Source organism: Schistocerca gregaria, chromosome 2, assembly GCF_023897955.1.
Source record: "Schistocerca gregaria isolate iqSchGreg1 chromosome 2, iqSchGreg1.2, whole genome shotgun sequence".
Lineage (NCBI taxonomy): Eukaryota > Metazoa > Arthropoda > Insecta > Orthoptera > Acrididae > Schistocerca > Schistocerca gregaria.
The window spans coordinates 902,712,301-902,856,479 of NC_064921.1; positions in this window are offsets into that span (position 1 = coordinate 902,712,301).

A 144,179-nucleotide genomic window follows, 5' to 3' on the forward strand; every position below is an offset into this window, starting at 1 on the left:
AATTTCCAGGCTGCAGTGATAAATATCTTGATATATCGTACGGACTACATCCTTTCGCTAGTAAATTCTACCTCACGGAAGTTCCTTTATTTTAGTATGTTGGGAATTGTATGACTGGCCGACGTCTATTGGGACAGTTAATCAATTTCTCTACGATTCCCTCACCTTTGGATGTATTTGTTAAACAATCGTGTGCCGCACCGGGACTCAAAAGCCACAGATGTCCTCTGCATACGAAGCGGCAGCAGCGTTGTTTGAAGAATAGATTTCGGGGATGTATTGCTTTGTCGTAATCTAGAGTCTTTTGCAGATGGAATATAGCAGAGGAGTGTTCGCTATTTTATAACTTACTGTGCTGGAAGTGACTGAAAACTGGATCCCGCCTTTCGTGGTTTGTGCTGTTACGGACTAAGCTATACAGGCACGACTTACACCTCTGGCCATGAGCTTTTATTATGCGCAGTATGTATCGAATCTGAATTTCACAATTGGCGGCCTCCCCTTGTTAAACAACCTGTCATCATAGCTTGAATTTTAAAGTATCGTACTACACACCGATAACGTTTCTAAAATTCATTCCATGAACAACCGGCAAAACTTATTAAGTCATATCTCTGCGATATACATTCTTTCAGGACTGCCAGTAAAAAGGCAAAAATAAAGTCCCTGGCGCAAACTTGTGACTTGGCTACTGGCCCGCCTGTAGGTGAAGACGGCCTCTTTCACCACGACATTGGGAAGGAGAAGGTTGTGGCTCCATCGCTCTGGTTCGTTTTAGCCCCGAGAAAGATACCAGTTGCTCATTTGCTAGCAGTATGAATGGAGTTGGGATCTTCCTGGAGGGACTGAAATGAGAAAAACTTCCGCACTTATCCGGGACTGAACCTGCGACCTCCAAAGACGGAGTTTACGGTTCTATCCAATAGACGACTACAGTTACCACGACTTCATTACTAGAATTAACATATTAATTGAAAAGTTGAAAGGGGGAGAGGGATAAAATTGTAGTAACAGTCGTGTAGCTCCTAAAGTGCCCGCACCCTCAGGTAAACGTAGGGAAGTCTTTACACTATCACAAAAACGCACGGGGAGCGCTTTTGGATGGAAACGCAACTGTAAGAGGCCTGAGTGTCAAAGCAAAAACGTTGCAAGGAAATACACTCCTGGTAATGGAAAAAAAGAACACATTGACACCGGTGTGTCAGACCCACCGTACTTGCTCCGGACACTGCGAGAGGGCTGTACAAGCAATGATCACACGCACGGCACAGCGGACACACCAGGAACCGCGGTGTTGGCCGTCGAATGGCGCTAGCTGCGCACCATTTGTGCACCGCCGCCGTCAGTGTCAGCCAGTTTGCCGTGGCATACGGAGCTCCATCGCAGTCTTTAACACTGGTAGCATGCCGCGACAGCGTGGACGTGAACCGTATGTGCAGTTGACGGACTTTGAGCGAGGGCGTATAGTGGGCATGCGGGAGGACGGGTGGACGTACCGCCGAATTGCTCAACACGTGGGGCGTGAGGTCTCCACAGTACATCGATGTTGTCGCCAGTGGTCGGCGGAAGGTGCACGTGTCCGTCGACCTGGGACCGGACCGCAGCGACGCACGGATGCACGCCAAGACCGTAGGATCCTACGCTGTGCCGTAGGGGACCGCACCGCCACTTCCCAGCAAATTAGGGACACTGTTGCTCCTGGGGTATCGGCGAGGACCATTCGCAACCGTCTCCATGAAGCTGGGCTACGGTCCCGCACACCGTTAGGCCGTCTTCCGCTCACGCCCCAACATCGTGCAGCCCGCCTCCAGTGGTGTCGCGACAGGCGTGAATGGAGGGACCCAACCCCCGGCCAACACCCGGCATCATGGTGTGGGGAGCGATCTCCTACACTGGCCGTACACCTCTGGTGATCGTCGAGGGGACACTGAATAGTGCACGGTACATCCAAACCGTCATCGAACCCATCGTTCTGCCATTCCTAGACCGGCAAGGGAACTTGCTGTTCCAACAGGACAATGCACGTCCGCATGTATCCCGTGCCACCCAACGTGCTCTAGAAGGTGTAAGTCAACTACCCTGGCCAGCAAGATCTCCGGATCTGTCCCCCATTGAGCATGTTTGGGACTGGATGAAGCGTCGTCTGACGCGGTCTGCACGTCCAGCACGAACGCTGGTCCAACTGAGGCGCCAGGTGGAAATGGCATGGCAAGCCTTTCCACAGGACTACATCCAGCATCTCTACGATCGTCTCCATGGGAGAATAGCAGCCTGCATTGCTGCGAAAGGTGGATATACACTGTACTAGTGCCGACATTGTGCATGCTCTGTTGCCTGTGTCTATGTGCCTGTGGTTCTGTCAGTGTGATCATGTGATGTATCTGACCCCAGGAATGTGTCAATAAGGTTTCCCCTTCCTGGGACAATAAATTCACGGTGTTCTTATTTCAATTTCCAGGAGTGTATTATCAGTGTATAAGAGGCCCTATACATGATGTCTTAAGTTGACCTCTGACATGTAGGAATAGCATAAAGGAACACCTTGGTACGGGGAAACTGGAAATAGTAAAAGCCAAATGTAAACTGGGGAAAGTGATGGGGGGGGGGGGGAGGAGGGGTAGATTTCAATTTTTCAAGTGTCATGCTAAAGGAAGTGGTTGTACTACCAAAGAAATCTGTATGAACAAATATACTAGAAAGGGAGGGGCTGTTATGAAATAGTAAATTAATGAGTAACCGAAGGCACACGAAACTGTGTACATATGCCTAGAATTCACGGAGTTATACGCGGAATAAAACACACTAAAATAAAAAGTGGGGAACGGTCTAAGGTGGCTCATTATTAAAATTTTAAACAGACATTTAACTACGGATGACGAAGTGTACCTGGTACAATAAAAAAATATAAGGTGTATCTTAATGAGCACAGAATTTTGAGGAAAACGAACACCGTGCGGAGGGCATCACTGAGCGGTAGACTTGACTACTGGGCCAGAAACAGCAGCTTCAAGCCCTCAAGGAAATGTCTACCTGCAAGTTGAACCTGATCATTTAAAATGTAGCTATCGGTTTTCGTTAAGTTTCAAACTTTCGAGCTCTTCTCATTAATATAATCTACGCCCTTTTGCTTCTTTGTGTACGGTTATGGTATCCTCTAAATACATCTGAGTATCACCAGCAATAAATAAACATTCTTTAAAAGTGGAATTGTGTACATGTCTACGTTCTTTCCCAGTAGATGTTCTTTTAACTCACCATGATTGCTGTATGAGGTTTTTCAGTATGGTAACTAGGACCGTTGCTGCCGACCATTTTGTAAACGCCTGATTTCGAGAACGGATCCTCACCATTGTTGATAATATGCACAAGATGTTTCTTTAGGTGTTATTAGTAGAAAAAATTACCTTACATTTATACTTACTCTCTAAGAGGCGTTTAATCCTATAGTACACATTGCCTGTAAACGATATGAAAATGAATTTATTATTACACAGTTTTGATGCTGCTGAGCAACAGTCTTGGAATAATTTTTGAATGAACACACAGCCATTTGACTGTTTTATTGTTCATTTATTTAAAACTAGGTATCGGCCTTATACCCCGTTTTCAAGTGATTGCTTTACGCATTAACAAATTTCGGGCTCTGCAAATCAGTAAAAAGGTTCTGATGTTGCTGATTATCAGTCATACAGTAATTTTTGAATGGACATACCGCCTTTTGAGGTGACAATACAGTCAAATGGAGATGTGTTTATTCAAAAATTATTGTACGACCGTTTCTCAGCAACATCGAAAAGTGTTTACTCACATATCTTTCCGAGAGCAAATAAGCAAGCAGGATTGATATTTCTGCGGATAATCTCGGTACGACTTTCACTGCTAGTTATCAAAATCGATACAAACTCGTTCCCATTATTCATAGTCCCTCAGGTTAAAAACATATAATTTAATGATTACCTTAAGAGGGTAATCGATGACAATGCTTGGATAAACGATGTCCTCTCCTACATTTCATATTCTTCCATTTAGTTTCTAAATTGAGTGTCTACCTGATTACTCATAGGCGTGGAGGTGCCAGCTTAAGGACTGGCGCACTCGATCCAGAGAGTCAATTTTGGACCGCCACTGACCCCAGACCCGTATCTGACTGCTCACTAAAATGTTCAGTTTTTTCAGTCATTAAGTACTTTCAAAAGTACAAAAACTTCCCAGACTTCTCCGACTGTGTGGTACAGAAGTAGCTACTGGTTATTCTGCTTTTCATACACACCAGTAAATGTGTACGCGAGGAAGTGACTTTGACCGTGTGGCACAAAGTTTCATTAAACTGTGACAGACTTTAGTACAACGACAGACCCGCATACTGCAATCAAGTTGCTGTCTGATCGTCGTGGGTAAGTGAATTCATGCATGGCTCGGCGCTGGTGTGTATTTACAATATGCCTTCAAAACGTAAAGCACGTACGATGGTCTAGTGCGTATGACGGACTCCCTATTTATTGTTTCATATTCAAATGTGTAGGCGAGCGAGTGCAGTTGTAGGTTCATTGTCGAAAGACCCGCGTGGCAGTGCAAAATTAACTATTTACAGTTAGTCTGAGTGAAGCCGGTATCCAAATTCTATCTTCTTCCAGCATAGATGTCTTGTTCTAGATGTGGTTAACGTATATAAAATTTATCTAAGTAGTAGGGACTGATTGTTAGTGAAGAATAATATGAGCATGAATGAATGATGCGTCACCATATGGCGCAGAAGGGGAGATATAGCCTGATACTCTGTCATTCGTGTGCCCTCAGATTCAACAACAGGTGCCAAGTACTACTACGAGGGTCACTCCAAAATAAATGTACACTATTTTTGTAAAAATACAGTTATCATTCTGCATGTGTGAAAGTTTTACAGTGTGTATCTGCATCCTTCCCTCTTGTTTTCAAACTTAGTTAAGCCTGTTACCGTGAGTGGCGCCGTCACAGCATGTCTTCAAGATGGCAGCTACCCTTGACGTTCGTCAAATGCAACGTGCTGTCATAGGATTCCTGTGCTGCAAAAACGAGGTAGTGGGGAATATCCATAAGAGGTTGAAAAAGGTGTGTGGAGATGCTGCTGTCGACCGCAGTACAGTCAGTCGGTGTGCAAGCAGGTTATGTGATGAAAGCGGGCACGGCAATATTGAGGATTGTCCTCGCAGCGGCAGGCCTCGTACTGCACGCACTTCAGACAGTGTGCAGATAGTTAACGAATTGGTGACTGCTGAATGACGCATCACAGTGAACGAATTGTCACGATACGTTGGGATAGTGGAAGGAAGTGTTTGCAGAATACTGAATGTGTTGGCGTTACAAAAGGTTTGTGACGGGTAGGTTCCCAGGATGTTGACAGTGGCTCATAAAGAAACAAGAAAAACGGTATGCAGCGAACTTTTGGAACAGTACGAGAATGGTGAAGATGAAATTCTTGAAAGATTTTTAACAGATGATGAATCATGGCTCCATCATTTTTCACCAGAGACGAAGAGGCAATCAATGGAGTGGCATCAGGCAAATTCACCAAAGAAAAAAAATAAAATTGAAAACCACACTTTCAGCTGGAAAAGTTATGGCTAAGGTGTTTTTAGATTCCGAAGGACTCTTGTTTGTGGACATCATGCCAAGTGGAATCGCCATAAAATCTGACGCATATGTGACGACACTGAAGAAACTTCAAGCTCGACTGAGTCGTGTTCGACCACACTGACAAAAGCACTATGTTTTGCTGTTGCACGACAATGCAAAGTCACATGTCAGTCAAAAAACCATGGAAGCGATCACAAAACTCGGATGGACAACACTGAAACACCAGCCTTACGGTCCTGACCAGGCTCCATGTGACTATCATCTCTTTGGGAAACCGAAAGACTCTCTTCCTGGAACAAGATTTGAAGATGATGACTCCCTTGTGCACGCAGCCAAACACATTGTAAGACTTTCAAACATGTAGAATAAAAGACAGATTTTTTTAAGAAAATAGTGTGAATTTCTTTTGGAGTGACCCTCGTATAATAGCAATCCCTTGCAGATATAAAATGTACTTTCTTAAAGTACAATGCTCATATCAATTAGATTTCAGTTAACTTGGTAGATCCGTCTTGTTTTTTACACCGAAGCTTTTCATTTCCAAATATACTTTGTTTATACGTTCCTTCCCACAAGAGATTACAGTGAATATGTCGAGAGAGGAAGAGCAGGACTATGTTTGAGAGCAACATATCTTCGTGAAGTATAAAAGTCTAGTTCTGCGGTGACTGCGACACTTAAAAAACGTTAGGTAGCTGTTAGTCTGCTGCACGCCTTAATGAATGTAGTTTGTCTGACAGCTCTGCTCTCAAGTGACTACGCACTGGCGCCGATACATAGCAATAACAATCAAAATTATTTTCAATCATATTCCACAGTATTTGGTTCCGTCACGTGGAATGAATTTCAGCGTAACTAACATCTCCCCGAGCGTGGTAACTTCCACAAAATATAAATTTAAATGGCTTCAAGGTCGGACAGGCTGATGAGCACCGCGACGGGAGCTGCGCAAAGGGACCGTGATCGGTCGACTTGACACGAAGCGACTCTCGATTTGCATCTGCTGTATATCGGCCGAGCCGAGACCTACATACATAGACCGGTCGCGGAAGGATCCACTGACCCGCGACCTACACAGACCGGTCGCGGAAGGGTCCTCTGACCCGTTCTCGGAGCTCATGACTCGTAACAGGAAGTAGTGCCAGCGCTGGCAGCGAACCCTGCGGCGAGTCTCGCACAACCAGCTCGCGTGACGACCTCGGGATTCACGGGATACCGGAATTAAATCAATCTCTCCCCCCCCCATTAATGTGTACATTGGATTGATTCTTACTATCGTCCGGGTCCAGGTAGAAACCAACACTGATATTCAGACCACTCGCGATACACGGCTGTCTGAAGAATAGTAGGATTGTTCTGCAAGGTTCGCAGGAGAGCTTCTGTAAAGTTTGGAAGGTAGGAGACGAGGTACTGGCAAAAGTAAAGCTGTGAGGACGGGGCGTGAGTCGTGCTTGGGTAGCTCAGATGGTAGAGCACTTGTCCGAGAAAGGCAAAGGTCCCGAGATCGAGTCTCTGTCCGGCACACAGTTTTAATCAGCCACGAAGTTTCGTATTAGCGCACAGTCCGCTGCAGAGTGAAAATCTCATTCTGGATTGGATTGTAGGCGGAAGTCGTATGATACTGTACTTTTCTTCGACCAGATTGGTTACACGTCACGACGAGACAAATAGTGCCGTCCGATTATCATCTATCTGCATCACTGGGACACACTCTCGCTGAATAACGTTTCAGTTAGTACGAAAATGCACTAAAATGGCTCCCTGACTAGAGAAGTGGGAGAAATATATAAATTGCGTTGGAGATTACTTTGAATAAGAAACAGTTATGAGTCGAAGGCGGTGTAAAGAGCGCGCAGACAACCGTAGGCCGAGTGGAACTGTTTCATAATAAACGCCGCGCGGGGTAGCCGTGCGGTCTATGGCGCCTTGCCGCGGTTCGCGCGGCTCCTCCCTTCGGAGGTTCGAGTCCTCTCTCTGACAAGAGCGTGTGTGTGGTCCTTAGCGTAAGTAAGTTTAAGTTAGATTAAGCAATATTTAAGCCGATGACCTCAGCAGTTCGGTCCCATAAGAACTTACCACAAATTTCCCATTTCCATAAAAAAGAGGGGTCCAGTTGATTAATTGCTGTAGACCGTTTGTACGATGACCTACAAGTAACCAGAGGAGTTCCGTTATAGATATAAGAACACTTTATCAACACGTTGTGTAGACATAGCACGTGTTATGTTTCACTGTTCATTCTCAGTAAATGCTCCCACCTTCTTTCAAATATAAAATGTGATCAATCGCTCACATCTTCTTGCTCCTGCGCGCCGGATGGGGATGAAAGACGATGAAGACAGTACAACACCCAGCCCCTGAGCAGAGAAAATTCCCGACAAAGCCGGGAATCGACCCCGGGCCAGTAGGATGGCTATCCGTCACGCTGACGACTCAGCTATGGGGGCGGACCAAGCTGGTGGTTATACACAGCGGTATCGGCTGCGTTTACATTGAAAGGACTGGGTCCTACGGTCCAATTGAACCAATCATTGACTGGAAATTGTTATGTTCGGCTACCAGAAGAACATCTTCGGTCATTCATGAACTTGACATTGCCAAACATCGAAGGAATTTTAATAGATGACAATGCGCTTTGTCACAGGGCCACAACTGGTCACGACTGCATTGAGGAACGGTCTGGCTACTTCGTGTGAATTACTTAGCCACCCAGATCACCCGACATCAATCCCATCGGACATTCATGAACATAATCTACAGGTCAGTTCGTACACAAAATCGTGCATCGACAACACATTCGCAATTATTTCCTGCTATCGAGGCAGCAAAGCTCAAGCTACTTGTTGAGTCGAGGGCACGCCTAGTTGCTGCACTACGCCGGGAAAATGAGGCTCGACTCGATATTAAGAGGTATCCCATGACTTTTGTCACCCCAGTGCATATTAGACTGACAAATGTAGATTTAAATAATACGGAAAAGGAAGTTGGTTCAAAATGGTTCAAATGGGTCTGAGCACTATGGGACTTAAAATCTGAGGTCATCAGTCGCCTACAACTTAGAACTCCTTAAACCTAACTAACCTAAGGACATCACTCACATTCATGACCGAGGCAGGATTCGAACCTGCGAACGTAGCGGTCGTGCGGTTCCAGACTGAAGCGCCTGGAACAGCTAAACCACTCCGGCCGGCAGGAAGTTGGTAACTGAGTTCGAATATAATATTGTCATAATAATTGTGTGAAGCTGCTGGCTGCACAGTAATTTAAATTGTTTTGTGCCCAAAATCCTTTCAAATTTGGAGGCTCCTCTTCTTCTGACGTTGCACGATATCCGTTTGCGAGTAGCAGCTGACATCTTGACATCGTTAGCAAGTTCCTTCTATATTTCGAAAAGCGAACGACAGACCTTTAGAATGGGGGATGAGTTGCTGTTAATTCGATAACAGAGAGTAGAGATTGCGTGCGCGCTAGCAGTGCGCTGTGTTCTGGAGAAAGACAGCAAATGACGAGGAGGGTAGGCTCATCCGGGCACCGCCTGTGGCCTGAAAGACCACAATGGCGGACCCCAGCGGACTGCGAGTAATTGGAACAGAAGTTACAAAGCAGACGGGAGCCGTCAAAGAGGCCGCCGCCTCAGCGCCGTGTGCTGCTCCAGTCGAGCCAGGGGACTCGGGGACTGTGTGTAATTTGTAGGACCACGCGCCGACCCAGAGATGCGGCTGCCACTCTGGGTACGATCCGGTCATCTGGCCGACGCTGTCGTTACCGAACTCTTTTGGGAGGTATATAACGCAGGCGTTCGCGGCTCCCATTTGCACTGCCGATACAAAACTCACGACACGAGAACAATATATACACTGACATGTGGAATAATCGGGTCTACTGCCGGATGTTTGTGTCGCTCTGGCACAATATTTCGGCCACGTAACTCGTTGCCTTTTTCAGGTGCTACCTGAGACTGCTGTGTCGGAGGATACAGGATACAGGATATATATATACTACTGGCCATTAAAATTGTTACAATAAGAAGAAATGCAGATGATAAACGTGTATTCATTGGACAAATTTTAATAGAACTGTCATGTGATTATATTTTCACGCAATTTGGGTGCATAGATCCTGAGAAATCAGTACCCAGAAAAACCACCTCTGGCCGTAATAACGGCCTTGATAAGCCTGGGCATTGAGTCAAACAGAGGTAGGATGGCGTGTACAGATACAGCTTCCCATGCAGCTTCAACACGATACCACAGTTCATCACGAGTAGTGACTGGCGTATTGTGATGAGACATTTGCTCTGCCACCATTGACCAGACGTTTTCAATTGGTGAGAGATCTGGGAAATGTCCTGTCCAGGGCAGCAGTGGAACATTTTCTGTATCCAGAAAGGCACGTACAGGACCTGAAACATGCGGTCGTTTATTATCCTGCTTAAATGTAGGGTTTCGTAGGGATCGAATGTAGGGTAGAGGAACGGGTCGTAGCATATCTGAACCAATGCGAACAAGAGATGACCGGGACGTGTAACAGGTGGCACCCCATACCATCACGCCGGTTGATACGCCAGTATGGCGAGGACGACTACACGCCTCCAATCTGCGTTCAGTGCGAAGTCGCCATACACGGATTCGACCATCATGATGCCGTAGACAGAACCTGGATTCATCGGAAAAAATGACGTTTTACCATTCGTGCACCCAGATTCGTTATTGAGTACACCATCGCAGGCACTCTTGTCTGTGATGCACCGTCAAGGGTAACCGCAGCCATGGTCTCCGAGCTGGTAGTCCATGCTGCTGCAAACGTCATCGAACTGTTCGTGCAGATGGTTGTAGTTTTTCAAACGTCCCCATCTGTTGACTCAGGGATCGAGACGTGGCTGCACGATCCTTTACAGCCATGCGGATAAGATGCCTGTCATCTCGGCTGCTAGTGATATGAGGCAGTTGGGATGCAGCACGGCGTTCCGTAGTACCCTCCTGAAGCCACCGATCCCATATTCTGCTAACAGTCACTGGATCTCGACCAACGCGAGCAGCAATGTCGCGATACGATAAACCGCAATCGCGATAGGCTACAATCCGACCTTCATCAAAGTCGGAAACGTAATGGTACGCATTTCTCCTTCTTATAAGAGGCATCACAACAACGTTTCACCAGGCAACGCCGGTCAACTGCTGTTTGTGTATGAGAAATCGGTTGGAAACTTTCCTCATGTCAGCACGTTGTAGGTGTCGCTATCGGCGCCAACCTTGTGTGAATGCTGTGGAAAGCTAATCATTTGCATATCACACCATAGTCTTCCTGTTGGTTAAATTTCGCGTATGTACCACGTCGTCTTCGTGGTGTAGCAATTTGAATGGCCAGTAGTGTAGGTAACATATTTAGTGATTAAAATTTCAACATCAAATATTAATGTAAGAACGAGATTAGGCACTGCGAATGTGAAATGCTGGTATATTAATAACCGGTGTATCGACCAAAATGTTGAATGCAAGTATGCAAATGTGCACGCATCGTGCTGTGCAGGTGCCGGATGTAAGTTTGAGGGATGGAGTTCGATGTCTGTTGCACTTAGCCGGTCTGTATAGGGACGATTAATGTTGGTTTTTTATGACGCTGGAGTTGTCGTCCGATGAAGTAGAATATGTGCTCGATTGGAGACAGATTTGGTGATCGAATAGGCCAAGGCATTATGTCGACAATGTAGGGCATGTTGGATTACAACAGCGGTATGTGGGCGGGTGTTATCCTGTAGGAAACATCCCCTGGCAGCACAAAAAGTCGAATCAACAGACTAACGTGAAAATTGGCAGTTAGGTTTTCTGTGTCAGCCACAAGATTACTCCTGCTGTCATACGAATTCGCACTCCGGACCTTAGCTCCAGGTATAGATCTAGTGCCTCTGACATGCAGACAGGTTGGCTGCAAGCCCTCAAGTGGCCTACGTCCATTAAAGGCACCACGATGGAACTAACTTCCATCCCTCCAAACAGCTCGAGCTTGACGCCACTGAATTCACAAACGGCCATGATTTTCAGGTCGGTGGAATGCACGGTGGAATGCAGGGTGTCTGGCTCTGAGCTGTCCTTTTTCGTTGTTGCCACTGCGTTGCCAACTGCGTTCATGTTGCCATGCATATTGCAGATGCAGTTACGATGCGGCAGAGCCATTCGTCGAACACGATGGCTTCCCTCTCATGCCTTGTGACCCTCCAGCGCCATGTCGTCTTGAGAACGTACATTCTCGTGACAATCAACACTCTTGTATAGTGGCAACATTCCTGCTAAGTTATCATGCAAAATCGCAGAAGGAACATCCAGCTTATCACAGCCCTATTACACGACTTGGTTCAAGCTCAATGAAGCGTTAATAATGGCACCTTTGTCGCCTTAAACTCGTTCTTAATTAACATCAACCCATCACGTCCAATATTCAAGGTAACTAACGCTCACGACCCTTAGAACGTGTACTTAAGGTAAACCTGATTTTTCTTATCGTAGTGGCTCTACTAACACCACCCTTAAGTTACTGGCACGAAATCTGAACAGACATCATGATTGACATCTAGAAACACGTCTACCAACTTTCGTTTACGTCAGACAACTCCTTCTTCGTGTAGCGATTTTTTCCAACAGTATATTATATCCATGGCCAGCCGGGGTGGCCGACCGGTTCTAGGCGCTACACTCTGGAACCGGGCGACCACTACAGTCGCAGGTTCGAATCCTGCCTCGGGCATGGATGTGTGTGATGTCCACAGGTTAGTTAGGTTTAAGTAGTTCTAAATTCTAGGGGACTGATGACCTCAGAAGTTAAGTCCCATAGTGCTAAGAGCCATTTAAACCATATTATATCCTTGGTGATTTTTGCTATATGCCCTTGTAAATAAAACTATCAAGGATTTTTTGGGAATGTTTCTTACTGTTTGTGCCCAGTCAAGGAGCACATTGAACTTGTTTGTACTTTTTTATCTTATTTTCTCACAGTATCTCTTTATTGGTTCGCTGCGGTTCTTAATACGTTCCTCTGTCCATTCTGAACTTAGACAGACGTACGTATTTCTCATAAAATTTGTATTTGTAAATTAGGGATAAACGCTAAATTTTTCCCTCCATGATAATTTCCCTTAAGTCTTCACTAATTTGTGTCACTACTTGTGGCTTTTCAACGATAATTCTAAGTCTGGAACATTCCTCGTGATCTTGTTGTTATCCATTTGATAGAGGTGAATTTAAAGCTGCATGAGGAATTTGGCAGAGTCCTGAAAGACCTATATCGAAAAATGTCCTGTGGAGTAGACAACGTTCCATCACAGTTGCTGTGATCTCGTGAGATTCACTATTGATAAAGCTCTTGTCCCCTGTCTGCCAGATGTATCCGACAGGCCAAGTGCCCTGAGACTTGAAGATAAATGTAATAATTCCTACTACAAAGAAGCCCAGTGCTGACATGAGTGAATTTTTGAGAACCACAAGCCACGATAGCAAAATAGTGGCATGAATTATACACAAAAAAGCTGGTAGAAGCAAACGTCATAAAGATGAGTTTAGTTTCCAGAAGTATGAAGGATGATGTGAGATCATACTGTCACTACGGTTTATCTAAGAAGATGCGATAAAGAAAGGCAATAACACGTTTACTGCATTTGAAAAATTGCTGAAAGCCTTAGACGTCATTGAATCGATTATACTCCTACAAATTGGGAACGTTACAAGGATAAAATACAGGGATGGAAACGTTGTCTACAACTTGTACAGAAACCTGATTGTGGCTGTAAGCAAACCTGCATGGAGGGGAAGCAGCAGTTGAGAAGGGGGGCTTGCTAGAGCAGTTCAATCGAACGGGCATTGTTTCGAATGAGTTTCGAAAGTGAACATTAGCAAAGTTAAAACAAATCAGTAGAACGTAATCGGATTGAATCAGGCAATGTTGGCGGAATTAAGAAATGAGACATTAGAAGTAGCTCTTGAGTTAAGCAGGGAGGACATACGCTGAAATGACAAAAGTAATGCTATACCTCCTAATACTTTGTCGGTCCTCGTTTTGGCCGTCGTAACACATACTTCAATGTGGCATGGACTCACCAAGTCGCTTGAACCCCCCCCCCCCCCCCCTTTCCACCGCCGCAGAAATACTGACAGATGCTGCCTCTACTGCCACCCATAACTGATATCTAGGTTATGTCTCATAAATATTCGATGGCCTTCATTTCGGGCGATATGGGTGTCCAAATCATTCCCTCGGATTGTCCGAAATGTTCTTCAAACCAATCACGAGCTGCTGAGGCCAAGGTACGTGGCCCATTGTACCCGTAAAACTTCCATTGCTGTCTGGTAACATGAAGTCCATGAATGGTGCTAATGGTCTCCTGATAGCCGAAAACAACCATTGACAGTAATGATTGGTTCAAATAGACCAGAGGACCTAGTACATTCCTTGTACACACAGACCACACCGTCATGGAGCCAACACTAGTTTGCACAGTGCCTTGTTGACAACCAAGGTCCATGGCATCGTGGGGTCTGCGCCACGCTCGAATCCTACCATCAGTTCTTACCAACAGGAATCGGGATTCATCTGACCAGTGTACGGTTTTCCAGTTGTTTAGAGTGCAGCCTACGTAATCACGTCCCTAGGAGAGGCGCTGCAGGCGATGTCATGCTGTTAGCAAAGGCACTCTTGTCGGTCGTCTGCTGCCATAGCCCATTAACGCCACATTTCGCAACACTGTTCTAGCGGATACGTTCTTCGTACGTCCCACATCGATTTCTGCGGTTATTTCTAGTAATGTTGGTTGTCTGTTATCACTGACAAATCTACGGAAAACGCTGCTACTCTCGATCGTTAAGGGAAGGCCATCGGCCACAGCGTTTTCCGTGGTGAGAGGTGATGTACGAAATTTAGAATTCTGGGCACACTCTTGACACAGTGATTCTCGGAATATAGCATTCCTTAACTATTTCTGGAATAGAATGTGCCATGCGTCTAGCGCCTACTACCATTCCAAATTAAAAATCTGCTAATTCTCGTCATGTCACCATAATCACGTCGGAAACCTTTTCACATGAATCATGTGAGCACAAATGACAGATCCGGCAATGCACTGTCCTTTTATACATCGTGTACGCGATACTACCGCATTCGCATATGTGCAAATCGCTATCGCATGGCTTCGATAACCTCGAAGACCACCAGCAACAAGAAAAGCGTTTCTAAAATAGAGAAGTTTGTTAACATCGAATACAGTTCTGTTAGCAAGTCGTTTCTGAAGCAGGTTCAGACATATGTAGCTTTCAGTATTTACGCATTTGAAAAGGCTTGCACGGAACAGACAAATGTGGAGAACTGAACAAATCTAGGCTTATAAATAAGGACCAGGGTTACCAGAAGTTATCCGTATCATCGTATGTAACTTCGTAGTTCTTTTATGATATCTATGTCACTCTAATTTAGGTCAAAGAACTCTTCTGAGTAATTTTCTTTCCTGTTTCTTAATGATTTTTACGTGGGGCCCGCAACCATCTTTATAGTATGAAATGCACTTCTGTACTAACGATTGTTTTCGCTTTTGTGATACCTATTCTAGCTGTTTATGTCCCATGTGATTGAGAATGTTGTTTTTATTTCTTTACTGTCTTCCCGATTTGGCACCCCGAATGCAGTAATTTCACGTACATACTTGCTTTTATCTACGTGGGGACCTAGCCGAATTTCGTGGTTCAAGGAGGATTGTTGACTCGTGATTCGATTCCTTCCATATCGTGCTTCTTCAGGTAAGAAATGATTCGAATTTTTGGATCAATTTTCCGGAGCTTCCATACATAGTCGATTCCTTCTGTAATGTCATTATCCAATGATCGACAACGAAAGCAATTTTATTTGGAAATCTTCGGACAAAGACTAAATCTTAAGATTCAGTTTGCCATTTCCTGCTATTTCTTCCAAAAAAAAAATTATTTGCAATAATCTATACCCTGTTCTTATCTGTAATGGTTCAGGAAGCTCTCCCAAAAAAATTATCGTCTAAACATTTTGATGGGCTGATTTTATTTCAAATATTTTACATTTTTTGTCAACATCCGAATCGTTGATTAGGCTAAACAGTGGCTGTCTATTTTAGAAAACAGCAGATATGATTGGTGTTTGTTTAGATTTGCGAGTGTATAGCTAGGTTTCGGATTTTCTGCACGTCACTGGCACCGTAGCGTAATATTTTCAAGCCTTATGGTCTCTATTTCAGCTTGACTTCAGCAAGATGATCATGAATCCTTACATTTTTTTAACGCTAAAGCCATTTCGTATTATTCTACAACTTCAAATTTACAGAAACAGTGTTTCTTCATTCATCACCAACTTGAAGACTATCAACTGATTACGGGGCTTTTCGCTTATCAAACACTCCCTAGCTAACAGTAAGGAATACCGTTTGTATAATAGTAAAGAAAAGTAGCACAATTTACGTAAAAGTGTGCAGTCAAACATTGAAAAAAATATTTCGGCGGAAAGAGATTCAAATGATTTGTGACTTGATTTGTCTAAAAGCAGAAAATTCACCTTCCCGATATTTGAAGAATTCTCTAAAAAATATTTGATATTTAAAAACATTTGGAAGTTTTTTACGCCTTGGGAATAGATGACAGAAAAATGGCAAGGACACGCAACAGCAGACTGCATGGTCTACACAATCAACCAGACAAACATTTTCTAATACTATTACCGTTAAATATTGCACTCCAAATTCTCAATTGACAACTCTTTTGCTGTGCGTGACTTCCAGCATCATTCCAAGGCACGTGAAATATTTCTGTACTCTATTTTATTTCTTAGTTTAAGACAAATCGTTTCATGAAACAACTGACCATTAATTTTTCGATTTTTTTTTACTTTCAAGTTTTGTGCAGAAAGCATGATCTTTTTGAAGTCCCATTTGTTTCCTAGCGCGTTCTCGTCTGGTAGTGCAATAAGTTTAGTAACTGTTTAGAAGAGGACAATTTTCACAGTTAAATATCTCGGTAACGCAACTTTCAGGCGTGAAATATGCCGTCAATTTTGGAGTTTTTGAAACGTTGACATCCAACATGTCCATTTTCCACTCTGAGGTTTTTAAAGGACATCATATTCGCCGTTGACTGTAGAAATTATTTAATTCACACTTGCAATTTCGTCCTTTGGTTCCTTTACAAGAGGTACTGAAAAATATTTTGATTCAGTGCACATCAGACTTTAAAATCCTGCGACATGTAGACATGTCGTCGTGAAAAATAAACCTTCCCATTACAGAAATATCGTAACAACAGGCGAACCCTAAGTTCTGCTGGAGGACTTCAAAGTCTGACTTGTACTGAAACAAAATCTTTTGCTGTACTGCTAGAAAATGGATCAAAGGCGTAATCTGCAACTGTGAAATGACTATTTTCTACAGTCAACGGCGTAAATCACGTCCTCTAAAAAATTCTGTGAACATCGACCATCAGAAGTCACTTTCTGTTGGCCTTTGGGACAAACCCCGTTGAGTAACTCATACGAAACTTGTTTTGCTCCGCTCTAAAATTTGAAAATTTGGTATGATCTCTTACGAAAATCAGCTCAAACCGAATCCAAAATCACAGGTTACTGCAGTAGCAATGAGGAGGAGACAGAGACCTGACTTCCGTAATTATACGGAAAAGAGGAAAATCGAAGCGTTTGATGTGAAATAATGACATGGCTGAGTGATTGGCACAGAAGAGAAAGCCCTGGCTAGTCGACCAAACCAGTCAAAATACTAATTACATGCAAAAACCTTTACATTCGAAGAAATTTTTTAAAAATTGTTTAAAGCCACCTTATATTCCCACATTTTCAAAACTCATCTCTTAGTTATATGTGGGAGACAATACGCTGAAAATGAATTACCAATAAGATGGAAAAGTCACTGAAAAATATACCGAAGTATGATTTGTTGATACATGAAATCATGTTTCCACCAAAGCCGTGACAGGATGGATATCATTCCCAACACAGAAGACAACTATGCCCCTTACTTTAAGCATACTACAGTACATGCGATTATTACCGTATAGGCACCATGTCTTACGTGTTAGTATCATTGCATTATTATAACGTGCCACACGGAAGTGGAAACTGTCAGAATCATGAAACTTCCTGGCAGATAAAAACTGTGTGCCCGACCGAGACTCGAACTCGGGACCTTTCGCAGGCAAGTGCTCTACCATCTGAGCTGCCGAAGCACGACTCACTCCCGGTAATCACAGCTTTACTTCTGCCAGTACCTCGTCTCCTACCTTTCAAACTTTACAAAAGCTATCCTGCGAAACTTGTAGAACTAGCACTCCTGAAAGAAAGGATAATGCGGAGACATGGCTTAGCCACAGCCTGGGGGATGTTTCCAGAATGAGATATTCACTCTGCAGCGGAGTGTGCGCTGATATGAAACTTCCTGGCAGATTAAAAGTGTGCCCGACCGAGACTCCAACTCGGGATTTTTGCCTTTCGCGGGCAAGTGCTCTACCATCTGAGCTACCGAAGCACGACTAACGCCCGGTACTAACAGCTTTACTTCTACTAGTACCTCGTCTCCTACCTTCCAAACTTTACAGGCAGAGACCCCGCGGAGTGGACACGTGGTGTAGGGTGCCATGTCACGGACTATGTGGCCACTCCCGCCGGAGATTCCCGTCCTCCCTCTGGTATGGGTGTGTGTGTCGTTCTTCACATAAGTTAGGTTAAGTTAGATTAAGGAGAGCGTAAGTCGAGGGACCGATGGCCTCAGCAGTTTGGTCCCTTAAGAACTCACACGCATTTGAACATAAACAGGCAGAATACGGCGCTGCGGTCGGAAACGCCCACATGAGAAAACAAGTTGGGCTGGGTTGTTTGGGGAAGGAGAAGGAGACCAGACAGTGTGGTCATCGGTCTCATCGGATTAGGGAAGGACAGGAAAGGTGGTCGGCTGTGCCCTTTCAAAGGAACCATTCCGGCATTTGACTGGAGTGATTTAGGGAAATCACGGAAAACCTAAATCAGGATTGACGGACGCGGGTTTGAACCGTCGTCCTCCCGAATTCGAGCCAGTGTGCTAGCCACTGTGCCACCTTGCTCGGTAAGAAACCAAGTGTCTGGCGCAGTTGTTAGATCGGAAACTGCTGCTACAGTGGCAGGTTATCAAGATTTAAGTGATATTTGACATGGTGTCATAGTCGGTGCAAGAAAGATGGGACACAGCATCTCCGAGGTAGCGATGAATCGGGATTTTTCCGTACGACCATTTCACGAGTGTATGGTGAATATCGGGAATCCGGTAAAACATCAAATCTCCGATATCGGTGTGGCTGCATAACGATCCTGCAAGAATGGGACTAACGACAACAGAAGAGAATCTTTCAACGTGACAGTAGTGCAACACTCCCGCAAATTGCTGTAGATTTCACTGCTGGGCCTTCAACAAGTGTCAGTGTGTGAACCATTCAACGAAACATCATCGATATGGGATTTCGGAGCTGGAGGCCCACTCGTGTACCCTTGATGAATGCACGAACAAAGCTTTACGCCAGACCTGGGTCCATCAACAGCGACATTTGACTGTTGAAATACGTTGCCTGGTCAGACGACTCTCTTTTCAAATCGTATCGAGTGGATGCACAGGTATGGATATGGAGAAAACTTCATGAATCCATGACGCAGCATGTCATTCTCAATGGAGAGTAGTCTTCCAAAGTAAGAGTGATATCAGGTGAGCCGCTGGGGAGTGTCATAGGACCGTTGCTATTCAAAATATACATAAATGATCTTGTGGATAACATCGGAAGTTCACTAAGGCTTTTTTCAGATGATGTTGTGCTGTATCGAGAGGTTGTAACAATGGAAAATTGTACTGAAATGCAGGAGGATCTGCAGCGAATTGACGCATGGTGCAGGGAATGGCAATTGAGTCTCAATGTAGACAAGTGTAATGTGCTGCGAATAAATAGGGAGATAGATCCCTTCTCATTTAGCTACAAAATAGCAGGTCAGCAACTGGAAGCAGTTAATTCCATAATTTATCTGGGAGTACACATTAGGAGTGACTTAACATGGAATGATCATATAAAGTTGATCGACGGTAAAGCAGATGCCAGACTGAGATTCATTGCAAGAATCCTAAGGAAATCCAATCCGAAAACAAAGGAAGTAGGTTACAGTACACTTGTACGCCCAGTGCTCGAATACTGCTCAGTAGTGTGGGATTCGTACCAGATGGGGTTGATAGAAGAGATAAAGAAGATCCAACGGAGAGTAGCGCGCTTCGTTACAGGATCATTTAGTAATCGCGAAAGAGTTACGGAGTTGATTGATAAACTCCAGTGGAAGACTCTCCAGGATAGACGCTCAGTAGCTCGGTACGGGCTTTTGTTAAAGTTTCGAGAACATACCTACAACGAAGAGTCAAGCAGTATATTGCTCCCTTTTACGTGTATCTCGCGAAGAGACCATGAGGATAAAATCAGAGAGATTAGAGTCCACACAGAAGCATAACGACAATCCTTCTTTCCACGAACAATAGGAGGATTGGAATAGAAGGGAGAACCGATAGAGGTACTCAGGGTACCCTCCGCCACAAACCGTCAGGTGGCTTGCGGACTATGGATGTAGATGTAGATGTAGACCCTCCATGTCAGCAGGAGAGTGTTAAAGCTGGTGGTTGCCCTGTAATAGTGTGGGGCTTGTGCAGTTTCGGAGATATGGGATTCCTGATACGTCTAAACACGACTCTGACAGGTGACATGTACGAAGCATCCTGCCAGATCCCCTGCATTCCGACGGACTATGTCACTTCTAGCAGAACAATGCGTCATCCCACACGTCCAGAATTGGTACAGAGTGGCTCCAACAACTCTCTTGTGCGTTTAAACACTGGCCACCATACTCCCCAGACATGAACATTACTGAACATATCTTGGATCCTTGCAACGCCCTGTTCAGAAGAGCTCTCAACCCCTCGTACTCTTACGGATATATGGACAACCCTGCAGGAATCGGCATTTCCCTCCAGAACTACTTCACACATTAGTCGAGTCCATGCAACGTTGCGTTGCATCACTTCTGCGTGGTCGTGGGGGCTCTACACGATATTAGGGTGGTGTACCAGTTTCTTAGGCACTTTACTGTATATTTCCCTTTTATTCCTGTAGACTCACACTGTCTGAAACTAAGGAAGACTCTCGGAACTTGACTACTAGTGATAGTTTAGTTAAGACAACTCTTAATAACTTAAATATGGTTTCAGTAGATTGTGTTTACTCATATCTGAAGATGAGCAAGAATGGCTCGAGACGTTCGAAAATAAATTACTGTATTGAAGTAAAAAGATCCGAACCTTTCTGATTACGACAATAAATACATATAACTTTCAATATAACATAGTCAGAAATAATTAAGCGTTCCATTATGTTAAATGAATACCCATCAGGGAAGTGTGAAAAAATTGAGCATACCTCATATAAGCACACCACATTGGAAGAGCTCAAATTCCTGTCACCATGCAGCCACGATGTTTCGAGATCATACACACAACGTACCTGAAAAGGTAAAAAAAAAAAACATGTATTAAGAAACTGCTTCTGAAAAACTAGCAATCTAATAAAAAATCTCTTCAGAAATCTCATGAGTTATAGCTCTATTGTGAAACCTAAACAAATAAACAGTGTAATGAAATTCTGATGAGGTTCCCACCGGCTCCATTTTCACAGGAGCTTACCAGACCAGTTTGAAAGCTATAAAATCTTATTAGGAAGAGAGTGTTGAAAAAGATATGAGAGAATCAGGTTACGCAGTCCACCGATGAGAAGACAGAGTAGACAAGCATCCGAAACCCACGTTCTCTGAATAGTCGCGGACGTCCAATCATTTAGCGGCTAGTAGTAGTATCACTGCCTTTCTACCTCTTTCCGTAGATGATCACGACAGTAGTACTTGAAAATTCGACCAGATTCACTGTTGTCGAGATACTCATTCACAGGCTCTTCGTAATAAGAATCTGCGCTTCCTGAAAGTCGCTTATGTCGCCATCTGGAGCCCGTATCTTTGCTTGGGTGATCCCCTGACTGTATCTGCTCCGCTGACATCGTCATCCTCAGGAGATTTAGGTAGACCGTTAGGTGCCTTGTTTAGTTGGCCAAGATGGAGACGTCACTAAATGATAGCACTTCCAAATTCTGCCAGAGATTATATCGTGTCTACGACTGAAGAATATTGTTAGTGATGCTTATTTCATAGATGGTGGATGACTCAACAGATTTCTATGTTGTCTTTCTGTATTATTCGTCTATTTCTGTGCACTGCTGAAGGTATAGCCATTGTCCTGGTTAAAAATTTTGTTAAACATTCTGATTTCAACGGGTTCTCTGCTGAAAAATCTCTCAGTAGGGTGACACACAGGATAATATTTCCGTTTCATCGAACACCACCTAATAAACTAATATACGTTATGAACAAGCACACCACAATAGCGAAGGAGCCCAAGCAGGTAATACAGCAGAAATTCCATGCATCTCTCATCTCATGCGGTCCTATTATTATATTAACAAGGCCTTCGTTCAGCTCAGTGTATAGAAGCCATATGATTTACATAGACTGCAACATCACAGCAGGTTACGTATGGTACGGATATTTTTCAACTCTACTGAGGCTTTGTTTGCAGCGAAACTGGTTCTCGTGTTACAATGAAAAAAATGGATGCAGATAAGTATATTCAGTGCATCGAAGTTCAACTTCCTGTAAAAAAGTTGTCATTCAGTAGACAGGGCCTACTACAGGGCCTAAAGGCGGAAGAATCAGCAATGATCAACGACAATGGAAACCACTGCATTAAAGACACGTAACGTATATCCACAGGACATGTGGCCTGTAGTTGAAGAAGTGTCCTGATGATCTCTCCATTGGTAAAAGATTCCGGAATAGTCCCCCATTCGGATCTCCGGAAGGGGACTGCCAAGGGGGAGGTTACCATGAGAAAAAGATTGAATAATCAACGAAAGGATAATGTTCTACAAGTCGGGGCGTGGAATGTCAGAAGCTTAAACGTGGTAGCAAAACTAGAAAATCTGAAAAGGGAAATGCAAAGGCTCAATCTAGATATAGTAGGAGTCAGTGAAGTGAAGTGGAAGGAAGACAAGGATTTCTGGTGAGATGAGTATCGGGTAATATCAACAGCAGCAGAAAATGGTATAACAGGTGTAGGATTCGTTATGAATAGGAAAGTAGGGCAGAGGGTCTGTTACTGTGTACAGTTCAGTGACCAAGTTGTTCTAATCAGAATCAACAGCAGACCAACACCGACAACGATAGTTCAGGTATACATTCCGACGTCGCAAGCTGAAGATGAACAGGTAGAGAACGTGTATGAGGATATTGAAAGGGTAATGCAGTATGTAAAGGGGGACGAAAATCTAATAGTCATGGGCGACTGGAATGCAGTTGTAGGGGAAGGAGTAGAAGAAAACGTTACAGGAGAATATGGGCTTGGGACAAGGAATGAAAGACTAATTGAGTTCTGTAACAAGTTTCACCTAGTTATAGCGAATACGCTGTTCAAGAACCACAAGAGGAGTAGGTATACCTGGAAAAGGCCGGGAGATACGGGAAGATTTCAATTAGATTACATCATGGTCAGACAGAGGTTCCGAAATCAGATACTGGATTGTAAGGCGTACACAGGACCAGATATAGACTTAGATCACAATATAGTAGTGATGAAGAGTAGGCTTAAGTTTAAGACATTAGTCAGGAAGAATCAATACGCTAAGACGTGGGATACGGAAGTTCTAAGGAATGACGAGATACGTTTGAATTTCTCTAACGCTATAGATACAGCAATAAGGAATAGCGCAGTAGGCAACACAGTTGAAGAGGAATGGACGTCTCTAAAAAGGGCCATCACAGAAGTTGGGAAGGAAAACATAGGTACAAAGAAGGTAGCTGCGAAGAAATCATGGGTAACAGAAGAAATACTTCAGTTGATTGATGAAAGGAGGAAGTACAAACATGTTCCGGGAAAATCAGGAATACAGAAATACAAGTCGCTGAGGAATGAAATAAATAGGAAGTGCAGGGAAGCTAAGACGAAATGGCTGCAGGAAAAATGTGAAGACAGCGAAAAACATATGATTGTCGGAAGGACAGACTCAGCATACAGGAAAGTCAAAACAACCTTTGGTGACATTAAAAGCAACGGTGGTAACATTAAGAGTGCAACGGGAATTCCACTGTTAAATGCAGAGGAGAGAGCAGATAGGTGGAAAGAATACATTGAAAGCCTCTATGAGGGTGAAGATTTGTCTGATGTGATAGAAGAAGGAACAGGAGTCGATTTAGAAGAGATAGGGGATCCAGTATTCGAATCGGAATTTAAAAGAGCTTTAGAGGACTTACGGTCAAATAAGGCAGAAGGCATAGATAACATTCCATCAGAATTTCTAAAATCATTAGGGGAAGTGGCAACAAAACGACTATTCACGTTGGTGTGTAGAATATATGAGTCTGGTGACATACCATCGGACTTTCGGAAAAGCATCATCTACACAATTGCGACGACGGCAAGATCTGACAAGTGCCAGAATTATCGCACAATCAGCTTAACAGCTCATGCATCGAAGCTGCTTACAAGAATAATATACAGAAGAATGGAAAAGAAAATTGAGAATGCGCTAGGTGACGATCAGTTTGGCTTTAGGAAAAGTAAAGGCACGAGAGAGGCAATTCTGACGTTACGGATAATAATGGAAGCAAGGCTGAAGAAAAATCAAGACACGTTCATAGGATTTGTCGACCTGAAAAAAGCGTTCGACAATATAAAATGGTGCAAGCTGTTCAAGATTCTGAAAAAAGTAGGGGTAAGCTATAGGGAGAGACGGGTCATATACAATATGTACAACAACCAAGAGGGAATAATAAGAGTGGACGATCAAGAACGAAGTGCTCGTATTAAGAAGGGACTAAGACAAGGCTGTAGCCTTTCACCCCTACTCTTCAATCTGTACATCGAGGAAGCAATGATGGAAATAAAAGAAAGGTTCAGGAGTGGAATTAAAATACATGGTGAAAGGATATCAATGATACGATTCGCTGATGACATTGCTATCCTGACTGAAAGTGAAGAAGAATTAAATGATCTGCTGAACGGAATGAACAGTCTAATTAGTACACAGTCTGGTTTGAGAGTAAATCGGAGAAATACGAAGGTAATGAGAAGTAGTAGAAATGAGAACAGCGAGAAACTTAACATCAGGATTGATGGTCAAGAAGTCAATGAAGTTAAGGGATTCTGCTACCTAGGCAGTAAAATAACCAATGACGGACGGAGCAAGGACATCAAAAGCAGACTCGCTATGGCAAAAAAGGCATTTCTGGCCAATAGAAGTCTACTAATATCAAATACAGTCCTTAATTTGAGGAAGAAATTTCAGTGAAATGGTAGTGAAACATGGACTGTGGGAAAACCGGAACAGAAGAGAATCGAAGCATTTGAGATGTGGTGCTATAGACGAATGTTGAAAATTAGGTGGACTGATAAGGTAAGGAATGAGGAGGTTCTACGCAGAATCGGAGAGGAAAGGAATATGTGGAAAACACTGATAAGGAGAAGGGACAGGATGATAGGACATCTGCTAAGACATGAGGGAATGACTTCCATTTTACTAGAGGGTGCTGTAGAGGGCAAAAACTGTAGAGGAAGACAGAGATTGGTATACGTCAAGCAAATAATTGAGGACGTAGGTTGCAAATGCAACTCTGAGATGAAGAGGTTAGCACAGGAATGGAATTCGTGGCGGGCCGCATCAAACCAGTCAGTAGACTGATAGACTGATGACAAAAAAAAAAGACAGGTTCATGATAAAATAACAAGGTAGAATTTATTTAACTTAATGCCTCTATTGTTTCCAAAACGATGCATCTTTGAAAGGTGTTCAATTTACAGATCGCCTGCACCCTATCTGATTTAGCAGATCTCTTAATGATACAGACATTGTGACGGTTTTGCCAGTCGATACATTCAGTCCCGGAATTACGGTGTCGCAATTAATGTTTCAATATCATGGATATGCCACACATAAAGCAGGCGGCTGGGACGCCATCTGCTTTCTGTGTAAAAAGAAAGATTACACACCGGGTTTCTCATTAAGAAATCAGATTTTAATTTCAGATGTTTTCGGAAACGTTGTGCTTTGCTTCGTTCAAGAAAGACCACTACCTACTTGTACGTGTTCGAATTCGGCACTGGGAGGATCCTGATCTACAGAGACTGCAGCTTATCATTTCACGATAACGGTGATTGCTTTGACCGAGATACCACGACCGTAATGCGAATACGGAATAGATTATTTCAGTGGAGACATACCGAACGGAATACAGGAACTTAATGACTCCACACGACTAGCACCCAACAACACAGGCGCATCGTTTCATCGGCCTTGCAGTATAGTACAAACATCTTACATTCCGTGAGTGAGGACTGGGATTGCAGGGGAGCCGACGGCGTCTGGAACACTGTCAGTTGTCAGCGTGGCGACCATGTTTACGGCTACCAAAAAGGGCGCATTAAAGTGAGGCATGCTGACAGTAGTGAGAAAAACACAAGAGTGGCCCAACATAATTTAATCAAAGAAAGCCCAGTTCTGTGTATAGAACCTTGATTCATGTGCAGAGCGTTACATTACAATTAGTACGGTATAGGAAAACCGCTGGCAGTCACATCGGCTTTCAGTCCTCACAATGGATAAATACAGATCTTATACAGATTTCAACGCAATCTTACACTATTCTTCCTGCAAAATAGTGGCAAGGCGAGATAACGATGATTGACGGTGGATAGCGGCCAGACGCATTTCTCTCCAAAGTAGACCACAAAGGCCCAGTAAGACTGAGATATGACTGTGATGAAGAGGGGTGGGATTCAAAAGTTCGTCCAGATGTAGTGGATGGTGCAAGTTGTGCGAACGTGGGCCTTGTCGTCTTGGAGCAGGGCTTCACAACTGCGGAAAAAATGGTTACATAGTCCTTGGCTGTAATGCGACGTTACAGAGTAACCATGGGTCCCCATATCACTAGATGACTGCTGAACTCATCACCAAACCCTCTGCCATGTTACACTCTTCGCACGTAAACTTGGCTAGACATCAGTGTGAAACAAGACTCGCCCGAGAAAGATGACTTTCTGTCATTGCTCGATAGTCCAGGTTTTATGGTTTCAGCACTGCATTTTTCTGTAACAGAATTTGCATCAATGGTGAATGGTTTGGATTTTCAGCTCGCCCTTCAACTCCCTGCTTGTGGACCTGCCAGTTCTGTAGTGACTTTTTCAGCTGTCTCCCTCTTTCTTTTGATCACAATCCCCTTCAATGACCGCCTGTCACGATCACTCTTCACACACTTACGTCCGCGTTCTGACTTAGTCGATTATGTTCACCCGTTTTCCCTGTATGAAGTACAATCCTTCGAAACAGTGCCTCTAGAAACACCAAACAGTTCGCCTATCTTTTACGGAAGCACCTAGCAAATGAGCACCAATAGTTTGCCCACGCACTAATTGAGTCAGCTCTGACACAATGCACTCACAACAACACAGAGAACACACTCAAACACTTGCAATGTACTGAGCACATTGCACAGGTTCTATTGGCACAACAGCGCCACGTACAGATTTGGCTTGCATCTCCATTGTTCAAGTATACATTTCTCGCAATGTTCCCATATTTTTGTCTATCTCCTGTCTATGTGGGCGGAGGTATCGTGGAGAACTAACGTTGAAAAATTTCATTCATCATTGTCACGCAGGGCCAGCACCTGCGTTCACGTATAGGGTACAATTGGATGAGGAACACGACAGGTGCATTTAATTGATTTCCACGACGTTATCTTTCAACAATACAATGCCAGGCCACGTGATGCCCCTTGTGTATTAGTTCGGGTGGAGAGTTTTGGAATATTGCCCTGGCCAAAATATTCTTAAGATCTGTCACTCATAGACAACATGTCGTCATAGGTTTCTGCTGAGAGACTTGTCCGCTATCACCAGCCAGCCACTACGTCTGACGACTTGGCAGAGATTCGGAACAGCATTGAATGACGGGCCCGTGTCTGACATTCAAGGTCACTTGGAGTTGATGTTCATCCTTTTTAGGGCAGCTGTTGATGTCAGAGGTGGCCGTTCTGTGCACTGAATCTCGCATCCACTGTACAGCGATATTGCACTTATTTAGTTATATTCTTCCTACTACTTCTACTACTACTATAAGTAAAAGTTAATTATTTGTTGTCCTTCCTGGGACTACAATTTTAATGGCCAGGAATGTACTTCAAAGCTGCCATTTATTAATACAAATCTGAAGGGCTTTATTACGCACTCGATCATATCCAAAAAACGAATTTCTATTTTTAGTCCATTCACTGTAGCTTTCGGTGGAACGACTGGTCGAATTGAACCTAAAAAGATTTGTAGACAAAATCTTTTAACAGTACAGATCGTAGTTGTATAACACTCAATGGTTACTAGTTTCCGTTGAATATTCAGCTATCTTCAGATAAATTATCAATTCGAAGGGATTGTCCGATTGTAAGTTTAGATAACGATACATTGTCATCAACATAGAACCAGATCATTTATAGTAATGACATGTACCATTACGATGAAACATTACACTACCACAATTTTTTTTGCAGAAACACATTAGTAAATACTAAAGTCTGCTAACTGTTCTTAATTGGCCATGTAGTACATGTTGGTGACAGTTTACTAGTGTGATGAGATTGTATACAGAACACTGTGTCTAGTGTGTAGTTATAAGAAAGTTTGTGCTTACATTATGTTTCGTCGTAATAGTACATTGTACTATTACTCTGTGGTACATTTCATATATGAGCTGCTGCTATGTTGATGACAGTGTGTCCGACTAATCTTAAGATCAGACACTGCACTGGGATTGATAATTTACTTGCATTTTCTTGCAGATTGCAGCTGACCTCAAGATGTCTCAATATTCAGCCGAAACTAGTAATCACTGAATGTTTTGCAGTTGCGATAGAAATTAATAAAAGATTTTGTTTATAATTTTTTTTAGCTTCAGTTAACCTTTTAGATCGCTGTCTCCTCCCTGACTTTGTCAGGAACTAACACAAACTGATGAATGTCTGTTTCTGATATAAAAGCAGTAGCTACGAGTAAGAATATAGGTTGTAAAGTTTTCTTATGAATGAGAAGTATTTCTCATTAAACAATTAAATGGTTTATGATTGCAATCAGTTAAACAAGTATGATTGTTTAGCATCTAAACATTACGTACTGAATCAGCCTCGGGAAGCTATTAATATATAGCATTACTGAATCAGCAAATATCAGTGTCTCGAAGTACGTCTACTTGATTGTATGCAGTGTCAAAGTAATATCGACATGTAAAGTAACTGTGTTTCACTTAATCTAATACTCTCTTTGATTTAGTAATGAATTAACAGTTACACAGTTTATTTCAGAACGATTCATCGGATTTCACAAGAAAGAAAATAAAGTAAATTTAACCTAACGCATACGCATACATTAAATCTCTGTGATGTTCATAACATACAGCGTATTTACTCGTGGTTGCCTAATTTTGTTCCGGCAATGAAATTATCACGCTTACAAATGATTAATACGATCCTACCACTGGCAAACTACACCTAGGGATTTCAATGAAACGAAGTATCGTGTTATGATTTTACTCCGCTTCAGTTTAGCAACTCAGACCAATCTATACGCAGGTTAAAATTGACCCCAGGCAGGTGGATATCGCTATGATAGTACTTTGGCTGCATGAGGAGTGCGTGGATTTATCTCCTCATTAATGAGCTGTGTCCATGTGTAAGGGACATAGGCTTAACGAAATAAGAAACCCAAGATTAGGATTCTATAGATCCCTCTTCAAATTAGTGGTTAAATAATTAGGTCTTTTCGACGATAATAAACTTATGTGATCCTGTAACATTAATAATGTAATTAAAAAATGTGGAGGCGCCATGAAGTCCTGCGCACGGTGACAGGCATTTGGTGGGGGGAAGATCCGGCAATCTGCGTTGACATATATCGCACTACAATAGGACCTGACATGGATTAAGAATGAATCAGTTAGGGTCCAGCGGTAGAAAATAGACTAGAGAAACTAATAAGTGCCAGTATAAAGCTATAGGAGTCTGTATCGCAGCATTGAAACAGACACCAACAAACGATTTGCTAGTGGAAGCAAATAAATGCCATTAGAGCTATGCATGAAATACATCACCGTCAAAGTCTTCTTAAGACATTTTCACTTCTTGAGTGACAGATTAGAGCTTTCATTACAAAGTGAAATTAAGGCAGGTATTGGATTAAGAAGACACTACCACCATTAGCAGAATTTTACTTTGGTGTTTTGTCTTTCTGTGAATACGTCGAAACTTGCCCAAACTTAAGCTGTCCTACACTAACAGCTTAGTAAAACTGAATATCAAATCGCACCTTCCTTTCCTCCAAGGTATACAGAATGAGAAAATTTTGGCTGACAATCTAGCATACATCTACACAGATGGGCCCAAACAAAAAGACGGGCAACTTAGTTCATTCGTACATGGCCAGACTAACCGAGGATGCAAAGACATGCCCCCAGAAGTTGCTTCCATACTCACTGAAAATAAGTGCAAAATGAAGTAATCACAATTTAATAGACACGATCAGTACTGAAGCTCTTGAAGTCCTACGAAGTCAACAGTGCCAAAATTTATCTAGTACAAGGAAGCAGTGCAGTAGCAGTCCAGGATCTTTCCCGCGCAAACGTGACGATCATCATGGTATGACTGAAAGCAGCGAAATAATACGAAACGAAAGCGAAGATGCTGGGGCGCATGAGGCTATTAAGCCTGGTCCAGTGAAATATGATGAAGTGCTATCCGACGATCTCCGCCGTAACATAAGTACTATAATCAGGGTACGAGGGAATGATAACCTCCAATAGTTAAAGGGAGACGCTATGCCGCAATGGTATCTTATCTCCCATCAAGTCCTTAGTAACCAAAGTGCAGATTCAGCAGAAATGGTATAGCGACAAGCCTAGACTTCGCCTCAATCACGGGAGATTCCGTCAACAGTTCTGCCGTCGCAACCTGATAATATCTTTACGCGAATGGAGCAGTGAGAAACATATTAATCACATTTTCATAGACTTCCATAGAAAGTGTCTGTTCACTACGAAACTAATGCGCTTTGGAAATGCATTACCAAATATCAGTAAAATCCTTCGCACTAAGGTGGGATACGTCCTACTATCGTATCGGATCTCCTTCTGTCCGGTATAGTGCAGCAGTTCGACGAGGCATAGACTTAAGAAGCCGTTGGAAGACAGTTGAAAAAATATACAACCTAGCTGTCTCTATAGCACCAATAATTTCGAAATTGTTCCCGGTGCAGAATTTTGTGCATGAACTGACCTCTCGATTTCGTCCCATAAATACCTGTTGGGTTTCATGTCGGGCGACCTGGGTGGCCAAATCTTTCACTCGAATTGTCCAGAACTGTCTTCGAACCAGACGTGAACAACAGTTCAAATGGCTCTGAGCACTATGGGACTTAACATCTGAGGTCGTAAGTCCCCTAGAACTTAGAACTACTTAAACCTAACTAACCTAAGGACATCACACACACCCATGCCCGAGGCAGGAATCGAACCAGCGACCCTAGCGGTCGCGCGGTTCCTGACTGTAGCGCGTAGAACCGCTCGGCCACGGCGGCCGGCCTGTGAACAACAGTGACCTGATGGCACGCAGCATTGTCATCCATATAAATTCGATGGTTCTTTGAAACATGGAGCCTACCAATGGCTGAAAATGGTCTCCAAGTACGCGGAGATGATCAGGAACCAGTCCATTGCGTGCAAATATAGTCCGCACCGTTATGGAGCCGCGAGGTTTAGCCGCGTGGTCTAGGGCGTCTTGCCAAGGTTCTCGCAGCTCACCCCGTCGGAGGTTCGAGTCCTCCCTCGAGCTTGGGTTTGTGTGTGTTGTCCTTAGTGTAAGCTAGTTTAACTTAGATTAAGTAGTGTGTAAGCCTAGGGACGTTGACTAACGTTCTGTTTAAATGGATGCGTGAGAGGACTATGATTTTTATGGTCTGAGGTTGGATGAATGAATGAATGATGTTGAAAAGCCATCAATAAATTTAAAGAAGAGTTTGTGTCTTTATTCAGGTGGAAGGTAGTGTCTTGCGATATCGGACGAATCTTTTTGAAGCACTTTGAAATTCAGTTCAGCAGGTCACAAAACACAACGTATTACATTACCTCTAAACAAGCATGTACAATGCGAGAGATTTCTAAGATCCTTCAGTAGCAGCTTTTCAAAGAGTGATTCCCGCCACTTTCTTGATTCGAGAAAACAGGCTGGGAAGGTAAGTGCAGGTAAATTTCGAAATGGTTGTTTGGCTGTAGTGACCAAAATGCTACTGTAAAAAACTTGGCTTCCGCCGGCGCCGTGGTGCGGCCTGAGGCTTTTTGCAGGCCATGTAACGGCCGGCCAGCCGCGCCAGTGCGATAAATATCTGGCGGAAGTGCGATAGCGCGCGACACTCGCGCCCGGAAGTGGGAAGCGATGCGCCGCGTATATTTCAACGCTCGCCGCGCCGCAGCAGGAAACATAACAGTGTCGTAAAAATATCTCAGAGTGCGTGTTAGCTACTAGTGCGCTACGATAGGTGCATTCGTAGGGATAAATAGGTGTGAAATATTGCCCTGTTCTCCCGTCAGCCTGTCGACTTGGGCAAAAAACCGTATCTACTACCGTTCCAGTGTCACATTCGTAGCGATGGTAGTGTTTTTCCAAAAGACACCTTCAAGGCAAAACGATAGTCACGAAAGTTGCAGAAATTCTATTGCGAACACTTTGCATGAGATTAGCAGCAGAATGAGATGAAACATTTATTCTCGTGTCACAACAGGCTGTCTTTAAAACTGTACCATTTGTAGTTGATTATTAGTTCTACGGAGCTTTAGTAAACAAAACTGTAACACAAAACTTTATTTTCCCTATCTGCGGCGTTAGATCAAATTTCGTATTGTTCTTATTAGATATAGAAGCTAACAACCTCAAAATTACCAGTCTTCGTTGATCCATTATGGATCGTGGGACGACGGCTGGCATGAACTTCTTGATGCAATATTTTACCAACAGCCGTATGTATTGTAGAAATTTATTTTATTGTATGAACTTCAATGTGCTACCAGTTTCGGCATTACATTGATGCCATCTTCAGGCCCCACTCGTCATAGCCGTAAAATCGCTATACACGGAAGGAGCCATATTACTGGATCCGCGAATCAATCGTTCTGCAACAGCTCTTGGTGGCCAGGCGACACAGTCTGCTGAGAGCTGTTGCTCTGACGATTGATTCACGGATCCAGTTATATGGCTCCCTCCGTGCATAGCGATTTTACGACTACGACGAGTGGGGCCTAAAGATGGTATCAATGTAATGCCGAAACTGGTAGCACATAGAAGTTCATAAAATAAAGTAAATTTCTACAATACATACGGCTGTTGGTAAATTATTGCATCAAGAAGTCAAATTAGCAGTTCTTTATTTCTATGGCTAACAAATTCCTTTACATTTTATTCTTCCTTTTTTTCTGTCTTCAGATTAGTTCTATTCTATCCTCCACATCTCAAACTCGCTTCACTTTTCCATCTCTGCATGCTAGATTTTCACAGATGGAAGAAATGAGGTAATGGGTACGGAGGGGCAGAACAACACTAATCGAACGACGAAGGGTAGAAACAGAATTAAATCTAAGGCAACTACGCCACACACTAGTTTCTGAAAGAGATTGCCTTTGTTCGGGATTCCAATACAGCATATTACTCTCCACTCGTGGTGCTAGAAAAACCTATTTTTCAACATAATCTTGGTTCTATTCGGGATTCCAATACAGCATATTATTCCCTACTTTTCGGGCTACAATGCCCTATTTTTCAACATAATTTTCGTTCGATGCGACAGCCTTCCGGCACGTTATTGGAACGGTGATGGTTCAAATGGCTCTGAGCACTATGGGACTTAACTTCTGAGATCATCAGTCCCCTAGAACTTAGAACTACTTAAACCTAACTAGCCTAAGAACATCACACACATCCATGCCCGAGGCAGGATTTGACCCGAGGCAGAATTCGAACCTGCGAGCGCTGCTGTCGCGCGGTTCCAGACTGTAGCGCCTAGAACCGCTCGGCCACTCCAGCCGGCTTGGAACGGTGAATATGCGCAAATGGTACCACTCTACTTGTCGACATCGGCGCTAACGACTTGCCATATCGATAACCTCGACATTCATCTTTACTGCTTCCCAAGGAGTGCATTCGTGATTGGTACAAACAGATCGAAACTGGAAGGCGTCAGATCCGAGCTGTAGGGTTGATGAGGAAGAACTGTTCAATGAAATTTCGTGGGCTCCTATCGGATGAGCAGAATTATGTGAGGCCTTACGTTGTCACGGAGAAGTTCGTTTGCATTTTTGCGGCGACTATCATGCTAAAGTCGTTTCTTCGATTTCCTGAGGGTAGCACAATACACTTCAGAGTTTATCATTGCGCTTCACAGTCCCAAAGAGCGCCACAATGGCTTTCAGGGCTGAGGGTGAAGTTTTGAACTTTTTCTTGGGAGGAAAGGTGGTGTGGCTCCACTCCATGGAGTTCCGGTTAGTTTCCGTTAAAAGTGATGAACTCATGTTTCATGCCTGTGACGAAGTTCAACAAAAGGTTGTCACGCCATGGGTTGTAACAGGCAAGCAAATCCGCACAGACGGTCCCTCGTTGCTCTTTATGGTCTTATTTTAGGCGGCCAGGTACTCACAGGGAAATCAACTTTGAGCAGCCCAACTGGTGGAGTAGTGTGTCAGACATTGTGTCCGAGACGTCCACCTGAGCAGCGACGTGTTTGATCGTGATCCATCGATAATCTGGAATGAGATTATCCACACGTTCCAACTCTGCAGGAGTCATAACTGTGTGCAACGCGGGAGATCGGACAGGTTTGCACGACATCAGTTACGATTACGCCAGACGGCTCGCCCAACGACTGTGCTTTTGTTCACTGCCAGGTCGCCGTAGACATTCCACAAGTGCCTATGAATATCTGCGATGCTCCGATTATCCATCAAAAGAATCTCAGTAACGGATCTCTGCTTGGAAAACACCTCCGTTACAGACGCCATTTTGAAGGCCATGCATAGCGCCGTCACCTATCGGCAGTTCATGAAACTGTGGCGGCCGAAGCGGGAATATTCCACGATGTCCCACAGCAAATTCCGCATTTTTAAATAGAAACTGCCAGCGAAAATGTGTTTCATTAGACCCTCGCATATAGGGTGAACCAGAACTCTATAATTAACTTTCGGAGTTTGTTCAGCGATAGCTTCTGAGTGTTTCGCTATAAGAGCTCTGTGGTCTTTCTCGGCTCGTTGGATAGTAATATCGTAATTATGACTTATTCGATTTGTAAGTTAAGAGTAATTTCCCTCTTCATCTCCCGCCCCATGTGTCTCCTGCCTCTTCTTGTGGGTACTGATGCCCCTCCTCTCTTCAACCCGCTGCTTCCCCTGCTGACACTTGCTTTCCCCTCCTTTTCCATCCTCTCAGGCCTTTCCCTCCTGGCAGTTTTATTCTTCAGCGTGTGTGCTCCAAGTGGGTTGAAAGTGTACTGTTCTGGAGTGTTTTTAATACTGTGGCGAACTTTTAACCTGTGCGTGTGACTTCAGTATCTTTTTGTGTTCTACTAATAGTCAACTGTGTTTCTTAGCTTTATGTCGACTCTTTTAATTGTCCCCCCCATGAACGTCTCCATGTCAGTGTATTTATCCATTATCTCCCCTTCTCTGTTTTACGTCCTCCTTTTTTATCGCCTTATATGCAGAAATTTATTCTTGTATTAGTTGTCATGTCACTCGGCTGAAGAGCGGCGGATTGTACCGCTGAAATCTCAATAAAGAATAAAAATCCAAGAGTAATAATCTGATTATGATTTATTTAGATTATTAGACAATTTACTATTGTTTCTGTGAAAGTATCTAAACAATAGTGAAAAATCTGTAAAATTTAATCACCAAAAAATACGACCAGCAACACAGAATTACACACCACTGAGACAGGAAACAAACCTGAAAGAAGACCAAGCAGTTATGATTGTAAATTCGTAATCGAAGACCAAAGTTGAGATCGCTTTTGTCAACAGCAATTAACGTGAGGGAAGGGAATACGTTTTCAAGCAAGACATACAGCAAATACCATTGACATTTACCTCTGTTGTGCATTATTTTCTTAGCAATACAGATATAAAGCTAATTACTTCAAGGAACCAAATGAAAGCAATAGTACTGTGACGGGCAGATGGAAACCACGGGTCCTGTAACGTTACGCTAATGTAGGCGATGTAATCGACTGCTCAGTACTGCTATGAGGTAAGATGAATTTGTTGCATGGCTTAAGGCTAGTAGCCCACCATAAAGGCCGTGTCATTGCACGCTCAGCTAGTTGACCGTCTCTGGTAATCGAAATGCAGAGACGAGCCACGTCACTAGGAATTGGGAAAATTCCGGTATGGGGAATTTGGACGATGGTTTCATCACTTACGAGGGCCACCTGTGCTCGCAGCAATGGCTTGCTTTGAGCCAAACGGAAAGCTGGTGTCTTACAGTTCTTTGAGAGTCCCTAATAACCCACAGTCAAATATTAATGCAAATTTGAATAGATCTGCTATCTTTGAAAAATAAGGCACATCGAATGGCACATAAATACACTCCTGGAAATTGAAATAAGAACACCGTGAATTCATTGTCCCAGGAAGGGGAAACTTTATTGACACATTCCTGGGGTCAGATACATCACATGATCACACTGACGGAACCACAGGCACATAGACACAGGCAACAGAGCATGCACAATGTCGGCACTAGAACAGTGTATATCCACCTTTCGCAGCAATGCAGGCTGCTATTCTCCCATGGAGACGATCGTAGAGATGCTGGATGTAGTCCTGTGGAACGGCTTGCCATGCCATTTCCACCGGCGCCTCAGTTGGACCAGCGTTCGTGCTGGACGTGCAGACCGCGTGAGACGACGCTTCATCCAGTCCCAAACATGCTCAGTGGGGGACAGATCCGGAGATCTTGCTGACCAGGGTAGTTGACTTACACCTTGTAGAGCACGTTGGGTGGCACGGGATACATGCGGACGTGCATTGTCCTGTTGGAACAAGTTCCCTTGCCGGTCTAGGAATGGTAGAACGAATGGTTCGATGACGGTTTGGATGTACCGTGCACTATTCAGTGTCCCCTCGACGACCACCAGAGGTGTACGGCCAGTGTAGGAGATCGCTCCCCACACCATGACGCCGGGTGTTGGCCCTGTGTGCCTCGGTCGTATGCAGTCCTGATTGTGGCGCTCACCTGCACGGCGCCAAACACGCATACGACCATCATTGGCACCAAGGCAGAAGCGACTCTCATCGCTGAAGACGACACGTCTCCATTCGTCCCTCCATTCACGCCTGTCGCGACACCACTGGAGGCGGGCTGCACGATGTTGGGGCGTGAGCGGAAGACGGCCTAACGGTGTGCGGGACAGTAGCCCAGCTTCATGGAGACGGTTGCGAATGGTCCTCGCCGATACCCCAGGAGCAACAGTGTCCCTAATTTGCTGGGAAGTGGCGGTGCGGTCCCCTACGGCACTGCGTAGGATCCTACGGTCTTGGCGTGCATCCATGCGTCGCTGCGGTCCGGTCCCAGGTCGACGGGCACGTGCACCTTCCGCCGACCACTGGCGACAACATCGATGTACTGTGGAGACCTCACGCCCACGTGTTGAGCAATTCGACGGTACGTCCACCCGGCCTCCCGCATGCCCACTATACGCCCTCGCTCAAAGTCCGTCAACTGCACATACGGTTCACGTCCACGCTGTCGCGGCATGCTACCAGTGTTAAAGACTGCGATGGAGCTCCGTATGCCACGGCAAACTGGCTGACACTGACGGCGGCGGTGCACAAATGGTGCGCAGCTAGCGCCATTCGACGGCCAACACGGCGGTTCCTGGTGTGTCCGCTGTGCCGTGCGTGTGATCATTGCTTGTACAGCCCTCTCGCAGTGTCCGGAGCAAGTATGGTGGGTCTGACACACCGGTGTCAATGTTTTCTTTTTTCCATTTCCAGGAGTGTATTTCAAAATCTTTAAAAACTACATAAGTTAATATTTCACAGTGAACCAGCACTTACACAAGGGACCTCTGAAACGACAACTTTCAATCACTTCATGCGATTTCCACAAACAGTATCTCAGGTGATGGCATTGTACTGTAACTATCATCTCCGAAACCTACTTAGCTGTATCTATTTTATTTCTTGATTTATTAAATCTTTTATGTCTTCACTGTTATGCATATTTTTGTCAGAAGACTGTATTCTCGACGTTTACACAGCAAGTGAACACAGTGTGAATATCTCATATTTTGTCATACGTGTGTTTCTATTTAAAGAACAGTTAGCTATTTTGCCAGTAATTTTATTTAAATGTTGATTGTAAGAGTTATTAAAAAGCTATACTAATTTAAACTAATTTAAAAATGGACACCACAGTTGAAAAGAGAACCAAAAGACAGTTATGTCCAGAAGGAATAGTGAGTACACTTGCGCAAGAATGCAGAGCTATTTATTTATGAACCAACTAGCGTAAACGAAGGCTTATAATACTTATTTAATTTAAATATTGTTGTACCGTATTATTTTTGTGCGTTAAACCTGAGACAAATGATGTCTGTAACACCCAAGGAGAATTTATATTTGGTGGGGACGGCCTTCAGCCAGTGGAAAGTAGACAGTAGCAGAACACTAAGGGAGTCAACGGGAGACTGACTTTTTGAGCGAAGAGCTCAAGGGAGCGATTCTGGGTACACTACGTCCTGTAGGCACACAAATTGCGGAATTGTGCGTCTTTCGATTGTGTAGCTGTTTGGTTCTGGTCAGTGAAGAGACATTTTCAGGCTTCTGAAGGAACCTACGAGAGGTCTGGATGTGCTCCAGAATGGGACTCCTTCCGCTTGTATCGTGGAATTGAGGATAATCAGCATATCAGTTAATATTGTTTGTACATCATGTGTTAATTTTTGAATCATCATGCTGAGCTCTGAATTGTTTTGAGCTGGTGAATACTTTGTGTGTAGTGATCACGAAATAGTTTTCACATATCTGTGATTATTTAGTTTGGGAGTTACATCACAATTCTCGTAAGACTTTCAAAGTAACTTTACTGCATTTTATAAGGGTATTTTCTGTCTGTACTTTAATTGAATATTCCATTCATTTGAAATTTTACTTCATGATTAAACAATATCCAACGTAATTTTCTGTTGTCTACAATAATTACAGGCGAGAGAATAAAACCCTGTTTGTTAAATTACCCAATTCTCTATTATTTTCTATATCTTTGTATTTTATTAATCGCAATTATAGCCAATGCATAGATGACCTGACTCCAGGGTCACAGCAACGGATCATTATTTACAGCGAATCAGCTATGAGGCATGAAAGCCAACAGTCACGGACTGACCCTATGACTACATCGAGCTGTTCTTTTTAAACACAGCCATGTTTAGCCCCAGGACCTAATGTATGAGGAACCGCAGGTAAAGACACAACTGTTATCACGGGATGTTGTTTAGGAAAAGCAACCTCTCAGTAGTAACCGTTATGTGCCCTCGCAGTCCCTTTCGGCAAAATACTCAGAAAGTGTCCCTGAACCTAGTCTGAATGTTTTGAGTTCTGATTCATGCCTAGGTTTTCAGAGAGGCAAGATTTACGTGCTGTTGTCCTGAGAATTTATGGAGAGTTGTTTGAAAGATGATAAAATCACGAGCAGACAACATCGTGTTGGACGTACACACTAACTACTGCAGTCGGCACGCGATGATTGATGTTATGTCGGGTGTCGGTTGCGCTGTTTTGCTTACCCCTAAAAGTCCGATGTCTGGTGGCCTACAGGGAAGGGACACCCCTCCCCCCCGCCCCTGAAACGGTGGCCCAATTAAATATGACAATATGGGTAACGTGCCATGCACATAGACTTATTAATGAAAATAGCCTAGCTTAGTCAAAAGTCTAGCTTGAAGGGTCCTCTTTGTGAGCACTCTGTAACACTGCTGCCTCTCGCCAGAGCAGAACCTCGCCAGCCAATAGCATCGACGATTGCTAGTTCAATACAGTCAACTTCAAGTTAGAAAAGTAATGAGGCAGATTTTTTTTATCTATCATGGTTTTTAATTTTTTCGAGCAATTATATTGTCCCCTTCGAAGTGGTTCCTCTTGGCAGCTACACACCGACCGAGTCGTCGTTCTCATTCTTGATAACAGCGCTGAGAGGCATTAATAAAATGTCGATCAATTTCTTTTGAATGTCCTCCACAATCCGAAAACGACGTCCTTTTAAGACATTTTCCAATTTCGGAAAAACAAAATATGTCACATTTACCCGGATCAGGTGAATAGGGGGTCTGTGGAACAACAGGTCATCCATTTGAGGTCAAGAATTGTGTGGTGGAAATGGTTGTGTGACATGGGGCCTTGTCATGATGCAGAATCTTCAGGCAAAATTTGACCTACGATGAAAGTGTTTAACTTTAAGTGGTAATCCGTCATCCTTACTGTTAAAAGTCGGTCCGACCTCATAAGAGCAAGCACCCGTTCAACGTTTTCCTCGGTTTCGGTTTCTGATGTTTATGGTCTCACTGAGCGAGGATCACCAACAATATGTTCTCGGCCTTTCACAAATTATTTGTACCAAACTTCTCCTCTTGATAAGGCATATTCCTCATAGTGTTGTTTCCATATTTCAAAGTCACACTCAAGGAGTCTCGAAGTTTAACAAAACACCAGACTGCATAACGTTGCTCTACATTCGGCTGTTCCATTTTCGTAACACACAACAAAAACACAACTTCACTGATGCCGCTCCCAAAAATAACGTGATGGCCGTAGGGAGATGAAACTCGGACAGGGAATCTGGATGGAATGAGCACACCAGCCTACACAAGCGCAACAAGACAGCGTAGCCACATCGCTCACAGTGTTGCATTTTCATTACATTTCAGACAACTCGTATTTTCTACAAATAGTTATCTGAGCTGAGGAGAAAGGCAGATAATCTCTCCCACTACACGGCACAATTTTGAAGAAAAGTAATGAGAAGCCTGACACGTAGTTGCAGCTTAGAAACTGCGTTCCCTTCAAAAAACAACAGTAAGAACAAAGTACAACTCTGGATTTGAAAGTTTGAACCAAATTTATTTCGAAGCAATTTAACGAAAATTTACTTAGACCTTCCGGAAGCATCGTTATACTACAGATGTTTTATCTTGCTATAAGGCTTCCGCGAAGAATACTATGATTTTTCGACAGAAAGCCGCCATCTCAAATCCTGCCTGGAGACGTTGGGATGAGAGTAAACGGAATGCTTGTCCCCTAACCGCAACTAAGATTTCGTCTCGAATTTTGAACACTTTTTTTTTGTCTCGCTAGCCAGTCATTAGGTTTGTAACTGAGCATCCCTTCACGGTACGAGAAAAGAGAAGTGAACAGAAAGCAACACTAGGAACACTCACTGGAGGTACTTGAACCTTGGTTGCAGTTATTGTAAGCACTGTCAGTAATAAAGTGAAATAAGCATAAAATATTTTAAGACATTTTAGGAGACAGTTTCGGTCTGGGCATCTGTCGCTTGATTGGATGAACCATGTCTCCTGTTACACCACATTAAGTCCGGATAGTGCGAAATCCAGGCGAACGACTGCTCAAAACACGCACTACACCAAGCGTGCAAGACAGGTGGGCCAGTTATAAGCAATGGGTACCGTTCACCAGGCTACCAAGCGACATGTTGTAGCACTCGAAGGCACTACGGCAGCTAACGACTCTGTGAATATTACAGCGGACATTCAGTATCACCTCATGTTTGATGGGTTTTCCGACGGCGGTAACATCTTCCAGCAAGAAACTAGTCCGTGTCACAAGACCAGAATCTTGGTACAGTGGTTTGACGGACTTGGTAGTGAACTCATATTGACGCCTTGGGCACCAAAGCAGCACGATCTGAATACTATGGAACATACCTGGGACGCTCTTGGACGCCAGCTCCATGCTCACAATTCAACAACTCATGATGTACGGGGACTGCCTACAAACCGCTGGTACACTAAACGGTACCATACCATGCAGATGTCACATAACAGCGTCGTGTATAAAATTCAACCACGGACACTTCGCACATCTATATTGAAATCGGAGGAAGCACTCGCCTTGTTATGAGTATGACGAACAAGAGAATATTAGCCACATTGTGGTCTCCTTTCAAAGACGGAAAAACGCGGCAAATGTCTTACTTCGTCAGTGTGTGAACTTGGGATCCAGGGATCATCACAATATCACAACGCTTTTGTCTATCGCCAACGTCAAGGTCGTCAAATTAATATGGAATCTTCTTGCGGCAGAGCCTGTGGAGGTATGATAGTAAGGGGCTCACAAAGGTATTGTAGAAAAGCCTCTGCGATTATTTATTCCCTAGAAAGCGCAATATTAAGAAATTTGATGTGATAGTGTATGTGGGGGAGGGGAGGGAGGGAGTAGTGAGCCCGCGGAGCCAATAAATCACCGACGTTTGACTAAAAAAAGCGGTAATTGTGTCACATCTGAATGTCTACATCTACATCTACATTCATACTCCGAAAGCCACCTGACGGTGAGTGGCAGATGGTACCTTGAGTACCTCTATCGGTTCTCCCTTCTGTTCCAGTCTCGTATTGTTCGTGGATAGAATGATTGCCGGTATGCTTCTGTGTGGGCTCTTCGCGAGATATACGTAGGAGGGAGCAATATACTGCCTTGACTCTTCCGTGAAGGTATGTTCTCGAAACTTTAACAAAAGCCGTACCAAGCTACTGAGCGTCTCTCCTGCAGAGTCTTCCACTGGAGTTTATCAATCATCTCCGTAACGCTTCCGCGATTACTAAATGATCCTGAAACGAAGCGCGCTGCTCTCCGTTGGATCTTATCTCTTCTATCAACCCTATCTGGTACGGATCCCACACCGCTGAGCAATATTCAAGCAGTGACTAACAAGGGTACTGTAACCTACTTCCTTTGTTTTCGGATTGCATTTCCTTAGGATTCTTCCAATGAATCTCAGTCTGGCATCTGTTTTTACCGACGATCAACTTTATATGATCATTCCATTTTAAATCACTCCTAATGACTACTCCCAGATAATTTATGGAATTAACTGCTTCCAGTTGCTGACCTGCTATTTTGTAGCTAAATGATAAGGGACCTATCTTTCTATGTATTCGCAGCTCATTACACTTAACTACATTGTGATTCAATTACCATTTAGTGCACCATCCGTCAATTCGCAGCAGATCCTCCTGCATTTCAGTACAATTTTCCATTGTTACAACCTCTAGATACACCACAGCATAATCCGCAAAAAGCCTCAGTGAACTTCCGATGTCTTCCACAAGGTTATTTATGTATATTGTGAATAGCAACGATACTATGACACTCCCCTGCGGCACACCTGAAATCACTCTTACTTCGGAACACTTCTCTCCATTGAAAATGACATGCTGCGTTCTGTTATCTAGGAACTCTTCAATCCAATCACACAATTGGTCTGATAGTCCATATGCTCTTACTTTGTTCATTAAACGATTGTGGGGAACTGTACCGAACGCCTTGCGGAAGTCAAGAAACACGGCATCTACCTGTGAAACCGTGTCTATGGCCCTCTGAGTCTCGCGAGCTGTGTTTCACACGATCGCCTTTTTCGAAATCCATGCTGATTCCTACAGAGTAGATTTCTAGTCTCCAAAAAAGTCATTATACTCGAACATAATACGTGTTCCAAAATTCTACAACTGATCGACGTTATAGATATAGGTCTATAGTTCTGCACATCTGTTCGACGTCCCTTCTTGAAAACGGGGATGATCTGTGCCCTGTTCCAATCCTTTGGAACGCTATGCTCTTCTAGAGACCTACGGTACACCGCTGCAAGAAGGGGGCAAGTTCCTTCTCGTACGTTGTGTAAAATGGAACTGGTATCCCATCAGGTCGAGCGGCTTTTCCTCTTTTGAGCGATTTCAATTGTTTCTCTATCCCTCTGTCGTCTATTTCGATATCTACCATTTTGTCATCTGTGCGACAATCTAGAGAAGGAATTACAGTGCAGTCTTCCTCTGTGAAACAGCTTTGCAAAAAGACATTTAGTATTTCGGGCTTTAGTCTGTCATCCTCTGTTTCAGTACCATTTTGCTCACAGAATGTCTGGATATTTTGTTTTGATCCACCTACCGCTTTGACATAAGACCAAAATTTCTTAGGATTTTCTGCCAAGTCAGTACAGAGAACTTTACTTTCGTATTTATTGAACATCTGTCGCATAGCCCTCCTCTCACTACATTTCGCTTCGCGTAATTTTTGTTTGTCTGCAAGGCTTTGGCTATGTTTATGTTTGCTGTGATGTTCCCTTTGCTCCCGCAGCAGTTTTCTAACTCGGTTGTAGCACCACGGTGGCTCTTTTCCATCTGTTGGTTACATATATGGCTGCTAAACCATTCCGAATTGAGAAGAAAAGAGATTTCTCCTTATTTTGGATGTTGTATTGTTATTTCCGTTACAGTATCACATTTCTAGCCACAGACGTAGTATCTGGGCTGACCGATCGCCGTATGACCTGTCAGTCAATGGCAACATGAGGATGCCGTAATGGAGGGTTGGGTGTCATCGCACCGAATTCCTAGTCATCGTAGCGTTAGCAGACCTGATCCCTCCTCCATTCAGTCAGGTACCTCCTCAAACGGCTCTCAATGCTGAGAGCACATCGCTGTAATACTCGTTGGTTCGAAAATGTTTCAAACGGCCCTGAGCACTATGGGACTTAACGTCTAAGGTCATCAACCCCTAGAACTTAGAACTACTTAAACCTAACTAAGGACATCATACACAGCCATGCCCGAGTCAGGATTCGAACCTGCGGCCGTAGCGGTCGCGATATTACAGACTGAAGCCCATATGACCGCTCGGCCACAGCGGCCGGCTACTCGTTGGTATCTATTAATGTAACCAGTCTGACAAACGCGTGTCTTACACAGTGAACGATTATTTGAAGGCTGATTTCTTAGCTTATTCTTAATAGAATTCTTCACTTCGCTCCTGCCTGTGGACCGCGTCCTTCCCCACCTCCTAGCTTACAGTGTTTCGGTTTCTTCTTATATGAAGAAGTAAAACTGAAATAAGTGAATAGAATTTCGTTAGAGCTATTATATTTTCATCCTCCAAGACCGCAGGTTTAGTCCTTCTTTTTCCACATGCGCAACAATGGCACTTAAAACAGTTCATACGACTATCGTTCACAGATTACGTAAAGTAATTTGGTTTTGTATGTCCATCCTTATGGCAGGAGCTCTGCGGACTACGGCCGTTCACTACTGTAAGAAAATTACATACCTACAGCCGTCCTTATGCTGTCATTTATTGTGTAGGTACCGCTTCGGCGCTTCAGTGCAGCCAGTGCGACATCTTCAGACGTTAGTTGATGACGATCCATATATGAAGGGCTTGTTTCAATAGTGGTACAGGTCCGATACCTCCACTTTTCTGTCTATAATGCTTCTGAAGTTAATGATACAAACAAACAGAAAGAAAGATTCATCTCTAGCAAGAAGCCATGTGCTTGAATATTTCTGGTATTTCAACTGCAGATTTTTCAGCTCTCATTTAACTTTAGGACTCTGTATCTAACAATGAACAAAAATGGACTTGCACCACTATTGAAATAAGCCCTTCATATACGATGCACACAGTGGCCAACAACTGGCTTACGGAAACTGTGTTGCCACCTTCCCAACCTTCAACTGGTTGGAGAGACGACATCTCAGGTCTCAGCGTTGCAAAATACCAAAACACCTCCTCCTCCCTCCATCCCCCCCGCCCCCTCGCCACAGGGCGTAAGCACACCCCCGAGTGGGGAGGGGGGGGGGGGGGCGGCGGCTTGAGAACGTTGAAAAATATCCGCTTACGCGTCCGAACACGTATTACCGGACAACTTGCTTTTAATGTTCAAAAATGTAAATTGTGCACTTCACAAAACTAAAAAAAGTACAATCCTATGACTATAAAATCAGTGAGTCACTGTTGGATTCGGTCAACTCATACACATATCTGGGTGTAACACGTGGCAGGGATATAAAAAGGAATGACCACATGAGTTCATCAGTAGTTAAAGGAGACTGCAGACTTCGGTTTATTGGTAGGATACTGTTGGCTGTGCAAGCAGTCTACAAAGGAGACTCCCGAGACTGGTTCAAGAATGTTGCTAAAGTGTTTGAGGCTAGTATCAAATCGAACTGACAGGGTATATTGAACGACAACCTGAATGGACACGGTTTTTTTCATTTGTGGGAGAGTGTCACAGAGATACTGAAGGAACTGAAGAGGAAGACTCTTAAAAATGGATGTACACTGCCCTGATGAAGGCTATTAACAAAGTTTCAAGAACCGGGTGTTTAAGAGATGAATCTAGGAATATACTGCAACCTAAGTATTGCTCGCATAGAGGTCGTGGCGATAAGATTAGGGTAATCGCTGGACGCACAGAGGCGTCCAGTCAATCATTCTTCCCGCGCTCCATACGTGAACAACTGATACAGTGGGATGTTCCCAATGCCATGCACTACACGTTGATTTGCAGAGTATACATGTAGATGTGCATGCAGTTATCTTTATCCACTCCTTAAGCAATAGTGTTTTCAATAAGGCCTGGAAACAGAAATTAGTTAAACCACAAAAAAGGAAGTTGCCACAGCTCCTTTCTGATTGCCGATCTATTTGCATCCTCCTTTTACTGCCAAGGCCTTAGAATGTGTAGTCGACGACCAGCTAAGAAACTACTTAGCCACAACCAACCCACTAGACGAACATCAGGAAGTAAACGTCACTCTACAACTTCTTCCTTAATGAAGGTAACAGATGGATGCACAAGAGGCGTCATTAATGTGCTTCATAAATTTCAGCAAAGCCTTTGACACTCTAGGCTTAGACATTCTATTTGACAAGCTTAGCAGCCTACATTTCTTGTCAAATCCCATGCAATGGTTTATGCCTCGCCAACAGTGTATCGTGTCTGGCACCGTATACCCACAATGGAGACAGGTAGTACCAGGGTTCCGCCAGGGTTCACTATACTGTTTTCTTTCTCTACAGGGTGGACCACTGATCGTGACAGGGCCAAATATCTGACGAAATAAGCGTCAAACGAAAAAACTACAAAGAGCGAAACTTGTCTAGCTTGAAGGGGGAAAACAGATAGCGCTATGGTTGGCCCGCTAGATGGTGCTGCCCGAGGTCAAACGGATATGAACTGCGTTTTTTTTAAAAAAAAATAGGAACCCCCATTTTTTATTACATATTCTTGTAGTACGCAAAGAAATATGAATGTTTTAGTTGGACCAATTTTTTGTTTTGTGATAGATGGCACTGTAATAGTCACAAACATATGGCTCAAAGCTGGTAACCGGTAGGTTTTTTAAATTAAAATACCGAACGTAGCAACATTTTATTTCGGTTGTTCTAATGTGATACATGTACCTTTGTGAACTTATCATTTCTGAGAATGCATGCTGTTACAGCGTGATCACCTGTAAATACCACATGAATGGAATAAATGCTCAAAATGATGTCCGTCAACCTCAGTGCATTTGGCAATACGTGTAACGACATTCCTCACAACAGCAAGTAGTTCTCCTTCCGTGATGTTCGCACATGCATTCACAATGCACTGACGCATGTTGTCATGCGTTGTCGGTGGATCACGATGGCAAATATCCTTCAACTTCACCCACAGAAAAAAAAAATGCTATTCAATACAACTTCAACCGCACGCGAGCTATGTGCCGGACATCCATCATGCAGAGAAACATCTTGTAGTAACATCGGTAGAACATTAAGTAGGAAATCAGCATACATTGCACCATTTAGACTACCATCGATAAAGTGAGGGTTAGTTATCCTTCCTCCTATAATGCCGCACCATACATTAACCCGCCAAGGTCAGTGATGTTCCACTTGTCGCACCCACCATGGATTTTCCGTTGCCAAATAGTGCAAATTATGCTGGTTTAGGTTACCACTGTTGGTGAATGACGCTTCGTCGCTAAACAGAATCGGTACAAAAATCTGCCATGGTCCCGTAATTTATCTGGTGCACAGAAATATGGTACGGGTGCAATCGATGTTGATGTAGCATCATCAACACTGACGTTTTTGAGATTCCCGATTGTGGCGCAACTTGTCTGCTACTGAAGTGTGGATTAGCCGAGACAGCAGCTAAAACACCTACTTGTGCATCATCATTTCTTGCAGGTCGTGGTTGACGTTTCACATGTGGCTGAATACTTCATGTTACCTAAAATAATGTAACTAACAGGCAAACGGTCCGGGCACTTGGATGATGTCGTCCAGGGTACCGAGCAGCATACATAGCACACGCCCGTTGGGAATGTCGATCTCCCAATAGCCATACATCAACACGATATCGACCTTTTCCGCAAATGGTAAACAGTCCATTTTAACACGGGTAATGTATGACGAAGCAAATAACGTCCGCACTGGCAAAATGTTACGTGATACCACGTACTTATACGTTTGTGACTATTACAGCGCCATCTATCACAAAGCGAAAAAAGTGGTCCAACTAAAACATTCACATTTCTTTACGTACTAAGCGAATATGTAATTAAAAATGGGGGTTCCTATTTTTTAAAACAATGCAGTTGTTAACCGTTTGACCTATGGCAGTGCCATCTAGCGGGCCAACCATGGCGCCATATGGTTTCCCCGCTCAAACTAGACGAGTTCCGTTGTTTTCAGATTTTCGTTTGATGCTTATTTCGTGAGATATTCAGCCCAGTCATTGTCAATGGACCACCCTGTGTACCCAGGGTCCTATAATCTTTGCACTTTACGCAAATGATGATTCATCACATTTTCCCTACTGAAAACCTGACGACAGCTATCGAGAATCTCAATACCGATCTGTGTGCACTATCTGGGCGCAGGATGTGTGGTTGAAGCTCAACCCATCCAAGACCCAAGGCAGAGTGGTTGGTAATTTTAGGCTCATTAGCCCGAAACATCGTGAGTCCCTAACACCTTTAATCCTAAATAGAACAAATATCAACTTCTCTCCCTCAACAATGTCCGCAGCTCGTTGTCTAGTGGCTAGCGTTACTGCCTCTGGATCTCGGGGTCCCGGGTTCGATTCCCGAATGGGTTGGGGATTTTCTCCGCCAGGGGACAGGGTGTTGTTGTGTTGTCCCCAGTCTTTCATCATCATCGCCATTCGTGGACGTAGCTAAAATTGGACTGTGTAAAAATTGGGATACTGTACGGGCGCTGATGACCGCGCAGTTGAGCGCCCACAAACATCATCAGCTCTTTGAACAAGGAATCTTGGGGTAGTAATACACGAAATGTAAACTGGGATGAACACATAACAACAGTGTACCAGATGGAATCAGCGCCGGCCGGAGTGGCCGAGCGGTTCTAGGCGCTACCGCTACGGTCGCAGGTTCGAATCCTGCCTCGGACATGGATGTGTGTGATGTCCTTAGATTAGTTAGGTTTCAGTAGTTCTAAGTTCTAGGGGACTGATGATCTCAGAAGTTATGACCGATAGTGCTCAGAGCCATTTGATCCACTTTTGGAATCAGCACCTCTCCATGCCCTACAGAAACATAAATAAACAAAACAGAAACTTGTACAGTCACTGATACATACAGTTATTGATTACAGCGGTGCCTTCAAGGACTTTTTCAGGAAATCTCACGGTATCTGGAACTGGATATGATAGCCTTTGTTCATTATACTGTGATGTTAGACTCTTTGATGATATTTCACCATCATATGGACAGCTGTCCGGGATGCATGCAGAAAAGTGCAGAGATTTCCATACCCTCCACCTCCCGCAATTCTTATAAACGATCACTGTCCCCCATCTCTCTCAGCCACCTTAATGCTCTTACCCGAACAACGTGGCAGAAACATCCATTCCTTTAAGAACGAAGTCATTTCTGTCGTCCCGATTGCTCAGTCGTTTTCTCAAAGTCTTTCTCAGTAGCAGCACCTCGACTCTATAATAACCATACGTCTTATATTAGAGAACCAAATAACATCTCTACCTTCAGAAGACACTTAATGACACAGCTACTAAAGCAATAATAATGATTAATATTTTCTCCGTACGCACTCATTACCCTTGTACATCCTTCTCGCCGATCGGATGTTCCTCGTTTCGACGCAATCTTAGCTGGTACAGTCTCTTTAAATTTCCTTTCCCCAGCGTTCCATAAACGAGAAAACATTTATTCTGAATACCTAAAAATTCTTTTTCATATCCGCCCATAACATTATTGTTATTATCGTCATTGTTATTATTATCGTCATTGTTATTATTATTGTTATTATTATTATTATTATTATTATTATTATTATCACTGTTAGTGGCAGCATCAGCAATAGTACAAGTTTTGCCAGTATGATTTAGTAGTTGATAACCAGTATTATTTACTCATATTGACACTACAGACACTCAAACCATTTTAATACGTATATGAATGCGTGGCGGCTGTTCTTTCGGACAAGTGGGAGATAACAGACCCCATGTGGAATCTAAAGCTGTGATACATAAAAGTTGAGGGTGGAGGGAGAAAGGACAGGGAAGGTACGACTGATGTCAGCTGCATCACAACGTCATACGAATCAGCGACGATGAGTGAAAATGTATACCGGACCGGGATTCGATTCCTTTACTGAGGCTTTTTTTTTATATAACAGAGGCACACCAGCCCGCTAACCGAAGACGCTGAGCTACCGTCCCGGCATTCACTGAGCCATCCAGACACACTGTTTACGCAGACTATCTCGGTGTGCCTCCTGGGCGATCTATATTCCCACCTAGCTTCACCTATTCGCAGTCCCCGTCTACGCCCTGTCTGCTCGCTACTTTGAGAGATTTCCGCAGCATGACAAAAGCAATTGTGCATCGGCACTGAGGTGGCGGTTTCATTGCCAATCGAAGCGAATGAATTATAGGAATAAATGGTGTCCGTTCCTTCGCATATGTTCAACAGAAACATGGAGGACATGAATGGAGACTGTGGATAGTCGGGGCCAGGTGTGAATGTGAGTCAGTCGGGTGGCGTGCCGATACCGTCCTCGTAGCTGCGATAAATACTGTGTCCGGATGGCACAGTGAATAAGGAAACTTTCTAGTAAGTAGGAGATCCTGATTTCGAGTCCCAGTCCGGCACACATTTTCACTCGTCACCACCGATTACGAATAAAGTCCCGATGTAGCAGACATCAATAGCTCCTTCCGTTTCTCCTTCCCCCCCCCCCTCCCTCCCCCCATGAAACTTCAATATACATACCATTGTAATACTATTTGCCATATTAATATGGTTATTTATGAGTAATTAGTGTAGAAAAGGTACCTTATACGTGAAGCCCCAGTCCGATGCAGGAGAGTCATGTTGTTGTTGTAGTTGTGGTCTTCAGTCCTGCGGCTGATTTGATGAAGCTCTCCATGCTACTCTATCCTGTGCAAGGTTCTTCTTCTCCCAGTACCTACTGCAAACCTACATCCTTCTGAACGTGTTTAGAGTATTCATCTCTTGGTCTCCCTCTGCGATTTTTACCCTCCACGCTGCCCTCCAATACTAAATTGGTGATCCCTTGATGCCTCAGAATATGCCCTACCAACCGATTCCTTCTTCTAGTCAACTTGTGCCACAAATTTCTCTTCTCTCCAATTCTATTCAATACCTCCTCATTACTTACGTGATCTGCCCATCTAATCTTCACAATTCTTCCGTAGCACCACATTTCGAAAGCCTCTACTCTCTTCTTGTCCAAACTAGTTATCGTCCATGTTTCACTTCCATACATGGCTACACTCCAAACAAATATTTTCAGAAATGACTTCCTGACACTTAAATCTATATTCGATGTTAACAAATTGCTCTTCTTCAGAAATGTTTCCTTGCCACTGCCAGTCTACATTTTATATCCTCTCCACCTCGCCCATCATCAGTTATTTTGCTACCCAAATAGCAACACTAATTTAGTACTTTAGGTGTGTCATTTCCTAATCTAATTCCCGCAGCATCACCCGATTTAATTCGACTACATTCCATTATTATCGTTTTGCTTTTGTTGATGTTCATGTTTTATCTTCCTTTCAAGACCATGTCCATTCCGTTTAGCTGCTCTTCCAGGTCATTTGCTGTCTCTGACAGAATTACAATGTCAGGAGAGGTCATAATGGCCGTAACAGATCGGTTTGAATAAATACATGTAAAAATATATATTTTTTGAGATGTTACTTGTAACTTTATGGGCACCAGCATTATGTTCCATTCCCTCAGCGCTATGTTTAACCTCGGTAACCGAGGTACCTGAACTGAGGCGGACGGCTGTCTGTTGCTCCGTTAAGTACGCCACCTACTACCTACCACTGTGCTGAAACGTTTCCATCCTCCTGGGCGCATGTTGGCCCGGGGCAGAGCGGAGGGTCTCTGTGTTGACGCAGGCGGCGGGCACGTGGCCCAAGATAAGGCCGAGAACGGCCGCGAACGCCGCGACCTCGGTTGCCCTGCCGGCTGTGTTTGCAGTTGCGCCGGAGCTGGGGTGGAAACGGGACTGGGGTGAGGCGTCTCCCAGCCTCCCCATTTGCCTAATAGCTGTGTACTCTACGTGTGGCGCGCCGGCCGCCGCTATTGATTCTATCTCCGCCGCAGATGGACTGAAGGGTGGGACAGCAAACAGAGGCCGGCGAGGTCCAGGAGGCGCAGAGCGCCTTCCGGCGCGGCCCTCTGAGGACCGCTGCGTCGCCTCTGCAAACCGCCCGCCACAGTGCGCCGGTTGCACTCTGGGGTCAGCCGGTGCTTTGCGCTAAAAGGCCACCGACCGCTCTTCTCCGGATAAGAAGCTTTTAAGTCAGGCTAACCTCTCTCAGGACACTAGAAAGATAACAGAGCAGCAAAGTGTACTATATTCCTGGACATTATAACTGTAAAAACCATGAAGGCGGCAAGAAACAAAAAGTCAAACTCATAACACAATACAGGCGCTCGCGGTCATAATTGCGTCCTTCGTAAATTTTTATTGTATTTCTATGCCTAACGTTTCGTCTGATAATGCTATGGGCATCATCAGAATACCCTTAAGTTTCCTTTAATTTTCGTCTATGGTCACAATCCTTTGTGTTTAACAGATTACCGGTTTCGGCCTTTAATGACCATCATCAGATCTGTCTTATAAAACCAAAGTCCTAATGCACTACAGCCACAGTGGCATAGTCAACCGTTAAATGCGGAATCAGCACCAGCATCGTCTGGTGCTGATTCCGCGTTTAAAGGTTGACTATGCCACTACGGCTGCAGTGCATTAGGACTTTGTTTTTATGAGACAGATCTGATGATGGTCATTAAAGACCGAAACCGGTAATCTATTACACAGCGAACGCCCACCGAGCGAGAACTACTGTGCATTTACTCACCTCCTCCATAGCCCCTTGTCCTAACCAGATGACCACTATCGATATATGCGGTGAAGACGACATTCGCACTAAGTTAAACTGAAATGCTACGTCAAGACTCAGCTATCAGTGAAGATTGCAGGAAACGGAACTCTAAGGCTGACATAAAAGTAATCGCAGCCACTTACGATGCCACTTACAGCTACATGTTCTGCCTTAGGTTGTATTCTTGTGTGAGAGTTAAAACTTGCTCCCTGTGTGTGCGTAAATGGATTAGCGAAAAATTTTACATTTGAATCGGTTCTCTTGTAAAAGCGTGACTGATTGATTGTTCTATGGTAGTCGCACAGGTGGGAGACCAAATATTGAAACCGATATTTTGGCTGGGAGAAGAGCGGGAGTTTCTCTCTTAGCACACGGGCTCCGACTGGTGCACATCGAACGAGTTTTCTAAAATTTAACACTTGGACGAACACTTCATTTCTTAACATGACAGTTTCTCCGGTGGGTCACCGACTCATCACGTTTAGTCCTAGTTGGCCATTTTCGCTGAGCGTAAACGCCAGTTTCATCCGACTGCTTGTAGAGGTGGACTTCCACATGTTGTAGCTGCCCGGCCACGGGCGCCGATCGCAACTGCAGTGCAACGTCTGTTGCTGTAACCGCAGCCGTTGTAAGGATACATTCCTTTGCGTAGGCTAGAGTTTAGGTTCGGGAGAGGCAGTTTTATTTCAGTACAGTCAATGGTGACTTCTGTAAGCAGTAATACGCCTGTAATGTGAAACAGGACTCCAGCTTTCACGAAGTACGGACCAAGACAAAGTCATTTTCAAGCATGTAAGCCGCTTGTTGTGACCCGAATTTCATTTTTACTCTCAATCAATAAAAACTTTTGCTCGATCACATCTTCCGTTTAACAGTTAATTAAGTCGTTAGTAACTCCAGATCTTCTGTTTGAGGCAAGAAAATACGTACGGTTGCATTTATTAAAAATCTAGAAAATATTCCCTTTTTAGGGCTCCAATAAAATAAAGGCAAGTTCACAAACTAGGAAGTGTCCGTCCCCAGATAGCCGAGTGGTACGCGAGACAGAATGTCAATCCTAAGGGCCCGGGTTCGATTCCCGGCAGGGTCGGAGATTTTCTCCGCCCAGGGACTGGGTGTGGTGTTGTGTGGTCCTAACCATCATCATTTCATCGCCATCGACGCGCAAGTCGCCGAAGTGGCGTCAAATCGAAGGACTTGCGTTCGACGGACGGTCTACCCGACGTGTGGCCCTAGTCACACGACATTTATTTTGACACAGGAAGTCGGTCGTCGATGTAATTAATAGTAAATAAATACAAATATACTACATTTGATAAAAAAATCTTAGATTTGGTAGGTTAATTTTTGTGTTGTTGGCGAAATCATTAGGAACTTGTCTCCCTGTGTTCAACCGGTAACCTCTGTCTTCCGCATTATGTTCTTCAGTGTTGCTCGTGCTACCCTTGGAGGTTGAGGTTAAAGTTGTGTTGTTTATTTCAGACAGTGGTGTGTCTTCTGCGTCAAATTAAACCAGGTTTCCAATGAAAAATCGCGAAAAGACAGTCATATATTCCTGTAATACTTAAAAGATTTTTTGACGATGAAATATTTGAAGTTGACTGTGGTTGTTCACTCACTGATGTCTGTTTTCAATAATAATGTACTGAACTTGGAGAAAGACTCAAATTATTCAACTGAATCTATTTCTGTTTACAGTCCACTTTAGAAGATGTCAAGGGATGGTACAAACGTAATTATATGTCCATAAATATAAAGGTAACACTTATAAAAGCGAAGGTGATGACTCCAAGAGTGTGACAGCTTTGGCAAAGAGATGACAGTTGTATATAGTTCTCCTACTGAATATCTAATGAAGTGTTTGTCTCGAAATCAATAACTCGGACCATTCAAATGAGTGGAACTACCGGGTTATGTGGTCGATCGGTTTATAGGTGCTTAAGTCCGGAACCGCGCTGCTGCTGCGGTAGCAGGTTTGAATCCTGCCTCGGGCATGGATATGTGTGATGTCCTTAGGTTAGTTAGGTTCAAGTAGTTCTACGCCTAGGGGACTGATGACCTCAGATGTTAAGTCCCATAGTGCTTAGAGCCATTTGAACAATTTTTTTGAGTGCAACCCTCGAGACCTCCTGTTAGAGAGGATGCTGAAATCTGTATCACATACCTCAACGAACAAAAAGGAAATGTAACGTGTATGATAGATTGTTCTTTGATTAGTGTTCTTTGATTACTTTTGTAATTTAATGAAGTTCGTGAGACGGCATCAAAGGAACGGTGCGCATATTTCAATCACTCACCTTGTGCTGTTTCAAGCTCTGAACTGCTGAAAATTGTAGAACTATTTTTTTCTATAAATACTGGTAAATGTAACACGAAACGAGTCTTTTCTCTTGTAAATGCACAGATGTCCAAGGACAGGAATAGGTTTTAAATATAAAACATGAAAGGTTCTGTGTGTGTCCAGTACAATTTCAAGCACTTGAAGCGACTGAGCTTTTATGAACACTTGTTGGGAAACAAAAACCTGTTAAGAGAGATTTCTTCGTCCTCTAAATGTTCGTGGCATAGAAGTGAAATAGACAACAATGACATAATTCAGTGCAGTGATGACGAACAAACTGTCAATGTACAATATATTTAATCTTAAAAGAACCACGAAATATCACTGTTTTAGCTTAGAATAGTTTTAAATGGCTATGATGTTAGTTGCAAAATTTTATCGCTAAAATATATCCTCATTTTTTATGTGCACCGTCCTCTTTCTTGTGATGACCGTATGGCAACCTTTTGTTGGTAATGTCGTGCAACCACACCTTAGCGTTGTGGTGACTATTAATAGTAGATTAAACTGCCCGCAACCTCTTTACAGCATTCCCCCAACGCACACAGATTTAGTGAGCCCTTAAGTCCGTTGAAGCCCTTGTAAAACCGAGATCCAGCGTATGAAGATTAAGTTATGTACAGCTCGAACGGGCATACTTACAAGTATCCTGATAATTTAATGTCTGCTGCACAAGGTATAACAGTAATGAATAATTATCCTAGCTCATCTTCAATCAGTTTAGAAATTAGTTATTTTCGAAGGAATGTCGATCTCCTCTCTCCTCCTGTGTGTTCACCCACTTCTTGCTCATAATTGACGTTTTCTTAGAATGGACGTTTCCTTATTTTAGTGTTGTTACTTCCACGAAGTATAAATGCAGCAACCACAGAGAAAACATGAACTGCTAATTTCCTTTTAGCACTCGACACCAAAGCATGAACTGCTGATTTCCTTTGAGCACTCGACGCCATGACGGCTTGCTCTCTGTGCAATCAGGACTGTCTATTGCTGTGCACGTCGTCGCGCATCTAAACACACACGACTTTTCCTCTCGCTTTAGCGCTCGCTTTAAGCAACGTGTTAATGTTTTCTTAAGACAGCGCGGGCGCGCCGACGTGTGTTCTGACTCTTACAGTGTTGAAGAGTTGCTGCTGTTTGCTTTTTTTTGCTTTTTTAGCGCTGAGGCTCACAGTTATTACAATTTAAATCCTTCTTCTTTTCTATTAAATTTGCTTTTTTATTTTTCATACTCATGAAAATCTTGTTTTTTGCTTGATAGTTGATAAAGTATAGATCCAATTTTCAAAATAAAACACATTTCTGCGGTAAATGAGGACATCCAGTTGAGAAATATCTAATTTAAAAAAATGTAAGAAATTAACTTACTTATTCATTATCTTCTTCACGTAATGGACACCATAACTGACTCTACGTACCAGAGCAAGTAAAATATCGAATGGCCGCTACACTACGACAAAAACTAAATGTTTTGTTTATATGGGTTACTATTTTAAATACAAAACTAGTTTTTCATTAAAAAAACATATGACAGCGGCTCCTGACAATGCGGTTACCCAGTTCTCGCGATCGGAAGACATCACGATAGCCAGCACTGCAAAAATTCATCTCAAGTGGAAAACACTATTTCGAGTTGTCACTATTCCCCGTTAAAGCCATATCAAACAGCGAAAGAAATACTTTAATGTGAATACATTGGAACATAAATGCAGTATATAGTGGAAATATTAGAATACCAGCGGAAAAATGTTCCTATTGGAGCAAAAAAAAGGGCAACTATGCTCCAATTTTTAAAGGCTCCTGCGAAAAGTCGATTACCGGCTGCCTAATTCTACCTTCTTCAGCACCTTTAAAAATGTTCCCAAATAATCTGATATTATCCATTATAAATGGTTTAGAAAGCCTGAGACTGTGAAAACAATAGGTTTGTTTGTAAATAAATCTTCTGCTACCAGTCACGATTTTCTTTATTGACTTTTCGCACGATGCGTTCCCGAATACTATTCCCATTTTCAAGTGCGTTTTTCGTGTGTATTGGGCCATTTCTGTTGATGTTGTCAATGTGTGAGAGTCCGCTTCATTTTGTTAACTTTCAAGTTTTCTAATGGTCCATTTGTGCAGAGTCTCACACACACTAAGCATCACACACAAATTGTTGTACACATTAAACATCGAAAAATCTTACAGAAACAAATCAATTATAAAGATGTTTTTACATAAACAAAACAAATACAAAGACGTTCTTACAAAACATCTTTGTAACTATTTTGTTTATGTAAGATTTTTCGATATTTTAAGTGTACAAGTTGTGTGTGATGTTTAGTGTGTGTGTGACTGCACAGATGGACCATTAGAAAACTGAAAAGCCAACGAAATGAAGCAGACTCTCACACATTGACAACATCAACAGAAATGGCATAATACACACAAAAACGCACTAGAATATGGGAATCGTTTCCCGAAACACGTCGTGCGAAAAGTAAATAAAGAAAGTCGTGACTGGCAGCAGAAGTTTTATTTATAAACAAAAGTATTGTTTCGAAATACCTTGGCCTGTGAACCTATCCTTTTAAGATACAACTCACCTCTAACTCCCACAAGCTTCCCGAATTGTAAATCGCTCACACCTACAAAACCATCTCTGTACATCGCTCATACCCTTCTCCGCCCACCTGACCATTCCCATTCACTCATTCAACTCATCTTATCTGTGTCTCTCTAACTGTCGCTGGTTCTTGCCTCACAAACACAGTCTCCTTCGTTCTGTCCTGCAATTACTGTCTCCTCTCATAGAACACACTCGCTCTTTTTTAACACACAATTACCTCAAATTCTCAAAATACCTCCTATCTGTAACTCACTCACAACCTGCTCGGCCATGGCTGTAAGTCACTCGTACCCATGAAGTCCCTGTTCCCTTTTCTCACTCACTCATTCAGCTCAACTCATTGTCATTATCTTTTTGTGTGTCTGTGTCAGTTTCTCCCGTGGCACAGCCACAATCTCTTTCGTCTGTCCTGCTACTACAGTCTCTCTCTCTTTCACTGTTTCCCTCTTGCTCTCTCTTACTGCTACTGTAATATTGCTTTCCATTGCTGCTGTGTCTTCTCACTCTCACTATCTCCCTCTTTGTCACTTTTATAAACCAAATCTCTCATTATCACTAGCTACCTTCTACTTCCATTTTCTTCTTATCTTCATTCTTCTCCCACTGCCACTGTATCCTTCACTCTTTCCCTGACAGTGGTCTCTCACTGTCTATTATGATCCATTACCCCTGTGTCTTTCTTTCTCTCACACTGCTCTTACTCCTTCGCTATTTCCATGTCACAACCACTGTCTACTATCACTCAATATTTCGGTCTCTTTCACATGGTCACCATTTCCTTCTCCCTCAGCGGAAAAAAGTGCGAATCCTTTCAAATGTCAAAATTCTTTGAGTATTTTTAAAGATGCTGAGAAAGGTAGAATGAGGTAGCTGGTACCTCACTTTTCCGTCAGAATTTTTTGAATAGGAGCGTATTCGTATTTTAGTGATCCTAAAGGAACAATTTTTCGCCTCCTTCCCTTTTCTCGCTGCCACGGCAGAGTATATCATTCAGTGAAACTTAAGGGTCAAAATTTGGTAGTTTACTTATACGAAATCGAAATAACACAAAACTAGTTATACACTTCAGAACGGATTTTACCTGCACAGAAGTATTTAATGTGCTTCAGTACAGCAACTTGAGGTTCACGGAACCCTTCTGATGATAATGGAGGTACATTACATTTATTTGTGGCTTTATAAACTACGTTTTCCTCTCACACCGAATTTTAACTGTGTACTTTACGTGCACAAGTACGATAAATTTGAAGCTCTGTATCCCAGAAACGGATAAAGCTAGCAAGACAATTTTCCAGGTTTTGTGAGATCGCGATCTTAGGCCTATATCATAAAAATTTCAGCTAATTACTGTGAGTAGCCGTCTAGCCGCGGCTCGGTTCTGGTACGAAAAAGCGGCAATGAGAACCCTTTTTCTAGGTTTCCTTAGGAACCGCCCACGAACTAATGGTGCCCTACCATTTGCCGCCCTTGCCTAAACTGGAGGAAGTATGTAATATTCGTACTTCGGCCGAGCACTGTAGGATAGTGACTCTAAGACGATCCGTCTGTTGGGTAGAAAAAATGGTCCTTAGCCCACAGGCTACCCAAAACATTTGGTCCTATCTTTCTTTGACCAACAGAAACCGAGGTATGAACTCCGGTAGAATACCCTTTTTATGTGCGGCGTTTTGGAGCATTTTAGGTAGCGAATGACGTCGCAAGCGTAAGGATAAATATTAACGTATCGACGTTTTGGCGGAAAAGACAGCAGTGTTAACGCATGTATCTGCAAACAGTACCAATTGTGCATTATTTCTGTTGCCTTCTCGACAAATGATCTGAGGTTTTTCTTAGGTAATTCCTGAATTAGACAGAGCAAAATGTTATACGTAATTTTTGAGAACAACTCTCGCGAACAAACAGAAATCTGTTTACAGTGAAGTCTTCACACCAGACATGACGAATGTTTTAGAGATTTCAATTAAACTGAACTGAAAAATTCAAGTCTTAGTAGCGACGTGACTTTGATAATGAATGTCACACTCATACGTTCGTGTTCAGGATCCAACTTATTCACCAGTCCCTCTTTGGAAAGTCAATGCATCAACAACTATTAACGAATACTTTTGAACTTTTTTTGTGTGTGAATAAAGTACCTCCCCCCCCCCCCTCCGGTAACGTCAGTTACTGAAAATGCTTTGGTATCGCTAGTGTTGAAATAAACTTCCTATCTTTGGAGATGGGTTTTGACGTCCGTAGAAGCTGAGTATTTACGAAACTTACAACTACGACCAAAAAGAAATTAAATTTTGATATCAAAAATTTATTGCACGTAAGAAATACTCACTTACTTTAATTAAGCAACTTGATAGATCTCATGCGAGAACTGTGGCATCATTTGCAATATTCGGCAGTGCTCGTATTTCTAGCGATAAACACATAAGCTTATCACGTTCCGAGCGGGCGTTTTTGTAGTGAAGTAAAGCTCATGCCTGAATGCATGGCGTGGCAGGCTCGTCACTTTATAAGCGAGGGCCGTGTGCGCAGGTCGGTCGCTCGCATTGCACGTGCATGTACCCAGCTGCACGTGACCGGCATGTGCGCTGGGGGTGCATCGCGGGTTGGCCTACCCGGACAGCAACGCGGGGCAATCTCGCTAAGTGTGGTGGCAGACCAGCAACGCTGCTGGCTTTTTCGCAATAACTGCATCGTGGGCGTGAGGGGAGGCCAAGAGGGGTACTCAGTTATAACAGTTACGAGGTGCGTGCCGGCGTTACGCTGCCAAAGAACGTCTGAGGGTACTCCTTTCTCATTTTATTTTCTGCGTGAGTAATCTAAATACCAGTTACACACACAATTCCACAGCATTCGATGTAAAAGAAGCGTCCGAAAATGTAGAGTAGTGCAAGATAATAAAAATGCTCAGAAAAAGTAAAATAACTTGAGGTAGAAAGGCGGGTGATACACATGGCTTACACAACGGGCAGAGCTGTGTACCGCCGGAAATGCATATCCTCCTATTTCCATCTATTGTGTTATAATTTTTTTCCTTGTTTTGTTACCTGAAGATAAGACGTCTCTGTGTCTTTATATATTGTAATTGTTTTACTATTTATGCATTTATGTCGATGTATAATTGGTTTGTTTTCTAAATATTATTTGTATTTTTACGCTGGGTCTTGCCAAGGGAAAACTGTGCTATCGAACGATTACATCCATAGGTCGTGTGAAGAACCAAAGCGTGTAGGATCTTTGGTAGTGTTAACTCTGTCGCATGGAGTCTGGCAGGAGTAGGGCGGTGGAGCAGGTGTGTAGAGTGACACTCCCGCGAGTTGCCGCGCTTTTGGAGTTTGGTAGCATGTAATTGCGCTCGACTTGCTATGATAGTTTCTGACACGGACGGGAAGCATTAGCTAGCTCACATCAAGTGCCCGTTTCGCAATGAGTGACTGTCGCCACCTCCCTGATCGACGACTTCATACCTTCAATCAACCAACAAGGAAGTCTGAAAGTTTTAGAACTGTATGGCAGACCTTAGCTTTTTAAATTGTTAAATCTTTCTCTCTAAATTACAGCAACATAGCATGAAACGTTGTTGCTCATTGTCCCAATTACATTACCAAGCAGGCTCCCTTCCTTTTCCAGAATGAACCCGAGTGTCGTTGAATTTCAAACGCCAGCATTAAAGTAATATCATTGGATTTCACTGCTTTAATTTCAAAGTTCAGTTAAGGCATTCATAGCTGGCTACAATATTTAGATTACACAAGCACCATATTTTAGCTTACCTGTGCCTGCATCTCAGCTTGCTACGTACTAAAATTTACTATTGTTAATTGTTCAGAATCATTTAATTCAAGTTCAAAGTTAAATCTCTTATTTCTAAATTGCGTAGATTCAAGTAGCTTTCGAAATGATTGTTGAGGTAGCCCAAGACTAACCTTATTTTGTTGAATTTAGTAGTGCTTCAGAAACAAAGTTCACTATTAATTTCAGTCACTAAATTAACTTTCAATTTTCTGGTTTTATTAATTCTTTTGCTAAATTAAGTCAGACTGTAGTGAAATTTATTACTTCTGACAGACATTCAGATTTCACACAACACGTGGGCAACCTTCAGTTGCCACGCGTTTAGTGCGAATTGTATGTGCATTAATCTTTCATTTTCAGATATTATAGTAGTTGTCCATAGGACTGTCGACCGTAATTTTCCCCAAATCTCAAATATCTAATTAACTCCAATTAATTGTTAACGTAACGACCGCACATTTACTTTCTTTATTAACTTTACCCATTTTCAAAATTAATTTCCACCAATTTCATTTGCATTTTTGCTTTCATTTAGATGTAACCCAGTCTTCCCTCTTTACCGACAAATTAACTTCGATGACGATTGATTTTCCCAAATTTCCATTAGGTGCACGCTGTTTAATTTTTCACTGTCATTAAGGTCGGTAAGTGAGGGGGAGGTTACAATTGGTGCATCGGTTTTGAACGGGTGGGGGAGGGGGATGGATAGGAAGGAGCGGGGAGGGTCAAGACAGGGGAAGAGAGAGAGAGAGAGAGAGAGAGAGAGAGAGAGACAGAGAGAGAGGAGCGGTCTTGGAAATCACTTTACATTGACATTGACGAGTCACTAACAGCTGTTCACAGATTTATTCAGAATCTCAAATTGAGAAACTTTAACATGTAATGGTTGTGTATCTACTGATTAGTTCTGACTCTTTGCTCGATGGTAAGTACTACGACGTTTAGTGGTGCAGAACCGGATCACCATGTTTTTATTTTTTTCTGGTGAAGCATGACGCCATTTCTTGGGGAATTCCCTGACCAGTCGACGATTGAGTTCTGGAAATCCTCTTTAGTTACACAAGAGAACCACCATGATGGGCAGTTATTACAATACAAAATAATGGACCATCCTTTTCCATCACATTCTTTCGTAAACATGCAAGAAATAAACTGCACTGCTTCTTCTGAGAACTGACATCTAATGAAAATACGGGGTGTTCAAAAAGTCTCTCCGCAGTGCCATATGATTGTTAGCCTCGCGTGTCGTATGATTATTCGCCTGCCTGCGTTACTTCCCTTCAAGTGGACTCTCCCAACATTGCACTGTTTCGTTTATCTTGGCCAGCCCTCAGTAGTACCGTTGGTGTATGTCGTTACGTGCCGCGAACGTTTAAGTTTATTTCCTTTGTTCGCTTGTTTCGTTTTTGTCAGTGTTAAAATGCTAACCATTGAAGAACGTGTGTTTTTAGTCTACCAAGTGTTCAGAGCTGGAGGTAAATACACAGTTTCTGTTCGTCAAACATTTAATTCGGTTTTCCCGGAGACAACACTCCCACATCGCGATACTGTGCGTGATTTGATTAACAAATTTTGAAGTACGGGTTAAGTGACAGATGCACCGAGAACTGGTCGTCCTAGCGCTTTTGCCTGAGGGTAACCTACTCGATATATCCGATAAAGTGTCCACGAGTCCTAACAAGTCAGTAAGAAAACTCGCCCAGGAAATCGATGTTAGTGTCGGAACAGCTCACACAGCTGTAAGGAAAAAATTAGAACTTTCCCCATACAAAGCGACAGTCTTGCAAGAATCGAAAAATACTGATCATGGCAGGAGACAGCATTATTGTCAATGTTTCCAAAACTTCCTTCAACAAAATGGAAGGGATATTCTTAATGAAACGTTTTTCACTGATAAGGCGTGGTTTCATTTATTCGGGTACGTGAACTCGCAAAATTCTCGTATGTGGAGTAGTGCAAATCCATTGTGTATTCATGAGTAACCACTTCATTCTGTGAAAATAGGAGTTTGGATTTCAGTTTGTAGACGTCGAATTGAGGGTCCCATATTTTTCAGCGAAACAATAAACGCACAACGGTACTGCAGTGACTGTACCCATTCATAGGAGACCTTGTGTAAAGTGAAATACTGAACGGTTGTTTTCAATAAGTTGGTGAAACCGCCCACACAGCACACGTTTCAATGTCACTGCTAGCTGATGTTTTTGGTGATCGCATAATTTCAGAGGGACTTTGGCCTCCACGATCGCCTGACCTAACACCACCAGACTTCTTCTTCTGGGATGCAGCGAAAGCAACTGTCTATAATAACCTTCCACGGCCCATCTATGAATTGAAGACTGCAGTATCGACTTTCACTGCTTCTGTTACAGAAGAAATGTTACAGCTTGTGTTTCGAAACATAATTAGACGAATTGAACTATGTTTTCAGCAACTGGGCGGGCACTTTCAACATTTAATGTGAAAATTTGTAAGTAAAAATGAATATTCAATAAATTAATAACTTGTATTTCACATAGTTTCATTTACGTATATTCACTGTGGCATACGGCACGCACAGCTAACAATCATACGGCACTGCGGAGAGACTTTTTGAACACCCTGTACTTGTGGTGCAGGATAACGCAACAGTGCACGTGTCAAATACATCTATAAGAGTATTATGAAGATACCATGTATCATCAAAACCACGTCTTACCTGAGTCTCCACCTGCTCCTGGTTACACTTTACAAAACAGTATCTGTAATCGCAATGTCCGTCTCATTATCTACACCTACCGCAATATCTACGTAGAGACTCCGAAAGCCGTGGTAAAGCTATCTTGAACCACTACCACTCATTTCTCTTCCTTTCCACTTGCAAACAGGGCGAGGGGAAAGCGACTCTCTATATCCCTCCGTCCGAGCCCTAATCTCTCTACTCCTATCTTCGCGGTTCTTAGGCGAAATTTAAGTTGGCGCCAGTAGAATCGATCTACAGCCAGTCTCAAATGCCGTTGCCTAAATTTTCTCAACAGTGCTCCTCAAGATGCACGTCGCCCTCCCCTCCAGTGATTCCTATTTGAGTTCCCGAAGCATCTCCGTAAATCTCGTGACTCGTTCGACCGTATCGGTACAAATCTAGGGGCTCGCCTCTCGAATGTTTCAATGTCTTCCTTTAATTTGACCTTGCAGAACTCAACCATGTGGCGCAATAGAGTCCTATAAGTGTACTCATTTACAGATGAACTGCACGTTCTTAAAAGTCTCCGAAAAAATCGAAGTCGACCATTCGCCTTCCCTACAGTCCTTGAATACTAACTCATTTTTATATTGCTTTGCAATGTTACGGCTAGATATTTAATTAACTTGACTACGTGAATCACCACACTACTAGTGATGTACGCTAACATTAGGCTTTGTTTCTTCTACTCATCTGTATTAACTTACATTTATCTCCATTTTTCTCCATTTAGATCTATCTACCATTGTCTGGAATACTCTCAAATTCTAAAGAAGGCAGGGGTAAAACACAGTGAGCGAAAGGCTATTTACAATTTGTACAGAAACCAGATGGCACTTATAAGAGTCGAGGGGCATGAAAGGGAAGCAGCGGTTGTGAAGGGAGTGAGACAGGGTTGTAGCCTCTCCCCGATGTTATTCAACGTGTATAATGAGCAAGCAGTATAGGAAACAAACGAAAAATTTGGAGTAGGTATTAAAATCCATGGAGAAGAAATAAAAATATTGAGGTTCGCCGAGACATGGTAATTCTGTCAGGGGCAGCAAAGGACTTGAAAGAGCAGTTGAACGGAATGGACAGTGTTTTGAAAGTAGGATATAAGATGAACATCAACAAAAGCAAAAAAGGGATAATGGAATATAGTCGAATTAAGTCGAGCGATGCTGAGGGAATTAGATTAGGAAATGAGACACTTAAAGTAGTAAAGGAGTTTTGCTATTTGGGGAGCAAAATAACTGATGGTGGTCGAAATAGAGAGGATATAAAATGTAGACTGGCAATGGCAAGGAAAGCATTTCTGAAGGAGAGAAAATTGTTAAAATCGAGTATAGATTTAAGTGTCAGGAAGTCATTTCTGTAAGTATTTGTATGAAGTGTAGCCATGTATGGAAGTGAAAAATGGACGATAAATAGTTTGGACAAGAAGAAAATAGAAGTAACTAACAAGGAGATACTGAATAGGATTGAAGAGAAGAGACGTTTGTGGCACAAATTGACTAGAAGAAGGGATCGGTTGGTAGGACATGTTCTGAGGCATCAAGGGATCACAAATTTAGCATTGGAAGGCAGCTTGGAGGGTAAAAATCGTAGAGGCATACCAAGAGATGAATACACTAAGCAGATTCAGAGAGATGTGGGTTGCAGCAGGTACTGGGAGATGAAGGAGCTTGCACAGGATAGAGTAGCTTGGAGAGCTACATCAAACCAGTCTCAGGACTGAAGACCACAACAACAACATTAACAACAACCATTCATCACAACACAGGAAATTTTGCCTCAGTCGTCTTGTATCCTCCTACAGTCACTCAACGACGACACCTTCCCATACATTACAGCATCATCAGCAAACAGCAGGAGGCTGCTGCTTACCCTGCCCGCCATGTCATTTATTTGTACAGATAATAATAGCGGTTCTATCACAATTGCCTGAGGGACTCCTGACGATAACCTTTCCTGACGAATGCGCTCATTCGGGAACAATATAGGGGACTTTCAGATTTTATAGTTGTGGGGATCCGGAGACTCCAGATGCTTAACAAACGTAAACATGGTCCGTAGTAGGCTGTAATATCATGTTTATTTAATCATGCCCTTAGCTAATTTCGACTCATTGTCAAGCACAGTAGTAAATTTTGAAGATGAAATGAAATACTGATGTTACAAATGTTCTTGACAAATGACGCTTAGTAGAAATTAGCTAGTCGCACGATTAAATAAACATCGCATTACAGACTACTACGGACGATTTTTACGTTCCTTTCGTAAATCATTACTTCTTTTCCATTTTAGTGACTTCCATTCCATCCTCCTCCTTCTTACTTATGAAGGGTTCCAGTTACATATCTGGGAGCCTATTCTATATGCTTGTAACGTCGTTAATAGCCGGTAGTGTGGCACCGTGCCAAATGCCTTACGGAACTGGAATTCACCTGTTACCGTTCATCCATGGTTCGCTGAATACAATGTGAGAAAAGGACACCCTGAGTTTCGCATGAGTGATGCTTTCAAAATATTTGTGGACAGAAGCTTTTTCTTCTCATGGAAATTTTATTTCATTAGAACTGAAGAACTAAGAAGTTATCTGGCTGGTATTTTCCTGTATCCCTAAGACTTTTCCAAGTGTATCTCGTTCTCTTGTAATCTTCGAACAGTGCATTTGCTGTTACTAAGTATCAAGTGTTGGAAAAATTACGGATCCTTTCTCTTGTCTCATTCCTTGCACTGGGCTAGTATTCTCCGGTAACTACATTTTCTGCCCATTCTCTAACTACGCCTTTCTGATCCCACATCCTTACGACATTATTATCTGTCTTGACGTCCTGAATTACCGGTTACATTCTGTCCTATACTATCTGTCTTGTCATCTGCTGCTTGTGACGTCTGCATGTATAAGTGAAGTACTATTTTTATTGATGTTGGTTTGTAGTCATTTCTGAGAAAAATGATCTTGTCATTCATGTCGTTCACAGTAACACACTCTTTACAAACACGTTTCTGTTCATTGCACATCATACCTGGATTCACCATTTTCTGCTTTTGTACTGTAATCGTCTGACCGGAAGCCTTATGTTTCCCTTCATTCCATCTTTCATGGAATCGTTTTATATACAGATTACACTTCTAAATTTCCTTTTCTAGATTTTTTTAGTTTTCACAACACATTCGGATTCGTCTCCGATTGGTATTACGTGACACACTCCCTGCTGTTTTCTCTTTATTGTGTGTAATTTATGCTCTTTGACACATCTCTCCCAGTGATCGAAATGGGAGACAAATCTAGAATCTTCTGCAAATGAATAAAATTTCATGACACATTACAGGCCTATGGACGCACATTATGAGTCTTTAATGCTGTCATTATTATTTCGATCTAGAATTTCATTTTGTTGATCATTATTTATTCTTCGCATCTTAAAGCACAATCGCGCCCTGAGGCAAACAAGCTTTCTTGAATCAGTCTGCTCCTCCTCTTTGGCAAATAGATTGGGGTGAACTTGGGTTAGATGTAGTAATGGAACTCTTAGGCTAAAACTGCTAAGCGTATTTGTTCAGAATGCAAGCAGAGACTTGTATCTAATTTAGAATACAGAACGTTTTGTTTAGTGGTTAAAGGCTCTACCGGTAGAGCATGGTGTCACGTTAACGTGATTAACTTCTGCTAATAGACAAAATTTGGTTCAGAACAGACACTAAGACAAAAAAAGATAAAACAAAGTACCACGAAGGAATCTGGTGGAAACAGGTAGATGTGAAGAACAAGTACATACAAACAGATGGTTACAGAATCAGAAAAATTTTGTAATTTATTCAGGAGAAAGAGCTTCACTAGTTGAGCACGTCAGTAACTCTTTGGGATCTTATGCAATCAGTTATATGTCTTGGCATTGACTGGAAGAATTGTTGGATGTTCTAGTGAGGAATATCGTGCAAAATCCTATCCAACTGGCGCATTAGACTGTCGAAATCTTGAGCTGAATGGACAGCCCTTTCTTTAATACTCCGAAGTTCTTAACTGGATATAGATCTTGCGACATTGCTGGCCTAGGCAAGGTTTGGCGAGCACCAACACACGCACCAGAAACTCTCACCGTGTGAAGAAGGCGTCATCTTGCTGAAATGTAAGCTTAGAATGGCTTGCCGTGAGGGGCCACACACCGGAGTGTTGAATATAACTGACGTACAATTGTGCTGTGAGGGTGCCGTGGGTGGCAACCGAAGGGGTCCTGCTACTGTCGCACGTTCGAATCCTGCCTCGGGCATGGATGTGTGTGATTACCTTGGGTTAGTTAGGTTTAAGTAGTTCTAAGTCTAGGGGAATTATGACCTCAGATGTTAAGTCCCATAGTGCTTAGAGCCATTTGATTTGAAGAGGTTGCCTTACAAAAATCTTCGTTACTCGAACTACTGCAATACAGTGAGCGCCAATACTGACAGCTAATTAAAAGATTCTAACTCCTGAAGGCACTAACTACTGATAGGCATATAGTTAGCAAATGAAAGATTTTGATAGGGAAGAAACAAAGTATTTACCTTAATAGTGTTCAAAAGTAATCTTTGACATCTATTTTGAAAAACTTCATTTTTCTGACTGAAACACGTCCAGATCGTCCGCTCATATTAACATCTCAAAACTGGCATCTCTCTCCCCACATCCACCACTGCCGGCGGCTCACCTCCAACTGCCCAACACTACGGACTGTTCATATCCAACTGCCCAACACTACACTGGCGAATAATCCAACAATGAGTCCAAGCAGCCACAGACTGCACACAGCGCAGTCGGCGATTTTAATACAGTGCGCTACACGGCGTCACAAACATAAAAACCTTAACAGCCTACTTACAGCTCTCCTGAAGCATGGTGTCCCACAAGCGTTGTGACTGATCCCTGATATCCTAGATACTCGTAGAACGGAGTTGCCGTCCGATCTAGTTCCACACATATGCTGTGGGGAACAGGGATGAGGATTTTACTTGCTACGCGAGTACCTCACTATCAGGCAGACAGTTCATAGCCCCAGGTGCCTTGTTGAAAAACGGTACCACGGTACTGTCGCTGAGAGTAACATTGATGTGCCTCGCTTAAACAGTACAAGTAACTCTCCCCAGGTAGCCACCATATTCAATGGAAAATGGTTGTCCGCAATAATGAACGACTGCGATTCATCGTTGAATACATCTTCAACAGTCCATACTTTCTGGTGATGGCACCTCTACAAACGTATCCGCTGTTATTGTGGTATTAATAGCATCCTCAGCATGGCATGGTAATTTCCTAGTCCATGTACTGCCAGTGTCCGACTGATGGTGCAGGATAACACAGAATGCTACTGGAAGTCCATTACTTGCTCTTAGATGATAGGCACAGATCTAAATCGGCTATTACGCGCTTGGCTCAAAATACGGTGCTCCTACGATATAGTCGTCGTCTTCTAGAAACTTCACGACGAGCATGGCTGACCTCACGTTACCATCCAGTCTAACAGAGGGCCACTCCCACATCCGAATGGTCCACAAATGTGAACATTGATCGATTCGACTAGCAGGCCAAACAGAGGCCCGCTGTAAGCGCGCTTTCAAACTCGGTGAGTTTCTGACAGCGCCGTCTGCCACAAGCGATCACACAGCAGCTTCCACCTTCCAAGCCCGTTATATGCGCTGCCACACCTGAGAACAAACATCAACAACATTGATGCACTCTGGTGGCCGTTCTACCTGTCACAGAGAATTGCAACCCTATTAATTTACATACCCACCGATGGTGAGTAAGTGTACACAGATTCTCTAACATACGACCATTTCTCCTGGGATCTTCATTTCTTTTGTGAGGCAGTGTATTTGTGCTTCCCACAGTTGTATAGTACATTATAATAGAATGATTACTAGAAACGTCACTACACTTCTGCAGGTTATTTGAACTAAAGTTGCCGGCCGCGGTGGTCTCACGGTTCTAGGCGCGCAGTCTAGAACCGTGCGACTGCTACGGTCGCAGGTTCGAATCCTGCCTCGGGCATGGATGTGTGTGATGTCCTAAGGTTTGTTAGGTTTAAGTAGTTCTTAGTTCTAGGGGACTTATGACCTAAGATGTTGAGTCCCATAGTGCTCAGAGCCATTTGAACAATTTTTTTTTTAGCTAAAATTCAAGGACAGGATCTCACTCCAAAAACACCATCCAATGCCAACGCAGAAAGTTGGAGTACTGGAACCAATGACTGCCGCTAGACCATCCCTTTGGTAGTAAACACACTTTTGACACCATGCATCTGAATACTGTGAGGCTCATAGTGGGACGGACAGCTTGCGGTCCGATGGTTGAATAACTCAGTTGTGCGACTAAAGGAGAGGCTGAGTGGTAGGCTTTGGTCACCATAGCTTCGAAGGTCTGTAGTGTCAACGGATGAAGACTCCAGATATACTATACGGCCTTGATTATGGAGAAAACTGCTACAATACCTCGAATTTAGTCGGCATCGGTTTCTCACACCTTGCAGACAAATGTTAATTGCGATCGTAAGGCAATGGAGGCTCAGGAGGACTTTGTGTAACAGCGTTCCAAAGCTATCAACTTGAAAATTAATGTAATATGTATTACCTAATACATCAGTTGATTATTAATCATTCTTGTAGCTAAGGTATCTGTTACCAAGGTCAAAGTTCGACTATAAACCAACCTCCTAGGAGTTCAACGATATCAGACGATGTCCTCGTTTTTTTTTTTTTTTAATATTCATCGCTGATAAGCTTGTTTATTGAGATCAACGAGACTTTACAAGGAGTTACAGGCACACATTTCCATAATTATGATTTGTATGTGCAGTTCGCAACAGAACAACACAGCAAAAGTTAATACTGGAGGCAGCGATGTCATAATTCGTGTTTCGTAGCTTCAAATACAATCATCACACTTTTGCTGCGTATGACGCTTTGCATCTCAGTTTTAAGCTTGATTCTTAGTTTATGTTCATAAACTTCATCGCTACCTAGGAGATGCTGTGTCCCATCGCTCGTGAGTCTACTGTATCACCACGTTCAAACTCACTTAAATCTTGGTAACCTGCCATTGCAGCAGCAGTAACAGATCCACATCTGCGCCAGATACTTGTTGTCTTATACAGGCGTTTACGACCGTAGAGCCGTATTCTGCCTGTTTACATATCTTCGTATTTGAATATGCATGCATATACTAGTTGCTTCAGCGCTATATTTATTGAACATGGGATCGGTGTCTCACAAATACAAAGAAAGAAAGTATCATTTTTTGGATACTAAAGACCAAACTATTTGTAACGTACACTTTTTTTTGTCATCAGTCTACTGACTGGTTTGATGCGGCCCGCCACGAATTCCTTTCCTGTGCTAACCTCTTCATCTCAGAGTAGCACTTGCAACCTACGTCCTCAATTATTTGCTTGACGTATTCCAATCTCTGTCTTCCTCTACAGTTTTTGCCCTCTACAGCTCCCTCTAGTACCATGGAAGTCATTCCCTCATGTCTTCGCAGATGTCCTATCATCCTGTCCCTTCTCCTTATCAATGTTTTCCACATATTCCTTTCCTCTCGATTCTGCGTAGAACCTCCTCATTCCTTACCTTATCAGTCCACCTAATTTTCAACATTCGTCTATAGCACCACATCTCAAATGCTTCGATTCTCTTCTGTTCCGGTTTTCCCACAGTCCATGTTTCACTACCATACAATGCTGTACTCCAGACGTACATCCTCTGAAATTTCTTCCTCAAATTAAGGCCGGTATTTGATACTAGTAGACTTCTCTTGGCCAGAAATGCCTTTTTTGCCATAGCGAGTCTGCTTTTGATGTCCTCCTTGCTCCGTCCGTCATTGCTTATTTTGCTGCCTAGGAAGCAGAATTCCTTAACTTCATTGACTTCGTGACCATCAATCCTGATGTTAAGTTTCTCGCAGTTCTCATTTCTACTACTTCTCATTATCTTCTTGTTTCTCCGATTTACTCTCAAACCGTACTGTGTACTCATTAGACTGTTCATTCTGTTCAGCAGATCATTTAATTCTTCTTCACTTTCACTCAGGATAGCAATGTCATCAGCGAATCGTATCATTCATATCCTTTCACCTAGTTTTTAATTCCACTCCTGAACCTTTCTTTTATTTCCATCATTGCTTCCTCGATGTACAGATTGAAGAGTAGGGGCGAAAGGCTACAGCCTTGTCTTACTCCCTTCTTAATACGAGCACTGCGTTCTTGATCGTCCACTCTTATTATTCCCTCTTGGTTGTTGTACATATAGTATATGACCCGTCTCTCCCTATAGCTTACCCCTACTTTTTTCAGAATCTCGAACAGCTTGCACCATTTTACATTGTCGAACGTTTTTTCCAGGTCGACAAACCCTATGAACGTGTCCTGATTTTTCTTTAGCCTTGCTTCCATTATTAGCCGTAACGTCAGAATTGCCTCTCTCGTGCCTTTACTTTTCCTAAAGCCAAACTCATCGTCACCTAGCGCATTCTCAATTTTCTTTTCCATTCTTCTGTATATTATTCTTGTAAGCAGCTTCGATGCATGAGCTGTTAAGCTGATTGTGCGATAATTCTCGCACTTGTCAGCTCTTGCCGTCTTCGGAATTGTGTGGATGATGTTTTTACGAAAGTCTGATGGTATGTCGCCAGACTCATATATTCTACACACCAACGTGAATAGTCGTTTTGTTGCCACTTCCCCTAATGATTTTAGAAATTGTGATGGAATGTTATCTATCCCTTCTGCCGTATCTGACCGTAAGCCCTCCAGAGCTCTTTTAAATTCCGATTCTAATATTAGATCCCTTATCTCTTCTAAATCGACTCCTGTTTCTTCCTCTATCGCATCAGACAAATCTTCACCCTTGTAGAGGCTTTCGATGTATTCTTTCCACCTATCTGCTCTCTTCTCTGCATTTAACAGTGGAATTCCCGTTGAACTCTTAATGCTACCACCGTTGCTTTTAATGTCACCAAACGTTGTTTTGACTTTCCTGTATGCTGAGTCTGTCCTTGCAACAATCATATCTTTTTCGATGTCTTCACATTTTTCCTGCAGCCATTTCGTCTTAGCTTCCACACTTCCTATTTATTTCATTCCTCAGCGACTTGTATTTCTGTATTCCTGCTTTTCCCGGAACACGTTTGTACTTCCCTCTTTCATCAATCAACTGAAGTATTTCTTTTGTTACCCATGGTTTCTTCGCAGCTACCTTCTTTGTACCTATGTTTTCTTCCCAACTTCTGTGATGGCACTTTTTAGAGACGTCCATTCGTCTTCAACTCTGTTGCCTACTGCGCTATTCCTTATTGCTGTATCTATAGCGTTAGAGAACTTAAAACGTATCTCGTCATTCCTTAGAACTTCCGTATCCCACTTTTTAGCGTATTGATTCTTCCTGACTAATGTCTTAAACTTCAGCCTACTCTTCATCACTACTATATTGTGATCTGAGTCTATATGTGGTCCTGGGTACGCCTTACAATCCAGTATCTGATTTCGGAATCTCTGTCTGACCATGATGTAATCTAATTGAAATCTTCCCGTATCTCCCGGCCTTTTCCAAGTATACCTTCTCCTCTTGTGATTCTTGAACAGGGTATTCGATATTACTAGCTAAAACTTGTTACAGAACTCAATTAGTCTTTCTCCTCTTTCATTCCATGTCCCAAGCCCATATTCTCCTGTAACCTTTTCTTCTACTCCTTCCCCTACAACTGCATACCAGTCGCCCATGACTATTAGATTTTCGTCCCCCTTTACATACTGCATTACCCTTTCAATACCCTCATACACTTTCTCTATCTGTTCATCTTCAGCTTGCGACGTCGGCTTGTATACCTAAACTATCGTTGTCGGTGTTGGTCTGCTGTCGATTCTGATTAGAACAACCCCGTCACTGAACTGTTCACAGTAACAGACCCTCTGCCCTACCTTCCTATTCACAACGAATCCTACACCTGTTATACCATTTTCTGCTGCTGTTGATATTACCCGATACTCATCTGACCAGAAATCCTTGTCTTCCTTCCACTTCACTTCACTGACCCCTACTATATCTAGATTGAGCCTTTGCATTTCCCTTTTCAGATTTTCTAGTTTTGCTACGACGTTTAAGCTTCTGACATTCCACGCCCCGACTTGTAGAACATTATCCTTTCGTTGATTATTCAATCTCTTTCTCACGGTAACCTCCCCCTTGGCAGTCCCCTCCTGGAGATCCGAATGGGGACTATTCCGGAATCTTTTGCCAATGGAGATATCATCATGACACTTCTTCAACTACAGGCCACATGTCCTGTGGATACACGTTACGTGGTTTCCATTGCCTTCTGCATCCTCATGTCGTTGATCATTGCTGATTCCTCCGCCTTCAGGGGCAATTTCCCACCCCTAGGACAAGAGAGTGCCCTGAACCTCTATTCGCTCCTCCGCCCGCTTTGACAAGGCCGTTGGCTGAATGAGGCTGACTTCTTATGCCGTAAGTATTTGGCTGCCAATGCTGATTATTTATTAAAATTTAGGCAGTGACGGGTATCGAACCCGGGACGTTTTGATTATGAATCAAAGACGCTACCCCTAGACCGCGGGTCTACCACGTACTCTATGTGATCAAAAGTATATGGACACTTCACTGATAACGACTTACAAGTTCGTGGTGCCCTCTATCGGTAAAGGTGAAATTCACTATGGTGTTGGACCACCCTTAGTCTTGATGACAGCCTCGACTCTCGCAGGCACACTTTGCATCAGCTGCTGGTAGCTTTCTTGTGGAATGGCAGCCCAGTGCTGCAATAAGATAGGTATCGATGTCGGTCTGTGAGTCTGGAAAGAAGTCGGTGTTCCAAAACATCCCAAAGGTGTTCTATGGGACTCAGGTCAGGTCTCTGGGCAGTACAGTCCATTACAGGGGGAATTTGCCGGCCGGTGTGGCCGAGTGGTTGTAGGCGCTTCAGTCTAGAACCGCGCGATCGCTACGGTCGCAGGTTCGAATCCTGCCTCGGGCATGGATGTGTATGATGTCCTTAGGTTAGTTAGGGTTACGTAGTTTCAAGTTCTAGGGGACTGATGACCTCAGACGTTAAGTCCTATAGTGCTCAGAGCCATTTCTGAACCATTACAGGGATGTTATTTTCGTGTAACCACTCCGCCACAGGCGGTGCATTATAAACAGGTGCTCGATCGCGTTGAAAGATGTAGTCGCCATTCCCGAATTGATCTTAAATAGTGGGAAGCATAAAGGTGCTTAAAACATCAACGTATGCCTGTGCTGTGATAGTACCACGCAAAGCAAAAGCCCCCTCTATGAAAATCATGACCACACCATAACGCCACTGCTTCCGTATTTTACTGTTGGCACTACACATGTTGGCAGATGACATTCACCGGGCAGTCGCCGTACCCACCACACCCTACCATCGCATCGCCGCATTGTGTACCGTGATTCGTCACTCCACACAACATTTCTCCACTATTCAGTCTTCAAATGTCTACCCTCCTAATACCAAGCGAGGCGGCGTTTTGCATTTAACGGAGTGATGTGTGGCTAATGAGCAGTCGCTCGACAGTACGATCCCAGTTGTCTCACCTCCCACCTAACTGTCATAATACATGCAGTGGATCCTGATGCAGTTTAGAATATGCAATACCTGGCAGTAGGTGGCAGCGCAGTCCACCTAATAGGAATAAGTGGTTTTTTTTTGTTTTTTTTTTTTTTTTTTTTTTTTAGCGGCCATGTATTTTATATGGATTTGTTGTAAGCTATGTTAAAACGATGGGCCATTGATCTCAAGTTCGTTTACTGTTGTGAACAAGTAAAAATTAGTCACGGAATGCAGTAAGCCTTTGGTCATTCTGTCTCTTCACAACGATCTTCCTACTCAGCTGAAAATTATGGCTAAAAATCATGGAATTTGTGCAACCGGGAGGAGGTAAACTTAAAATAATTACAAGAATACAGTTTCCAAATGAGAACTTACACAGAACGCCTGCTAGCTAAGTAGGACGACTAGGGAAAGACGAAGTAAGTGAGACTGAGCACTCCTGAAAGAAAGAGAAAAATTTTCCCTACTCTCCTCTGTTTTAGGAACAGGCCACTTCAGTGTCGCTCATCACCGTTAAATGTTTACTGTGGTGTTACACAACACATTTTTATACATACAGACCAATACAGAAAACACTTATTTACAGGAGACTGGCTCGTTAAAAAGGATTAGCGACAATATATGTTTCCTCCACCAAGCAATTCTTTTCGTTGGATTATTTACCGTAACAAGAAATGCTCTATATAATAACCGGAAGCAAGAAACAAGTTACCCTATACAGGGTGTTACAAAAAGGTACCGCCAAACTTTCAGGAAATATTCCTCACACACAAATAAAGAAAATATGTTATGTGGACATGTGTCCGGAAACGCTTAATTTCCATGTTAGAGCTCATTTTAGTTTCTTCCACCTACGCTCAATGGTGCACGTTATCATGATTTCATACTGGATACTCTACCTGTGCTGCTAGAACATTTACCTTTACAAGTACGACACAACATGTGGTTCATGCACGATGGAGCTCCTGCACATTTCTGTCGAAGTGTTGGTACGCTTCTCAACAACAGATTCGGTGACCGATGGATTGTTAGAGGCCGACCAATTCCATGGCCTCCACGCTCTCCTGACCTCAACCCTCTTGACTTTCATTTATGGGGGCATTTGAAAGCTCTTGTCTACGCAACCCCGGTACCAAAGGTACCAAATGTAGAGACACTTGGTGCTCATATTGTGGACGGCTGTGATACAATACGCCATTCTCCAGGGCTGCATCAGCGCATCAGGGATCCATGTGACGGAGGGTGAATGCATGTATCCTCGCTAACGGAGGACATTTTGAACATTTCGTATGACAAAGTGTTTGAAGTGACGCTAGTACGTTCTGTTGCTGTGTGTTTCCATTCCATGATTAATGTGATTTGAAGAGAAGTAATAAAATGAGCTCTAACATGGAAAGTAAGCATTTCCGGACACATGTCCACATAACATATTTTCTTTCTTCGAGTGTGAGGAATGTTTCCTGAAAGTTTGGCCGTACCTTTTTGTAACACCCTGTATACAAAGGGTAGGTGGGTCTTCCGTAATCATTGCACAATAAAGTCCAACTCGAATCCCTCCATGAGTTCCTTTCTTAAATCATTACTTGTTCTCCATTTTAGTGACATCAGTTCCATCCTGCTCCTCTTACATGGGCGTCCTCCGTTTCCTACTTGTCCTTCTTTTTCGTCTTCTTCTTAAGCTCCTTCGGAAGTTCTTCCTCGATCCACTCTGTCCTGAACTTTATGCTTTTTTTTTTTGCGTGTTTGGTATGATTCTAAAGGTACGCTTTACTTGTTATGCTACCTGTTCTTTATCAAAAATGTGGATCAGTTTCACAACAGACGTAACTTCCTGGCAGACTTTCTCTCTGTGCCGGACTGTAACTCGAACCTGGAACCTTTGTATAGAGCGAGAAGAAAGCTTTAGCGACTGTGCTCACCCTCGCAACTTACTTGCACCAGTGCGTCTCTCTGTTGACGGATAGAGTCGTGTATGTACAGTTCAGTATGTAGATAAATTTCTCCCCGATAGGCAAAGGTTCGGTATTCGAGTACAGTTGGGGCAGACAGTTGCTATCTGCCAGGTAGATCCTAATTAGAATTTGGTGCAAAGTGAAAAATTCATTATAGAATTATTACGCTGATTTGATTGATAAGTGTGGGTTCAAACTTAATCCTCACCGACTTTTCACCAATTTGTGCTCTACCTGCTTGGAGTGGCTCTGTGTCGTGTCAGCCAGTCTCAGGCTGGAGGTACAACTTGCTATCCGCTGACCTCGAGGTTGCCGTCCGTCACGGCCGCCTGCTTCACTTGGCGGCGGCGCCGACTCCAGCATTGACGATCGCTGCTGAAAGCCTTCTTGCGTCGCCAGCACTCTGTTCGCCATTATCCCGGCGAAAGCTGTGGCGACAATTTCCGTTCGCGAGAGCGCACTCTAGTTGGAACGATGATAAAATGTGGAACGCGATGACAGCACTGCGTATACCGAAATCGGTGCGAAGTCTACTTCTCAGATCGAAGTCCGAAGGCAACAGAACCACGTAATGCTGAAGTAACTACCTCAGTCTTGCACTAAATCGTAACTTCGTATTATAAATTTTAAGAGGCATCAGTTGGTTTCCACAGGGTTTGCAAGATAGCGATTCACAATAGTTTAAATACACAGTACAGTGATCAACAAAGGCTGCATAACAGCCAGCTTCCTTCAAAAGACCAATTCTAAAGGAAGCACTCGTAAGAGATTCTACTTTCTGTGAAGTTTATTCGATTATGAGAGGAACCGTGTTTGCCACTATTAACAAGGTTCCAATATAGTAGATGCGCAATGCTTCCTATAGATAGAAAGAAACGAGAAAGAAAAGCGTTTATAAATTTGGTGAAAATCAGTCAGTAAAGGAATTCAGTGAAGGAAAGTATGATAAATTTCACACTGTTTCTTTATGTTTATTGAACAACACCCTGGCTGATAAAGGGCAATCAGATAAGCCCTAAAACAGCCCGCATTCTCCCCTCAGGAGGAGGAATGAAACGTAAAAAAAAAAAAAAAAAAAAAAATTGAACAACAAGTATAGCGAAAATATGTCACGGAAAGTATCAACATGTAATTCTGTGAAGGTGCTTATAGAAACTGATTAGGAAATCACTGCTTTAAACTATCGTATATAAATTACTTTAATAAACTGTAATTATATTTTAAATAAAGCTCTGCTGAAGAAGATGTCTCGCATGAGGAATAACCTATTAAAAAAAAGGGTTCAAATGGCTCTGAGCACTATGGTACAAAAATGGTTCTAATGGCTCTGAGCACTGTGGGACCTAACTACTGTGGTCATCAGTCCCCTAGAACTTAGAACTATTTAAACCTAACTAACCTCAGGACATCACACACATTCATGCCCGAGGCAGGATACGAACCTGCGACCGTAGGAGTCACGCGGTTCCGAACTGCGCGCCTAGAACCACTAGACCACCGCGGCCGCCAGCTCTAAGGGACTTAACATCTGAGGTCATAAGTTCCCTAGACTTAGAACTACTTAAACCTAACTAACCTAAGGACATCACACACATCCATGCCCAAGACAGGATTCGAAGCTGCGACCGTAGCAGCAGCGCGGTTCCGAACTGAAGCGCCTAGAACCGCTTGGCCACAACGGCCGGCAACTGATCACCCAATGCAAGTAGTTATAATACTGAACAGTAGCCATGACACTCACGTATGGATGAAGCAATAATTTATTAAATTTATATTCAGTCCTTGGTTACACGCCGCTCTCAGTGATGCTGAGATGACCTTGTTCAAAAAGGTTGTCAATATTGGCCGCATTTAAGTAGGAAAATTATGGTAAACTTAAACTAGTAACTTAGAGCGTGAAATGGCACGCAGTTCCTTGAGTCCAAGGATTCGCTGGGCTAATAACAAGAAAAAAAATCTGTGCTTCTGGTTTCGATATGCTGACTTTCTCCTACAAAGGTCTATGACTCGAAGTGTTTAATAAGTATTTAAAGGTTTAAAATTAAATCCTTATTCAACAAATTTAAATTTTGTGTTAATTTAAGTTGAATGTTTACCTTCAGTAGCTCTGCCTAACGCTAAATCTTTCCAAGTTTTACGTAAAGAAACATAAGGGCATATAAGCACCGCAACTATATTGACATGTGCATGGACTAAATTAACCTTTGAAAAGATTAGAGCCCTCTTTGGCTCTGTTGAAGTTGATCTGTGGCTAATTATGCCCAGTACATATATAAAATACAATGTTGATGAGTGTATGGTCATACACACCAGACTGTTTAGCTGATAAGTTGCACCGACTTCGCTTCTACAATGGGTTTCAACAAATGGAAGCACCGTGGAACTGGAAGACTACTTGACTGTGCAAGAAAACATAGCAGAGTTGATTCAGAAATAAAGAAGTTCCTGAAAGTGTATAATTGACACACGCCACTTACAAGGGAAAAGAAGAAACTGGAAACTTTTGAAATATGGTACTAGGGACCAATGTTAAAAGTGTCTAGAATACATATTCACAAAATAGTTTTAAGGAAACTATTTCTAATGTACAGTATGATATATTTGTTCATGTGACTGCTATTTTATCGTATAATTTAACTTGCCTTAAATCTACTATTTTCTTACCACGTCTGCTAATAACATACATAATATCATCTTCTTATGAACTGGTATATAATCTATATATTGTGTAATTGTTGTTGGTAGTGAGTTTAACATACAGAACTAGTTCCTGGCAAGTTATAAGGTATATATATGCGTGTGATTGGCAGACGTCTGTGTATACTGTGTAGCAGTCTTTGGTATTGTGTAATGATCAATGGTGACGTGCGTTACATTCAAATCTATATGTTGCCATATAATAATTATGGGTATGTTATTTCTCATGTTCTTAGAAAACAGTATGTATAACGTACTCATAAACTAAATTACAGAAAAAACTAGCAGTCAGATTAACTAATTTGAAAAGTTATACAGCAGAGGTAAATGAATTTTGAAAGCCTTTTGTCTTGTGTAACGCAGATTTCGTTGATGATGGGATTGTGCTCTCAATATCATTACGACAACACTGCAATAAAAGATACAAGTACTCTGTATTGGGCAACTTAGGTTAGTATATGTAGTGGGCAGGTAATGCTCAAAGAGGAGAAGAACTAGAATGAATATGTGTGGACGGCCCTCACCAAAAAAATGACGGGTTAATGGAACATCTAAAATGACAGGCAGGAATTGTTCATCAGACATTGCAAAGAGCAAGAGAGGAGGAAGAAGCTAAAATGGAAGACAGAAGATAGAATATGGATGGCAGACCATCTAATAAGATGGATCCAGAAATGAACATTCGGCAAGATACTTCATAATGTGTGATTACTTTCTACCACAGACTTCATTACGATATGCACTCCAGTTATTATAAACGTGTTTGATAAAGAATGACATATTATAATGACAGATACCTGAACTGTACACACTTTTTAAATATTTATTGTAACAGTCCCAGCTGTAAAACGTAAAGAAATTTGACTTTTCACAACTCGGAATATGAATACTAAGTAATTAAAACTAATTATCATTTGTGACTAATTACAAATGATTTTGTTACAAAAAATATTGAATAAATATATCTGAAATGTAAACACACCATCTGATTGGGCTCAAACTCAAAGTAAACCCACAAGCTGTCGTTAGTCGCCACAACAGCAATGTGTTTCATCGAATACAGCCTTAAGAGTCCTGGGTGTTGTTGGTTTCTGCTGTGCGTCTTCGAGGAATGACTGATGATGTTCCCCATACGCAACGTTACGGAGTGTAATTCACCATGATGGAGCACCAGCACATTTTGTTTCTGATGACGTTTGACCCTCCCAACATGGTACAACAAGGATAGGTTGACGAGATCGATGAGGGCCTGTACTTTAGTCACCAAGATCTCCTTATCACATTGCTTCTGATTTTCTGTTTAGGGTAGAGTCAAAAGACAAGTTCTCTCTATTGTTCAGCCTACTTTCTGACTCCATTTTATGTAAAATATTTCGATGATGAACCCAATTATCTTCCTCAGGTGCTGGAAAACTGTGTAACATGTGCTTGCTGCCTCGAATCGATCTAAACTGTGATCTGCTGTTAGTATTTCAACGTTATCTGTGGACGAGTTGAAGCGCCGGCGCCCGCTGTGTCCTTTGATATTCAGTTTCTCAGAACCCGCAATGGTGTTCCGTAAAGTGTCATTCTCTTTGCATTTTCCATCTCTGTTGAAGGAGATGACCATCGATATCGTAATATACTGTTTCTCGGACCCCACGTCTTGTTCAACCCCCTAAACGCCCCAAAATAATCGATTTATTACGTTTTTCCGATATACTCCGTGAATTAAGCTCGCTGATGCTGAGGTCACAACATTTCATTGGACTTTATTCAAGACAGTGCTCAGCGGAAGCATATTTGTTTGGTTGTTTCAGTAGGATGTGTCACTGACGTTCCTTACATCTCTGCTTTACTCTTCTGATAGTCCGCCTCATGTAAGATCCGTCTCGTTCGCACCGAATATCTTTGGGAGGTCCGGTTTAACGTTACAGAATAGACTTTTTAGCTTTGTTGAAAAACGCTGGATGCTGTGTTTTCTATGGAGTCTTATGATATTTCCGGGAACTGGTGAAACATTGATTATTGAATGTCAATACGTTCCTTGTTGTTCTTTCTGACTAGACTGGACGCTCAGTTTGTTGATCTGACTGCCCACTCCTTCGACGTAACATTCGCAGGTGTAATTTATCCACGAGTCTTTTTTTCTTTCACAACGTCAGCACGATCTCTCACACAGTAATTAAACACCATCCGAACAGGCCTTCGGAAAGCCTAGAGGTACCAACCGGCCGCCATGTCATCCTCAGCCCACAGGCGTCACTAGATACGGATATGGAGGGGCATGTGATCAGAACACCTCTCTCCCTGCCGTGTCATTTTAGGAGACCGGAGCCGTTACTTCACACTCAAGTAGCTCCTCAGTCTGCCTCACAAGGGCTTAGTGTATCCCGTTTGCCAACAGCAATCATCCAAGTGCTAGCACAGCCCGACAGCGCTTAACTTCGGTGATCTACGGGGAACCGGTTATAATACTGCGGCAAGGCCATTGGCATCAAACATTAATCAAGTCAAAAATAAACAGCGAAAGAATACAAACTAATAATGGTCTTAAGACAACAGCCATTGTATGAATTACGTGGCAGCTATATAAACGAATTGCATATGAACACTAACGACGCCAAAGATTAGTTTCACTCCAATATATGTAGAAGATTTATCTTACATTTTATAGTATCAAGTCTACTGAAATGTAAGTGAAAGAGGAAACATTCATGGCGATGCAAACAAATGAAAGAAGTGATCAGGTGTTGCTCAGAGTGTCGGTAGGGGTATAGTCCTTTGACCAAGCAGCGAATGTGAATGTTTTGATGTAAGTTTTCTAAGGCGTGACGACACCATTGCAACCACCTAACTTTCGTTCAGTGTTTATTGAGGCTTCATTGTTTTATATCTGGGAAATTTTGTTTAACTGTTTCCATCTGATGGAATAATAAAATGGGCCAAGCCGAATTCGGTCATAGCTAGGAGGCTGGAATCCGGGCACTGAGTCCGTATCATATTACGATTCGCAGCTCGTCAATAAGACAGATGGGTCCATCGTCGAAATAACCCATACACAATGAAATGAAAATTCTTCTGGACAACCGATAAATAATAATTAATCGCTGACGCCAAGATATTCTCGATTATGGAGTAAATAATAATCACGTTGTAAGGTAACGAGGTGGCCTCCTCTTTTGCATTTGAGCAAACAAAGGCGACGTGGTGCCTGATATACGATAAACAGGTCGTGTAGGGGAGGGGCGGGGGGACGAGGCATCTGTCGGGCGAAAGAGAGCTGCACTCCTAAGCCCGTAAACACCAACAATGAGGTGCTTTTATGGTACCGTACCTGAATCGGTAGGCAATCTGATTGACTGTCTTTTAACACGCTCCTTTTGATCTGCAACGCTTAGATGAATCTATTTGAGATCTACATCAAATACCAAGGTCTACAGTCCTTCGGCGGTGTAAAAACTTCATGCTTCTAAGTCAGTGCAGTTGAATGTTATTGCCATGTATTAATATATTTTGATACTCACAATCCCGTCCGTCAGTACATGTATATGACCTACCTACATAAATGTTGAGGTTTGTACGGATCACTGAGTGCGAGAGTGCTACTACCACTTGAACGGGCAACATTCGACACCGCTTTCACATTCCGGACAACCCTATGACTCATATTCGAGAGTAAGGAGATTCTGAATGATCATGTATACTGTAATGAGTGTATGGCTCGAAACATCGGGTCCTAAATTACGAATCAGGGTCAATAAATACTTTCCAGAGTAGTTAAAAAAACTACTAGGAAAGAGATACATATACAGGTTGGTCCCTCTGACGTTTTGGATGAGATTACCTTGAAAACTGTACATCGGCTAGAAATAGTGCGTAAGACAAGTTCGTAAGCTCAAAGCGGGACATCAAATGATACTACACATGACCTCCAGCCGCCGCCCCCTTGGTTTGGGGGGGGGGGGGGGGCAGCTTTTAAATCTTAAATGGAAACACCCATTTTTATTGCAGATTCCAATTCTCCATAAAAAGTAATCAATTTTTGTCTGAAACATTTTTTTTAAACATTGATTGATGGCGCTTAAGTGGAGAAAAAAGTGAACTTGGGGATGAACTCTGATTTATTTAGAATTATCCGAGAAAGACGCATGAAATCGATAAAAATGTGCACCGATTCTTTCGTTACACCAAACTAAGCTATTTTTGTACAAAATGTACTGTATCCTATTTTTGGCGTTACCCAGGAACAACGACATGGACGTAGTAGAATGATGTTCGCATGGGGTGCTTCATTAGTGTGAGTTCCCTGGCCTCTCACATGTTGGGGTGTTTCATTAGTATGAGTCTCCTTGCCTCTCACAATTTGGGGCGCTTAATTAATGAAATTAGCCACGAAGAATTTGCTCAAAATTATCCCCATTTGCTTCAATGCATAAAGTCAATTGTCTGCGAAAGTTGTCCACAGTTTTGAACATCACATCCCGTGGTATGGCTGCAAATGCTCTTCGAATGGGTTGATCCATATCGTTTCGGGTTGTGGGCTGTCTGTGATAATATTTTTTAAATAAGCCCATAAGAAAAAATCTAATGTTAAGTCTGGTGAACGTGGAGGCCACTGAATTGGTCCGCCGCGTCCTATCCACCGACCAACGTTTCGCACATGTTTAGCAGAATGGAGAGCTGCTCAGTCCTGTTGGAACCACATTTGCTGCTTAGTTTCTAAATCATCATCTTCCATTAGCTCAAACAAATCATCGCGGAGAAGTTGTAAATAAGATTCCCCAGTAACATTCCAGTAAAAAAGATAAACGGTCCTATCAAGTAACCGTTTAAAATTGCACACCATACCATTAATGACCGTTTGTGTTGACTATCAACGGGTCTGTGCCAGTGTGGATTGACAGGGGACCAATAATGACAGTCATGCACTGTGCGGCTGGTTCCGGCGGAGGTTCGAGTCCTCACTCTGGCATGGGTGTGTGTGTTTGTCCTTAGGATAATTTAGTAATTTAGGTTAAGTAGTGTGTAAGCTTAGGAACTGATGACCTTAGCAGTTAAGTCCCATAAGATTTCACACACATTTGAACATTTTTGAAAAATAATGACTAACATTAGGATTTAATTCACCATTGTTTTTGAATCTGGTTTTATCGGTGAACATAACGTATCTAACAAAATCATTGTCACTACTTACCATTTCCAAGGCGCATTGGAAGAAATGCACGCGTATTTGCATATCTTTCGGCGTTAACACCTGTGTCAGTGTGATATAATACGCATGATACTTATGTTCCATCAAAAGCGTCAAAACAGTTGATTTCAGTATTCCAGTTTGTCTCTGAATAGCAGGACTACTCATTTCGGGATCCAGTAGAACACAGGCGAGAACGGTAAGGGCACCAGCGTCATTTTCATTGTATTTGCGATGACGAGTTGCACGGTGCATGTACCCATTTCGAGCTCGTTGAGTGCAATTTCGAATAAAGTTTTCGCTTGGATATCGTCTGTTTGGGAAACGTTCCCCATACAATTGCGCAGCTGCCACGTAACTGTTATGGCATTCACCTAAACTTAAAATCGTATCAAGAATCTCTGTTGGAGGATATTGAGCCATGTTTCGCTAAATAATAATTTACTTTCGTCAGTTGATGTTTGCGGTTCACAATCTGAAAGTGAAGTGACGTCTGAACACATTGCCCCGACCTTTATGCTGAGCCATAGTTCGCAGTTTAGCCACGGTAGCGCCACAGTCGGGTGAGTAATGCAATTGTGAAGAGTTCCCTAACGAGATTTTAATACCATTCCGAATCCCTCCATCAAAAGGGCAGGTAGGGTACACTTTGTAAAAGAAAAAAAAGAGAACGTTTTCTATCGATTTGACGCGTCCTTCGCTCATCATTCTAAAGCAATCGGATTTCTTCCCCAATTTTAATTTTTCTAGTTTTCAGTGCTATGTGTCAATAGTTTAAAAATGTTTCAGACAAAACTTGATTATTTTTTTTATAGAGAATCCTAATCTACAATAAAAAATGGGGGTTTCCATTTAAGATTTAAAAGTTGCACCCCGCCCCACCCAAGGGGAGGGGGCTGGAAGTCATTTGTAGTGTCATTTGATGTCCCCCTTTGAGATTACGAACTTGTCTTACAGACCATTTTTAACCGACGTATAGTTTTCGAGACAATTTCATCCGAAATTTCTGATGCGACTACCCTGTATATTATACGAACATTGTATAATATGTCATTATTTTTCTAAGGGGCGATGGCCAGATGACAAGGGGAATGGGGGGGGGGGGGAGGGCAGCAAAATCAGATAAACACCTGTTGATTCATTTCAAAATAGAGCAACTGAGTGCTACGGGCAACAAGTCAACTAAAGTCTGTGAGCAGGATCTCACTCTTCACTGCGATGGAGGGAGAATGTGCCCTAGGTGCTTCATGTTATCACCTAACTACAGGATGAGTAAAGATTCTGTGAAAGTGCCGTAGCAGGTTTAAATATGTGGGCATTCTGCCGCCATTTGATTACCTGTTTCAGCAATTCTAGGTTGCGTTTGCGATAGTAAATTTGTCAAAATTAAATATCAGTGTAAGTTTATCGTACCCCACGGTACGAAAGTGCTTCTTAATTGTGACTGAGATGCTCCACTTGCTCTGATTTACAAGGAAACCCTTGAGTGCGAGATCGCAAGTTCAGTCTTTAGTAAATCTGATATGAAAGTGCTGTGCTAATAATGATGCCAGCAAAATATTAGCTGCTAATGACTCACCAAGTGCATCAGGCAGGCGACAGAAAATGATTATCCGGGAGATTCAGGGATCAGCCTTTCATGGGATCTATCTAATTTACTTGACAGAATATACATCGTCGTCATTCAAGAAATGTGCAAAGCCAACAACTAAGTTGCGCTGCCGGCTGGAGTGGCCGAGCGGTTCTAGGCGCTTCAGTCTGGAACCATGCGACCGCTACGATCGCAGGTTTGAATCCTGCCTAGGGCATGGTTGTGTATGATGTCCTTAGGTTGGCTAGGTTTAAGTAGTTCTAAGTTCTAGGGAACTGATGACCTCAGAAGTTCAGTCCCATAATGCTCAGAGCCATCTGAACCATTTTTAAGTTGCTCTGTGAACACCGCATGAAAAATGGCGCCCCACAGTGATCACAAAGGTCCGCACTTTCAAGATCGAAGACGAACTCCATGGCAGTTACAAATGATCCAGGACGTTAAATTGGTGTAACTGGGTGATGAGAACTTATGGAATTGAATGGCATGCAAGCTAATCCTGAACATTTTGCCGTGGAGCTTATCGTGAAACTGGTTACCCATTGAGGCTTAACTGCAGACAGTGAAGTAATATGTTTTTTTTTTAAATAAATGGAAAAAGCAATCATCCGGAAGTGGAATTTGTCCACTGGTTCCACGTGGTTCCAATTGCACTTCATACACTTTTCAGGAAGGAGCACGATTTTTATAAGCAGCAAAAGCAAGTTACTTGGACCAGCTATCTGAGAGAAGCAGTGTTCATGCCATAGTTGTTCTCTTTCGCCCATTTTCCCGTTCTTGCTTGCTGAGACGTAAGCATTCCCTAATGCTCTCACGAGATCACGCACACGAGAAAATATCGCAAGGGGTCGAGCACGTCGAAATTACCGCAGCACAATAAATAACTTTTCAGCCAGTTTAACTTCCAGATTAACAGACAGCATATTTGCATACGAATGCCTTAAGGTACTGATACAACTCTCTTGGCACCTCTAATTTCCTGGGTTCTTTTCACATACATTCCCTCTTCAAATACCGATCGGTCGGAGTTGAAAACAAATTCCTTACTGAATGATGGGATCAGTTAGCTTATCTCTTCTACACATTTTCGGCCCGATTCCGCAGTTTGCAGTGCAACGTCAAGTTGACGCTTTGTTTGAAATTTTTTACCTTACCTGCTTTAAAACAGCAAATACAATAGCAAAAGTTAATTTAAAAAACAAGCAACTGATCCAGACGGTGCCCCAGGAATCGAATTCTGAGTAGGTCCGGCAACAAACGCTTTCGCGAGAGACGAGATAGGCAGCCAAGAGTTGCATTCCCTTCAAAAGATGGTAACTCAGACTAGTGGAAGTCTAACGAATGACTAATGATCATCTTGCTGAGGCTACCTGACGTCCGATAAACCAAATGCAACGATGGAACAACACGCCAAAGCCGGTACAGGCGGTCTGCACTACCTCTAGAATACTGTGTTTACAACCTCCGGAACGAGAAAAGAATCATCGACAGATCACAATCAGACACTTCGCAATGCAATTGGACGTCTCTGTTGGTAGTGCTGACACACTCGTCCAAAGCCCGGGGTACTCAAATTGTGTGCCGACTAGGTTCCTCGCCGCCTAACAGAAGACCATAAAGAGCTACGAAGGACCGTTTGTGCGGAATTACTTGCACCTTACGAGGCTGAATCGTGACAGTGTTTTGTCAAACTTCGTCACAAGCGATGAAACGTGGGCTCATAACTTCGGACCGGAAACAAAGCGGCTCTCGATAGAGTGGCGTCGCACCACCGCTCCTGCGGGGAAAAAGTTCAAAGTCGCACCCTCAGACCCTAAAGTCATGGCGACTGTCTTGAGCCGTGGTAAAAATTGCTGTTTTGAACAGTGCGCCGCAGCGCGTAGTGTGAAGCAGTCGCTCTCCGTTTCTGGCGGTGGCGCCGCTGTGGCAATCGCAGTTTGGTAACTCCCTCTGGTGGGAATGGGAATGGTTGCCTGTTCACGTGCCTTTAAGTGGCGCTATGAGCTCGCCAGTTGGTCAGTCTCGGTTAGTCTCTCGTCCCCACCTTGCTAGTGTGTATCTCGTCCGTATTTGGTAGGCAGTTGGTGCCTGTCTGTCGTTCGGAGTGCTAGTATATCTGTCGTTCGGATCAAACTTAAGAGCCGACAAAATGAGAGTCTTTTGACTGCGCCAGGAAGAGAAATCAGTGAGTGGTCATCCGGTCGGAGCTTAGTTCCTGCATCTGAGTCTGCGCGTTAGGCTGCCAGTCTGCTCGAGTTTGCTCAGGCAATAGTCACTGGCGGTTGGATCGATCGGTTGGTCGGTCGCGCACTGAGACACAAGATGACTTGTCCGTCTTGAGCGTCGGCGCATGTAAGGCCGCCACGTGAGTCCAGTGGGCCGCGGCGTATAGCGAGGGGTAGTGACTTCGTGGTCGACACGAGAGCAACGACATCAGTCTGGCTGGTGCGAGCTGCGACGCCATGAGGCGGGAGATCAACGCGCCTTCCTGCGTCCGTTGAAGCGGCTGGCAGCGGACGTTTCGGGAGAGCGATTTTGGGGTGCTCCGCCAGATCTTCTCGAGAAATCGCACTTTATTAGTAGTTAAGTGATTGGTGATATGTTGTTTGATTTACTCTTGTTAAATTCTACTTATTTTCTTGGTAAGGTTACCAGCCGTTTTGCTTTGGAGTTGTCCCACCACTCTTCCCCGTTTTCCCACCCGCGGGAAGATGGTTGTTTATAAATTGAATGGTCGGATTTTCCCTTGTGGAGTAGGGGCGTGTTAGAGCAACCGGCGTTTCGGGTTGATCTGTAATCTCCCTATCAATCTACCGTACGTTAGTACCTGCCTCTGTCATGTTTGTCGGATTTGGCGTGTTAACGAATTTATTGCTTGGAGTGTAACGGCCTAATACCTGAAATATGTTTTGATCTTTGGAAACTTTGATATTATTGCCTATGATCTTGAGAGGTGGTATCTGTGTACTGTAGAGCATCTTAACTATTTTTTGGCCAACCTTGTAGAATTATATATAAGATTTCATTTCATGGGCTTTATTTAAATTATCATTTTAGTATATAAAGTCGCCAGCCTTTGACCGTAAGACTTTTCTCAGAAGTTAAAATCAAGTTGCACCTTCGGTGGCAAGGTTAATATTTTAATTGTTAGTGTCTTGTACCATTTCCATCCCCCCTACGGGGGGTGCATAGTTTGTGTGCTTGTGTAAATTGTTAAAACTCTTAGTTTAAAGTTATCTGGTATATTGCAGATTTGCACCAGTGTAGTCTTTCAGAGGCTGTTGTGAGAGGTCGTAATTACGGCCGTGTCAAAAGGGAGCGGCAAGTTTCTCTGCCCGAAAGCTCATGCAGTCAAAACTTATTTCTGCCTCTGAAGAAATTATCGCTTTAATATTTAGAAGGTGCTTTCTGATTATAGTTTTAAATCTGTTTCTTTTTATTTAAAAATGCTTTTAGGCACTATTATAGTGAATAAAATTCCCATTTGTTAAAAGGAATTTGGTTATGATTTCATCAGTTACTCCCTGGCAACTACTTCCATGGTTACATAGTGTGATTAAATTTGTTAATGTTCTTGATGAATCGCTAGTAAATAAAATAAATTCCTAAGAACATTCTCTGAAAATAAATCACGGTTAAGTTCCTCTGGGAATCTGAAGGGGTTGTTCTGTTTGGTGTCATCCCTCAAGGCGCAACGACCAGCTCTGAAGTGTACTGTCCTACCCTCTGAAAACTGAAAAAAGGATTTCAGCCTGTTCGTAGCCACAATAACGCAAACGAACTCATCTAGCCTACAACCCGGACATTGCAACCTCTGAGTTCCACCTGTTTAGCGCAATAAACGAATGCACATCATGGGTATCAGTAAGTAGACGATGCCGAGTTTATTGATGCAACACGACACTGTCTCCAAGGTCGACCAGTAGAGTGATATAACGGGGGCAAACAGAAGCACTGAGTAAGATGGTGTCAGGTCGTCCCTATGAACGGAGATCGTGTTGAAAAATAGGGTTCTAGAATGGGTAAATATGGTGTATTGGATTTCTGAAGGAACTCACCCTACTTTCAGAAGAAAGAAAATGTGTTGCAGTATTTATTGGAAACCCCCCATAGCTTTAAACAACTCCGAGCGCGCGTCTAGGATAATCGAGAGTGAGCTGGAAGCCAGTGGACACACAATGGAGGCCCACAGCACGTGGCCGCTGCTGGCTGCGCTTTGTGCGGCCCCGCCCTCACCACCGCGTCCTGTGACGGCGGCCGGCTACAGCAGCCACCCCTGCGCCACACCGGCTGCGTCGCCCATTGTCCAGACGTGTCGCACCGCGCCGCCCCCCAGACGTCACGGCCGGCAAGCAATTAGGCCCTCGCTGAGCTGTCTGCCGGCGCTTTCCGCTCGCCATGGCCGACGTGGCGCTGCCACAAAGGGCGGCGGGGGCGGTGGAGGAGGCGGGGGCGGCGCCTCCCACGTCGGCTGTTTGGCGCGTGCGAGTCGCACCCCGACTAAGTGGACGGCGCCTCCCGCCAGTTGCATTACGCTCTGCGTTTCCGGGAACTCTGCGTTCGTGGAAGTCCTCGGTGGCTCGTCGGGGCGTTCGCGGAATTTAGATGGATACCAATTTTTAGGAATTTGTTTAGCTCCTTTATAGACAAAGAACACAAGCTTTTCTGGACGCAAGGCTATTCTGCCGCCGACGACAGAAGCTGCAGCTTTAGACACGTTCGTCTACGCACTAACCTACCGGCAGTCATCCAACGACCTAACGATTTCAAGTGAGAATTTTTCTGTAGTTCAGCTGCTCTTCTGGATTATTGCCGTGCGGTGCCGGATCCACATCGGATGTGTGACGAACGAAGGGTAGCTCATTTTATACTACTGCAAAATAATGACCAGTGACACGGGCGTGATACTTCAATTGGGTTTGGCTATCGTTAAAACAAAGGCGTTTTTCATTGCCTAGTAGAACACAGTGCCGTCTGATATCGGAAGGTAAAATGTATTTCAAAATAAATAACCAGTATGTGGGAATATATCATATTGATCAATTACCAATGATTCGTGAAGTTGTACACTATATAACCGCCCGAGTCGTGTTGTCCCGATTCCACTGTAGCTTGAATGGATTTTTAAGTTTGTTTTATATGCCAGACCTCTAATTTCACCACAAAAGTCACCAGGGTTGAGCAGTTATTGCTCGATGACGACACGCAAAACAGTTTGTTAAAGCGGAGTTCGCCATTATAATTTTTTTATTTAATTTTATTACTCATACATAGGCTGAACGTTCCTTTGTTTAACAGGGTGAGGTCAAAATAAGTATGAAAAGCTAATGTCTTAACAATACATGATGTCGACTATTGAGTTAAAGTTCGTACCTATTTTGCCATTTTAGAGAAGAGAAAACTTAAGCGCTTCTGCTTCTATACTGTCAATATCAAATGGTCACTACTATCAATTTACTTCCTATCTCAGTGCTGTATGTAACACAAATTATATATCGATGTCATTTCAGTGATATTACGTCGGTTCCACAATAACGGAATAAGAAGTAATCGTCATTTAACATCACTTTTATTAATAATCCTTTTTCCTTTGACGTGAATGTTAATCAATGATCACTATCTAGGGAGAAAGAGGGATTGATCCTAATAATGAGATAATAACTTTTAATGAGTCCGCAATCGTTAATTAAATAAAAAGTCACGTTCAAGGATGATATGCGAACAACTTTCGTTGCGTCCTTTTTCACGTATCTGTCAAACAACACTGATGTTAACCCCTTCTGTCGGAACATCGAATCGTAAAACTATTATGTGAAAGTTTATTCTAGTCCCCGAATTAATTCTTTTCAGTTGCTCGCACGACAGAACAGCAGAACGGAACACAAACGACTTGTTTTAACAACCGAACAACGCAATGACGTTAGATTACGACAATGTCCGCCCAATGAACATCTCTTTGACTTTATCTTCTCTACTCTGCTTAATCAAACTATTCCTAATTACAATTTATTCAGCTATTTAACGAAAACATCTAACAAAAAATAAAATAAATTTATCCCAAAGTAAAAAATCCGTTATAACTATCATTTTCGTATATGAATTATTAAGAAAAACTGGCACACAGTGCTATGCTGTTGGATATACCAGAGTGATGATACTCGAAGAGTGTCTGCTGACAGTGGGCAAGTAACGCCATAGAGTTAATGGAGAGTGTTGCTTCTGCTTTACAGCTTATCAGATCTCCGTATCAAATGATTCTTAAATGAAACTGTCCCGTGCAAGATGACGCCAAAGGTTTTTGGGATTTCTCATGAAATTTTCATCACAAACTTTTTCCTGGGATATCGAAAACATTCAGTATGCCCACCTACGTAGAGAGAAATGATTATCATGACAAAATAAGAGAAATCAGAGCTCACACAGAAAGACATAAGTGCTCGTTTTTACAGTGAGCCGTTAATTGTGGACCGGTAGAGAAACAGCTTCAAGGTGGTTCGATCAACCCTCTGTCAGACACTTAAATGTGAATTGCAGAATACTCAAACAGATGTAAACTTAAATCTAGATGTACCAGGATTAGGCAGTCCCTCCTTTCAACTGATGACAAGCGAAATTCTTAAGTATGTCATTGATGGCAACTTTCATTGAAAATTCGTGATGTCGAAACATGCATGTAAACATCTTGGAGTCATGTTGTGCAGGAGAGTTTCATTTAAGAATCACTTGCCACGAACATATATCAAGTTAAAAAGAGAAAATAACGTTCTCCGTAAACTCTGTGGCACTATTTGCAGATCGTCACCACACACTCTTCGAGTATCAGATATTGGATTGGTATACCCAACAGTAGAGCACTGTGCACCTTTCTTTCTTCATAATTCATATGAGAAATAGGTAGTGTGCAACTTGACGAATTAATGCGCATTGTTAATTGGTCAATACGATAAGTTCACGTCGACAGCTGTATCCGAGTGGTTCTAGGCGCTTCTGCTACGGTCTCAAGTTCGAATCAAGCCTCGGGCATGGATGTGTGTGATGTCCTTAGGTTAGTTAGGTTCAACAGAGAGTGCAAAACTGACACAATATCGGATAACGCAAGGAAAGTAATAAGCCCATGTGACTCCTGATTGAACTGTGGAGACAGTATTGACATTAATTGATTCATAATTGATCCCTTTTTTAATTAAAAACGGGTGCACATTAATATTATATTCAGCTATTGAACGCCAGCTGCAAATGTTGAAAATAAAATTCATTAAGAAAGTTATCTGGGGTTTCAACTACTTGACTGAAAACAGATGCAGACGATTAGCACAAATTTATTTTAACCCATGACCTTCAATCATCACATTACATGACTCTCCTAACAGGCTGTTGGAATACATTGCGTTTACATGGAGTAAACTGCGATAAATCAAAATTAATTCCTATAGACTGACCCAGGCATAATGCGAGGTGCGAGAAGAATTCTACAATACACGGCCTGTGAAACCCTTGTGGAAACTTTGCCGGCGTGATCCAAAAAATTTATTAGAGGCCTAACTCAAGCCAGAGAGGGCGCAATATCACCGAATTCAGCATGGCGGGGCGTCGTCGCTGTACAGACATCGGCTTGCCTCGTGGTGCTGCAAGAGACTCCTAGCTATCTTGCTCAGTACATAGCTAAACGTAAACTTTCTATCTCCAAGCTCAATCGTTCCATTTGCTAAGTCATAAACTGCAGAGGTGCTCACTCTCTCTCAGGCAATCTGAGTAAAGGATGCCACATCTGCACTCTAGGCAAGCTGGGAATGGAAGACCTCTACTGAGACTTCTGCCAGTCCACTCTTCACCTCAGTTTCCCCTCCAGCAAAATCACTTAAGCCAGTTGCAGCACAAGTCGCGTTAATTATGTGTCACTTCCCAGCGCCAACCAATGCCTGCTCTGGGAAGTGAATAAATTCCCACCAAATTTCCGTTCGTCTCAACTTCTGCTATTTAGGTCCTCCCAAGCCACCCATCAAGGTTAGCATCTGCACGAAACACCAATTTTTCCCAGGACAGTACTTCAAATTCCTTGGTCCTATGTTCCCATCGGAGGCCATTCTGTCGCTCTTCACCTGATTTACTTCAGGCTATGCGGACCGTGGATTCAGCATGAGGCTGCTATAGTCACGAACACACATAAATTGGCCTTTATTGACAGCTCCAGCGTAGCTTTTCTCGCATGTTTCACTGAAAACGGGATGACGGACATTTATCAACAGGCGTACAAGTTCTCCGTCTGCTTCCCAGTACACCAGCATGGGATCAACCACTCTCTCACTGTCACTCATCTTAAGGCAGCTGGAGGCCACGCCCCATTACAGCTTTCTCAGAGTTTGAGCACCCCTAAGTTGCCTATTGTCGCTTCTCTTCTGTGCTCCCCAGCTGCGTGCCGCGGTCAACTTTGAATAATTCCCAGGGATGAACTAGCCTCTAGTAAATCGACGCATTTCCACAAAGTTTTCACGTCTTGTGACTTACTTTAAAACCATCACCCAACATTTACTATTCCAATAATTCCATACCCTGTACAAGATGCATTGCGCCTTGTCAGTCATTTTTGTTCAGCTCTACAGTTCGCTCAACATAAGTTTGGTGATCTTTAATGAATTCATGTAAAGGGCATAGTTCTTCCCATCTTACACTGCAACGAGGAGAAACGCCCTGTATTCGAACAGCTTTTGTTGATTTGGACTGCTGTGAATCAGCCGACACGTGGTATGGAAGATATGCAGATAGTCTCCACGAATGGGGCAAATCTTCATCATCATCATCATCATCATCTTGACAACACTGTGCAGAGCAACACAGTTGATCTCGTGTATCACCAGTTGTGCCTACAAATGCCCTTTCCACGACTTCAGGCTGTGGCTGGTGACGTGATGAACTATATAAAAAGAACCTTGATTTCTGCCTATGGTTATAGCCATTTGTAGTAATATTATGATGAATTGCAGCTTGAGCTAAATGAGAGACAATGTAAGATGAGTAGAAGAAACTATCCTATAATTCTCGAATACAGGCAGTGATGCTGATTAAATATAAAGGTGTAACGCAGCAAGGCGGCATGAAATGAGGTGAAAATACAAGGTCGGTTGTAGGGGCAGCGCTTCAGTTAATTGGGAGCCTTACAGGAAAATGTTGCTCATCTACGAGGGGTATTCAGTAAGAAATGAAACATATTTTTTTTCTGAAATGAGGTTGGATTTATTCAGCATTCCAATACACCACATTATTCCCCACTCTTTTTGTCACAAAACTATATTTTTCAACATATTATCGTTTCAGTAAGACAGACTTACGCCAGCTTACTGTGAGGGTCTGTATTGCCCACGTGGTACCACTTGACGACGTAGGAGCCCACGTCTGCTATATCAGCAATCACCCCACAATCCACGCACTGCTTCCCACGGAGTGCATCATTCGTTGGGCCAAACAGTTGGAAGTCGGAAGGAGCGAGATTGAATGACGTTTTGTGAGCTCCTCTCGGGCGAACACTTCTGTGTGAAGCACTGAGTTGTCATGGAGAAGGAGGAGTTTGTGTACATTTTTGTGACGACGAATGCGCTGAATCTGTTTCTTCAACTTCCTGACGATGGCGCCCTACACTCTAAAGCTTGCCAGAAGACCGTCGCCATTACTTCACATGTCGGCGGTCTTGGACAGCGACTGTGACGTCCATGTCCACCACAGTGCCAGTCCACGACGTGGGAGTCCTGTGGATATGCACTCCACTGATCGTCGTTTTGTTTCCTGTTGAAAGTGATAAACTCATGTTTCATCGCCTGTGACCGATATTCGACAAAACATTGTCACGATCAGTGTCGTAACGTGCAAGCAGTTCCATTCAGATAGCTATTCGTTGCTTTTTACGGTCTTTTGTTATACGGCGAGTTATAGAGCGGGCATACGCCTCTGAATACAACTGGTGGACAAATACGCCAGCAGCGAGGTGTTTCAGTGTGATCTGTCGCTCACGTCGATTGAGAGCGGTCCGCACGCCCCAACACTTCAGGAGTCACATCTGTGTGCCGCTGGTCGGCACGCTGCAGATAGGATAGGATTGCTTGACCTTGCAACGATGATCACAGATGCATCGCCCGACGATTCAAAGTGCTTTTGTTCACTGCCAGGTCTTCGTAGACACTCTGCACGGACCTTTGAACGTCTGCGACTCTCTGGTTTTCCGCCAAAAGCAACTCAAAACACAGTTCAGTACTCGGAAAGTATCGCCGTTACGGATGCCATTTGGAAGACTAAGTACACCGCCGCCACCTATTGGACCTTCATGAAACTGTAGGGAATGAAGCGGGAACACTTCAGAACGTCTCACAACAAGTTCCGCGTTTTGTCAATCAAAATAGGCCAAGAAAAATAAATGATTACATTACTTGTGAACGCCCCTCGTATTAAGGGAACAGCCTACAAAACACCTACACAGTTTATTCTTAAATGCAACTTGAGTGTGTGGGATCACCACCTTGTTGGATTAAAGGAATCAAATCAATTCAGAGTCGTGCTGCTAGATTTGTTAAGGGTAGGATGGTTCTGCTTACCTGTGTCATTGAAATGCTCCGTGAACTTAACCTGGAATCCCTGCACAGAAGAACACACACTTTTCGTTATACCATTGAGAAAGTTTATAGAAACAACATTTCCAACAGACTGCAGAACGACTCCACTGCCACCAACGCACATCTCGCTTAAGCAGCACGAGGATACAGAAATCAGGGATCCACTTCCGAGTGGACCAGAAAGGCAATGACTAGCTGTGGTACGGGGCACCATATATATATATATGTATATATATATATATATATATATATATATATATACTCCTGGAAATTGAAATAAGAACACCGTGAATTCACTGTCCCAGGAAGGGGAAACTTTATTGACACATTCCTGGGGTCAGATACATCACATGATCACACTGACAGAACCACAGGCTCATAGACACAGGCAACAGAGCATGCACAATGTCGGCACTAGTACAGTGTATATCCACCTTTCGCAGCAATGCACGCTGCTATTCTCCATGGGGACGATCGTAGGGATGCTGGATGTAGTCCTGTGGAACGGCTTGCCATGCCATTTCCACCTGACGCCTCAGTTGTACCAGCGTTCGTGCTGGACGTGCAGACCGCGTGAGACGACGCTTCATCCAGTCCCAAACATGCTCAATGGAGGACAGATCGGGAGATCTTGCTGGCGAGGGTAGTTGACTTACACCTTGTAGAGCACGTTGGGTGGCACGGGATACATGCGGACGTGCATTGTCCTGTTGGAACAGCAAGTTCCCTTGCCGGTCTAGGAATGGTAGAACGATGGGTTCGATGACGGTTTGGATGTACCGTGCACTATTCAGTGTCCCCTCGACGATCACCAGAGGTGTACGGCCAGTGTAGGAGATCGCTCCCCACACCATGATGCCGGGTGTTGGGCCTCTGTGCCTCCGTCGTATGCAGTCCTGATTGTGGCGCTCACCTGCACGGCGCCAAACACGCATACGACCATCATTGGCACCAAGGCAGAAGCGACTGTCGTCGCTGAAGACGACACGTCTCCATTCGTCCCTCCATTCACGCCTGTCGCGACATCACTGGAGGCGGGCTGCACGATGTTGGTGCGTGATCGGAAGACGGCGGTCCGGTCCCGGGTCGACGGGCACGTGCACCTTCCGCCGATCACTGGCGACAACATCGATGTACTGTGGAGACCTCACGCCCCACGTGTTGAGCAATTCGGCGGTACGTCCACCCGGCCTCCCGCATGCCCACTATACGCCCTCGCTCAAAGTCCGTCAACTGCACATACGGTTCACGTCCACGCTGTCGCGGCATGCTACCAGTGTTAAAGACTGCGATGGAGCTCCGTATGCGACGGCAAACTGGCTGACACTGACGGCGGCGGTGCACAAATGCTGCGCAGCTAGCGCCATTCGACGGCCAACACCGCGGTTCCTGGTGTGTCCGCTGTGCCGTGCGTGTGATCATTGCTTGTACAGCCCTCTCGCAGTGTCCGGAGAAAGTATGGTGGGTCTGACACACCGGTGTCAATGTGTTCTTTTTTCCATTTCCAGGAGTATATATATATATATATATATATATATATATATATATATATATATATATATATATATATATATATATATAATGTTGTTAAGGAACGATAAGGAAGATAAACCAACTGGATCTATCTCTGGGACTTCATGGGTTGCACACCTCACAATCTCTTGACTCTGTACAAGGACCTCGTACGCTCAGTCACTGATTATGAATGCCCCTTGTATCACAAACAATGTCAGTGCTTGGTGAGAAGATGTATTTGCCACAAGAGTCAGTAACCTAATAGTAGATAAATCACCCACTTGAGGGAAATGAGCTACAAACCTCCACTCATATAATTACACTCATTGCATAAAATCGACTATTGTAGTTAGTCAGATAGGGACATAGTCTCATTTGGAATTCCAGTCAGCCATGAGTTAGAAATCCACTATATTCACTACAGGAGTTTTATGTAAGATGAATTCAGCACGACGATTTTCAGCGTTTTCGTTAATCTTCATTGGCAGCACTTTGCTCTTGTTTGTAGTGATTGCTCTAGATATCAATATACTTCAACGGTTTATATCTTATCGCTACGCATATTTCATCTGTTCGCAATATCGTTCAGTTTTCACAGCAGAAGCAACAGAAATTCGACAAGCTCTGAAATTTAGCCGCCGCTGGGGCCCCAAAAACTGTTTATACTATCAGATTCAAAATGTGTATTACAATCAACTGAAATTCCAAACTGGTGCATTGAAATTTATACGAGAAGCACTGCTGAATAAATTCAAAGTGCGAGAACATGCTATGGGTCCAATACATGTAAGTCCAGATGGCGATGGAGACCATTATTTCTGGCCCTATAAAGATTGTCGGTGTACTACCCTCCGATTTTAAGTTTCGGACACACAAACTGACCATGAGACAAAGTGCTCAGAGTCGGAAGCTTACAATCTGCCATAAATGTTCTTATATACTTCAACATCTTAGACATACTCCTCCTTCGATGACTATGTTGAACCATGTTTGGTACGCGTCTGTACCAAGGTATTTATAAGCACTGTGAACACCGAAATTTTCGAAACCAGGTGGAGTTTCTAATCACTGGTTTGATCACGGCGTAGTATTGAGTAAGGATACAGTACCCTTATGTCTAACGATAATTTTACGGCATATGAACGAAATATAAGTTTATCTCTGACGGCAACAACTCCTTTCATAAAGCACAGCGCACATTGAGTCCGAATGCTCAAAAAAGGGTTCAGATGGCCCTGAGCACTATGGGACTTAACATCTGAGGTCATCAGTCCCCTAGAACTTAGAACTACGTAAACCTACCTAACCTAAGGACACCACACACATTCATGCCCGAGGCAGGATTCGAACCTGCTACCGTAGCGGCCGCGCGGTCCCAGACTGAAGCGCCTAGAACCGCTCAGCCACACCGGCCGGCTCCGAATGCTCCATTCTGTGCGAGTCACAACCTGAATAGGACGTAAGAATAATTTGTCTCTATTTTAATAATTTTTGAGTGTTTTATGGCTACGGTAAATGATAGGATGTATTTTTATATATCTGATAACGGAAACTGCTTTATTGCTTAATTAAATGTGTTTGATTTAAAATCTTGCTTTATCTACTCAACATATCCACTGTCCGACCACAGAAGTCACGTAGTGGACCATCCCACAACGTTCCACATAATCTATGGAAATGTATTAGCTTCTCCCATACTACCACAAGTTTAGTTACCTAATTATTAGCGTTGTGGAATCTCTTCCTCTTTCTGCCACATGGTTCAAAATATAATAGCTTTCCTCACTCATTTTGTACATGGTGTGGTACAAAACCTAAAGGTCTGTAATTACAAATATGAAAACGTATATTTAATGAAAGCACCGGAGATGTACAGAGCGTAGAAAAGAAAAACATGTTTTATCCAACGACGATTTTCCCAGTCAGTACTGCACCGTCAGCGAACAATTGTACAGTGATACTGACCCTATTCTATAAAAGAATATTGTCTAGACATTCTGATACAGGGTAAGTTATCTTCAGACAACGAAATATTTTAAAAACTACGCACCGGATTACAAAACATAACAATATGTGTTCATCATTTTTCATACTGCTACCGAGTGATATCAATGTTGATCCCCCCGCCCCACCCCCTGGGGGTGGGACAAGAGGTAACCTTTAAATGTCAAACAGGAGTAACCCATCGCTACGGGAAAAAAGACGCAACTTTTGTGTTCAGTACTTTTGTCGTTGCGCGATATAAGACGCTGCAATCATAATCTCCAAATGTAGGCGAGTTTGATTCCTTCGAAACTGTTCTTTCATTCTCGAATCGACACAAGAGCATATAAGTACAGATGGTGATACTAACATAAGTTTTCTAAGCAACGGTCCATCTAATGTGAAATTTAAGCGGGTGCTTTATTTTTCAAACGTATAGCTACTACTGCTAACTACAAACCATCATACGAACAGTAGTCACACTCTCTTAGATACATTTGCAGAGTAATTAGTACTCCTCAAATGTCTGCAGCTGGCATTTCCACACATTACAAAATTTTTATGCACTCGCTACGATATATGAGAAAGGGACCGCGACTGACTACGTACCGAAACTTCAGACGCAAAAGTTTATCTGAACATGCAGCTGAGGCGTAAGACATTGAGGTTTTCTTCTATCCATGCTCCGACATAAACGAGAAACGTTACGGATTTACTAACAAAATTACTCCACTATATGACAAATATCATCAAAACCTTAAAAGCGATAAGCAATTTGGTAAAATTAGGAACTAAAATAGCTAATAGATCTCAGAGACGCTTGACATAGGACATACAAACTACACCCCACAGCTGGAAATCATATTACATACAAGCAGAACCGAAACAGAGTCAGTTTACATTTACATTTTCCTGCGCTGTCCAAGGTCTTAGGATATACAGCCCACGAGCAACTAACAATCTGCCTACCCACAATAAACATACTAGACGGCTTTCTTAAGCATTTCAGCACAACATGTGACCTGAAATTAGCCTTGGACGCACAAGTGGAAACTACCATGTGCTTCTTAGACTTCTGCAGAGCCTCTGCACTGCCGACAATGACGTTTTACTTGCCAAACTCAGCCACCTATATTTCTCACCAAATACAATGCAAAGGTTTCTCGCCAAAAACGCTTCATGTTCAGCACCATAAAGCCACAAAGGAGGCAAATCGTGTCAGGTGTCCCTCAGGTTTCGGTGTTAGGACCTACACTCTTTCCATTATTTGTAAGTGGTTCACATGGTTCAAATGGCTCTGCGCACTATGCGACTTTACTTCTGAGGTCATCAGTCACCTAGAACTTAGAACTAATTACACCTAACTAATCACACACATCCATGCCCGAGGCAGGATTCGAACCTGCGAGCTTAGCAGTCGCTCGGCTCCAGACTGTAGCGCCTAGAACTTCACGGCCACTCCGGCCGGCTTGTAAATGTTGTATCATAAGTTTTGTCGTGCTGCAAATAGCCTGTGTGTGCTGATAGCCCCCAGTCGTATCTAAGTACAAAACCAATATACTCAAAGACAGCTATCGAGAATCTCAATACGACTGTAGGCACTGTCAAATGGGCGCAGGATATAGGCAAAAGGATAAACCCATCCAAAAACCAAACAGTACGGGTCATTTTAGGCATGCTCGCACAAAATATCGGAAATTTCTACCATATTTAACCATAAATGGGACAAATATAAACATGTTTCCTTCAGCAAAGAATATAGAAGTAATAATAGATGACAATCTAAATTGGACTGAACACAGGGCTGCAAGTTGGAAGAAGGTATCAACATCCATCAATGTCGTACAAAAATGTAAAAAAGCGCTTCCCTCTAGACCAGAAAAAGAAACTTGTACACTTATACTTCCGATCACTGATTTCACCGATTTTACTCTTCTCTCTCTGAGGAAAGCTCACCCTGCACGGAACTAGCTGAAAATGCTTGGGCTCGTTATGTCTGAGATGATAGTATTTCATAATCTTGTGCACAGCTATCCTTACTAAGTGCGGAAAATCGCAGAATTTCCCATTCCCGCCGTCCTCTCAACGTCCTTATCAATGAACACTGTTCCTCATTTCTCTCCTCTAACTTAAGTTTCTAACCTGACCAACATGGCAGTAACACCAGCTTCAATCGGCGGAAAGTTCTGTACCACTATATAATTAAGTCGCTTCCTCAAAGTTCTTCTCAGTAGAGGGAATACGACTCTGGAAAACTATATAACATCTCCAGTTGCAGATGACAATTACAGATGTATCAACTAACAACAGTTGAAAGTAAAACAGCACTCGGTCACTATTTTTAACGAATTAACCGGGTTTGAACACTGCTAGGAGTGTCTCCCTCAGAATTTCAATTAAAGAATGGTCTGTATTCTATAGCATGGTCAGCATTCTTTGTTTTAAATTCTGAGGAAGACACACCTAGCAGTGTTTAAACCAGGTTAATTCGTTAAAAATAGTGACCGAGGGCTGTTTTTCATTCAATTGTAACTATTCACAGTCTCTGAACGTGCAGCCATGTACAAAATTTTGTGTATCTGCTAAAGCAAGAATAAGATATATTATTATCCCTTTACGCACTCTTTACCCTGTATATCTCCCATTACAAAATGATCTTCCTCATATCCCAGGATTCTTAGTCGTTGCAGTCTCCTTAAATTTCTCCAGAACTCGCTATACCAGAAGAGATCTATTTTCTGCAACCAAAATTCTTCTTATATTTGCCGCTATCACTATTTTTATTCTTGCATTTTTTCTGTATGCCGAGTTATCCTTTTCGGTAGTTATTTATTTTTCGCTTTCTTCATCCTTAATTTGAATCACCAGTTTTCTGAATCGGGATCCAGTGTGTTAATCACTGCACTCCAACAGCCGAAGTTTCAGTTTGTACACTCTGAGTAAAGGTCAAAGTTGAAGACAATTGTTTTATTTATTAACAAACTTGTTATAGTTTACCATTAATGAAGATTATTTGTAGCTCCCGCAGTTAAAATGGTACCAAAGGTACTTGACACAGCTTGAAAAGGTGTGTAATTCTTGATACCACAGAAGGCCAGCCTCGGGGCGAATGAAGAACTTCGCGATCAGAGCGTCCTCACTTACACGTTTAAGCGCAGAAATTTCCGTTTAAGTACACAAGGGGACCTCGGTTACACAAAGGAAAGTTCCGACTGCCTCCGAGAATCCGCCGGACGCCCGGCGCCGTACCTTCCCCTTAGGAACTCTTTTGCCGCCGTTGAAGGCATGCCTCCTCTTCCCTTCCCTTCGCTTCCCCTGTCAACTAACTTCCCTGGCGGTAATCAGCGCTAACTCAATTACCGCGGATAGGAGGGGGAGGGGAGGGGGTGCGGCCCGGGGCGGCCACAGCGGAGGCGCGGTGGCGGCGGCAGCGGCGGTGGCGGCGGCGGCGGCGGCAGCGCCGGCTGGCGGCGAACGATGGAGTTAGGCGTCGCTGCAGCTATTGACGCCGCCTCACGCAACATTCCGAGGGGCGTCGGGCGCCGATCGCGCGTCGCCGCCGCCGCCGCCGCCGTTCTTAACGAGGCCACGACCCTCCCAACTTCCGGCGGGACCCGATCATCACTCTCCCAAATTTGCACGACCTCGCCCGCCATTTAGAAAACTTTAGTCGCCGAGGAGACAACGGACACATTAGTGAGCGTGAAATATCTGCGTCGTCCCGGAGGGTAATTTATAAGAGGGTTATTGTGCCTTCCTGCTGTGGGGAGGGGGGTGGGGGAGGGGAGACTGTTCGCGCGGAAGGGCCTGTGATTTACTCCAGTGGCTTATTGGACGCATAGATGGAACCGGTAATAAATAATCTAATTAAGTGTTGAGTGAACCTGATATGGGGACCACATAGGGTGCCAGTAAGGTACACAGTTTACAAAGACTGGGTTTGTTTAAAAATACTAGAACGTTACAAGCAACCTAAGAAAAATAATAAACAAAATTTTAATACCGCACCATAATTTTTCCACGTTTAGTAAACCTGTAATCAAGATGAAAATTGATTGTAATCTAAGGTATGACTAGATACCGTATATGAAACAATACGGTCACAACACTTTGTGTTTCTTGCATTAATTCCTCAATACCTACTTCTGCTGAGAGATATTCTGCTAAAGTAATAACTGGGCTCGTTTCTAATTATCCACACAACTACGCAGGTTATAATTTCCTGCCTCATCATTGCCTAATACGGCTTACTACTATGTCGCTAATCAACTCAGTGTCAACTGGACTTTTAACTACGTACTTTTCTTTCCTTCTTGTAAAAGAGTTTCTAGCTACAAAAATTTACATTTGTTCAGTCTTTTATTTTAGTCACGACGTTCATTTTAGTTATGTCATTGGAACCGACAGGGAGCTGTCATTGTATTTGTTCCAGTCGCGACACTTCTGGATGGCATCGTATAATCCGAAGATTTCGGAATTTCGCTTCGGAGTAATTTTCGCATATCTACTGTTTTTCACATATCATCTTCAGTAACCTAAAAAATTTGCGTTTTCTGAACGTCTTGTATTACCATGTTTCTTTTATAGCCCCTGTATACCCTGTATCTCTGTATATATGACCTTTCACAGTTCTGTTTTCAATTAAATCTGTTAATGCAGCGTGACATAGATGTAGATGTAGACATGTTAGTAATATCTGAGATTTTAGTGCCCGGTGGGATGATCTCTTCGTACTCTTTCCTTGATGTCCCTATTTACTCAATTTTCTCCATAAAATTCCAGTGAGTTGTATTACCCGTTGTAAATCATTACGTCACTACAACATGGCACTATTACAACATTTTCTATTCATTAAACATACACTGAAGCGCCAAAGAAAGTAATATAGGCATGCGGTTTCAAATACAGGGATATGTAAATAGGCAGAATACAGTGCTACGATCGGCAACTCCTGTATAGGACAACAAGAGTTAGCGCAGTTCTTAGATCGGTCTCTGCTGCTACAGTGGAAGGTTATCAAGATTTAAGTGAGTTTGATCGTAGTGTTATACTCGGCACTCAACCGATGGGACACAGCATCTCCGCGGTAGCGATGAAGCATGGATTTTATCCCCGACATCGCTGCGCCTAGAAAAAGATCCTACAAGAACGGGACCAACGACAACTGAAAAGAATCAACGTGACAAAAGTGCAACCCTTTCGCAAACTGTTGCAGAATTCAATTCTGGGAAGTCAGCAAGTGTCAGCGTGCGAACCTTTCAATGAAACATCATCGATAAGGGCTTTCGGAGCCGAAGACCCACTCGTGTGGATAATTTATAAGAGGGTTATTGTGCCTTCCTGCTGTGGGGTGGGGGGGGGGGGGGAGGGGAGAATGTTCTCGCGGAAGGGCCTGTCATTTACTCCCGTGGCTTATTGGACGCATAGATGGAACCGGCAAGGAATAATCTAATTAAGTGTTGAGTGAACCTGATATGGGGACCACATAGGGTGCCAGTAATGTACACAGTTTACAAAGACTGGGTTTGTTTACAAATACACCTCGCCTAGCCCCGTCATTGCCAACATTGGACTGTTGATGACTGGAAATATATTGACTGGTCGGAGAAGTATCATTTCAAATTGTATGGAATGGTTGGACGTGTACGGGTATGGAGGCAACTTCATGAATCCATGAATATTGCGTCTCAGCAATAGACAGTTCAAGCTGTTGAAGACCCTGTAATGGTGTGGGGCATATGCAGTTGGAGTGACGTGGGACCCGTGATACGTCTAGATATGACTCTGGCAGGTGATAGATGCGTAAGCATCTTGTCTGATCACCTGGATCCGTTCATGTCTATTGTGCACACTGAAAGAATTGGGCAACTCCAGCTGGACTCTGCGACACCTAACACGTCCAGGATTTCTACAGAGTGGGTCCAGGAACACTCTTCTGAGTTTAAACATTTCCGCTGGCCACCAACCTACCCAGACGTGACTGATATTGAGCATATCTTGGATGCCTTGCAACGTGCAGTTCTTGAGTTAATAGATATTGTGCAACCTACTACTGTCTTTTAACTAGAAATTTTTGAGGAGCTGTTTCTAAAATTAGCCACATATATATAATCAAGTACCAGTATGAGACTTCATAAAAGCGGAGAATTTTTTTATGTGATTTACATTACATTTCTCTATTTCTCTTTATTCGATAGGTTTCTGAAGCTTATTTTGCTTTTATGGTAGCCCAGGATAGGACCACGTCGGATTAATTGTAATGTTGTCTTAACCTTATATTTTGAGATAACCTGATGATGCTCTGTTCAGGCGAAACGCATAGTTCTTGAGTAAATAACGAACACTGTGCAACCTACGACTGGTTCTTGAGTAGTAATTCTTGAGGAGGCGTCTCTAAAAGTAGCCACACCTACAGCATCAACTAGTGGCGTGGGACGTCATAATTCAAAATACTGGAAGAATTAGAGACAGGTATAAAAAACATAAAACTCCAAGACCGGGTAGCATAATTGAAAATCCTTTGAAATTACCAAATTTTGTAAATGTCTGTGGCCTGGTACTGCGGAGAGATTGCAACGAAATCTCCCTAAAACACGTGTAAGACCCACAAACACTTCACCACAATCACAAAGATGTTGTTTCCCACAACAGAGCTTGAAGACAGGAAAAGAATGCAGCGATTAAGGAAAAAGAAGTCAGCATGGTAAAGTCCCAGTTTCTGCTCCGAACCGTGCACAGAGAATACACAAGAAACATCAATTGGCATAATAATTGAATCTTTTACTTCATGTGTTTTCTCACAGTACCTAAAGCACACACGAGTTGTGTCCTTACTAAAGAAAGGTAACAAAGATTACTCACAAGAGTCTTAGTAGTGATTAAAAATGAAAGTTGATAGCTGCCACACCTTGTCACATTATAATTTTCTAATGCTTTTACAAGACAATCGTGGGTGGGCCCACATATTTTCAAGGTTTTTTTATTCTACGCGAGGAAGCCTTTACACATTCTCCATACAGTCTTGAACCCTTCTCTTACAACTACAATATTTTTGGAGCTCTGAAGAAAGACATATGTGTCCTACGATTTGTTTCGGAAGAAGAGGTGCGCTTCTGTGTGCAGTCACGATTCTGTTGGCAACCGGAAACATTTATCCATGCTCTGTAGACCATCTTGTCTCACACTGGGGTTAAACGTACTATCAGCTACGATGATTATTTTTGAAATATTGAACAGTTTACTAATTTTTTCATTTGACCCTTCTGGTAAGATATTACATTGCGCAGAAGTGTAGTTCTACAATGGTTTCGTATTGAGTAGCTTATTCAGGACAGTTTAAAGATAGGTTAAGGAAATTAAAACCTACCTTTTCAGTATTTGGTTACTTAGAGAACGCGTTTGACAGTGTTGAGTGGAATACGCTCTTTGATATCCTGAAGCTAACAGGGGTAAAATAGAGAGCAGAGATTAATTCACAACTTGCGCAGGAAACCCACTGCAATTACAAGAGTCGAGGGAAGCACTGGTTGGGAAGCAGTGGTGGGGAAGGGAGAGAGACAAAGCTGCGCCTATCCCCAATGTTACTCAGTCTGTACACTAAGGCATCAATTAAGGAAACGAAGCAAACATTGGGAAGGGCTTTAAAGTGTAAGGAGAAAAAACAGAAATGTTGCTGTTTGCCGATGACATTGTGATTCTATCACAGACAGCAGTGGACTTGTCTTGAGGTTATAAACCGTGGGCCCACGAATGCAAAACAACAATAATGTAATGGAGCTGACTTAAAAGAGGCGATTCTAAGGCAATTAAGATTCATAGATGAGGCATTGAAAGTGGTAGATGAGTTTAGCCGGCGAGTCAGCAATATAAGTGATGAAGGCAGCCAAAAATTGCAGATGGTCTCTGGCACTAAACGTATTGACCTCGTGAAGAGGAATTTGTCCACATCTACTATGAAATAACGTGTTAGGGAATATTGTAGGAAGGTGTAATTTAGTACGTAAGTGAAATATGAATGATAAGTAATTAGGAGAAGATGTGAATCGAAGATTTTTAAGTGTGATGCTACAGAACCATGCTGATGATTTGATTGGTAGAACGGATAATTAATTATGAGGTACAACAACAACAACAACATGATACAACTTCACTAAAAGAAGGGATCAAGGCAGAGGGTAAAAAAATGGAAACCGAGCCTTGAATACGGTCAAGTAAGTTCAAAGAATGTAGCTTCCAGTACTTCACGGATGAAGTAGTTTGTATAGGATAGTAGCCTCAAAAGATGCACCAAACCAGTCTTCAGACTGAACACCACAACAGCTGCAACAACAACAACAAAAGGTCTTTCTTTCTCTAGTGTTATGGGTGTGGATATCTTATTCTTCTGATATTATGGTGGATTATTTATGACGGATTCCTAACTACTCAAGAAGCAGCTACATGACGGCCGCGGATGATCATGACATATTATTCTTACTTCTCTCTTTTGTTCATTCAATACTTTCTAAGTGATGAGCTGACTCAGAAAATTATTCCATAGGATATTATTTAGGAAGGGCAAAGGTTGCTGGATTAATTGTTAGAGAAGCTTGGAAATATGGTTTTTCCTGTTCAGGTTTTCATCATTATGTACACCCAACATTTTGGCGCATTCTACACTATTTTCTGACTCCTGTTCATGCACTATATCAATTGTGCGTATGACTGATGTATAGAACTGGAAATAGCGCGTTTGCTGAAAATGAATGGAGAGTCCATTTTCAGAGAACTGTTTGATAATTCATTGAAAAATCATGATTAGGAACTCTTTGGCTGCTTTCTCTCTAATGGTATTTACTACAACACTCGCGTCGTCTGCATGAACCTGTGAGGGTCCGTTTGTGTTCTCTCTCTCCCCACCCCGTCCACCATCACACTACCAGCCACAACAGTTTCTGTCTTTAAAGTATTGTTTCTGTTATCGATCACAATTTTTTGCTATACATTCGTGATGTGAGCAGTCTCGGGGCTGTCTGCAATATGTGGTAAGAGAAGAAAATTTCACAACCCAAGAGCCCTAAAACTGTATTGTATTGATTGACCAGTTTCAATAGAGCTATGCGTCATAATCGGATTGTATGCTTTTAAGTTTTTTAAAGATATGACGCATCAGTGTTACAACGTGAAGCGACTTTTGACACTGACAGATAAACGGTTGTAAAAATTGAAAAGTGTAAGAACCGATAATGGCAGCATAGCTCTGTCGAAACCGGTCATCCAACCGATGTTGGCAAATGAAGTTTTCTTCTGTTAGCACAATTTTTGGCATTGTGTTTGGTAAGTATAATTCGCTAGTTGCTAATTGATGGTCACAGACACAACATTGCGTTTACGGTATTCTAGGGAAGCCTGTCAATAGATTTGGCCATTGACCTCATCATGTACGTGATTGTAGGTCACCCACTCAGCGTCAATTTAGGACTGAATGTGGAGTATTGAGTCACCGACCGAATCTGATTGCAATAAAATAACGTCAAAATAACAGCTGAAGGTGTTTCATTCTATTACATTAGTGACCGGCTGAAGTCGCGCAGACCATCAATGACAACGATTGACATTAAAAAAAGAAGGGAAGGAAGTTCCCGGTAGATTGTTTGATAGAGAGCCGTAAAGCTGGTCTACTAGGCGAAAAACTTAAACAAATCAAAGTTTCTGAGTAGCCAGAGAACACTTAGGCGAAGAACGTAAACAAATGCAAAGAAAACATTGAGGGATCTTTAACTCTATCTCGAGAAGATTTGCGTTCCGTGCAAGGAAATGAACCGACGACAAGATCTGTCAATGAAGCTACATTATTTAACCGATAAAGTACAGAAAGGGACATTAATGCACACGTTCGTTTTTGCAACAAACATCAATCACAACACTATGAGGGTAGTCATAATGACTGTAATTGTAAAAGCAATACTGAGGAGAAAAGGTGTTTCATTCTGTTACATTAGTGACCGGCTGAAGTCCCGCAGACCATCAATGACAAGGATGGAGATTAAAAAAAGAAGGGAAGGAAGTTCCCGGCAGATTGTTTGATAGAGAGCCGTAAAACTGGTAATTTGTGGGCGCAATGTGAGCTTAATGAAGTGGGTTTGGATACACTTACCAATCCAAAGTTTGTACAGCGTTTTGGTAGTCTAGCATAATGCTGGCGGACGTTACAGTGGAGTAACGTCACATCACCAGTCTTCCTTGTCGCTGTTCCTGGAGTGCGTCTTCTAGAGGTATTAGTTGCAGTTCTGACAGGTTTGATGCGACACAGCACGAATTCCTCTCTCCCTATCTCCCTCTACAGTTTTTAGCCTCTACAGCTCCCTCTAGTACCATGGAAGTTTTTCCGAAATGCCTTAACAGATGTCCTACGATCCTGTCTCTGCTTTGTGTTTCCCTTTCCTTGCCGATTCCGCGAACTCCCTCATTCCTTACCTTATCAGACCATCTGATTTTTCACTTCCTTCTATAGCACCACATGTCAAATTCTTCGATTCTCCTATATTCCGGTTTATCTGCGTTGCTTGTTTAACTACCAAGTAATGCTGTGATCCAAACGTACATACTCAGACACTAATTATGTGCTATTGACTACAGCTTAATTGTATTCTTTCTGAAGTGAATACTAACATAAAGCATATGGAAATGTTCTTACAAGATTCTTGCAAATCGAAAGCTGTGTGCGAAACACGTCTCTACTTGTACGTAAACCTCTTTCGAACCACAAAATGAAAAAGCTTCTTGTCTTCAGGTATGATAGTCAACACGGTTTTATCACACTGATCATTCGCCATCTCAACGTTTTATAAAAAAGTAATGGTGATTTGGCACCGAGAGCTCGAGATTCTGCTCTTTTTGAAACCCTATGTGTCCTTTTGATGGCCGAGCAGTTCTAGGCGCTACATTCTGGAACCGCGCGACCACTATGGTCGCAGTTTCGAATCCTGCCTCGGGCATGGATGTGTGTCATGTTCTTAGGTTAGTTAGGTTTCAGTAGCTCTGAGTTCTAGGGGACTGATGACCTCAGAAGTTAAGTCTTATAGACCACACAGCCATTTTTTGTCCTTCTGACAGTATCGAAATCTGGTAAAGGAACGTTCAATCAGGTCGAAAGATATTTCCTTCTCCAGTGAGGAAGAGAAATCTGTATTAATTTTTAGTTTATCAGGGCTCTGAATGTAAAAGAAATGCATGGAAGAGCGTATCTGTCGACAAATAACTTGTTCATCTCTTGATCCCAGAGGGCACTATGGCAGAGGTACATTCGTGTAATGAATATGGCTTTCGAAGTTGAAATGACCTTTGTGAGAAACATTTGAGACCTAGTTCTGTTGAACGAATTTGATGTCAATCTCCGCTCGAAAAACACAGTCAACAGTACATAATCAGCTCTTTTCGCAACGGCTTACCAATGTACTGAAATATGCCTTATACAAATCAAGGTGTTTAGAGGATCGAATGCGACAATTTCAGATCTAGTGGAATTTTGTATTATATTGTGTTCTCTGTTGTGTATATTAAATGAGTAAATTGCGTTCATTTTATGTGCATGAAGCAACAAAACGTTAGGTTTTAAGCATTTACTTACAGAATGCAATTAGTGTAATGATTTTGTATCATAAAATGACTTATTTATCATTTTCAATTAACAGAATACACGTAAGTGAAACGGTAACTAAAAAACAAAAGAAGGTAATGTGAAACGTAAACTAACAATTTAAAACATAAAACAAATATATGTAAAATATATAGTTACTCTAATCGTGAATGTTTAAGTGTTTCAAATAGGTATGCGAGGACTCTGATAGCACATTTGAAAAGCAGATATTCCAAAAATGGTATTTCAATTACCAGGTTTGTAGAAACAAAAGTTTTAATTTTTCAAAATTAATTGATAATGGTCGAATATTTCGCAAAATAACAGGTTGTTACGAAGTTCGGTTAAACAGTTTTCAGGAACTTTAATTACAGATCAACCTTTGTAAGAGAAACTTTTTTTTATATATCATCGTTTCGAAGGGTCCAAACCTAATATGGTTGGTTGGTTGATTCGCGGGAGTGGACCAAACAGCGAGGTGATTAGACTAGGGAAGGATGGGAAAGGAAGTCGGCCTTGCCATTTCAAAGGAACCATCCCGACATTTGCCTGAAGCGGTTCAGAGTAATCACGGAAAACTTGAATCAGGATGGGCGGATTTGAGCCATAGTGCTCCCGAATGCGAGAGTAGACTGCTTAACACTGTGGTACCTCTCTTGGTACCTATTATGCCAAATTATCTTTCGGGGTGCATTTTACCCCTTAAAAGTGAAATTGGACACAAACAGAAAAATACTTTTTGCATTATTTTTCCCCTTCTACACACTTGCAAGATTCATCAAAATCGTTTGACACTTGGGAATGTTCCCCTGTGAGTAAACCGCAGCATGCAGAAATGAGATTTTTAAGGAATGTTAAAGGAGGTACGCAGATACTAGCAAAGAATTAAATACGGAACAAGTACATACTAAAATATTAAATTACAGACAAATTGGAAAGTCCACTTACAAACAATGGAAAATATCACACATCGAAGGCAACGTGGAATTGAATGCCGAGCGGAAGAAGAGATCGACCATGACGCAGAAGACGCTGCAGACAACCGTAAGTAGGGTATTTAGGTTTTCTTATTGGTGACTCCACATAGCGCTCTGTATGAAAATCAAAGACTGCACACAGCACAGCCAGTGTATTCCGACAGCACGTTTCGGCTGGTAAAACATACAGTATAACGGAAAGTCATGGTGACAGGTGATTTCCAATTATGGTAAGAAATTTGGTATCTGAGAGTATGGATGTTAACGACAGGGAGAGACTAATACAAAGTGCTGCAGAGGTGCTACGTTTCGCAGTACAGACATACTGGATAGCGGCGTCGTTTAGTATTAGCCTGGAGATGTCCCTCTCCATTAACGGAGTACCGCCAACTTGTATTGCCAGGAACTTCCCACAAGTGTTGGGGCACTATCTCACGGCCCGAGGGGAGGTTTTCAACTTCACCGCAGCGAGGCGCAGGTCTGCTGGATTAGTGCGATCCGAGATACGGGCAGTGGCGTCCCACGAGCAGCGCTGGGCCGGTGAGGGCAGGGAGACGCGTATTCTGGCAGCGTCGCCTCGCGGTGCGTCGCGGCGCCCCCACGGGACGCGGCGCAGTTGCCTCACAGATTAAACATTCCACGCCCGCAGCGGGGGCCACGGCCTCCTAATAGATTTAGTGGCTGCTGCCGTCGAGGACGGTCGCGCAAATTCCTCCGCAGGCTGAACCTGCTATGGGGTGGGGAGTGGCGAGGCGCTGCATGGTGAGTGTCGGACAGGGGACTCATTGGGAGCCACGCGCTTGGCTGCCCACTGCATCAACAGCGGATTAGCGCTGCCTCAGACGACCCGAAGGGGTCATGCGCTCTGTAGACGGTCATTCTCACCATTGATCCGAGATATTGGGGGATGGCGGTTATGAGAAGACGATGATGTCACTTAAACAGTAATTTTACTATCTTCTGGAATGTACAGCGAGTGACACATACGAGGGGCAATCGCAAATAAGGGCTATTTCAAAAATATTCGTTCTGAGAAGGCGGTCTGGTTTATGCAGTAGTTCCTAGTGTTTTCGTTTTGCGTGTTGGTATTCCGGTTGCCATTGGTATTTTTATCGATTGTCTTTGTTTATAGTTTATCGTTGCTACATGAGTTGACGTCTTGTCACTTTGTCGTATGAAGACAGCGAGTGCAGCTGTAGGCGCTAGGAAAGGGGGTGCCAAGTGGAGAAATCGGAACATTTCCGACATATTCTTCTTCGGCTTAATTCAGCAGATAGGTGCCAACAGCGGCGCCAGCTAAAAATATTTGCGCCGTGTATGTGCACAAGAATCAAATGGCTCTGAGCACTATGGGACAACATCGGAGGTCCTCGCCCCGTACAACTACTTAAACCTAACTAACCTAAGGACGTCACATACATCCACGCCGGAAGCCGGATTCGAGCCTGCGACCGTAGCGGTCACGCGGTTCCCGACTGAAGCGTCTAGAACCGCTCGGCCACACCGGCCGGCGTATGTGGACAATGCCATTGGACAGCCGGCCGGTGTGGCCGAACGGTTCTAGACGCTTCAGTCTGGAACCGCGCGACCGCTACGGTCGCAGGTTCGAATCCTACCTCGGGCATGGGTGTGTGTGATGTCCTTAGGTTAGTTAGTTTTAAGTAGTTCTGAATTCCAGGGGACTGATGACCTCAGATGTTCAGTCTCATAGGGGCCGCGCAATCCGTGTCATGGTGCCCTAGACCCAAGGGCCACTCTGCGTATCAGGACATCATAAGCGTACCAGCACTGGAAAAAGGGACATTCCTGTCCATAAGTCTGCCAGTATCAAACATAGGCCTTAATTTGAAGAAGACGTATCGGTGTTCTGAAACATATGTGCTGCATTATTTCTCCTCCTGTGTTTGGTGATTACTGTTGAATAGTCCGGAAATGACAGCAGTGTCAGAGTTCCTCGAGAAAGTTATTCTGTTGCATATCGCATTGCAGACCCCCATTTCTGAGCGTAAAATGTTTGTCAGTGAACGACCCAAGAAATGGGGTGGTTTCACGTACCTCCTAGGGTCTTTTGGTGTCGATCAAGAGCGGTGGTCTGTCTGAAATGTTTTCCTCAACCATTCATTTCAGTCAGTGATGTCAACAATCGTGAGGTTTCACTAGCAGAGGTGGTTTGTGGGTAAGAGTGGAGGTGTGATACATCAACGCTCGTTCCATATTGCCCTTTGTTCCCTGTTTTACTGCAACGACCACAGTCTATTTTCTAGCAGCAGTACGATACGTACTTTATGATTCCTGCACTTCACTTTCTTAGTGACAGTGTACACATCGTTAGTATGGCTAAAAGAGTTTCCTATTACGCCGCAAACTGCGGAGCAATGAGAGTGTCTATAGGGGTAGTGAAATATACCTTTTACAGTGCAACAGCAATAAGGACCTACCACAAAGACGTCCTAAAACCAGTCAAAGTGATGACCAAATTATCATAAATACTGGTAACAGTAAATGGCTGAAAACAGCACAAACTGGCCCAAAACTGTTGCAATGAAGAAGAAAAATTGATTCCATATTAAAAAGAGAGACTGGTTGATGTTGGCTTGATGGGATGTGCGGCATTGATTAAGCATTTTCTAATGCTCGTAAATAAACGGAAGTACTCGAAAGAGCTAAGAAACCTAGAAAGTAGACATACGAAGAGTGGAAGAAAATGTTATTCACGCTATGAATTGAAATTCGAGATATTTGGTACAAGACGGAGGACATTTGGTCTTCCATCTGAAGGCGGAAGCGAGTCCCAGTAGTATATTCTACCTTCAGTTAACCTCGATGCTGATCTATTATCGTTTGGGGATGGTTTGTAAGAGACAGAGCTGGCGACATTGCCAAAATAGAAGGGTGTATGTATCAGAAACACCACCACCGCAGACTTCCGTGTCATACGATACCATGTGGGTTGTTCTTAATCGTGAAAGGATTCACAGTAAAACAAGATAATGACCCAAAACATCGGTGAGAGTTCTGTGAGAAATACGTTGCATGAGAGGATAAACAGAAGGTACTGAAAGATAGGAGCTGTGCGGCCGTGTTAAAGCCCTGACGGTAATCGTATTGAAATGGCCTTAGATCGCCGGACGTATCGAGAAAATTCGAGTAACACGCAAGGAACATCTCTAGAGCGTCGTCATGTGGATTCATATATACTCGCAGTACCTACAAAAACCTGTTGACTGCATACATCCTGTTTGTGAAGCATTCCTTAAATTCAAGGAAGAATACGTTGATCAAAAAGAAACACAATTCAGCCTTTTGCGCTATTTATGTTTAATTGTCTATAATTATATTTGTGGAGAAATGAAGCGTTGTTTGAATTCAAATTTGAAGTATCACATAACAATCATGGTTTATTGAAATTAATGAGTTGTACTGAAAGACGGTTTTAATTGATCGTCTTCAATGTTACAATGTATTTTGCTGGAGTTCTTTGCTATGTTTATTTTGTAGATTCTGTGCTGTTAGAGTTACATATAGTACTCACTTTTTATATCTACATTTATATCTATTTACACATCGTTATTATGGTTAAAAGAGTGGCCTATTACGCCGCAAACTGCTGAGCAATGAGAGTGTCTATAGGGGTAGCGTAATATACCCTTTACAAACGGAAGGCAACAGCAATAAGGACCTACCACGAAGACCTCCTAAAACCAGTCAAAGTGGTGACCAATTTATCATAAATACTGGTAACAGTAAAAGGCTGAAAACATCACAAACTGGCGCAAAACTGTTGCAATGAAGAAAAAAATTGTTTCCATATTAAAAAGAGAGACTGGTTGATGTTGACTTGATGGGACGTGCGGCATTGATTAAGCATTTTATAATGCTCGTAAATAAACAGAAGTACTCGAAAGAGCTAAGAAACGTAGACAGTGGACATACGAAGAGAGGAAGAAGATTCGAGCAACAGGCAAGGAACATCTCTAGAGCTTCGTCATGTGGAGTCATACATACTCGCAGTAATTACAAAAACCTGTTAACCGCATGAATCCTTTTTGTGAAGAATTCCTTAAATTCAAGGAAGAATACGTTGACTAAAAAGAAACACAATTCAGCCTTTTGCACTATTTACGTTTAATTGTCTATAATTATATTTGTGGAGAAATGAAGCGTTGTTTGAATTCAAATTTGAAATATCAGATAACAGTCATGGTTCATTGAAATTAATGAGTTGTACTGAAGGCCGGTTTTAATTGATCGTCTTCAATGTTACAATGTAGTGTGCTGGAGTTCTTTGGTATGTTTATTTTATAGATTCTGTGCTGTTAGAGTTACATATAGTACTCACTTATTATATCTACATTTATATCTACATACATACCTCATAAGCCACTGTACAGTATAGTGCAGTACAGTGGGTACCGCTGCTACTCATTTCCTAACTTCTTCCAATCGAAGACAGAGAGAGGGCAAACGAATGTCTATATGCCTCTGCAAGAGCCCTTGTTTCTCGTACCTTACTGTCGTGACGCTTAAACGAAATGTATGTTGGCGGTAGTGGAAGCGTTCTGGAGTCAGCTTCAGATGCCGGTTTCTAGGGTTCCTAAATTTTTATTCCGCTGAAAGAACGTAGTCTTTCCTTTAGCAATACCAATTACAGAACAATCTTCGTAATGGTTCAAATGTCTCTGAGCACTATAACATCTGAGGTCATCAGTCCCCTAGACTTAGAACTACTTAAACCTAACTAACCCAAGGACATCACACACATCCATGCCCGAGGCAGGATTCGAACCCACGACCGTAGCAGCAACACGGTTCCGGACTGAAGCGCCTAGGGCCGCTCGGCCACAGCGGTCGGCAACCTTCGTAATGCTTACACGTTGTTCGAAACTACTGGTAACAAATCCAGCGTCCCGCCTCTGAATTGTATCGATGGCTTCCTTAAATGGACCTGGTGCGAATCCCAAAACCTCGAGCAGTACTAGAACAGGACGCTCTAGCATCCTGTACGCGACCCTACAGATGAACAAGTTTCCCAAAATTCTCCCGGTATACCGAAGCCCACTATTCGCCTTTCCTTACCACAATCCGGATATGCACATTCCATTTCATATCGCTTGGCAACGTTACCCCCATATGTTTAAACGATGTGTCTATGTCCAACAGGATTCTATTGATGTTGCATCCATTTTTATAGATATCCGCATTAACTTCTATTTCTCTAAATTTTGACCTACATGTCAATCATCACACCAACTAGATATTTTATCTAATTCATTTTGTATCATCCTACAGCCACTCAGCTTCAACGCCTTCCAGCAGACTGCTGCCCACGCCATCCGCCAGATTACTTATGTGCATAGAAAAATACATTAGCGCCTGCTGCCACGTAGAGAGCTATGCCGGTATTTTTTTTTATTAAATAGAATTTTTATGTAGTTCACAAACTGCAACACCTACCCTTTAAGGCAGTATAAGCACGGCCTTTTCCGAATGTATTTCTGAACAAAAAACGATTCTAGTAGCTGGAGTCCACAGGTTTTGTTAATCACGCCTTTTGCGTTCGTGTGGTGACATTTCCACAGAAACTTTGGTCCCCTAACAAATATTTCTTTATATTGAACCGAGAAGTCAGATACGAATTTTCATAAACTGGATTTAAAATTTTTTGTATGTAATAAAATATTTTCTTAAAAATTTTCATCCCCTACTGTACACCCCTAGAGGTTGCATTTAAAAAAAAGATACACTCTTTTTTTTATCTCTAAACGAGAAGCCAAACACAAATTTTTAAAGATTTATCTTTAAAAATGCTTTCGGAATGAAAAATTTCATAAAAGGTTTCACCCATATTTCACCCTCTCAAGGGCTGAATTTCCACATACACTGACATGCATGTGCTTTACTCCTGACAGAGAAGCCAAAGACACATTTTCGTAGGTTTCGCTTCGAAAATACTTGCAAAGTGAAATATTTCAATAAAAATTATCATCCTCCGTGTTACCCCCATATGGGTAAACTCTTAAGAAAAAGTAAATTTAAAATATCATAGATCTAGCATTAAAAATACTTTCATAATACAATATTTTCATAGTAAAGCTCATCCCCTAATTCACCCACTTTGGGATTCATTTTCCAGAAATACTGAAACACGTATTATTTATTAGTTTCCGAGACGTCAAATACTGATGTTCGTAGATATAGCTTTAAAAATACTTTATTATATCTTTAACACTGATACATTTTCAAAAAAAGTATTCATCCCCTATTTTACCCACATACAATTAAATTTCCTAAAATGCAGAAACATGCTTTTTTTAAATTTCTGATCGAAAAACCAAATACCAATTCTTTAAGGTCTAGCTTAAAAATTGCCTTAACAGTGCCATTTTTCAAAAAACCTTTCATCCTCTATTTCACCCACTTAGAGTTGAAAAGACAAACATAAGTAGAAAGAAGGTAACTGCGAAGGAACCATGGGTAAAAGAAGAAATACTCCAGCTGAATGATGGAAGTAGGAAGTACGAAAACGTTCACGAAAATTCATGAATTAAGAAACACAAGTCGCTGAGGAATGGAATAAAAAGGAAGTGCAGGGAAGCTAAGACGAAATTAGTGCAGGAAAAATGTGAAGACATCGAAAAAGAAATGATTGTCTGAAGGACTGACTCAGCATATAGGAAAATAAAAACAACCTTCGGTGAAGTTAAAAGCAAGGGTGGTAACATTAACAGTGAAAGGGGAATCCCACTGTTACATGCAGAGGAGAGAGCGGTTAGATGGAAACAGCACATTGAAGGCCTCTATGAGGGGGAAGACTTGTCTGATGTGATAGAAGAATAAACAGGATACGATTTAGAAGAGACAGGGGACCCGGTAATAGTATCAGAATTTAAAAGAGCTATGGAGGACTTACGATCAAATAAGGCAGAATGGATAGATAACATTCCATTAGAAATTCTGAACTCTTTAGGGGATGTAAAAGTCTGGTGACACGCCATCTGACTTTCAGAAAAGCATCATCCACACAATTCCGAAGACGACAAGATCTGACAAGAGTGAGAATTATCGCACACTCAGCTTAACACCTTATGCTACTAAGCTTCTGACAAGAATAGTATAGAGAAGAATGGAAAACAAAATTGAGGATGAGCTAGATGACGATCAGTTTGGCTTTAGGAAAGGTAAAGGAACGAGAGAGGCAATCCTGACGTTGCGGTTAATAATGGAAGCAAGACTACAGCAAAGTCGAGACTAGTTCATAGGATTTGTCTAATTAGAAAAATCGTTCGTCACTGTAAAATGGTGCAAGATGTTCGAAATTCTGAGCAAAATAGGGTTACGCTATAGGGAGAGACGGGTCATATACAATATGTACAACAGACAAGAGGGAATAATAAAAGTGAGCCACCAAGAACGAAGTGCTCTTATTTAAAGGATTGTAAGACAAGGATGTAAGTTTTCGCCCCTACTGTTCAATCTGTACATGGAGGAAGCAATGATGGAAGTAAAAGAAAGGTTCAGGAGTTTGACATAGAATTCAAAGTGAAAAGATATCAATGATATGATTCGCTGATGTCATTGCTATCCTGAGTGAAAGTTAAGAAGAATTACATGATCTGCTGAATGGAATGAACAGTCTAATGAGTACAGAGTATGGCTTGAAGGTAATAGAAGAACGACGAAGTTAATGAGCTGTAGTAGAAATCAGAACAGCCAGAAACTTAATATCTGCACAGATGACAACAAAGTACATGAAATAAAGGAATTCGGCTACCTAGGCAATAAAATAACTAGTGATGGACAGAGCAAGGAGGACATCAAAAGCAGACCAGCAACGGCAAAAAGGGAATTCCTGGCCAAGAGGAGTCCGCTACAATAAAATTTCGGCCTTAATTTGAGGAAGCATATGAGATGTGATGCTACACACCAGTGTTCAAAATTAGGTGAGCTGATAGTGAATGAGAGGGTTCTGTACGGAATCGGAGAGGAAAGGATTATGTGGAAAAACTGACAAGGAGAAGGGGGCAGGATGATAGGACATATGTTAAGACATCAGTGAATGACTTCCATGGTACTAGAGGGAGCTGTAGAAGGCAAAAACTGTAGAGGAAGACAGAGATTGGATAAAATCCAGCAAATAATATAGGACGTGGGTTGCAAGTGCTACTCTGAGATGAAGAGATTAGCACAGGAGAGGAATTCGTGGCAGGCCACATCAAACCAGTCAGAAGACAGATGACACGAAAAAAGAGGGGGAAGATTTGTCTTATGTAATAGAAAAAGAAACAGGTGACGATTTAGAAGAGACAAGTAATCCAGTATTATAATCAGAATTTAAGAGGGTTTGGAGGAGTTAAGATCAAGTAAGACAGAAGGGATAGATAACATTCCGTCAGAATTTCTAAAATCATTAGGGTAAGTGGAACAAAACGACTGTTCACGTTGGTGCGTGGAATATGTGAGTCTGTTGATGTACCATCTCAATTTCACAAAAATATCATCCACATAATTCAAAAGACTGCAAGAACTGACAAGTGTTAGAATTATCGCACAGTCAGATTCGTAGCTGATGCTTCCAAGTTACTGACAAAAATGATGTACAGAAGAATGGAAAACAAAATTGAGGATGAGCTAGATGACGATCAGTTTTGCTTTACGAAAGGTAAAGGCACAAGAGAGCCACATCTGCCGTTGCGCTTAATAATGGAAACAAGGCTAAAGAAAAATCAAGATACGTTCATAGGATTTGTCGACCTGAAAGAAGCGTTCGGACTGAGCAAGGAGGACATCAAATGTAGACCGGCACTGGCAAAAAGGGCACTCCTGGCCGAGAGAAATTTACTAGTATCAAAACATAGGACTATGTTATGGTGTGAAGTCAAGCGTCGAACGCCAGTCAGGAACGACGAAGAAGAGAAGGCTGTGAGAAGAGGTCAGCCAATCGCATTCTGACCGGCCTCCCTTCCAGGACAACAACGCAACAGCAGCGGCCCCTGCGTGAATACAACATAAGCGCAGCGCCCAATTGGTGGCGCCCCACTTGGATAGCAGCGTCAACATTAGGCACTTTGATAGCAGTTCAGGAAAGACTTTTGTCAGTTAGAGATTAGCAGTCATTGCAAAGACTGATTAATTCGTGCGTTACCCTTTGCTTGCGACACATCTGTAATTTTCTTTTTGTAATAAAAGTCATTAATACGAGCTGTTTGATTGTTGAGTATGCAGGATTGCTAGACACAACAAGTCTGAGGAAGAGGCTGGTCCTAAACAACCTTAACTGGAGGAAGAAATTTCTGAGAATGTACGTTTGGAGTGAAGCACTGGATGGTTGTGAAACATCAACTGTGGGGCAAAACGGAAGACAATCGAATATGTGGTGCTGCAGACTAATGCTGAAAATTAGGTGGGCTAATAAGGTAAGGAATGCGCAGGTCCTGCGCAGAATCGGACAGAAGAGGACTATGTGGAAAACACTGACAAGGAGGAGGGACAGGACGGTAGGACATATTTTAGGACATATTTTAAGACATCAGGGAATGACTTCAATGCTATTCGAGGGAGTCATCGAAGGAAAAAACTGTAGAGGAAAAAGAAGACTGGAATACATGCAGCACACAGTTGTTGCACTCCGAGATGAAAAGTTTGGCACTAGAGAGAAGTTCGTGGAGGGCCGCCGTAAAAGGAACCAGAACACTGATAACAGAAAAAGAAAGTGTCGGAATTTCGAAAAATCCCTTCTTAAACGACGCCATTTTCTAAAAAATTCAGGTTTCAATCTTTACCGGTTTGGGATTGGAGCTGATTAGCCAGCCAGTAAGTCAGGATACTGAATTTTATATAGAGGTACATAGAAGACAATGCCGGTTCTACCACACTTCCTTGGTACCCTCAGGTGATAAAATTGTCTCTGATAAACACTCGGCGTCGAGGATGATATACTGGGTTCTATTACTTGTTTTCAAGCTACTCACGTATATGGGAACCTATTCCATATGCTCCTACCGTCGTTAATAGTCTGGAATGATGCACTGAGTCAATGCTTTTCGGAACTCTAGAAATATGAAGTCTGCCTATTGCCTGCATCGATAGTTTGCAGTGTATCGTGTGACAAAAGGAAATGTATTTTCTTGCTAGCTGTTTTTCCAAAAACATGCTCATTCGCGGATGTAAGCTTCTCAGTCTCAAGTAAATGTATTTTATTCGAACCGAGAATATGTACGAGAATTCTGGAGAAAACTAATGTTAAGATTAGTCTGTAATTCCGTGGGTCCGTTCTTCAGGATGTATACGCGGCCAAGGAAAATAAATTCCTGATTTTTCCCGGATTTCTCGCTTTAAAATACTCGTTTTCTCGGGTGAAAATACGCTTTTTGCGTGTCAAGTGGCAGTATACTTTCTCTCGGAACTGGAAAACCTATCAACTCATTGAATGGTTAAGGTAGAACTTCCCGGCACTTTAGAAAACGAATCCGAGGGAAAAAGAACGAGTTTAGGAAATAGCTTTGATTTGCAGAAAGATGTACGCTACATATTTTCACATAACGATGTTATCAATTTCTTTGTGTTACGAAATTATATATTCGTATTCTACCAATCACAGCACTTTAATTTTCGAAGCACTGAAAGCAAGTTTGCGATGCTGTTTTGTAAGTCACAGCAGTATCAGTGTCATGTAAAGCGAACACACAATTATGAAAAGTTAATAGTTTCAGTTAATAAACATAGTGGAGCTACGAGAAAAGCTAAGCTTTCCATATGACATTTGTCATTTCTGCGTGTATTAGACTTTAAGGTACATCACACGAAAGTGCAAGTAAGATTTTCAGTAAAGGCGTAAATTTCTGGTCTTCTGGGCTCGCATATCTTCTACGTGGCTGCCCTAAAATTGTTAAACTTTAAATCAGAGCCAAAGTTTCTGTTATTTAAGAAATTCGAAGCACATTCTCATATGTAACATAATTCATCTTTCGTAAAATGCAATTACTTCCTGAGTAATGCTTTCGAAACCACAATTCGCAGGATTTTCCCGTGACCTGTTAGAAGTCAGTTGACGGAGAGTGCCAGAAAACAGGCGTTACTGCTCGTGTGCAGCTACGATGACGTAGGACGCCTGTACTTTTATACGTATGTAGCATTGAGAGATCTTACAGTACGTCATAAACGAAACAGGATATCAGAAGATACTCCAAGAACATCGAAATTTCGTAAGCCATACTAAAATGCAAAATCAGCTTAAGGCGCAAATTCGTGTATCCAGATTCACACAGAAGCAGGCACCAACCTGATGTTAAGCTTTTCCCGGATGCAAAGTTTCTGGGAGAACCGATAGTGTAACATCTCGTGTTTCCTTCTCTATTACGGCATAAAGCCATTCGTGCCAGATAATGAAAACGTGCACTTGAAATTCAGCAAACAGTTGAAATTAACCAACAGTGTGAAATGAAACAATTCGTTACAAATAAATTGAATGCTTTTGAGGAAAAGATTAAGAAAACCCAAATGTTTTTTTAGCAAATCGACAAAAATATCTTCACTGTTCTGCAAGACAATGCTTGATGGACATAAACGTGGAAGTAAAATAAAAAAAAAGGGAAACTAATAACACATTTTAGCCTTCCGCAATTATTTCAATGTATTTTAATTCAGTTCATAGCTCCCGGCCAAACAAATCAGTTTATTTTCGTTTGACGTGAGAGCTGCAAACGAAAACACGGGCCACGTGGGGACTGCCGCCTCTCCACTACAATTCACACTGCACATGCGCGAATCTGTCAGCTTGCGCACGCCATAAAAATTTTTTCGCGTAGCACGTCGCTGCTGGTTACTACTGCTGACACAGGTAACAGCCACACTGAGGTAGACAAAAGTGGGAGAACGACTGCTCATACTCGGCTCAGCTGGACACACGCACTGGCCCGCTGGCAGCTGCTCGAACGAATCTAATGCAAACAGTTGTCACGTCACATTCATGGGAAGCAGTTTGTTGTTATGACGCATTGCATAGTCTTCGTCCTAAAGCCCTAGACACATTCTGCTATTGTTAAACACTTGTATGTTCACTGTGTTATGTTGTTGTAAATGGCGCACTTCCTTTGCAACTTAAATTTTTTTCCCTCTCGTTTATTCTGCAGCAGCGCGATTTAGTAAAATGCTTTGCTAGAATATCAGTTTTACCAGTCTGAATTACAAAAAATTTACTGAAAAGAAAAACAATGAAAAATTCTCGGAATTCTAAAAAATTCACGGGCTTTTCACGTTTTCTCCCGGCTGAAAAAATTTCCGGGTGTTTCCCGGAATTCCAGGTTGTCCTGTGGTGTATGCATCCTTTTCTTTTCCTCTTTTTGGAACCGGGGTCACGTGACACTTTTTCGAGTCGCTACCGACTTTTGTCTGGGAGAGGTTCGCAATGAATGCAGGCTACGTGAGGGGCCATTGCCTTAGAGCATTTTTTATACAACCGATCTACGATTTTATCCAGACTGGCGTTTTGTTTGTTTTCCACTATTTCACTTGCCTCCCTATGCCAGGGATGCTTGTTATTCTGTCGTACATACGAGAATGTGGTCGACAATCCAACTACAGTACGTTTGGTCGACTCTCTTGTGTGAACAATTTTTCGAACGCGAAATTTAAAACTTCAGCGTTTGTTTTGCTATCTTCAACTGCCGCACCAGACTGGCCAACGAGTGACCGGGTGGAAACCTTATGCCGGCTTAGTGATTTTACGTAAGACCAAAATTTTCTCTTGAATGAATATCCACACAGTTGTATGCAACAGAAATATCTCTGCTGTGACATTGTCTGTGATGTGCCCTTACAACATTAGAGATGTGGTAGGTTGCGGGATGAAGACGTGGGACATCACTGGGACCGTGCAGCCCGCGTGTGATGGCATGAAGCGCTGAGGTGAAACTGCTGGTACAGTCAACTGGAAGTACTGGAATTGAACAGCTGATAACGCCCAACGGAACTGCTGGTACTTCCGACTACGTATGGTATTGCCATTGCTGGCACTGTTCCAATATATGATCTAAGTTAGGAAAACTTCGATTTGCGACATCGCTCCCAGAAAGAGTGTTTACAAGTGAACTAGCAAGTGCAAAGTGGACAGCGACAGTGTGGAGCGAGAAGAAGAAGCAGACAGTTGTGACGGCTTTGCTCGTAAATAGACGTCCGCAGCTGGCTACTGTATTCATGAAACTTGATGCTCTGAAAGATTGTATATCTGACGCCTAGACCTGTAAGATGGAAGTGTGGGCATTTGCGGTGATTGTTGAGAGCCTAGCCTGCATTTGCTCTTCGTTCTAGAAGGTACTGTCTCGTTTTTTGAGTTCCGTCTTGGATGGCAGTAAACTGTATTGAGTCCATCGACTGACTGTGTTCATGTAAAAAAAAATTGTTCATATAGCTCAGAGCACTATGGGACTTAACTTCTGGCGTCATCAGTCCCCTAGAACTTAGAACTACTTAAACCTAACTACGCTAAGGACATCACACACATCCATGCCCGAGGCAGGATGCGAATCTGCGACCGTAGCGATAGCGCGTTTCCAGACTGAAGCGCCTAGAAACGCTCCACCACTCTAGCTGGCTGCGTTTTTGTATAAAGCATGCAGAGTGTATACTTAGGTGGTGATATTTCTGCTTGCTCTTTATCTGTACCCGAGTGGCACTCACGTGATTAACTATCTGTTATTGGGATGTGTTCTGATATTTTCGCTGGTCAACAGTTCTGGTGAAAGGAAGTGTTGAACTGCCTTCATGTTAAAAACAGTGATTGCTGGCTATTAATTATAGTCTGTTAAATTTATTACTTGAAGGAGCCGACGCGTGAAATGCCTGACGCATCTGGGAAGGACAGTGACGGCACTGCAGCATGCAGTGAACAAGGTAAGGTAACGTTGTTTATGTCTAATATTATCATAACTGTACAGCTCTGTTATAATAACATTTCCTAATGTTAATTAAACGTGTTTAAGGATAGTTTTCCTTATGATTGCTGCAAAATTTTCTAAGTAGCTTAATTCCCTATGTTTGCATAATGATGTAACGAAAAGAGCCATATTGCCATGAATTTCCTATTTGTAGTCACAGCTGCACCTGTTTATTGCCTCGTTTAATCTCTTACAGTTAAGCTGCACTTACCAGCCTATTTTAACTAAAGTACATTTTGTTGAAAAATCAATTTTCTCTACCGGATAATAATATCTGATTGTGACATTATGTGCCACCCTTTCTTTTTTTTTAATGTTGTGTTTTCTGAAGTCACTGTCACTAACAAACGTGCTACTATTTCAAAGACATTTTGTCTAAGGCTGTCTTGGTGAAGGTTATTCGCTGAACTGTTTTCCTAACTGATTCACATAAGAGAAGGCTTCAGTCTTTTAACTAATTTCGGGTTGTTCTTAACATACGAGTGGACTTGCCGTTTTTCAAAGCATGAGCGGTAGCGCGGCACACTTTCTACATATGTAAAGAACACCTGTCTTAATGTTACCAAGGTATACATGTATGAGCAAAATCTTAGTTTAATCTTACTTTAATTAAACAGCGATAAACAAACATAATATGAGCTAAAGCACTATTTTATTAAACAATGATGAAATAAACTTTCGTTATATCACTCTGTTGTCAGGAACATTTATTACCATGACAGTAATGAACAGATGTTACCATAACAATGACATGTATTTGAGCTGTGAGTCTATGTAGCTTGGCTTTGGTACGTTGAAGTGGATTAATGTCAAATTTAATAAAAGTTTAAAAAAATGATTTATATAAAATGGGAGACCCAAGATCAATCAATCGCTCCACCCTTTCAAACCTTAAGGTCAAGTACTGTGCAACAGGATGTAATCGACTTTGCACAGTCTGACGGTGGTCTAAATAGTATGGACAAGTGGATATCCACATGGCGTTCCAAGGTCAGATGAGTTGGTGTAGCAAAATGGTGCTCAACCGACAGTCCTCTTGCTGCGGCAGGCACGCCGCCTGTGACGGGTTTGGTGCCCCCAGACGCCGTGGAGGTGGTGCGTAACTACACGGTAAACAAACCAGGCCTTACAAGAAAATACGTCGAAGCGGCAAAAAACAGGTATAGGCATGCGTATTGAAATAAAGAGACAGAAGTGCGGTCGGTAAAGCCTATATAAGACAATAAGTGTCTGGCACAGTTGTTAGATCCGTTACTGCTGCTACAGTGGCATGTTATCAAGATCTAAGTGCGTTTGAACGTAGTGTTACAGTCGGTGTTACGAGTGATGGGAGACAGAATCTCTGAGGTAGCGATGAAGTGGGGCCGGCCGGTGTGGCCAAGCGGTTGTAGGCGCTACAGTGTGGAACCACGCGACCGCTACGTTCGCCGGTTCGAATCCTGCGTCGGGTATGGATGTGTGTGATGCCCTTAGGTTAGCTAGGTTGAAGTAGTTCTAAGTTCTTGGGGACTGATGACCTCAGAAGTTAAGTCCTATAGTTCTCAGAGCCATTTGAACCATTTGATAAAGTGGGATCTTTCCCGTACAAGCTTTTCACGAATGCACCGTGAATATCAGGTATTTGGTGAAACATCAAATCTCCAACATCGCTGCGGCCGGAACAAAGATCCTACAAGAACGGGACCAACGGCGACTGAAAAGAATCGTTCAACGTGATAGAAGTGAAAAGATTCCTCAAATTTCTGCAGATTTCAGAGCTGGGCCATCAATAATGCCAGCGTGCGAACTATTCATCGAAACATCATAGATCAAGGGTACTCGTGTACCCTTGATGACTGCACTACACAAAGCTTTACGCCTCATCTAGGCCCGTCAACACTGACATTGGACTGTTGATGACTGGAAACATACCGTCTGCTCGGACTGTTCTCGTTTGAATTTGTATCGAGCGGATGGACGTATATGGGTATGGAGACAACCTCATGAGTCCATGTACCCTGCATGTCAGCAATGAACTGTTCAAGCTGGTGGGCCCGCATCTCGTGGTCGTGCGGGAGCGTTCTCGCTTCCCACGCCCGGGTTCCCGGGTTCGATTCCCGGCGGGGTCAGTGATTTTCTCTGCCTCGTGATGGCTGGGTGTTGTGTGATGTCCTTAGGTTAGTTACGTTTAAGTAGTTCTAAGTTCTAGGGGACTGATGACCATCGATGTTAAGTCCCATAGTGCTCAGAGCCATTTGAACCATTTTTTTCAAGCTGGTGGAGTCTCTGTAATATCGTTGGCGTATGCAGTTGGGGGTAATATGGGACCCTTCATACGTCTAGATACGACTGTGACAGGTGACACGTACGTGAGCATACTGTCCGATCACCTGCATCGATTCATGTCCATTGTGTATTCTGACGAACTTGGCTGGTTCCTGCAAGACAATGAGACACCCCACACGTTCAGATTTGCGAGAGTCGCTGCAGGAACGCTCTTATGAGTTTACACACTTCCACTGGCCACCAAACTCCCCAGACACGAACATTATTTGGTGTATCTGGGACGCCTTGCAACGTGCTGTTCAGAAGAAATCTCCACCCCTCCCGTACTCTTACGGATTTATGAACAGCCTACTGGATTCGTGGTGTCAATTCCCTCCAGCACTATGTCAGACATTAATTGAGTCCATTCCACGTCATGTTGCAGGACTTCTGCATGCTCGCGGCAGACCTACACAATATTAAGCTGGTGTACCAGTTTCTTTGGCTCTTCAGTGTACTTCTGTTTTGATGAGAGCAATTTATGTACTCCCTCCTGCGTTCTCCTAGCTGGGCGGCTGCCCGCACGGCCTGCCTGCCTTGCGGTGGAAATACCTACCAGGCGGATGCAACCACTACAGTGAAAGCGGAACCTGTGTCTCTGGTCGTCGCTCGGCAGCAGGTAGCGGCCCGGCCGTTCACCCGGCCGTGACGCGCTCCCAGCTGGCGGCGGCTCCACAACCTCTGGCTCTCCGCCTGACAGACTTGGCAGACGCCTCCAGAAATTCCTCCTACACGCCAATAAGCACGCCGCGAGTCGCCATAACCGGCGTAAGAAACACCACGCGGCGCTAAGAGCGGCAATCAGAAGGATCCTGCTTCCTACGGCCCTTTAATTAAAATCGACGCTGAAGAAGAAAAGAAGAAGAAGAAGAAAAAGAGTAGGAAGTGGAGGGAGACACCCCAGTTAGACGATCCTCGAATCGTTTCTTGTTGTTCGCCACTTGCAGCTACTGCACTTCTGCAACTGAAATTAATTGTAACGTCGGTCACTCCAATTGCCGAAAGGTTTTATTAATTGTCTCTAGAACCCAAATTAATTAAAAACGAATCGAAACGACGATTTGCTTTCTGTCGTTAGCGCACACTAATTGGTTGATTAATTGGAATTCCAATGTTGACTAAAGTATCGACAAATTATTTCTAGTGTGCCCTTCGAGAAGGCAGCTGTGACTACAAGAGCAAGTCTTATAGCGGAAATACTCGAGTGCATCTTCTTGTATTTCATTTGCGTTTAGATTATTCGTGCCAGAGAACTGAAATTTTTTATTGTGAATAGAGCAAAGTGAGACAATAGAGGGTAAGCAACCCATTCTTAAATAATAATGTGGTATACTTTCCTGAATTTATGACTGCTCTATGTTACGTGCAGTATGAGAGTTGTATCTGGATTTTATGCCTGTTCTAACATCTGTTTTCCTGTAATCTATCGAAAAGATCATAGGTACAGTTCTAGAGACAATATTTGAGGCACTTCATTACTTCGTTAATTCAATCTGAAAATCTTGAATTTGTTCCTCTCTGTTCACGTCCAACAACACTCTAGTTTCAGATAGTCGAGATTATAGATAAGCTTTTTCTCCCCAACTGCTTTTTTCCATGAATGCTAGAACCTCATGGTACGCACGAGAACATGGAACTTCAAGATGTAAGAGAGAGAGGTGTTAGCAAAAGTCACACCGTGAGTCATGTCATCCCAGACCATTAGGTAACAAAACAGAAATATACAACACCTTGACAAAGCAGGATATACCGGCCGTCCCCACGTTTATATAGAGACATACAGGGTGTTTCAAACATGAGCGGTATATTTGAAACGGCAATACAAACTAAACGAGCAGCGATAGAAATACACCGTTTGTTGCAATATGCTTGGGACAACAGTACATTTTCAGGCAGACAAACTTTCGAAATTACAGTAGTTACAATTGTCAACAACAGATGGCGCTGCGGTCTGGGAAACTCTATAGTACGATATTTTCCACATATCCACCATGCGTAGCAATAATATGTCGTAGTCTCTGAATGAAATTACCGAGACCTTTGACAACGTGTCTGGCGGAATGGCTTCACATGCAGATGATATGTACTCCTTCAGCTGTTCAATTGTTTCTGGATTCTGGCGGTACACCTGGTCTTTCAAGTGTCCCCACAGAAAGAAGTCACAGGGGTTCATGTCTGGCGAGTAGGGAGGCCAATCCACGCCGCCTCCTGTATGTTTCGGATAGCCAAAGCAATCACACGATCATCGAAATATTTATTCAGGAAATTAAAGACGTCGTCCGTGCGATGTGGCCGGGCACCATCTTGCATAAGCCACGAGGTGTTCGCAGTGTCATCTAAGGCAGTTTGTACCGCCACAAATTCACGAAGAATGTCCAGATAGCGTGATGCAGTAATCGTTTCGGATCTGAAAAGTGGGCCAATGATTCCTTTGGAAGAAATAGCGGCCCAGACCAGTACTTTTTGAAGATGCAGGGACGATGGGACTGCAACATGGGGCTTTTCGGTTCCCCATATGCGCCAGTTCTGTTTATTGACGAAGCCGTCCAGGTAAAAATAAGCTTCGTTAGTAAACCAAATGCTGCCCACATGCATATCGCCGTCATTAATCCTGTGCACTATATCGTTAGCGAATGTCTCTCGTGCAGAAATGGTAGCGGCGCTGAGGGGTTGCCGCGTTTGAATTTTGTATGGATAGAGGTGTAAACTCTGGCGCATGAGACGATACGTGGACGTTGGCGTCATTTGGACCGCAGCTGCAACACGGCGAACGGAAACCCAAGGCCGCTATTGGATCACCTGCTGCACTAGCTGCGCTTTGCCCTCTCTGGTTGCCGTACGCGGTCGCCCTACCTTTCCAGCAAGTTCATCCGTCACGTTCCCAGTACGTAGAATTTTTTGAAACAGATCCTTTATTGTATCGCTTTTCGTTCCTTTGGTTACATTAAACCTCCCTTGAAAACTTCGTCTTGTTGCAACAACACTGTGTTCTAGGCGGTGGAATTACAACACTAGAAAAATCCTCTGTTCTAAGGAATAAACCATGTTGTCCACAGCACACCTGCACGTTGTGAACAGCACACGCTTACAGCAGAAAGACGACGTACAGAATGGCGCACCCACAGACTGCGTTGTCTTCTATATCTTTCACATCACTTGCAGCGCCATCTGCTGTTGAAAATTGTAACTACTGTAATTTCGAAAGTTTGTCCGCCTGAAAATGTACTGTAGTCCCAAGCATATTGCAACAAACGGTTTATTTCTATCGCTGCTCGTTTAGTTTTTATTGCCGTTTCAAATATACCGGTCATTTTTGATACACCCTGTACAACCGAGACACATTACATCAAGTTTTTGTTTTGGCGCAGAAGCGGTTATCAGTTGTAATGCTCATGACGCAGATGGAACTAACATTAGAAACGACAAGAGGTGTCTTATGGGATTACAGGTCCACCTATTATAAGAACGTAATCTTTATCAATTAGGCCGGCCGGAGTGGCCGAGCGGTTCTAGGTGCTACAGTCTGGAACCTCGCAACCGCTACGGTCGTCGGTTCGAATACTGCCTCGGGCGTGGATGTGTGTGATGTCCTTAGGTTAGTTAGGTTTAAGTAGCTCTACGTTCTAGGGGACTGATGACCGCTGAAGTTAAGTCCCATAGTGCTCAGAGCCATTTATCAATTGCCGAAAAGTATTACCGCGTCTTCGTGCAATCATCAGCGGGTACTTCTATTACTAAGTTTACAACTTTGATTCCCCCGTTTTACAATAGATGGCAGTAGCAGCAAGTGGTGGTGCAATTGGTAGGTCGTAAATGGCATACCCGAAGCTTAGGCTTGTGTGGAAATAATGCCTTCGAAAAATTAGACGATTTGTGATTGACTCATAAAGTTATTGTTGATTGAATATGTCAACTTAAGATCAAAATTTTCGTCATTTGCGGAAAGTTTTAATTTTCTGCTTTAACATGAAGAAATCTTCCGCTGAGCTTCACAAAATGCTGAATAACGCTTGTTGTTGAAAGAACGTGCAGAGAATCGTTTCAGGGCTTCAACAACTATGTTTTTGATGTTAAGAGCATCATGACGGTGGACTTAAATTTTCGTTATTTACCTGCAATACCTAGGCTTAGAAAAGAAGGCTCTAGCGAAAGCATCCACTGGCGATGGTACAAATGAGCAGAAACATGTTACAGTAGTAGTAAAGATGCGTTGTTTGCAAAATAGGAGAACATGGATTTGCGAACATTAGTCTGCCAACATGGAAACTGTGTAGTTTCTAAGCGACATAACCTACATTGCGACACATCCGTGATGGACATCTCATCATATTTGAATGGAATTAACAGAAAATTAATTTCTCTGTTAATTGAGTGGAGCGATTATGCAAAACAGACCGAGATATTTTGCCAAGCTGGTACTGGTGAGATGGGGCTAGCGATATGGTTAATCCTCCGATCTCAAGCGAGCTAAGGCCAGTGATATAACCATCTCTAAAATTGCCACCCGCAGCAAACTAGGCTTTTGGCTGGAATTTTCGTGCGTTGCTATTCGCTGAATACGTCGTCCTGATCAGTACAGGAAGGGTGGAGAAACGGTTGTTCTTTCTACGGTTGGATGGACAGATCATTTATACGCTCCAGTCGAGATCACCAGAACCGTCTCCCAGAGGGCGTTGCACAATTATGTAACACTTCGTCTTCCGCTCTGTAAACCGCTGCTTTCATCAATTTGTGAAGCTCTTCCTCCTGAATCATCGAATGTTCATTTGTTTGTTAGTATGTGTACATCACATCTACCGATTTGCCTTTTATTCAGATAATTCTTTTGCGCTGTGACATTTTTAACCAGAATTATGGGAACATAAAGCTCATATCGTCTGTTACTGTTTGCTTTACATGTGTGTCAGTTTAAAGAATAGGTAGTGTAAAAGGAATGTTTAACAGACAGAAGGTTTAATATTTCTATCCCTACCCCTGCCACACTGATTTTGCAAGATGTGTGTGAGAGTACTGCCAGACCCCATGTTAAAATGTGCTTTATATGTATGTCAATTTAAAGGACATATAGTGTTGAAAGGAATGTTTAAGATATAGAGGGTACAGAATGTCTCCCTCGCTATTCCCCCCGTCCCCTAGTTTTGGTTAAATTTTTGTGATAATGAGGTACTAAGAGTAATTGTGTTTGGCTGTCTCTCAGTCTGTCCGATATACCGTGTGATCAAAAAGTCAGTATAAATTTGAAAACTTAATAAATGTAGATAGAGAGGTAAAAATTGACACACATGCTTGGAATGACATGGGGTTTTATTATAATCACCCCATATTGCTAGACGTGTGAAAGATCGCGTCGTTTGGTGATGATCGTGTGCTCAGCCGCTACTTTCGTCATGCTTGGCCCGCCAGGTCCCCAGACCTCAGTCCGTGCGGTTATTGGCTTTGGGGTTACCTGAGGTCGCAAGTGTATCGTGATCCACTGACATCTCTAGGGATGCTGAAAGACAACATCCGACGCCAATGCCTCACCATAACTCTGAACATGCTTCACAGTACTGTTCACAACATTACTCCTCAACTAAATGTTCAAATGTGTGTGAAATCTGATGGGACTTAACTGCTAAGGTCATCAGTCCCTAAGCTTACGCACTACTTAACCTAAATTATCCTAAGGACAAACACACACACCCATGCGCCAGGGAGGACTCGAACCTCCGCCGGGACCAGCCGCACAGTCCATGGTTGCAGAGCCTCAGACCGCTCGGCTAATTCCACGCGGCGTTATTCCTCGACTACAGCTATTGTCGAGGAATGATGGTGGACATATTGAGCATTTCCTGTAAAGAACATCATCTTTGCTTTGTATATCTTTGTTATGCTAGTTATTGCTATTCTGATCAGATTAAGCGCCATCTGTCGAACATTTTTTAACTTTTGTATTTTTTTCGTTCTAACAAAACCCCATGTCATTCCAAGAATATGTGTCAATTTGTACCTCTCTATCTACATTATTCCGTGATTTATTCAGTTTTCCAATTTATACTGACTTTCTGGTCACCCGGTACACACACCCTGCCATCATATCTCGGGATGGTATTCCCCTTCTGTTCAGCATAGCGGATGCTCCTCTTCTTTCTGCTGTGCTCACTACTGTATGTACAGCGACCGATGCGGTAGCTGCTGTCGTATTCTGTCCGGAGGCGAACGAACGCTAGAGTGGACGTCTGCATGGGTGGTGACGTATCCAGCGATGTGGAACGATCGCAGCCAGTTCTCTAGGAGACGCTGTTGACCCACTTAGAGGGAAGCCCGCACCGCAGATACCAGCGTTGATAGCGAGGAACTGAATTACTTGCCGACTGAGTCGACCTGCATGCAGCGGAATCCAGTGTCTGGGCTGTGACGCAGCGAGCGGATCTCTACAACAGTGTGCCTCATTTCCTTGCAGCAGTGCTTATTAACTGATTCGGAGGGAAGAACACTGCGCAATACTTTTTGGATGCCATTTCAGGTTTCTGGAGTAGACATCATATATTTCGGGCAACTGAACGTAACACAAGGATCTGCGGTGCAAAAGAGCGGAAGTGCCTCAACTATCAAAACATTTATTGGCCTTTCTGAAGCGCTGTAAGCCATTCATCATTATTCAGACTGCACAAACAGATCCCGGATTTATGACTAAAAGAAACATTTACCTATATCTCGAAAGTAAAGCTGGTAAGGGAGAGCAGCTGTTTCGCAAAAATTGGTAGCATCATAAACGCCCGTGAGGTGAGATGTAAACTGTAACACGGTACTCGATACACTATTTGGAATCCGGTATTGTTTTTAGATCTGCATCTACATAAATACTCCGCAATCCACCATATGTTTCGTGGCCGAGAGTGCTCTGTGCCACTACCACTCTCCTGTTCCACTATCAAATAGACCCAGGAAAAACATTTGCCTATGTACCTCCATATGAACCTAATCTCTATTGTTATCTTCGTGGTATTTACACGGGATAAATGTCGGCGACGGTAGAATCTTTCTGCAGTTAGCCTCAAATGTGGGTTCTTACAATTTTCTCTATAGTGTTCCTAAGTATGTCACATTCCCTCCTGATATTTACATTCGAGTATTTGAAACGTCTCGTTAATAGAAGGTAGCGCATGATAAGTCACCCGACTGAAGTTTGATCCTACAAGTATACTATTGGAGCTACAGCTTTCAAATTGTGCTCTCAACTTCGTGCAGTTCATGGAAATTACGCTACATGTCGTTGCAAGTTCATTGCTTCCGATTTTGAGTACGCCTCTTCAGTCTGCCGCGATGGCGGACAAAGGACGGTAGACCGTTGCACAAAAGACAAAGATTGTGTTGCTGTTTGTGATGACGAACACAGAGTAGATTTCGTGTTCATTTCGGCACACGGTGTGCTCTCAGCCCACAGACAATACGCAGATTACATCAAAAATATGAAGGTACTGGAACTGTTTGGGAGTGTCAGCGGCCATATTCACGTACCGTACATTCGTCGCAAAACAATGAAGCAGATCGAGTGGCTTTGACTCGTAGTCCGAATAAATCAACAAGAAGAATTGGGAACTTCACGCCGACCTGTACAAAGAATTATTCAATCAGATCTACGCTTGTATCCATATAAGATGTCTGTGGCGCATAAGCTTACTGCGAGAGATAAGAAGCGGAGACTGCACTTTTACGAGGAGGGCAATCGTGCAAAACCAAGAGGCAGTGCTACACAACGCATGTTTTTCTGGCGAAGCTTACTTTTACGTTAGTGGTGTTGTGGACAAACAGCACATTCGATTCTGAGTACTTGAACCTCCGCGAATAATCCACACGCAAGACACCTACGGGGAGAAAGTGTGCGTGTGCGTCGCGATGTCAAGCCATGAAATCATCAGTCTGTTCTTCTTCGATGCTACAGTAACCGGTGAACACTATTTACGCATGCTGCGAAACCAGGGCTCTCCTCAAATCATGGTCTCAGGTCTTGCATTGCAGACACAATGGTTCATGCAGGATGGACCACGCTCCCACACTGCCAACGTTGTGCTTGATTTCCTACAAGAAAAGCTTGGCCTTAGGGTATTGTCACACAGATTTCTAGAATTTGGCCGCCCCACACCCCGGACATTAACCAATGTGACTTCCTCCTTTGGGGGTTCCTTAAAGAGAACATGTACCACAGAAAACTCTAAAATGCAGGGCAACTTAAGGCCACCATTTTGGAGTTATGACGCGCCATTCCTGAAGATTTGTGTCGGACAGTCGTCACAAATGCCCGTGTGCGACTTAAAGTTGTCAATCAAAAGGGTAATAATATTGAACATGTGATTCATTAGGTTCTATTTCCATGCTGTAATCGTTACTTCTACATCCATAAATTAAAATCTTGTCAACAACAAATGTATTATTCACTCAACAAATCCGGTGAATTATCGTGAACCTTCCCATACTTGCGTGTTGGTCGAACTTACCGGTAACAAATCTAGCAGTTCCCCTCTGAACTGCTTCAGTGTCTTCTTTAATCCCATCTGCTGCCGATTCTAGACACTCAGCAGAGGATCACAGCCGTGTCCTACATGCAGTCTCCTTAACAGATCCACTCTTTCCTAAAATTCTCCAAATAAACCGATGTCGACCATTCACTTCCCCTACCACAATCCTTGCACACTCATTCCAGTTCATATTTTGCAGCTTTGCTCCTAGATATTCAATTAGCGTGACTGTGTAAAGAAGCATACTGCTAATACTGTAATCAAACATTATGAGTTGGCTTTCCCTACCTTTTTGCATTAACTTACATATTTCTACACTTAGACCTAGCTTCCATTCATCACAAAGAATAAAAATTTTGTCTAAATCATCTTGCATCCTCCTAGTCATTCAGCGACGTCACCTACCCATAAACCACAGCATCATGAGCAAACAGTTGCAAACAGCTACTGACTCTGTTCACCAAATCATTAAGTACATAGAAAAAAACAGCTGTCCTATCACACTCCCCTGGGGCACTCCTGATTATACCCTTGCACCTGAAGAACACTCGCCGTCATTAAGCAGCATTGCACTTACGTATCTAGGAACGTAATCCATATGATTGTAACTTCGTTATCAGTGGACAGTGTGGCACGGTCTCACGTTCTTTATGAATATCTAGGGATATGGATCCGCCGTTACCACAAGTAGAAATGGGTCACATATTTACGTCATTTACTGTAAATTACAGCCAGTTTGCTTTCTACAGCATACAGTATTTCCCGGGTGTGAAGGGGTACTTCTCCATTCAGTTTAACTAAATTAAAAAATAAGGTAAATTAATGTTTTAGCTTGGAACTCTTCTCAGACGTTCAACTCTGGCTAGACGTGTAACAGAAGTTTAATGTATTTTATTATTCCATTTGTAAATGATAGCATTTACTTTTTATACTCTGAAGCCTATTTCTGACATAACAAAAAGTATTCTATAAAATAGAGGTCCTCCAAATCTGAAAAATGTTCAAGGAATTACATGGATTTCAACCTAGGAATAACTGTTCACTGAAATTGAACAGCGATGAAGTAGAGAATGTCTTCTTAGTACTGCATTTAATAGTCTATCTGCCGTGTTACTATTCTACTACACATGAACAATGAATAAGTGACATTAAATAAGGCAGAGGTATCATCAAAAACTATTTGGCAGTTAAATACACACACATAAAAAACGTTTTGCATCACCTCGGTTCCGAGAGTTGCGGAATCTGTGCAGAAAATTCGAATAGAGATCGACATAAACATCGTCTGAGCCCATTTTATTGCTCATGATAACCAAACATTGCTTGTTGTACTACCAAAAAGCGGGACCTTCTGAGATGGTGGTCCAGATTGCTGTACACACCGGTACCTCCAATATCCAGTAGCACGCCCTCTTGTTTTGATGCATGACTGTATTCGACTTGGCATACTATTCACAAGTTCTTAAATGCACTGTTAGTCGAGATTGTCCCACTCCTTAACGGCGATTCGAGTAGATCCCTCAGAGTGGTTGGTGGTACACCTGGTCCACAAACAGCCCTTTTCAATCTATCCCAGGCATGTTCGATAGGATTCATGTTTGCAGAACACGCTGGCCACTCTGGTTGAGCGATGTCGTTATCCTGAAGGAAGGCATTCACAAGTTGTGCATGATGGAGACGCGAATTGTCTATCATCAACGACGAATGCCCCACCATTATGCTGTCAATATGGTTGCATTATCGGTCTGAGGATGCCATTCACGTATCGTACAACCGTTACGGCTCCTTCCATGACCAGCAGCGGCGTATGTCGGTCGCACATAATGCCACCCCAAAACAGCAGGGAACCTCCACCTTGGTGCATTCGCTGGACAGTGTGTCTAAGGCGTTCAGCCTGACCGGGTTGCCTCCAAACACGTTCCGACGATTTTCTGGTTGGAGGCACATGCGACATTCATTGGTGAAGAGAACGTGATGGCAATCCTGAGCTGTCCTTTCGGCATTTTGTTGGGCCCATCTGTACCGATCTGCATGGTGTCATGGTTGCAAAGATGGACCTCGCCATGGATGTCGGGAGTGAGCGAGGGTACATCAAAAGATAACGAACTTCGGCATCCAGACAATGCATAGCACTCGTGTAAATTTCTGCATCTAAGCTAACATAACGCCGTAGATGATTACAGACTAATCTGACTGTAGTACAGTGTGGAGAGTGTTGACATTCAGTCTCTCAACAGGTAAACACTTTGACTATCATTTCGACTTTTATTAGACAATCGGCGTAAAACAGCCGAAGAGTAGACCCGGTCAGCACTTCAGATAACCTGCACGAAACTGTAGAACTGAAGAACTGATGGAACTGGCGGAATGTCGGTGAGTGCGGTGGCTTAAATAGTGCGCTCCATGTATGAAAGTCGTCCTGTAAACTATTTGGGGCTGCATCATATAGTTCCGAGTTTTGCTCTCTCGCTCTCTGTGTTGGAAGAACTATTTGCAGATGTGTGGGCTATTTAAAAGTCTTGCGCTGAAGCATACAGTAGTTCCTGGTACTGGCGCCACGTAAGAAAAAAAAAAAGATCAAATGTGTGTGAAATCTTATGGTACTTAACTGCTAAGTTCATCAGTCCCTAAGCTAACACACTATTTAACCTAAATTATCCTAAGGACAAACACACACACCCATGCTCGAGGGAGCACTCGAACCTCCGTCGGGACCAGCTACACAGTCCATGGCTACAGCGCACTAGACCGCTCGGCCAATAACGCACGGCGCCATGTAAGAGGCGACTAACTAAACTATACGTGAGGCGCCACGTTGTTACTGCCTAGTGCGTGAAGTTTACGATGTGTACAGCGTCTGGTAGAGACAAAGCACTGTTTGCGACGAGAGTGGATCCACCTAACAGCCGAAAAAAAGAAGCAGGTGTTTCCACACCAGGGAGAGTTATGTCTTATGAAATTTGCTCAACACCTCCAACTTACTTCCTTTCATATATCTCCATCTCTTCCCATTTTAGTGCCCCTCTGTCATTTCTCCTCTTCTTCTTCTGATTGTACTACTACTACTACGACGACCACCATTACTGCTGCTGCTGCTATTACGATTTCTTACCCTTCCTACAAGCCCACTTTGACCTTCCACTTTTTTGACATGTGTCAAAACACTGCGCTACGAAGGAAAAAGCAATCAGGTCACGAGCCCCATGTGCCGTCACCTCCACTGTAACTCCACTGCCGTCTAAAGTACTTGCTCTTTCGTAACCGTTATTGCTTGCTCACTATGCACTTACTGAATGTTATCGAAAACACGCTACAACCCAGTCTCACTCGCTTCTCAACTACATTCACTTAATTTTCCTAAACTGTTTCGTCAATGTATGCAATGAATAACATGAGGGTAGGCTACGATCCTGCCTCACTCTATTCTAAACTACTGCGTCACATATCCTTCGCCTCATAAATGCAGTCTGGTTTCCGCTCTCTTCAAAATTTAAAAGTGGGTACTCCAATCAACGTAATCCACAGATTGTGGTAAATCTGTTAATGTTATGTGCTGTAATTTGTCTAAATGTGGCAACATAGCTTGTTTGTACGATAGTGAAGTACGCGGTTAGAATGAACTTCGAAGCTGACGTTCCGTTATCTCCGTTGAAACCAAGAGCTGAGTGAGTGCGGGAGCTAGAAGAAGGGGATTACGGTCATTGTTGTGAATGGTGTTATGTGTTTGAAACTGGGTACAAAACTCCAGGATGGCAGTATGTGTACAGACCTGACGTACTTTGTTATATATGTGGAACTTTCTGTATGAAGCTCGGAGACGTTTATTCTACACACTGTGGGCCTTATGCGCGAGAAGCGATTAAAGAAGTGGAACGAATGTAAAATGAAGTTCTTTAACTCCACTACTCCCTTGGTATGGAGCGAACAAAAAATCATATCGATGACTGTTACACATATACGCCGAAAGTAGCGGCATACAACAAAACAAACTTGAACAAAATCTTTTAACCTAACTTAGATCCGTCCATTAGACCTGTCTCTCATGCTCCATGGCTGCCAATCCCACTTCAACAACGTCAATTGGTACATATCAATTCTCTGAAGCGGGATAATGTAGTACCGATTATTGCCCAATGCGTATTACTCAAACAGAACTCAAAAGTTTGGTGAAAGAAAGTCTTGGGACTCTCAAAAGACGTTGCACGACTCCTGGGATCACGCCCTAGAGGAAAGTATTTACTTACACTCGGTATATATTATTCAATGCACAGAAATCGTGATAAAGAGTTCTGGAAGTTTTTTTGCAGATGTTTTAATGGTGTATGAAAATTAATTGTAATACCTTCAACCGTGTTATCATGTCTGATAACTGTGCAGTGCGTCGCCGAAAAGCTCGCATTTGAAAAAAAAAAGTAGAAACACACGGCTGAAGTTGTTACAGTTATTTCACATATACTGACCAGCTGTTGTCACACTCTTCATCCGAAACAGATGGATACAGGGTAATTGGTTTAATGGGGTTCTGGAAAGATACCGCCCGCTTAGTGATAGAAGCGGGAGCTCTTTAGCTTCTTCAAAGCAAAGTTTGAAATCACTATTTCTACATATGGGAATTGTGAGTTAGCATCAATTCCAGTTACGTATTCAGTAAATCTAAAAGTGTCAGTGTCATAACAGCACTCCTTCAAAATAAGAGGTATGAAAACACCAGAGGTTTGTATATGGTGTGTTTAAGTGATCTGTACTCTTCTCGGTCAGAAAATACAACTTGTCAAGATGCCTTGTAAAGGTGTCAGTGGGGCAATGAGTTCATCGTGAGCGTTGGAGTGGGAGAGAATAGCCTAAAACAAAACTCTGGCAATGGGATCGAAGAATTTTGCAAATGAGTATTTGGTTAATCCAGCTCGCATTTTATTTCCATCACTACACATCAAATTAGGACTGATGCAGCAATATGCGAAAACAT